The following is a 144,179-nucleotide window of genomic DNA, read 5'->3' as shown; positions in this document are numbered from 1 at the left end:
GTGGTATTGGCGCATTTCAGGCTAGCACCCCTTTTGTAGGGGCCACGGTTGGCCCCACCCTCTTTCCTCTTTGGGCAGTCAGAGCCCAGGTGCTGCACGCCGCAGTACATGCAGGCGTGACGAAAGGAGCAAGAAGCTCCTTTATTGCACTGCTTTTCATTATAACACCAGCACTCCCTTCCACAACGCTTGACTAAGCCCTGTGGCTTAGAGGGACCTGCCTGAACTAACAGGCCCCCGCCTTTTTCTGGAACAAGTTGGGACCACAAGTCCAGATCCTTGACTCCAAAATTGAGAACGGGATTGCCTACCATCTTCCTCCTAAACTCGCTGTCGTAGGCTCTCCACATCCCCTCGCCGAACCTATTATATATATTCAATAATCTCTGCATGTTTAATGACATCCACCGCTGCCTCGGGCCTCTGCTCTATATAGCAGGAGGAGAAAACTCTGAAGCAATGCCTCCACTCCTCAAAAGTGTCTGGACGCTGGAACTTCTTAGGCCCCGTACCGTCCTCGCTGCGTTCCTTTTCCCTCTGGGTCTCCAGGGACAACACAAACATGTTGACATATTTATGGTCCCTAATCTTTTGCACTGTCTTTGCCTTCAAATGTGCGTGAAGGCAATGAATCTTACAAGAGTCCCCTTGCAAAGCTACCCTCCTGTCGCTGACTGCACAATCTTGCGTCCGCATGCTACCCGACTACACTGAAGCCTTGTTCCCGCTGACAGGAGCCATGCCCTGCGCCACTGCAATTGGCAGATGCTCCGCTTGCGCCACGCCCCTGCTCTGGTTATGGTCTGCAACTAGTAACTTCAGCATTCTAAACATGCGCCTCTGCCCTTTGCTATTGAGCCCTAGCTTCCTGCCCCCATCAGAGTCTGAGTTAGTGCTAGAATCTGCACTAAAAGTGTGTGAAAGGAGCAACAAAGATGTCTCACCAGCTGCAGAGGTAGATGGGGCCTCAGTCACCTGCACCGCTTCAGACGTTCCTTCTCCTGCCCGAACTGCTGCTGCTGATCCTGTCCGCGTCCGCGGGAGGGGGTAGACATTCTTGGCCCACCACACATAACATCCCCACTCATCCCTACTGCAGCACCTGACTCAAACTCATTCATTGCCACAACTTGACTCCGTGTTGCACAGCGAAGCTACCATGCCCGGGTACTCCCCACTCACCTGTGGCTAAGACTCCACTGGGCCTCTTCCTAACCGCCGCTGTTCCCACCGTCGGTCCCTGACGCACTCGACCCCCGCGCATCACTTCCGGAAGTGACGTCATGCGCTTCAGGGGTCAGGGACGCTGAACTGGAAGTGGGCGCTGCCGGTGCCAGGCCGCAACTGAAGCCTGGGGAAATTGAAAGTGTCTGGCCTATCTGACCCAAGGGGCCCCCAGGAGCCGACAGACCCAGACCTAGGACCAGATCAGTGTGCCCGCTCGCCACCGGAGGCGCAATGTCTGCCGGCAGCACAGCCACAGTGAGGACCCTAAACAGGCCCACTACCATGGCTGCAGCCTCCTGGGGAAGCCCAGAGGATGTGAGGGCCCCAACCCCCGCTTCCAGAGCACTCTACAGGCTAGGAACCGCTCCTCCCCCCCCCCCCCACCCGGCAACCATGCTAGTACTGGGCCCCGGAGGGTCAGCAACAGGGGAAGGGGGACCGGGGGGTGGATTGGGCCTAATGGGAAGGGTGGAAGATACAGGCCTGTCTTTGGTTGGCATTGGGGGCACAAAATCCACTATCTCTTCCTCCTGTCGTCCCCTAGGTGTAGCTCGCCGTGTAGACGCCCCAGCTTCCTCCCTGAAGCGTCGAGGTAGCGCTGCACTCCTCCTGGACCGAGACATCATTGCAAGGATGAACACAGCAAACGTTCTCTGTTGAAAATCTCAGGAAGAAGAGGCAGGATTCTTCTAGAACTACCCTTATAACTGGTGAGTCTAAGACCTCCCCTTACTTGGCAACATTGTTGCTAGCACTCTGAACCAGGGATCTTCACTTCCTTGTAATGCACAGGCCCTTAACTCTGTTACAGGAGACCTTGCTACCTTATACTCCCTAATAAGCAAATAACTAAGTTTACAATGATACACAATCTAATTTGTTATTCAACCTCAAAAAACAAGTCATGTAAAATAAGATTGTGTATTATTGTAAACTTAGTTATTTGCTTATTATAAGGCTTTAGGGATTTCTGTAGCAACATTTCTCCCATTTGTAAGTGTAACAATTCTGACAGTTTTTCCTGCTACAAGTTATAAAGTAAATCACTTACACACAGTCAAGGATGGCTATTTGTACATTACTATATTTTAATGTTTAAGAACAATTACATTGGATAAAATGTTGTGCTTATTATAATGCTTTAGTTATTTTTAGTTAGAATTTTTCTCCCCTTTAACAATTATTACAGTTTTTCCTGCTCCAAATTAGAAGGTAAATCACTTAGACACAGTCTGGGATGGATAATTAGGGGTCAATTTATCAAGCTGTATGGAGCTTGATGCCCCGTGTTTCTGGCGAGACCGCTGTTCCATAACCTGTCCGTCTGCTCTGAGGCGGCAGACAGAAATCAACCTGATCGCATACGATCGGGTTGATTGACACCCCCTGCTAGCGGCCGATTGGCCGAGGAATCTGCAGGGGGCCGCATTGTACCAGCAGTTCACAAGAACTGCTGGTGCAATGATAAATGCCAACAGCGTATGCTGTTGGCATTTATCAATGTGCAGCGGACATGGTACGCTATACCATGTCCGTCCGCATTTTAATAAATTGACCCCTTAGACATAACTATAGTTTTTCTGTTGAATAACAATTAGATTGTGTATTAGTTATTTAAGGCTCTAGGGTTGTTTGAAGTAGAACATTTTCTCTCCTTTGTAATTGTAACAATTCTGACTAACTGCTACAATTTATAAAGCAAGCTGTGAAAAGTGTGTGATTCAACACATTCTAAAACCATTCAAAAATATAATATTGTGCAATTGTTCAATGGTTATAAAACACATTGTATAGGCCTGCAGACTTTGTGGCTGGCTAATGTAATGTGTGTAATAATAGGATCTAATTTTTTCAATGACATTGCTATGAGAAGTTATATGCATTCAAAGCAAGCTGTGAAAACATTGTGTTTTATCACCTTCTAAAACCATACAAAAAAGATCTTAGAGTACAATTGTTGAATGGTTTAATACACATTTTACAGGCCTGCAGACTGTGTGGCTGGCTTATGTAATGTGTCTATTAATATTCTCTGTAGTCTAGAAGCATGTGAATTGTGAATAAAATGCTCTATAGCAAATGTAAAAACAATAAAATTAGATTCAGCAAATACTACAAAAAAGGTTGCAATATGTTCCAGCATGTTATGATATCCTTTTTTATCTGATTTACATCTCTCTTTCTGTCTGTATGTCGTTCACTATTTATATACACACAGTCAAAGATGGCTAATTGTATATTACTATATTTTAATTATGAAGAACAATTAGGTTGGGTAATATTTAGAATCTATGTATTTTCTTATTATAAGTCTTTAGGGATTTTAGTTGAAATTATTCACCCCAATTCTGACAGTTTTTCCTGCTAATGTGTAAGTGATTTACTTAATAATTTGTAGCAGAAAAAACTGTCATAATTGTTTAAATTACAAAGTGGAAAAAATGTAAACTTAAATTCCCTAAAGCCTTATAATAAGAAAATTTCTCTCATAAAAATTTACAGTACTTATAATAACAATAAATAAGAAAAATGTATAGTTATTATAAATTATAAAGCCCTGTGTCTATCAAATTACGTTTATACATTGCAAATATATATACATTGCAACTATTACTTCAAATAAATAAAAAGAGGATAACCAAATAATGAAATAAAGACACAATCTGCAAATGAAATACAAGTACAATATTCCCTGTACACAAACTCCTGCAAATAAAAAAACGTAATTATAACAACGATCCAGAAGAAAATGTTGATGGAATAATTCTGAAAATAAACATTACTTACCAGAAGAGCAGAATCCAAAACGAATATGTTGAGAATAATATCTGGAAGGAGCAGGGCTGGCTTCAAGACATTGTGCTGACTGGGTCCGAGAATGAAATGACGCCCCCTCTATTTAATACCTACTATACGCAGAATGAAATTAAATCACCATATTTTGTTGATTCAATAATAACGTTGATTCACAAAAAAGGAAAACCCCTTGAAAATATGGGGTCATATCACCCCATATCATTACTGAACAATGACTATAAGATCTGCATGTCAATTATAGCTGACAGACTGAAGAAAGTGGTAGGCGACATAATACATGAAGATCAATCAAGCTTTATGCCAGGAAGAAATGTAGTACGCAACACTCGAAGGGTACTATTAACTTTAGAACACTATTTCAATAAACTACAATACTCCAACAAAAACAGAAAGTCAGAACTAGCCCTTTTAACAATCAATGCTGAATAAGCATTCGATTCTATTGTATGGGACCATATGTTTACTGCACTTAGTAACTTTGGATTTACAGGAAACTTGATTAAATTTCTTAAATTAATTTATGACAAACCACGTTCGCAGCTTTTAGTTAACGGGGAGCTAACACAATATGTTAAGCTGTATAGGGGGACATGACAAGGTTGCCCACTGTCACCCTTGCTATTTAATATAGCACTGGAACCCCTAGCTATTAGTCTAAGAATTGAAGTAAAAGGCATTAAGCTAGGGAGTCATAATCTGGTCATTTCTTTATACGCAGACGACATAATTCTATTTTTACAAAACACTAAATCCAGTATTCCAAGGATCATAGAAATAATTAGATGCTATAGTCAATTCTCAGGCAATAAAATCAACGCAAATAAATCCGAAATATTATGGATAAACAAAACTACAAAGAGCTACTCAGAACATGTATTTAAAGAAGTGGAATTTATAAACTACCTCGGAATTAGTTTAGGGAGGGACCCCAAAATTTGGTACCGTCTTAACTATGACATATTGTTTGATAAATTTACTATCGACTTAAAAAGATGGAATATCCATTATCTCTCACTCTCTGTAAAAGTAATGCTTTTAAAATCTTTTTCCCCCAACTAATGTTCTTACTACAAAATTTACCGTTATTTATTACAAAGAAAGATATAATAGATTATGTTAAAAATGTATATGGGGGGAAAAAAGACATTGCATGTCAATGGAGAAGCTTACACAATTAAAAAAATTTGGGGGACTATCACTTCCTAATTTACAATATTATAATTGGGTGACATTAGTTAAGTTTGGGATTGACTGGTTAACAGAAGCTAACTATGTCACATACTATGAAATAGTCAGAGTTAGTTAAACCATTTAATCTAACATCTATTTTACATTATCCTTATAACTAGCTACCACACAACATTAGCACGCTTAGCACATTTGTAAATATAATACAAGCCTGGCAGAAATATTCTAGGGTAATGGGATATACCTATCAGATATCCCAATATCTACCAATTATAGGTACCTTGGATTTTATTCCAGGTATAGAAAACAAGGTATTTAGACAATGGAAAGATAGCAGATTGACACACTGGGCGCAGTTGAAACAAGAGGGCAGGAAATTAATATACACATTTCAGGAGCTAGCAGATTTATATAAGCTTTCATCAAAAGACTTTTTCGCGTATCTACAAATACAAAATTATTTTCTCCAAACAACATTTTTATTTGGTTATGACTGGAATAATCCCGAAATAGATTCAGGTGTTAAACTATATAAATCAGGCAAATGCTCAATCTCATATTGGTATAAATTTTTATTAACTAGAATAGGATTAAAACATAAATAGACTCAAGGAAAACTTAGCCAAATATCTTCCAATAATTCAAACTAAAGATATACAAAACCATATAGACTTGGCCGAAAAAGCCACGTCATTAATTAGTTGGAGAGAAACACAAGTAAAAGTAATTAATAATTATTATCTAACCCCATACAGAATGAGTAAATGGGCAAAAGAACAGCAAATGGGCAATTGTTATAAATGCAACAAACAGAGAGCAGACCTGTTACATTGCGTGTGGACATGTCCAAAAATTAACCAATATTGGGGCAAGATACATTTCTGGGTAAATAAATTCCTACATTAGAAGTTTCAGATCACATCATATTTTCTTCTTACTTAATGGTAGGATAGAACCTGGTCAACAACGGTTGATAAATATGACCATTCTTGCGGCACGAGCATTAATATTTAAGAGATCGAAGTCCCCTGATGCCCCTTGACTGGCTGAATTTTCTAATAGTATGAAACAACAAATGTCTATTGAGTTGCAAGATTTGAAGCCAAACTCAGAAAAAACAATTTAGATCTTTTTTTTTCTAAATGGAAGGCAGTTATTTTATCTTGGCCTCGGCCAATACAATTACAGTTTATTTCACCCTTAACCAATGCATTACCCTTTATCACTTTAATAGTAGAGATTTCTGCCACATTACTGGCTGTATACATAGGCCAGAGAGAAGAGAGCAGGGGAATAATAAACACTATACGACACTTAAGTAGTAGTGAAGTCCTAGTATTCCTTAGATAACAGACAAATAATGTTGTCAATATACAGGGCATGAATATGGACCTATGAGTTGAGTGGTGTTACTGAATCGGATTGATGTAACCTTAACCTATAAATGTTATATACTACCATGCTGTGAAGTATGCATTTTTATTTCCTAAGGCAATTAATGTTAAGTTTAGAGTAGGGTGCTGGAACTAAGGCTAACAAGGGACGGAGGAGTACATGATAATTAGTTAAGGTAGTAACAATGTTTGGTAATTTACAGGATAAATTTGTATTCATTGCTATCAATTTGTCATTGCTTGTTTCTTTTTTGTCATTTATTTATCTATATATATATATTTTTTTTTATAAGTTTTTTATTGAGGCATTGAGTAAAAACAATACAACAAAGGATGTGTCCAGACACGGAACATAAGGAATAAAGACACTTATACATTGCACATATGAAAAATATACATGGACTGGAATATTGGTGCTCTAATATAACATTTGTTATCGCAATATCTGATCCGTAGTAATATAGTATTTATGTAGAAATAAGAGTCAGTGTCATGAAAAATAGCTAGATCAGTGACAACAACAAAAAACAGTTGACATAAGCTATGGTAGCTCATTTGAAGCCATGAGTGTAAAATGTAAAACTGTATGTAGGAAACATATGTGACTGGAACATTAAGAAATGAAACCTCAATTTTTAAGATAAATAGCTAATGGTCCCTACCCCAAAATAAGAGGTACTCAATCGACTGGAAATAGTGAGAGGTAGGGATTTGGCTTTTGTCAGGCCTCCCGTAGGCCTGAATATATAGGAAGGGGGGAGGGGGATTCAGCGGGCAAGAGCCGCTCATAGTGGAGGGGGAAAGGGGAGGGCGGAGCCAGGTGGAATATTAGGAAGGCACGGACTACAGGGCTATTTAATTTTATAGAGTACAGGGCTCCAAGATGGTTGTTGATTGTCAAGAGTGTTGTGGTCAGCATCCATGTAAAAACTGGGGGACGTACCCCTGGGCTAACTAACATGAAGAGATACCATTTTGGCAACATTAAACTAGAACGGGGGGGAAAGAATCTCATTTATAAAACATAAATATAAATCAATTTGAATATGCTGAATAGTAGGGTATAGGCTGCTTACAGACATATGAAATGTAGCGGTGAAGACTGCACAAAAAAAAATAAGTGGTAGACTATTTTACAAAAGATATATATATAAGCAGTATAAATGGTCAGTGTGCAGTAACAAGTGTAACCATTCTTAGGGTTGGCGTTTAGGATATGGACATCTGTCAGGAGATATACTACCTGTATACAGCAATAACAATATGGTATGGAGTTTGGACTGCCAAGAGAGTATTAAACTGGCTGCTGTAGCTCCTAAATGCATACGTCATCAACGCTCATATGACCCTATTCGGAATTTTATACTGAGCGTAGAAGAAGAACAATTTAAGTACCCTACAGTAATAGAGAACACAGACATGTAATATAACTTGGTGTGTAACACAGTATGTTTCATAAATATGCATAATATAACCCTTATGTAAACTTATCAGTTTCTGTTGTGATTGCCCTAATAATTAGTCTATAGGGAAAACAATGAGTAGTGAGCACCTGCGATTCATATAATATGTAATCAACTTACCCTTCACCAATGTAAAACCAGTAAAGAATATATTAGCAATTAACAGCTCAGTGATCTCTAAACATCTATCTTGGTGCCATCATTAGTGAGACTTGGGACTTGTATTGCAAGAAGTTACTAGTGAATAAACTGTTGGGGTGATCTAACAGCATATATAAGATATTAAGCAGGAAATGTTATGACCTCTCTTAGTATTGGTGAGCTGTGAGAATGAAAGTAGCACATGTAAAATAGCTCTATGGTGAAGAAGCGCAAGGTCAAAAGACGCCCGCATAAATAATATTAACAGTTAGTAGCTATATTTCTGAGATAATTACATTGTATAAGCACTATGTATAACTGATAGAGAGTAGTGAAGCTGTTACTAAGATAAGGATATAGTTGTCATATAAAGTGGCATGTTACATAAAAGTATGTCTAGTAGTCATTCAGCATGTTAATAAATTTCTGCCTGGGTTCATAAAGGTAAGAAGAACAAGAGCTAAAAGTGACAAGTAACAATAGGTCTTATAGAATAGAATACTCCATAAGCTGAAAGCTAAAGAAAGACTCCATATATAACACATTATCCAATACATTAACCATGTGGTAGTAGCATATGGTGAGCTGTAAAATTACTAGGTATATAACCAAAAAATCAGTGAGGCGTGTAACAACATATGAGGTATAAGATATAAGATAGTAGACATATAGATCACATTGAAATGTTAGTGTAGCTACTTGTATTGAAAACTTTCATACAGTTAAGAAAACGCTACACTATCTATACATACCCCTCTACTGGGTATTAGAATATACTTGGGGCATCTATTACTCAATCTCTATATTGCGCGCAGGTTATATAAATTCTGACCGGCCCACATTTAGTAAGATAGCTTAATGTACGTATACTGCGGTTAGGTATTGGCCTGAGAAAGCATATAGAGTGATCCCCTTAAGCAAAAAAAAAAAAAATTCTGGGAGATATAACATTTTCCCCCCAACATCAAAAGTTTAAGAGAAAAAGCACAGTAATGGGGTTAACATGCATCACTAAACAACATTAAAACTAGGGCATGAACAGAAAACTTGTTGTGAGATGAGCACAGTCCCATGTATTTCAGCGATTATGAAAGTCAACCAATACCACTTTTCTGGAGATATCCCAAACTAGGTTTAATAGGAGGAAAATAGAGCAGTTTACAAATGTTCCAGATTGGCTGTAAGTGGACCACAAACAGCAGCAATTGTTTGCCCCTGGGAACTCCATTATGCCACATGTTGAGTGCCTTACTGTTACCGGGTGAGAGAGAACTAAGATGGTCGTATTTGCAGAACTCATTAAAGTCCCAGTATTTCACTTTAGTGTCCCAGTAGCAATCAAGGGTAGAAAGCAAGGCAGATGGATTTATATATGAGAGCAGTATCTTTAACGGTCCAGCAGAGTATAGGCATGCCGTGTCTTTCTGTATCAGCGTGGGCTTATCATGAAGTAGAAGAAGCGTATTGTCCCTTAGAAGCTTATGTCGGGGAGTATTGAGCGGCTGATCGTGGGTGAGTGACCCGGACTCTGCTTGATTCTGAATATCAGGTGGCAAGCTTATCAGTTTATTCCCCACAGGGGTCTCCATCAGCGCTTTCCAGTGTTTAACTGCCTGCTCCCGGGGATGAGCCGCTTCCCCTAGGACAGAGCCCCGTTAATGGTTAGAGTGGAGTCTTCACCGGGACTAGGGAACTCCATATTAAGGCCCTCTGTAGTCGCTATGAATAGCTCCCCTGATGGGTCGTGGCGCTCTTTGTAAGACAGCTGAGGTGTGTTTTCCGACTTACCCCCCACTGAGATCTCACAATGTGTTATGTCGTCCTTTATGACATCTGAGATACTGGCTAATCCAGCTGCCATTCGGGCCTCTAACTCTCTCAGGGCCGCATGTATAGCAAGATAAGGTTCCTCCTCTCCCAGTACCATAGTTAAAGCGTGAGGGTGAGAGATGAGTTAAATTTCTTATACATATGAACCGCTCACACATTAGGTAGTCCTGTCCTTCAGTGGGCTCAAATTAGTAGGCTTTTTCAATTTGTTTGTAAGTATCTGCGTAGCAGAGCATAGGAGTGAGCCGCCATGATATGTGAATTGGAGCATAGATCTCTAAAAATAAAGTCGTAGTTCTTTGGCGGAGAGTTTTCTATCCTGTGGAAATGATGATTCCGGCATGAATTCTCTTACAGTGAGAACTTTGTTGAAAATTGCCTCTGTAAAATTTATTTATTGGTATAATAGCGTAGGAGCTCCCTGATGCACGTCTTGTTGTTTCGGTACCTGGCTCGCCCCCCTTTATCTATTTTTTTTGAAAATAAATAAAAAGATTTAAAAAAAAAAAAAAAGAAATGACAGTCCTAAGCTTACATTCCTTACTTTTCAAAATAAAGATAGCAAGAGAACGAATAAAAATTGATAATAGGAGGTAAATTAGAAAGTTGATTAAATTGCATGCTCTATCTGAATCATGAAAGAAAAAAAATGGGTTTAGTGTCCTTTTAACCTCTAAACACTTACATACACATTTATATTCTCTCTCTTTCTCACTCTCTCTCATATATATTTACAATCATACAAACATACTCTCACACAGAAACAGACAGTTATACACTCTCACACAGAGATACAGTGGTATACTCTCACTCATGGACACACAGATTTAAACTCACACATACAGACATATATTCTCCATCCCTCACATGCACACACCAAAGACAAAGTTTATACACTCTCAAACACAGATATACACTACTCCTACACTCATAGACAGGTACATTTTTGTTTTTGCTAACTTTAGCACTCACAGGATTTTTCAACTAAATAATAAAATTTTATATATATATATATATATATATATATATATTTATATATGTATATATATTATGTAACAATCCAATGTTTATGTGTCTGTTCTGTATATATTGTACAATTCTAAGCAAACTCAGCCGGTGAATTACATACTGATTTGCCTTTGAGTTTATTTGAAAACATACCTGTTTATTTTTAGTAAGAAGGGTCAAACCTGATCCAGATGTGCTTATGTATGAGAATTAGATCTGGTAAACCAGGTATTAGATCTGGTAAAAACAAACAAAACATTTTTAATAAAATTAGTAAATTCAGATATATTTAAGGTAAAATATATAGATTTAACAGGATACAGGTTTTTAATTTTCATTTATATACTCAAAAGCACAACTAAATACCATGTCAACAGGTGCCAATTAGATGGGGCTGTTATATGGCTCTAAGTCTATAAGTTCATATGAGACTAGTATTCTGTGTTTTGGAGAAAATGTTAAAGGTATGCATGGTATGTGAGCACTGTGGTTGCACAGTAAATGCTGATAAACAAAGCTGGCATAAACAAAAAGATCACTTAATCATGTAGGGCACTCACTTTAAACATGTTTATGGTTCTCTGATGCATCCGATCTGCAGCTACACTAATCCTTCTGTGGGGGTTAAAGGGCAACAAATGCTGGGACGGAAAGATGTATGGGGCACTTCCTGTTACCGGAACTTCTCTCAATGCTCAGCTGCAAAAAAAAAAACCCACTGACTGCACGTTCTTCTATGCAGGTTTTCTTAGAGAGACCTGTGCTGTCTGGGTGTTAGTGAAATACCTAGCAGCCCCCACCCCCCTTGTCCCATGCTGAATAGTGAATCCATGAACTCGTGCTGGCTCTGCGCTGCCAGCTTAAGCCTAGAAGGAGACAGAGGCACAGGGCAGGAGCGGTCTGGCCAGCTATGACAGTGACAGACTCACTGAAGTGCCGCCCCCTGTCAAGTGCCGCCTGGGTCCGTTGGACCCAGTTGGTCCCATGGTTAAGCCGGCTCTGGGAAGGAGGTCAGATGATGACAAATCAGATATAACAAGCAACAGCAGAAAGAATCCAATAATCGCTAACTGATTATGAGAATCGCTATTACAAGCATGTAAGGGACTGTGCTCCTGTGGCCGTGCGGCCAAAAAAATACCAAATGGGTCTTGTTATGAGCTGCTAAAAATAGAACATTTAAAAAATAAAATAGTGAGTTATATAACGCTTTAGTAAAAAAAGCCACACACACAGGTTTAATTTTAATTGATAAGGATATAAACTTTTTTGGGGGGACTGCATAAATAAATTCCTGTGCCTATTCCAACTGCGTCAGGGATACTGCTCCGTATATCAGGGATTGTAATCTGCAGATGAGAGGCTATGGTTGGTAATGGACTAAATCTGACATTCTGTCCATGCTGTTCAAGTCATCTTTCATCTGTGTTTTCTGATTGATGAGATATGGATGTACTGGGTTCCAGGCTGTGCTCTTGTTTAACCTGAAAAACATATAATAAAATATGTAAACATTAACATATGCACTAGATGGAGCACACTTTTATTTATATGGCACAGATGAACTAGTACTGTCTGACTGTAGCAATCATTAGGGAACACGATTTGATCTGTATGGCACACATGAAATAGCACTGTTGTCTAGCTGTATCAATCATTAAGGAGCACAATTGTATCTATATAGTACCCATGAACTAGCACTGTCTGGCTGTAGCAATCAATTCGGAACACATTTTGATCTTTGTAGCACACATGAACTAGCACTATCTGGCTGTATAAAACTTGAGAGAGCATACTTTCAAATACATGGCACACATAAACTAGCACTTATTTAAACTAGCACTTAGCTGTTAAAAAATGTGTGCTACCTGAATCATTAAAGTTTGATTTAGAAGTTACTGTCCCTTTAATGTAGATCACAATACAATTAAAAAATATGGAAAATGTTCAATAGTTACACTTTGAAAGAACAAGTATACTGGCCCTAGTGGACATAGGAAAAATAGACTGATACTAAGAATCAATCCGGTGCTACCCCTTATAATATTAGCATTATACAAAAAAAGAGAGAAACAGTAGGAGTTCGATTAGCACTCTTTCCTAGAAATGAGTACAGAGAGGTTTAGAGAGGAGCGCCAGTTAAGTCAAGGTCTGGTGTGTGTGTGTGAGAAATGTATTCACACTTTAGTAGATAGAACCCTTTGTGAGGGCTGAGTGCCTATATCTGGCTACAGAGGCTATTGTGATAGTAAGACAATAGAATAGGGGAATGTAAAGGATATGATACAATTTATTACAATTACAGATTCAATCTATAAACATGGATCCATGGTACATAAAAATATATATAAAAACAGTTTAGAAATGATAATAATACATAAAATTCCAAGGGGAATATATTCCCTCCAGGTGCAAAATGTCCCAAGATAGTATACAGAGAGTGGTAGATATAATTGGACTAGACTACCCTCTGCTTCATATAATCATATGAAAACCGGTACAACAGGTTGGTGGAATAGTTTCCACTGATATAGGAAATACAATCTTATGCAAATAAGGATGCAGCTGACCAATATATCATGTGTGAACAATATATCATAGGTGAAAAGAAACACAAAAACGACAAAAGTGATCAAAAATGTGATCAAAATGAACTAGTGTGTACACAATCTAGTGTAAAAAATGTTCTCAAAAAATGATGGCACAAAAAGGTGTAAAAATGTGTTACAGATCACATAGCGAGTGATATGTATTGGAAAGCAAAAAAAGCATGGCTCCTGGGGGGAAGATCAACAGGCCTAAGTCGGACTTGCAAAAGAGCGTCTTGAAACGTCGCCGGGTTAAAACTCGCGAGAAGCACCGGAAGAACAAAGTGATTGGGGCTATAGTGGACAAAGAGTTAATTACAGCCCATAACTTAAGGAAAAGATCCTCCAGCGCCAGAGCCAACATCACCCTCTCTGGGAAGAAGAAAAGGAAACTCATAAAGCAAATCCAGCATTTACAGAAAGAAAGGGGAAAATGGATGGTTTTGAGGATTTTCCATCTTTTTTATATTGCCATCTTTTTATATTGCCATTTTTGTTTTTATCTTTGCTTGATACTGAAGCTTTGGAATTGTTTTATATTGGATTACTAAGACTCATTGGAGGATAAGAAACGTCTTTATTGGAATCACTTACTTTTATTATAACTTTTTGGACACACTTTTTTTATCAGGATCGCCACAACATCATCACTATCCGATTTTTTTATAGACATTGATTTGATTTCACTCTGTATTTTATATTGTTTATATTTGATGACATTTTATGAAAATATATTGTTCACGTTTCTGTGATTGTTCACTTACGTTTTACATTGTTCATTTTTCACTTTTTTTGCTTTCCACTACATATCACTCACTATGTGATCTGTAAACACATTTTTTACACCTTTTTACATTTTTTACACCTTTTTGTGCCATCATTTTTTGAGAACATTTTTTTACACTAGATTGTGTACAACACTAGTTCATTTTGATCACCATTTTTGATCACTTTTGTCGTTTTTGTGTTTCTTTTCACCTATGATATATTGTTCACATATGATATATTGGTCAGCTGCCTCCCTTATTTGCATAAGATTGTATTTCCTATATCAGTGGAAACTATTCCACCAACCTGTTGTACCGGTTTTCATATGATTATATGAAGCAGAGGGTAGTCTAGTCCAATTATATCTACCACTCTCTGTATACTATCTTGGGGACATTTTGCACCTGGAGGAATATATTCCCCATGGAATTTTATGTATTATTATCATTTCTAAACTGTTTTTATATATATTTTTATGTACCATGGATCCATGTTTATAGATTGAATCTGTAATTGTAATAAATTGTATCATATCCTTTACATTCCCCTATTCTATTGTCTTACTATCACAATAGCCTCTGTAGCCAGACATAGGCACTCAGCCCTCACAAAGGGTTTTATCTACTAAAGTGTGAATACATTTCTCACACACACACACCAGACCTTGACTTAACTGGCGCTCCTCTCTAAACCTCTCTGACAACAGTATTTTCTCTGTGGGTAGTGTGGGCCCACCTTAGATAGGAGCTATAGGTCCTTTAAGCGCTGTGAATACAATAATTCTTCTAGAAATGAGTACATTAAGTAAAAAAAACTAACTTTATTATTATTAGTAAAATAAATTAGTAAATGAGGGAACCCCTCTATAAGAGAAACAGTACCTAAATAGCCAACAAATACTAAAAAAAATGTATGAAATCACCCCCCTGTTTGCTGGCCGATATCAGCAGTCATCAGGAGCCAGTGGTGATAAACATGAGCTAAGTATTAAAATTTAACACACAAACGCGTTTCGGCCTAACTGCTGGCCTCTTTCAATGTGAATGAGGACAAGCTGAAGCCCAAGTGCCACCCGTTTAAGTACTGTCAGTGATTTTTCACAATCCTCCAATCACCAGTCAGATGTGTACAACGCCCACCACAGCAACCAATCAAAGCTGATTATGTAGTGTTGGGTGGGCCGTGTTCCACACCTCGGTTATTGTTGGTTAAAATGTATTTGTGATGTCACATAAAGGGAGGAGGAAGAGAACGATTCAGGTTGCGCTTTGACAGCTGGGCACTCTTATTGATCGCCCACCCCAAATCCGTTGTCAGCTAAGATCAGCCACAAATGTGATCTGATATAGTTGACAGAAAAGCTGCCAGTCTATTTTAGACCCCCTCAATACATCCATCAATACATCAACAAAACATATTAAATTGCATGGTCTGATCAGACTAAACATGATGACTTAAGAGTACAGATATTGTACATTATAATAGTATTATATCATAAAGTGGAATTATATGTCTCAGTACTTGTACAGCAGTCTTAATGTCATATATATATTCAATATTAATATATTAATTCAATATTATATTATATTAATTCTAACAATAATCAGTTAGAACAGTGATTAACCAATTGTACTGGGCAGCATGCATAAATGGGTAAAGTTAAAATGCTGATCATTCGGGAACAGTTTTAACAAATAAAGCGCATAGTTATGTGTTGAAAACACACAAATCACATCAATAAATGTGTGTTAAACCCCAACATTTAAATGCTCCAGTTTTGCCGTCATGATGTTGTAAAAAATGTCTTGCCACACTTGTTATTTGTTTGCCTTTGTCTAGATCCTTTACGTGCATTATACAGATGTTGCTGATATGTTCAGTCATCCTTGTGCCCAACTTCCTAGTGGTCATACCCACATAGAAGCAGTCACATGAACATGATATACAGTAGATGACATGATGTGTGTGTTTATTTTCTATTTTTTGTGAAATCTATCAGTCATGACCTTTTTAATCATATGTTGGCATATTTTACAATTCTCACATAGGATGGAGCCCCTATATAAAGGTGTTTTTTTTAGCATTCTGTTGAAGTGGCTAGTAGTGAGGTGATCATTGAGGTTTTAGCTCTTCTGAATGTGAATGAGGGGTCTGTCTGATAATAATGGTCGTAATTGATCATCTCCCATTAAAATATGCCAATGTTTGTGAACAATATTAGACACTTGTTCACTTTGGCAGGTATAAGTGGAGATTAATCGGAGTGTATCTGTTGAATTGTGCTCTTTCGGTTTTAAGAGGTCTGTCCTGTCTTTGGCAAGAGCTTTGTGATATGCTTTAGCCAATAACTTACTGGAATAGCCACGTTTCAGGAGTCTATCTCTCAATCAGTAGCTGCCTTTTCAAAGATTCTAGTGTAGTGCTATTTCTCTTAATTCTTAGGTATCACCATAAGGGAGACCTCTAATTGTAGAGGGATGGTGGTGACTAGAGGCATTGTAGAATGTTATTAGTAGCCGTTAGGCTTTCTATAAACATCTGTCTCCAATTTATTATCAACCTTACTGATTGTTTAAGTCGAATATTCCGATTTTCTCTGCACTCATATTGAATGTCAAAAAAGGCCAAAATGATTCACATTGAGTTCTTTGATAAATTCCTCCAATAATACCAACTGATCCATTCCATACAAACAGAATATCATCTATGTATCTGGACCAGGTGGGAGATATGTTGTGTATAGTTCTTGAGAGATTTGTGAAATACTATCATTTCCTCCCCACAGCCAGATATTCGTGTAGAACTAAACAGCTAGAAAAACTAATTGTATAAGGAATACAATAAGATTCACAGCAGAGATTACCACAAATTTTATATCATAAGAACTCCAAGTGGTGGATTCAGATAAAGATTATATTATATATATTTTAAAATGTTCCATATCATTCATACCTTGATATCTTTATTAATATGCCTAGGAACCAACATTCACACAATAGTAGCGAAGAAAAAGTTAAATACCTTAAACCCAGTCATAAATGGTTAATATGCTTGAGGAAATCAGTAAATTTCCAAGTGCCTGCTAGCCAATCTCTAAAGTAAGCTAAGCCCTTACAATGCGAGGGGCTGTTTAACTTTTAACTTTTAATCTAAACAGGCACCATATGAGCGAATATTTAGAAAGAAATATCAGGTTTAGACAAGAGTAAGCAAATTAAAAACGGCAGACAGGAGAGACAACGCTGCTCCTGCTGGACCCCTAAGGGCATATTAATAAAGATATAAAGGTGATGAATGATATGGAACATTTTAAAAATATATAATATAATCTTTATCTGAATCCACCACTTGGAGTTCTTATGATATAAAATTTGTGGTAATCTCTGCTGTGAATCTTATTGTATTCCTTATTCAATTAGTTTTTCTAGTTGTTTAGTTCTGCTTTCTGAGATCCCACATCAGATTTGGATCCCACTTGGCAATATTTAATATAACATATAGGTATAAATATATGTGTTGTTATACTAATAAAAGGGACCATATCTGTTACTACTCAACTCCAATTATCCCCCCATAACCTCTAATTCTAAAGATATTCGTGTAGGCGGGAGCACATGATGTGCCCATGGCAGTGCCACATACTTGCAGAAAGTATTTCTCATCAAATACAAAGTAATTATGGGTCAAGTCGTATTTAAGCAGTTTGATAATAAAATCTTTGGTTTTCCATAATAATTTCTTTGTTTTTCTCAAGGAAATGGGCCACCGCTTTACATCCCCCCACTCTGAATGCTTGTATATAGCGACTCAACGTTGCACGTAACTAGCAGTGAGTTCTGCATTGTTATGATATTTTGGATCTTATTAAGTATGTGCATGTTATCTCTCGTGTGTGAGGGTAGGGCTTCCACTATATATCTTAGTTTGGCTTCCAAATACCTACTGGCTCCTTCTGTAAGGGAGCCAATCCCAGACACAATGGTCTTTCTGGTGGGCAAGTAATGTCTTTGTGTATTTTGGGTAGTAAATATAGGGTAGCCACCCTTAGATTTGTAACTTGGAGGAATTTATGTTCTTTTTTGTCAATGGATCCATTCTGTGAGAGCATTATTGATCAATTTATTATAAAGCTCAAGAAATGTGTCAGTGGGATTATCAAATAAACGTTAATAATTCTTCTGATTATTCAATTGTTTATAAGCCTCCGCCACATACCTTGTGGTGGGCCATATCACTATATTCCCTCCATTATCGCTATTTTTTATCTGTACATCCGTCCATTCAGACAATTCCTTTAGAGCATACCATTTCTGGTTTGGATACATTTGCTCCAAAGGTTTGTTCGGACTCTTTAATCGTTAGGACGTCATTACAGACCAAATTTAGGAATGTCACAGTGTGAGATGAATCATTGCTCTGTGGAATAAAATGTGATTTAAATTTAAGAATTCTACGCCAACTGTTGTCTGTTGACTCGTCGTTAGTTACTTCAGAATCCCCTAGTAGGGTAATCAGATAATTTAATGCTGAAAAATCAGCTTGTGTGAACGAATTGGTATCTTCATTACTTGAGAAATATTTATTGAGCAAGATTTTCCTAACAAATAAGTGAGTATCTTTGATGGCTACAAACGCGTCAATTTGGCTATTAGGTACAAAGGACAAGCCTTTGCGAAGTGCTGAGATGTGTGTGTAAGTGTTTTGTCTGATAAATTGATTATATTAAAACCAGAATTATTCATTTCTTTTTGTGGGTCTAGCTCTTCTGACTGAAACGTACTTGTCGTCTCGTGCAGGGTTGGTTTACCCCTTCCCCTCAGAGTTCTCCTAAAGGGACACTGCCTTAACTGATATATGGCTTTATGGTTTAGGTGTTTTCTCCCCATATGAATTTTCTGCATCAGTGGTGTCATATTCTTTGTCAGATATGTCTGAATCTAATTGAGTTATTTTACCATGACTCCAAGAATAAACTGTGCCTTTGGAGTAGTCTGTTAAATCAATTTTCCTCTCTTTCTTATCAGAGCTAAATTTCGCAAATTTGTCAACTTCACCTTTCATTTTATTGTAAGATTTTTGGAAGTCATCCTTAGATTCAAATTGTTTTAATTCATCACTGAATTTCCTCAGTAATGTCATTTAGTGTAAAAACAAAAAAGAAGGATAAGTAAGCTCAACTATACATTAATCATAATAATGAAATAATGATCATACCTATTCAAAATATGTGTACAAAGAGGTGCAATCTGGTAAGCAAATTTACATACAGAATAAATAGAGAGAAAAGGAAATTACCAGTATAAGGTAAATCCTAAAAAGACCAGGGTTACTGCACACTTCTTAAATAAATGCTAATATCAAACAACAGATTATACCAAAATGTGATTTAATTTGTGCAAATAAATAAACATAAATACATCACCTAAAATATGTATACACAAAGACACACATAAAAGACAACACATGGGCCCCACATACACCTAGTATGGTAACCAAGCCGGCTAGTAATAAAAAAGCACAAACACTGAACTAATGTGGCAAAGAATAGCAGCAGAGTAATACATGCAATAGCTGCAAAAAAGTTCAGAATGCCATGTAATGTTCCATAACATATAATAGCAGCATCAAGGCAAACAAATATAAAATGAAAGTCAATTTTGCAAAGATGTGATAACTGCAGTTAGGTCAAAATTCCATGTAATATTTCATAGCATGTGGTAGCATCATCAAAGCAGATTGCATATGTAGCAACAATCAATTTTGCAAAGATGGTTAATCAGCAAGCAACGTTATTGATGAATTTTGCAAAGGTGCGATAACTGCAGTCAGATCAGAAATGCCATATAATATTCCATAGCATTTGGTAACAACATCAAAGCGGACAGCATATACAGCAACAATCAATTTTAGCTATGATGGTAGTCAGCAAGCAGCGATATTAATAATGTTATGAAAGTTCATTAGTGGTGTTCATTAGTAAAGTGACCTGTGCATGTGTGATTAACAAGAAAGTATATGAAACATCTCTCCTGATTGAAGAACCCTGTGTGGGGTATCCCCATGAGTGATATTTTGTGTTATCGAGGTAGGTTTTATGCATCTATCCTTAGACAGGTAGTTATTTTAAGACCTGTGTGAGTCCAACTGTTACCTCTCCTTAACAGGCTGTTGCTAATTGTGAGAATCTTCCACTCACTACTCCTCCACACAGGGGATGGTATACCAGGCGGCATGAGGTGGGGGGGATCCCACAGATGTAGTGCTGCGCACCGACGCTTCCTTCTGAGTGTTTCGCTCCGTAGTTTGGCAGCAAGGAGCTTCTTCCGGGTTGATCCCTGACATCATTGAAGGCCTTTCTTATTGGGCGCTGGAATCATGTGACGATAACGTCACTCATTCATTGGGGATTTGTTTAAACGGCATCAATAAGTATTATCCGTAATTTGTACTTATACATTATTTTTGTACATCAATAAATACATAGATTTTTCTTCCCTAATTCATTCATTATTTACATGGACAAAAACGAACAGACAAGACAATTTTGTGAGACAAATGTGTGACAAACAAAATACAAAACAACTAAATATTGTCAACAAATATAATATAAAAGTAATCTAATCTGTGTTAAAAGTTTATTAACGTTATCATTTTTATTTACCCATTCAGAATTTGTAACGAGGGGCACTGCATGAACCTGTCAGGAATAGCATAACCTGACATAATTTACTGTATTAACCATTACATGGAAATTTGATTTAATCAATGTTAGAGAAGAAAGGGAGCTGAAGTTAGTTTTTGGGCAAAAAAGAAGCAAATTCTAATTTTTCATTAAGCCCTATAGGGGACAGTGTTTTTAAAGTAAACATCCACCTTGTCTCCTTTTGGAGCAGTATGGTATTAATGTTACCTCCTCTTCTGTGCTTGATTAACTTGTTCAATGCCTATAAATTCCAGACTATCCAGCTTGGATTGATGGAATTGGGCAAAATGCCTGGCCACTGGCTATCAATTTTAACATCTTTAATATCGTCCCTATGCTCATATATGCGTGTACGGAGCTCTCTATATGTTTTCCTATATAGAAGCTTGGACAGGAGCACGATAACAAATAAATTACTCCAGTACAGGAACAATTGATGAAAGATTTGATTTTGAAGGTTTTACCAGTAGTTGTCTCAAAGGTTTTTGATCTCTTGATAAAAGTGCATGCTGCACAGTGGTTGCATGGAAAGCAGCCCACTTTGTTTTGTGCCTGGTCAACTAACCAATTTGTCTGTTGCGTTTTCACAAATTCACTTTTTACAAGTAGATCTTTTAAATTACTTGCTCTTCTTGCTGTCATAGAGGGATTCTGTCCTACATAGTCAAAAAGGTCACTGTCATGGGATAGTAAGTACCAATTATTGCTTAAAATTGTCCGCAATTTTTTCCAATGTGAGTTGTATTTGGTTATAAACCTTATTTTACCATCTTCCTCAGGGCGGTCCTTTTGACCATATAGGAGATCTTTCCTATCTTGCATCTTAGCTTTATATCTAGCCCTTTTCACTGCTCTCTTTGAGTACCCTCTTTCATAGAACCTTTCTGCCATTTCTTTGGCTTGTCTATTAAAGGTATTCATGTCCAAACAAGTTCTGCCTAGGCGAAGGAATTGACCGTATGGGATTCCTCTTTTTAAATTTTCTGGATTGTGACTGCTACCCAAAAGAACACTATTAGATGCAGTTTTCTTTCTGTATACCTCAGTATGAATTTTATCTCCATCCTTGCTAATTAGAAGATCTAGGAAACTTATACTTTGCTTGTCACTATTACAGGTTAAGAAAATATTGAAATTATTCTGATTAAGAATACCTACAAATTCTTCTAGTTCAGCACTTGTGCCTTCCCATAATATTAAGATGTTATCGACATATCTTATCCGTAGGGGCACGTGTGCATCCACCCATGCGGCCAGGTCTCCAAATACCACTTGGTTTTCCCAAAGTCCCAAGTGGAGGCAGGCATAGGTGGGTGCACACGTAGCCCCCATGGCTGTTCCTCAAATTTATTTATAGTATTTTCCATCGAACATAAAGATGTTATTATTCAAAACAAAGTCCAATAACCTAATTACAAATGTAGTATGTTTATCAAAGTCATTCCCGCGAGTTCTTAAAAAGTTTTCACATGCTCTTATACCCACTTTGTGTGGTATTGATGAGTACAGTGACTCAACGTCTAAAGAGACGAGTAAAGTATTTTCAGAAATTGTAAGCCCATCCAATTTTTTGATTACATCTATGGAGTCTTGTGTGAAAGTTCGTAACTCAGACACAAAGGGTTGAAGGAAAGAGTCTACATATTTGCTAATACCTTCTGTAGGCCCCCCTATCCCCAAAATAATGGGGTGTCCAGGGGGTTTTGTTGGTGACTTGTGTAATTTAAGTATCCAGTAAAATACTGGAACTTTTGGTTTCTCATTGTAAAGGAATGCACATTCTTGCCCTGTTAGTAACCCTTCTCTTCTAGCATCATTTAATAAAAACAACTCATTATGTGATTTTAAAAATGCCTCTTGACTAACTTTCTGATATTGATCTACCATAATTAGCTGACAATTTGCTTCTTCCATATAATCTTTTTGATCCAGAATTACAACATTGCCCCCCTTATCGGCCTGTTTTATGACTAGTTCTTTATGTCTTATTAGCTCATTAAGTGCTATTCTTTCCTTGGATTTCATTCAAAACATTTTTAACAAAAGTTGCAATACTTGGTATTGTGGAGAATGTAGGCATATATGTTGATTTGTTTTTGAAACCTGTTTTTGGTTTAATTTCAGTCCTAGCAAGTGTATCTTGATCATTTAATAGACCGTCCAAATAATTAATTGCTTGTCTATCTCCTAAACTAGTTAGATCAATAGTTGTCTTTGGTTTCATGATTTTTTTAAGAGCCAGTTTCCTAGCAAATAAATGGAGGTCTTTAATGACTTCAAACGTATCCAGATTAGAGCTATGGCAAAAACTCAATCCTTTCTCCAATACTCTAATATGTTGTTGATTTAAATTAAACTTTGACAGATTAATGATGTTACTGGAGGGTAGCGGGGGGTCCCCTAATATCGATACTGGGGGGTCATTTAATTGTAAAGCAGCCTGTTCCTTGTGATCATATGGAACCTTCTGTTGTTCCTTTGCCCACCTCCACCTCTCCTTTCTGTCTGAGTTCTTCTTGCCGTACCTTCTCCTCCCTCCCCACCTGGTCCTACGCCTAAAGGGGTCTGTTCAGTATTTTGAGTCAATAAGTTTGATTTTTCATTATCTGAGTCAAAATCAGAGTTATCTGTGCCTGAATCGTAGTAGTTACGCGTATTGAATCTATTTCTGTATATTTACACTCTATCCCTACGATAATCTTCTTGATCCCTTATAAGCTTACGTCTTTTGCGGCTTTTTAAATCACTTTGTAATTTCTCAATTAATTTTTGGACGACTTTATTTAATTTTTCAAAAAATGTATCTGTTACGTATTTTGACAGATAGAGCATGCCATTTTAAGCAGCTTTCTATGGGCTGGCTCCTAAGCTTACATTCTTACTTTTCAAATAAAGATAGCAAGAGAACGAATAAAAATTGATAATAGGAGTAAATTAGAAAGTTGATTAAATTGCATGCTCTATCTGAATCATGAAAGAAAGAAAAAAATTGGTTTAGTATCCTTTTAACTCTAAACACTTACTTACACATTTATATTCTCACTCTCTCATATATATTTACAATCATACAAACATACTCTCACACACAGAGATACAGTGGTATACTCTCACTCATGGACATACAGATTTAAACTCACACATACAGACATATATTCTCCATCCCTCACATGCACACACCAAAGACACAGTTTATACACTCTCAAACACAGATATACACTACTCATACACTCATAGACAGGTACATTTTTGTTTTTGCTAACTTTAGCACTCACAGGATTTTTCGACTAAATAATAAAATGATATATATATATATATATTATGTAACAATCAATGTTTGTGTTTGCTCTGTATATATTGTACAATTCTAAGCAAACTCAGCCAGTGAATTACATACTGATTTGCCTTTGAGTTTATTTGAAAACATACCTGTTTATTTTTAGTAAGAAGGGTCAAACCTGATCCAGATGTGCTTATGTATGAGAATTATATCTGGTAAACCAGGTATTAGATATGGTAAAAATAAACAAAACATTTTTAATAAAATTAGTCAATTCAGATATATTTAAGGTAAAATATATAGATTTAACAGGATACAGGTTTTTATTTTACATTTACATTTATATACTCAAAGCACAACTAAATACCATGTCACAGATGCCAATTAGATGGAGCTGTTATATGGCTCTAAGTCTATAAGTTCATATGAGACTAGTATTCTGTGTCTTGGAGAACTGTTAAAGGTATGCATGGTATGTGAGCACTGTGGTTGCACAGTAAATGCTCATAAACAAAGCTCGCATAAACAAAAAGATCACTTAATCATGTAGGCACTCACTTTAAACATGTTTATGGTTCTTTGATGCATCTGATCTGCAGCTACACTAATCCTTCTGTGGGGGTTAAAGGGCAACAAATGCTGGGACGGAAAGATGTATAGGGGCACTTCCTGTTACCGGAACTTCTCTCAATGCTCAGCTGCAAACCCCCCCCCCCCCCCCCCCCCCCCCCCCCCCCCCCCCCCCCCCCCCCACTGACTGCACGTTCTTCTATGCAGGTTTTCTTAGAGACACCTGTGCTGTCTGGGTGTTAGTCAAATACCCACATACCTCGCAGTGGGCCATATCATTATATTCCCTCCATTATCGCTATTTTTTTATCTGTACAACCGTCCATTCAGACAATTCCTTTAGGGCATCCATTTCTGGTTTGGATACATTTGCTCCAAAGGTTTGTTCGGACTATTTAATCATTAGGACGTCATTACAGACCAAATTTAGGAATGTCACAGTGTGAGGTGAAACATTGCTCGGGGGAATAAAATGTGATTTCAATTTAAGAATTCTACGCCAACTGTTGTCTGTTGACTCATCGTTAGTTACTTCAGAATCCCCTAGTAGGGTAATCAGATAATTTAATGCTGAAAAATCAGCTTGTGTGAACGAATTGGTATCTTCATTACTTGAGAAATATTTATTGAGCAAGATTTTCCTAACAAATAAGTGAGTATCTTTGATGGCTTCAAACATGTCGATTTGGCTATTAGGTACAAAGGACAAGCCTTTGCGAAGTGCTGGAAGTGCTGAGATGTGTGTGTGTAAGTGTTTTGTCTGATAAATTGATTATATTAAAACCAGAATTATTCATTTCTTTTTGTGGGTCTAGCTCTTCTGACTGAAACGTACTTGTCATCTCGTGCAGGGTTGGTTTACCCCTTCCCCTCCGAGTTCTCCTAAAGGGACACTACCTTGACTGATATATGGCTTTATTTTCTTACTTAGTATAGGTTTAGGTGTTTTCTCCCCATCTGAATTTTCTGCATCAGTGGTGTCATATTCTTTGTCAGATATGTCTGAATCTAATTGAGTTATTTTACCATGACTCCAAGAAAAAAAACTGTGCCTTTGGCGTAGTCTGTTAAATCAATTTTCCTCTCTTTCTTATCAGAGCTAAATTTCGCAAATTTGTCAACTTCACCTTTCATTTTATTGTAAGATTTTTGGAAGTCATCCTTAGATTCAAATTGTTTTAATTCATCACTGAATTTCCTCAGTAATGTCATTTAGTCTCTCAGTCTCATGTTCCACTATGTATACTATCAGTTTTAGAGAACATTCTGTAAGCGCACCTTCCCATTTAGATTTGAGTTCTGGTTTAAGGTCACTAAAAGATGGGAACATTTTTAGGCGTAGTCCTCTAGGGATCACATTATTATTTTGGCAGAAATTGTACATACCTATGTTCCACTGTCTTTTTATTAGTTTTTTTTTTCTAATTCTTTTTAAGTCTTTTAATGGTTTTAGCCATTCCCCATTATTCTCCACATCATTAGTATTTTTATCTTTAAGATCTGAAGTGTGATTTTTAATATCATCAGACCACTTCTGCATCTCAGCTCCCAGGTCAAAGGCTGTTATAATTATTAAAGGTTCTGTGCTCTAGTAATAAGAAATAGTGGAGATTAAGTTCCCCACAAGTAAATACAAATTGATAGAATAAGTATACTGGCACTGGGTAATATAATAGCAAAACAGAGCAGTGCTTACCAGCCTTCTGTGTCCGTGACCGACGTGTCTTCAGCGTGTGCACATTGTCACGCCCCTCCTGTATTGCATCAACCTCAAGGAGCCAAGGAAAAAGTGTCTCCGCCTCAGACACTAGTAACAGCTAGTAGCAAAGTGAATGAACAGCAAATCTGGCTGCACAGGAAACGGTTGTAATGGTAAAAAATCCTCCACAGGGAAAGTTGAAAATAACGTGTTTATTCTAATAGTGCAATAAAAACAAACAATAAGGAAGTAACAAAAATTACAAAAAAGCTGATCACTCCATAAGAGGGGTGATCAGAAGGACAGCAACAAACTGCATACGCATTTCAGTCTAATGCCCTTATAAAGCCTGAGGTTAATTATCACTTCAGTACACAAAGTTAACCTTTAACTGGCTAGAAAAAAGAAACATCTGGCATAAGTTATATAGAGCAGGTAATAGCTAAAAAATAGAGTTTATGAAATCTGAATATAAAATACTAAATATTAATAAACCTTTCTAACTACAGTACCAAAGATAAATAAGATTTTAAGTTTAAACAAATAAATTTACATCTGCTTCTATATTAAGCCCATTGGGTGATCTGGTATTGAGAAAAAAGATCCATTTAACCTCTTTTTTACATAATGCATATTCCCTGTCTCCACCTCATTTGGAAAAAGGCACATGGTCTATTTGCCTGAAAAGTCGCTAATGACGAATCTCCACCATGTTCGAATTTAAAATGTGACGCTACAGAGGTGAAAACATCAGGTGCATCAATGTCCCTGATGTGTTCTAACGCTCTGTCTTTTAAGGCTCTCTTGGTTTTGCCTATGTATTGTACCTGGCACCCCCTGCAGGTCAAAAGGTATATAACATGTGTGGACTTACAATTTAATATATACCTGATATTATAAACTTTATCTGTTGTACTTTATCTAAAAAAATCTCCTTCCAAGACACAATCACAGGTTTTGCAGATATTTGCTCGACACTTGTAGAAACCTAATCTACGTCTTAACCATGTAATGTTAATTTTCTCTGGTAAATAAGAGGGAGCCACATAATTACCAACAGTTTTAGTTTTCCTGGATACACATTGTACCCCTGTTGATACTACCTGTGCCAAAACAGGATCCATATTTAATATAGTTAGGCACTCATTAATAATAGTACGTATATGTTTAAACTCCAAACTGTATGGAGTACTAAAAATTAATTTATTACCAATGCCCTTCCAATCCTGTCTCCTTTGTTTTTTATATGTCAATAATGAGTTGCGTGGAATATCATCCACTAGTGTTTTAGTACTATCAAGAAGTTTCGCACTATATCCTCTGGCCAAAAGACGTTCCTTTAATATATTGCACTGCTGTTGATACAACATCTCTGTAGAGCATTGACGTTTAGTGCGAATATATTGGCCCTTAGTAATGGCCTTTAGTACATAAGAGGGATGACAATACCTGAATTTGAGTATAGTATTCACTCCAGTTAATTTCCTGTGGAGATCAGATATAACTTTACACTGATCCAATTGGACAGACAATTCTATATCCAGAAATTGGATCTTGGAGTCACTGTGGTTTCCAACAAAATCCAAATTAAATTTGTTTTGATTTAAGTAATCAAAGAATTGAAGAACTGATTGTTCATCTTCATCCCACACCAGCAAGAGGTCATCAATGTAACAACCCAAATAAATAATATGATCCCTGAAAGGATTACTATCTGCATAGATGTGGAGCATTTCCCACCAACCCATGTATAGGTTGGCGTACGATGGGGCAAACTTAGCCCCCATCGCTGTTCCACGCCTCTACAGATAGTAAGACCCCTCAAATAAAAAATAATTGTGAGATAATAAAAATTCAATTGTAACCAACAAAAAATGTTTGTCTTCTGTGTAATTAGACATTCTATCCAGTAAATTAGAAATGGCTTGTAAACCCTTGTGGTGCGGGATGGAGGTGTACAAGGATGCCACATCCGTGGTAACAATTCTAAGAGAAGATTTCCACTCCAAACTTTGCATATTTTTTAGTAGAGTCAAGTATATGGCTCATCAGCTCCCCAACCAAAGGCTGTAAGAACGAGTCAAACAACTCAGAGGTGGTTCCAAAAGGGAACCCACCCCTGAGATAATGGGTCTGCCAGGGGGATGAACTGGATCCTTGTTGAGTTTTGGTAAAAAATAGAAAATTGGAACATTAGGGGCAGAAGGCAGAAATTGTTCTTTTTTGTATTCAGAAATAAGACCAATCTGACATCCTAAGTATAGAATCTTCTCTAATCTGCATTTAAATTGTTTAGTAGGATTTTCCCCGAGTTTAACATAAACCTCTGTATCCCTTAATTGACGCAGAGATTCAAAATTGTAATATTCTCTATCCATTACAACAACATTACCACCTTGATCATATGCTTTAATAACTATATCCATATTTTCTTTAAGTGTAGTAAGAGCTTTATATTGGTTACCTTTAATGTTGTTGCGATGTTTGCTAGATTTCTTCTTACAACTAATTTCTACATTGTGGGACAATTGCTTAACCTTATGTTCAACGGTTCTCTGAAAAATATCCAGACTTTTCCCTCTTGTATGTATGGGATAGAATGTGCTTCTACGTTTAGATGAAATCATGGTTGGTTTTATTATCACATTCTCCTCTAGGTTATCGCTCTCTTCCCTTAAGGCTAGCATGGGCTCTATTTATCATCGTAATTTTCCTACTTTTGCGCCTATAATTACTCTGTCGGATTTATTCTCCGATTTATCAACACAATTTATGACCAAAAAAGATGAAATACGACCTCAAAATGCGACCACTTTATTCGCTCTCACCAAGGCGCACAGGTGCGCCAAATATAGCCTAAAAATGATGTATTTCGGTGATATTTTTAGAAATACTCCTAACTAATCGCCAAAAATCATATTTATCATTATTTTGCGCCAAAGGAGAACCTAAAATTCTCCTATAAATCCGACTGTGAAAATACTCAATAACCATATAGGAGAACATTGAATTTACTCCGTTATTTTCTTCAGAGAAGATGGAGTTCTTTTTGATTTTGGCCGCTATTTCTATTGCACAGTCCCATGAAAATAGGGTAAATGATGGAAATATGTTACACAGACGCCAAAGAGTTCCAAGATTGTTTTTGCCCCGTTGTGGACTTGAGGCATTATCTGATAAAGAAATTAAGCGGAAATTTCGGATTAACAGAGAAAGCATATTGAATCTGTATTCTTTGATAAAAAATGACATTGATCCCAGAACGAGAAGAACAAGGGCAATACCTGGACTTTTGAAATTACTTGCAGTTTTGCATTTTTTGGCAACCGGATCTTTTCAGGCTGTATCTAGTGATGTTGTGGGCATGAGTCAGCCTTCATTTTGCCGCCATTTAAGTATTGTTTTAAAGGCAATTCTCAAGCATCTCTCAAAGTTTATTTATATTCCCAGGAATGTGCATGAATGGCATACAGTAAAGTCATCATTTTACCAAGTAGCTGGTATGCCCAATGTTCTTGGTGCTATAGATTGCACCCATATTGCTCTTAGACCACCATCCCTAAGGGAGGAGCAATATAGGAACAGGAAAAGCTTTCATTCCCTTAACATACAGGCTGTGTGTGATGCTAACCTTAGAATTTGGGCTGTTCGTTCTGGATTTCCGGGATCATGTCATGATTTCCACATTCTGAAACAATCAGCTTTATTTTCTGCTTTTGAACAGGGTGACATGCCACACGGTTGGCTATTAGATAAATATGAACTTCTTTTAATTTTTTTTAATTCTAATGAAATAAGTTATATGTATTCTTATTTTATTTTTATTTATTTTTTCATTTTCAATGTCCTCCATGAAATTTAGATATCACATGGCATACATTCCTGCTTGAATAATGATTACATTGTTAATATTGTAATTTAATTTTGACATTTTTTATAATCTCTAATAATTTTTTAATTTTCATACATAGGTGATAGTGGTTATCCTTGCAGAACTTGGCTGTTGACCCCAGTCCCAATGCCTCATACCCGAGGAGAAATTAAATTTAACGAATCCCACCATAGCAGAAGAAGTGCAATAGAGAGAACTTTTGGGGTTCTAAAAATGCGTTTCAGAGTGTTGGATAGGTCTGGAGGAGCACTTCAATATTCTCCAGAAAAATGTAACGATATCATTCTAGTTACATGCATGTTGCACAACATTGCAATTTCACAAGGCAACTTAGAGGAGGATTGTCCCAATGATCCAACAGACGATATTTATATCCCACAAGACATTATAGGCAGACACACTACCAGGGCAGGTGTACAAAATTGAAAGATATTTTTCCTGTAAGTCTGATTTCTAATTATTTTGCATTGTGTATCATGTAATAAAATTATATATATTTAAATGACTAATTTTTTTTTTTCTTTTCAGAAAACATGTAATCACACCGGATTTGAATGCTTTTATAAGAACTGAACATTCACCTTAATTTTTTTCAAGTTTAGTGATATCTATGTTACCTTCACCCATTGTCAATAATAAAAAGTTTTCTGATTTCTCAAATCTGTTTTTTTTTATTAATGGATAAATAACTTTATTGAAAATATAACAATACTGCATTGATTAACTATAAATAATTAAAAAATATAGAACTTTCAAACAAACAAAGCTTAAATAAAGTCAAGGACAACAAATCCAAAAACATAAATATCTACATAATTTTTTTTTTTTTTTGTGGATCAATTCTGTGATCTACGATTCATTATTTCTAATTTTTTTTTTATAGTAATCACTCTTTATTTCTGAATCACGTTTCAGAATATTATTCCTTTCTTTCTGTAATTCTAGTAATTCCTTAAAAAAAAACACTTTGTTCATTTCTAAATGATGATGCCATATCTGTCAGTGTCTGAATGTCATTGGGTCTCTCTGTAACTTGAGGCTGTCTGACTTCTGCTGTTTCCTCAATGTCAGATTCGTTGACCATTAGACTCGCAGCAGGTGTATTTAATTCTGGTGGTGATGGTCCCTCCTGTGTGTGTCCCTGTATTAGGGTCTCATCATCATCCTCTTGATTGATGGTATCCTCTACTAGAGGTTCCAATGTCAATTCTACATGTTCTTCTTCATTAAAGAAAAATAAAAAAATTAGTAACAACCAATATCTAACCGTTATTATTAAAATATTTCATACATACCATCATATTGACAATGATATTGAACTGTCTTGCATAGTTTGGAGCAATGCTCTAACACCTGTTGAGAACAAAAAGGATAACCAAAAATAATGATTTTTTTATATATTTAATTTTTTTTATATTTCTCTGTACAGAATCGTTCATAATAAAAAAATTGTTATTGTTTACAAATTTTGGGTATTTATGATTAATGTTCCATGTAATTTGATAGGAATTAAAGAATCCCAAAACGTTAAATCAATAACACTTTTCAGAAAATTGTAACAAAATCTATTACACAACATTGTGTTGGTTACGTTCAAATGCTATTGCACTGACAAAATGTTATTTATCGTCGAAGTCAAACTATTTTCCAATTTATTTGCTAATTGACAAATATATCAAATTTTTTTTTTTGTTTATACTCTCAATCAACATAACATAAAAGTTGTTTGAAAATGTTAGCAAACATTGACCAATAGGTATTAACTATATTTTTCAAAACAATTTATGAAATTGTTATTCACAACAGCTTAAATTCTCTTGATCGATAATCTTATCGATTTTAAAGTCAGCACATATTGACCACAAAATAAAAAATTTACTTAATGTCTCAAGGTACAATAATTTATCTTTCATAATAAAACTGTTTACCAGTAACAATAATATTTGCAATACCCAAATTAAATGTTTAAAAGATTACAAACAAAATACCGTTACAATCTGCATTGGATTTTGCTGATATTATTATTAATTTGTTTGATATTTTTTTACATTTTTTGTTAATATTGCTTTTTCGAATATATAATATAATAAACTAGTCAAAATGCCCGTTCACACGGGCAATTTTTGGTAGTAAAGTAGTCACACCCATTGCACTCTCCCTCCCCCCCTCTTTTCCTCTCTCTGTCTCCCCCCTATATTTTGCTCTTTATCTTTCTACACCTCTCTTTTGCGCTCTCTCTATCCTCTCTCTCTCCCCCCCTCTCTCTTTTGGGCTCTCTATCTCTCTCTCCCCCTCTATCTCTCTCTCCCCCTCTATCTCTCTCCCCTCCTCTCTATCTCTCTTCCCTCATGCGTTTGTCATCTTGCTGTCTCTACTGCGCTTGACAGCTTCTGACAAACTCACTTTGCCTTTTATATGATACGATATATGCATTATTTATTTTTAATAATAATTGCTTACATGCGCTTTCTTCTCTCTCTGTATTTCCATGAGAAGTTGAAGGTTGTTGTTCCTGTGATGTGCTTTCATGAACAAAAGGTTGGTCCTCCTGTGCATTGACCTCCTCTTCCACACATACATCATCATGTTGCTCTACACATAAATAGAATGTTTTCAATTTACAATATACATAAAAATGTAAACAAAAAAATCAAAATATAAAAATAATAAATTACCTCTAAAGTCCATTGTGTCCGAAGGAACATCGAGGCCCAACACAACTGCATCACCCATCCTGGCATAGAGTATTTGCTCAATATCACTTAATTCAGCCCTGTATCCTGGTCCTCCACCTGTTGCTTTAGCAGATTGTTTTGCTTGGCATACCTTTTTCTTGATGTTCTTTCTGATATCGTTAACCCTCTTCCTACATGCCCTTACATCCTTAGGAAAGCTACCTTCGGAAGACACAGAAGTGCTAATTTGGGACCATATTGCCCACTTTCGCTGTGGGTTAACATTTCTAGCCTGGTATCCAATGATCTCTTCGTAATGTTCCACCACTTGTTCAACCAAAATACAATTTTGTCGATGGGTGAACATGATACTTCTGCCACTTTTTGTCTTTCCAGATTGCACTGATGCCATCTTAAAATTGAGTTGTTAAAGTGCACAATTCAACTAAAGTTAACATTCCGTTACAAGCGCAGTTAAAGAATTGTATCTGTAATCTTGATAAAAAAGGGCGTAAACTTTTTTTTTTTCCTGGAAAGATCCCTATGTCGCATTAGTATCTCAAAATAAAGGTTTTTTTTTTAATGATTTCCGGTCATGTGTTCACTTTGGTTGAAATATTATTTGAATAAATATTTATATAAATTTATAATATTACATGTTATTTTAGTATCCAAAAGTAACAATTTTTAGATATGCTGTATACTATTATAAAAGAATACATTTGTGGCACAAGCGTATGTAAAAAGTTACTGTTTGCATAAACACTAGTAGACATAATTGATACAAGAAAGATTATAAAAGCATAGTATTTAAATACAATTTACAATTAGTTTGTAATACATATTGACACATAAATTGCAACTTCTAAAACTAACAATATATATCAATATTACTCTAAAATATTGAATTATTTTATTACGCATAATTGCGCAATTTTAAATAGAAATTAGTTCCGTTACTTGTGTACACCATATAGAAATTGAAAGCTGCAGAGCAAGATGGCAAGATCAAAAAAATTCTCAATTGGGGAATTGTTGATTATAGCATATACCATGGAAAAATATTTTCCATAAAAAAGAAGGGGGATTTACACTCCTGGACCAAGATAGGAGAAATAATATCCTGTGCGAAATGGTGAGAAGAGTGAGGCATATTTCAGGACAGAGGAGGACTAGAAAGCAATGCCTCCAACGGTACAATGATTTGTACCGGAGGCAATCGAAATTGAGGACACTTATCCGGTGTTATGTTTATATAACCGGAACACAGAGTCTTGAATCTAGAAGACAGGAGCTGTGGACACAAAGGAAACTTTCTGTTACAGGATAAAAGTAACAATCTCCCCTGCAAGTCTTTTAGTGTAAAGTATTAAAAAATGGAATCGATTGTATCCACATCATAAGAAGTGACGGTAAGACTGTATCAATTCAACTCTTCTAAGGGACTGTTACATCTTAACTCTCCTAAATGACTGTAACAACTCAAATCTTCCAAGTGGCAAATAATGATTTGTTTTTAAAGGGAGCGCGCTCTAGGACTTTTTACAATAATAGAATTTTTGTAAATGATATGCATTAAAATTTTTAAGGTTTTAAATATTTCCTATCATCATATAACTGTTGGCCTTGTATTGTGGTTTTCCCTTTTAATATAAGTGTGCATCACTGCTAATCCAGTATCAATTGTGAAGCTCGCATATAGAGAGTCTAGATAGATTCATATAGTAATAATTCATATTATCGTATAATATTTCCTTTCATTATATAGTGTTGGCCTTATATTATAGTTCTCCCTTTTAGTATGAGTGTGCAATATTGCTAATCCATTATCAATTCTAAAGCTCGTATAAGAGATTCATATTTGGTTAATATAATTTTATTATGGTCCTCCCTCCTGGCATAGAACTCCAGTGATTTCGCCTGACGAGATGACTTTCTTTCATTTCCCTGCTTGATAAAGTTTGAACAGCATAATGTTCAAGGTGGATGGCAGCAAATACACTGTGTGCAGAATTATTAGGCAAATGAGTATTTTGACCACATCATCCTCTTTATGCATGTTGTCTTACTCCAAGCTGTATAGGCTCGAAAGCCTACTACCAATTAAGCATATTAGGTGATGTGCATCTCTGTAATGAGAAGGGGTGTGGTCTAATGACATCAACACCCTATATCAGGTGTGCATAATTATTAGGCAACTTCCTTTCCTTTGGCAAAATGGGTCAAAAGAAGGACTTGACAGGCTCAGAAAAGTAAAAAATAGTGAGATATCTTGCAGAGGGATGCAGCACTCTTAAAATTGCAAAGCTTCTGAAGCGTGATCATCGAACAATCAAGCGTTTCATTCAAAATAGTCAACAGGGTCGCAAGAAGCGTGTGGAAAAACCAAGGCGCAAAATAACTGCCCATGAACTGAGAAAAGTCAAGCGTGCAGCTGCCAAGATGCCACTTGCCACCAGTTTGGCCATATTTCAGAGCTGCAACATCACTGGAGTGCCCAAAAGCACAAGGTGTGCAATACTCAGAGACATGGCCAAGGTAAGAAAGGCTGAAAGACGACCACCACTGAACAAGACACACAAGCTGAAACGTCAAGACTGGGCCAAGAAATATCTCAAGACTGATTTTTCTAAGGTTTTATGGACTCATGAAATGAGAGTGAGTCTTGATGGGCCAGATGGATGGGCCCGTGGCTGGATTGGTAAAGGGCAGAGAGCTCCAGTCCGACTCAGACGCCAGCAAGGTGGAGGTGGAGTACTGGTTTGGGCTGGTATCATCAAAGATGAGCTTGTGGGGCCTTTTCGGGTTGAGGATGGAGTCAAGCTCAACTCCCAGTCCTACTGCCAGTTTCTGGAAGACACCTTCTTCAAGCAGTGGTACAGGAAGAAGTCTGCATCCTTCAAGAAAAACATGATTTTCATGCAGGACAATGCTCCATCACACGCGTCCAAGTACTCCACAGCGTGGCTGGCAAGAAAGGGTATAAAAGAAGAAAATCTAATGACATGGCCTCCTTGTTCACCTGATCTGAACCCCATTGAGAACCTGTGGTCCATCATCAAATGTGAGATTTACAAGGAGGGAAAACAGTACACCTCTCTGAACAGTGTCTGGGAGGCTGTGGTTGCTGCTGCACGCAATGTTGATGGTGAACAGATCAAAACACTGACAGAATCCATGGATGGCAGGCTTTTGAGTATCCTTGCAAAGAAAGGTGGCTATATTGGTCACTGATTTGTTTTTGTTTTGTTTTTGAATGTCAGAAATGTATATTTGTGAATGTTGAGATGTTATATTGGTTTCACTGGTAAAAATAAATAATTAAAATGGGTATATATTTGTTTTTTGTTAAGTTGCCTAATAATTATGCACAGTAATAGTCACCTGCACACACAGATATCCCCATAAAATAGCTATAACTAAAAACTACTTCCAAAACTATTCAGCTTTGATATTAATGAGTTTTTTGGGTTCATTGAGAACATGGTTGTTGTTCAATAATAAAATTAATCCTCAAAAATACAACTTGCCTAATAATTCTGCACTCCTTGTATAACAGTGTTAATGGTTTCATAACGGAACTGGAGACAAAGTAAATTTTTTGCTGGGCTAAAGGGTGTTTTTAAGTCTCTATCGCGGGACTGTACTCTTCCACTTACTTCTTGAACAGTGTACTTGTTTTATAGTCCAGAGACTGCCTATGTTTATATCATAATTGTTAAGTGACAAGCTTATGGTTTTGGGTAGTGCACAGCTCTTTATGCTTAGACGGTTCATATGATGTTATATTGTTATTACTTAAGGCTGCTCGATATGTACGTGTATGTTATTTGTTATACTTTCCACAGAGTCAGCAAGCGGCATGATCCACTCAACTGTTTATAGCCTGTACCCCATCACGTTTTGTATTTGTGTTCCAGGACTGCTGGTTGGTTCTGGGTGCTTCTTGATATGACAATTTGCTCTCATGTACACTACATTGTGGAACATAGTTTTAAATGTATATCTACTTGTGGAGGATGTTGCTGCTACTCCTTAATACTAGGGGGGAGTATTGGTTTAACTATACCCTACATATAGCATGTTTTTTTATGCATGATTGACTTAGGTTATGACCATTTGCAATCATGGTTATCTAGTCTATATTACACACCCCCTAGGAATAGTAATTCTAGAGATGTGTTGCAAACAGCCCAATAACCTTTTTTATTGAAGGGCCCAACAACAATTTATTAGATGAAGAAACGCTAGGACTCTCCTCTCCACAACAAGCTCATTAATAGGAATAGCCTTACCGGCACTTTCTATTTTACTATTGCACTGTAGTATGTGTTGCATGAAAGCTGTGCAGCTTTGTCCAGTTAATCCATGGTTAATATATTACGATAAAGTTCATAATTATTTTACATTTTAGTAACCAAATCTATTAATTAATTTAAAAATATTTTTTTATTACATTAATCTGAGTTAATTATTCTATTTAATATTTTAAATTGGTTTGCAAATAATTGATACTTGATGTTAAAGTTTAGAATTTTAAATTCTAAGTTGAGATTTCCAACTATTCAAAGTAGATAATTGTTTATTCATATAGAATTAACATCCTATGGCTATTGAGTAGCGCCCTCATTCTTCTATAACCCAAAGCTGTCATGTGTGTCAGACATCATGTAATAACGTTACTTCCAAACACAACCTTTTTATGTTTGTTTATACAAAAAGATATGCACTATTATATACCAAGGTAAGGCTATACCGTACCACTTTGAAAACCAAATAAACAAACACTGAGCACATCCGTAATGTGCATATACACTTTGAATACCAATGAGTAAATAAAAAACAAAAGGGGGTCTTACTTCTTCAGCACCGCACATATAAAACACTTATTGAAGGTCACCAAGGTAATATCCTCACTTCAGACGAGCAACCGCACCAAATTCGGCAGATACAAGGTAATATAACACCAAGACAGAGCGGTGCTTACCAGCCTTCTGTGTCCGTGACCGGCGTGTCTTCAGCGTGTGCACATTATCGCGCCCCCTCAAGGAGCCAAGAAAAAAGTGTCTCCACCTCAGACACTAGTAACAGCAAGTAGCCAAGTGAATGAACAGCAAATCCGGCTTCACAGGAAACGGTTGTAATGGTAAAAAATCCTCCACAGGGAAAGTTGAAAAAAATGTGTTTATTCTAATAGTGCAATAAAAACAAACAATAAGGATGTAACGAAAATTACAAAAAAGCTGATCACTCCATAAGAGGGGTGATCAGAAGGACAGCAACAAACTGCATACGCATTTCATGCGGGGCTACCGCACTTGTTCCCTCATTTAATTTTACTAATAATAATAAAGTTAGTTTTTTTAACTTAATGTACTCATTTCTAGGAAAGAGTGCTAATCGAACCCCTACTGTTTCTCTCTTTTTTGTTCAATGCAAATAGTTACACTTTAACATTAGCATCAAAGATCATTGCAAATAATAAATATATTTATGCATAAAATTACAGCTTAATCAAAAAGCTACGGCATTTAAACTAGCATACCAGAAAATGTAAACAATAGTTATGATATGCACTGTAGTTATGGGCTAGGGCTAGGCCATAACCTCATGTAAAATAAACTTTGCTTGATGGAAAGTTTATTTAGTTACTCTTATAAGGCTTTAATGTCTCGGGCCTACTATCTTCAATTTGTTCATCAATTGTCAGTATTAAATTAGTAAATTGGTCATGACAGTTATGCGACAATATTAAAACTTGCTTTTCATTAAAGGCCGAGTACATAACGAATGTAATAAAAGCAGATTAATCATAAAATCAAACAAAACAATTATATCTACCTCTCATATCACAATCATTAGTGATGCCATCTATCAACTCTGTAATTGGTGCAATATGGTGGGCTTTCCCTGGTATCCCGTGCCAATTGTTTTTCTATGGCTATTTTGTTTGACGCTTGATGCGGTTGAATCTTTTTTTACAAGAATCAACAAACATCTTTCCTTGTTGGTCCTAGGGCACTTACTGCTTCACTTATTTTTTGCGCAATTTTTTTTTTTTTTTTTCCCAGTACACCGGGTGTTTGGAATATTGCAAGTACATCTATGGAAATTGTGTTAAACAGAATTTTGTCAATGAGTACAACATTCTGCTGATTTGAGATATTTAGATTTTGAGGTTTCTTGGATTTTCCAAAATCTCCTGCGGTAGCCATATTTTTTTATTCATACAGCAATAAAGTAACAGAATATAACAGTTATTTATTAGTTCTGGAAAAATACTCCTCCTTATACATGTGACCTCCCTTATCTTGCTGCTCGGATGAAGGGTTTTTTTTTTGTCTGTTTTTTTACACCTTTCTGGTTAGGATGGGTACAAAATGGACAAATAGAATGTAGACATATTAATAAACCGCTTTTTTTCCAGCAGTTTGTTTGTTTAGCAGCCCGCACGAACACATTTCTTTACACTTCATGATCGCATATATCGCATAAGCAAATATATGACGATCATTTAACATATGCAAAAACATTTATCAGAAGGGGGGGGGAAACAATCGTAAATTCAATAACTGTGAGTATTAAAAGATTTTTTTGGGCAACGCTTATAAGCCCTTCACTCCAAATGTACTTTCATTAAAGTAAGTAGAATTTATAGTAAGTCAATGGAGATTAGGACTGAGGTATATTGTGTACATGCATCCAGTGCTGTGAATCCACTCATTTGTTTAGCTTGTCCATTAGATGCCATATGTATAAATTTGTGCAATAGTTATGTGTATAGACTTTTTAGGTAATACAGGGATTGGGGTCATGTTACATTCTAAGTTGCACAAGTTATTATATTGTGGTCAATAATTGTTGTGATTATAATTGATGTTGCAGCTTTTGTTACACAATATTGTATAGTATTTTCTTATATATATCCCCATTATAAGGCTGTTGCATATTGTCAATCAATTAAGGATGTATGTATCCTCATACGCCTATTATGGGTGTGGTTTTTTGTTCACTATTGGCTAGATTTAGTTTAAATAGCTTGTCAGTTGGAAGGTATATTATGCCTGATGAAACAGCTGATGCTAAGGCTGAGAAACGCGTTGCATTATATGTAACCATTGTTTGTTACGTTTTTAATAAACTAACTTGTTTTATACAAGCTCTGGTTCAGCACCTTCTTGAGCAGTATCACTACTGTTTCTGACTTTTTGGAAATCATTACACACCGTGTGTGGCAGGATACCCCTGCACTGATCTATCTGCACCTGGAGAGGGTTAGCCGGTACACCCTAAGTTACCAGCCTGCTTCTATCTACTAGTGCATAAGTGTACTTGGGCTAAATTTGAGTACCCATTTGCCATTGCCTGTTTGATTGTATCATTCTGACATACTGATGCACACATGAGGCGTCCCTCTATTCTCTCGTTTTCTTGTGATCCTATGCCTCTCTCAGTGGGAGTACCACAAGGCTCTGGCTTGGGTCCCTTCCTTTTCTCCGAATATGATCATGTTGATTGATGCCCCCTGCTATTGGCCGCAAATCTGCAGGGGAGCGGCGTTGCACCAGCAGTTCACAAGAGCTGCTGGTGCAATGCTGAATGCAGAGATCGTATTGCTCTCCACATTCAGCAATGTCTGTCGGACGTGATCCGCTGATCCTATCATGTCGGACAGGCATTTAATAAACAGGCGAATAATATTAAATAGAAAGACAGAGGTATAAAATGGCACACTTGAATTGAGAACCTAAATTGACGTATCATAGGCTAGCACAAAGGGTAATAATAATTAAAATATAACCTTTATTGATTAGACCGTTAAAATAAAAGAAGGGGAGATAAACTTTAAAATAGGGTGTAATTGTAGCTAATAAAGTATGATGATGACCATTTAATAGATAGTGTTTCTTGCCCTTATACAATCATGTGAATAGTGTTTAGTGATTTGCGTAAAAACACCATGTATCTCAATACATTTATAACGTCTTATTGTTACGGTAATTCCACTTTAGGACCTGAATAGGGTAACACCACTATATATCTCATAGAAATAAGCTACAATTTATCCCTACAAAAATGGCAAAATAAGTCACAGGTTAAATAAGTTTGATTAAAAGGAGGGTCAGTCCCAGAAAAAGGGCCACTCTATATTTACAGAAATTTTAAACTGCCTCTTTTGAGAGAAAAGGTGGGGACATTTTTTTTTCCAAAGTTTCTTTTAAATTAAGACTTATATGGTCTATGGTTAAATATGGAGTATCCCGGGTACAAAGCAGGTTTTTATCCAAATAATGTGGTTTCAAATATAAACATATCATCTAGCACTGATAACATATAACAGTGCATTTAGCAACAAAAAGCCACTATTATAACAGAACCACTATTATTCACTGCTATGATAGTATAAGTACCACCGGATTTATATAGTTTTGTTAAATATAGATAATACCGGGTACAGGGCAGGTTTTTACCCAAATAATGTAGTTTTGAACATAACCATATTCACTAGCACTGATAACATATAGCAGTGCATGGAGCACAAAATATAGCCACTATTTTAGCGAAACCACTATTATTAACTACTATTGTAGGCTAAGTACCCCCGGTTTTAAAATAAATCTATAAGTTTTAACAAAAGAACGGATGCCATTAAAGGCCAACAAATTATTAGCTACCCATAAAGTTGTCTGTTACACAAGTATCTCAAAAGAAGCAGTGCGAAAGCTTCTGTCAAAGGTGCCGATTGTCCTCCGTGCTGCCTAATTTATACTGAAGCCAGCCAATCAGGGGAGAGGTGTGTCCCGGTCATGTGATGCGCGCAACCAATCGCAAAGCGTCAGTGACGTCACGGGGTCATGTCTGTCATTGATGTCAATGGACACGGAAACACAAAGGGGTGTGTGTCGCTGACAACCAATCACGATACAATAACAGGCGAAAATATAAACAGACCATTTATATGGTAAACGCATATTTTGTGATCATCATATGTACAGTATTATTTAAGATAAGGAAGTATATTACTTTGACTCAAAAAGTTTGGGTAACACATCCAAATCTAATAAACAATGTTTTATTTTCTTCTTAGATATTACCAATAGTATTTGTAAACACTGTTTCTATGGACACAGAAAAACAGAGGTATGTGTCTATATTGGCCAATCACAACGCAATTATGAGCAGCAATATAAACAGATTTTAAATCACGGTGAGAGCGTTCTTTATGATCACAATATCGTACAGCATTAGTTACGATCAGAAGACATGTTAATAATTCAGTTCAAAAAATGGACTACATATCCAAATATACCAAAAGATATTTACTTTTCCATATGATCATTGTTAGTAGTATTCAGAACTACTATCTAAGAAAGATAGGTGAATACATCATGGACATATTAATATATCATATAGATATTAAATTCAAATGTATCTGTATGTTCATTATATTTAGTTATCCCAAAAGAATTCAAGAGATTGATGTTTAGACAGGTCAGTCATTCCAAAAAGCCTAAACTCCCAAGTTTCATATATACATAAAATAGATCCCACTGGATATGGGCTTTTCCATATATAAATATATATATATATGTATGTGAAAATACTTTCATTTTGTATGTAAGAATGATTGTCACTCTCATTATCAGGAAAATATGAATTAAGGTATGGATTCGATACTTGTATTGCGTATCAAAGGTTTAATACATATCAAATATTTTATGCATAGTATTATTCCAGGAGAATCTTCAGCAAGAAAAATAATTTCTTTCTGGCTATTAAATTACTGTAAGAATGGGCTAACGGTCAGTTGTTCATTTAAGCCTTTCAGGGCCATAGTTTGGAGCCTAAAGATCCATTTAGTTTCCTCTTTAAGGAGGGTTGTTTCAGTATCTCCCCCCCCCCCCCCCCAATGCCTGGTCTTATCCTCTGTAAGATCCAACATGAAAGGACAGGTTTTCCTTCATGTTTTTCCAAAAAATGTCTTGCCACCGACGTAATTTTATTTCCTCTTTCCAGATCACTTTTAGCATTGCGAATATTACCTAGGTGCTCTCCGAGTCTCGTTCTCAGTTCTCGAGTCGACATTCCTGCATACTTTTTGCCACATATACATTCAATGCAGTAAATAATATTTTTAGTTCTACAATTGTAGAAATCCTTTATATATATAGTTCCTTTTGGGAAGATTTCCATCTGTCTCACTGTACGTATGTATGGGCAGAACTTGCATGTTCCACAGGGATAAGTGCCTTTAAGGTTATCTTTCCTTTTACTTTGACTTTTGACAAAATGACTTTTAACAGGAAAGGATTGGGGACAGAATACAGGTATCCTGGAGAAGAGCCCCAACTATTAGGGATAAAATTGTTAAAAGTCATTTTGTTATATACTGTATTGAATGTATATGTAGCAAAAAGTATGTAGGAATGTCGACTCTTTCATGCATTATTGTTTTGTTGCATGTCAAGTTAAGAATTATTGGAAGTTTTAATAACTAGTAAATTTGACAAAAAAAAGTAATTCATGTAAGTAGACATATTATTTATATCAATATGTGTTTATGTTTGTGTGTGTGTGTGTATATATATATATATATAAAATGAGAGAGAAAAGCGACACACAATAGTGACACTTGTTAAAGACTGGGAATTCAGCACTCTTTTAATAAATACAAAACACTCGTGATTGATAAAGTATAAAAAATAATGGATTTATTATGCACGAAGCTGAACCGAAACCTTGACAGGAAATGTCAAAAAATGCACGATATGACTATTCATACATAATACAATACTAAAAAGTAGGCTAGAACAATATCTAGATTAAATTAAAAGGATCGGCCAATGTGAGTAACCAAACTAGATGGAGAGCTAACATATAAAGCATTAGCGGTAACTGTAGAGAGGAGTGGATAGGTAGGCTGTTCTGATAAGGTAGTTAGACCGTAGTCGGTTTTAGTGATAAACTGGAAAAAACATTCTGAAAGAACAGCTTCTACCTAGGCACAACGTAAAGCAAATAATATACCTATTGTGTGTGTAAAATTATCACAAAGTATGTTCAGCATAAATACACAGTATTGCTAAACTTCAAACAAGCAGTATATGAGAACCGCTACAACAGTGACAATGTTGCAATGCTTGTATGTTCAACAATGAAATTAAATATAATCAAGGAATGATATGTGAGCGATGAAAGCTATAGAGAACAGTTCATTTATTGACAGTTCATAGTTGATTGAGTTCCAAATGATAGAACTGTCGTTTAGTTAAGGCTTTAGATGAGTCAAAGATGTAACCAGTACACAGAAGTATGCGGCAGAATTTAGTCAGTTAATTGCCAACAATGCAGAGTGAGGCGAAGATAAAGTTAGTTATGCCCTACAGTGGAAAAGCAAGCAGTTAGTGCGTCAGCCGAACCAAGCACAGCTGACAAAGTTAAAGCAAGATTTAGTAGTAGCATATGGGTCAGAGAGGCATAGAAAAGGTACAGGACGGTACATCGATATTGGTATAATTGTACCCCTCTGTCAACTGCACCTTATCTTGCAGACTTCATCGATGTCATCAGGACTCGGTGTTCCGGTTATATTACAGACTTACCTCTTCTTGTTCTGCCACCCAGAGATGCTTACATTCTTGTTGTATTTCCTATTATCCACTGTGTCCACGAGGCATCTGCCATAGCCGCAATTGAGGATACAAATACAGCCTTGAAAGTATACAGGCTTTCAAAAGTTGCGCCGCTCCGCTATCGAAACAAGCATGGAGGTCACGTGGGTCAGCCAGCCAATTGCCGATGCGCGTTTCACCCCCTTGTCATCAAGAGAGACGGGCTCCCTCAGGGCATAATATATATATATACATACATATATATAAACACACATCTATCTATATATACAGAGAAAGAGAGATAGATAAAAAAAATATTTTTAAATATGTATATCTGTAAGGCACAATTTACATGTATATGTTTGAAACATTTTTGTTATACAAATGTCTGCCATTTTCTTTTCTTTGAAACAAAAACTGAATCTTCTCCAGGTGAGTAAAACAAAAGAAAACTTCACCAACACATAAACAAGTAAGAGAAGCGGTCTGACATGTTTTGGCTGAGTTTCCTTTTCTTATATAATTTTTATTTTTTCGTGGGGGGGGATAAATTAAGATGTAGGATGAAATAATTACGGAAGATATTTTTATATTATTACTGTTATTAATGTCAAAATCCATAACTAAGGTTAAGTATATTTTTAAATTAGAAATATAAATCTATTGGGAATTGGTAAGTGCATCTTTATCATAGAAATATTTTTAAGTTTTTTTAAGGGACTAGTGATTCAAGTAATTATATAATTTAGATAACAAACATTGTTTAGTAAGGGGACTTCCAGGCGGCGGCCATCTTACTGGTCGCACTGAGCTTCAGGTCCTTGAGCCTTCTCCACAATATATCACTTCTGCTTAGCAGTTTTGAAGATAGTTAATCTAAAATAGTGGGAGGCCTGAATGTTGGTGACCTGATCCGAGGAATAGGGTTTTGGATTGTGGAACAGCTTAATTGCCCTCAGTACCGGACTATTCATTTGGGGCCTTCCCCTATCATTGAAGCCTCTGCACCGTCCCCAAACCTAGCTGTGCCTTAAGTACGCAGTCTTTGCTCTCTATCAAACGTGGGAACCCGCTACTCCTGCAGCACAACTGTAGGCTGGGACTGTATCTCTACAAAGCAGCATAATATAACTACTCTAGAGAGATGGAGGCTCTGGATAAGTGGGAGCGCACAGTGACCCAAGCAATACATGACAGCTACCGGACCTTGGAGGAAGAGCTCTGTAAGCTCATTATATCCCCTTCAGAGATTCTGCCTTCCGACTCCTTACCCGCCAGCAACAGATAGTGGGGGTGAGCCCAAGTCAGACTCGACTGGCCTTACAAGTGAAATTAAGACTACGGAGAGGGACTCCGTTGCTGTTCAGTGGGGTAACATAACAGTGGAGGAGTGGTCAGACGCAGACACCCTACCCAGCCACTCTCCAGACTTCAGCGGGGGAAGTGCCGGGACTACCTTCCCTCACAATCCTGCTCCCATAACCTCTCAGGTGGGTTTACCTCCCAGAGTAGGGACACCAAGCCTTCCTAACCAGGGGAATCAGGTTTCAGAAACCGGAGATGCGCTAACCTCTGACCTGCATTTGGATGGTGAGGGTAAGGAGGAAGTCTTGCATAAGCTCATCGCTCAAGCCCCTCAGATCAGGATCAATACGATGAGTCAGATGCACTGGAAGGATTCCAAAACAACACAGAAGCTAACGGCTCTACTAACCTCTGCTCAGCAACATGCGGAATCCTTATTAGAAGAGTCAGAGAGAGGTGAAAGCTGTGCTCCCCGGAACCGATTGCCATGTCCTAGTCTTAACTGGCAAGCGCAGATTACTCTAGATGTCCTAAAGCTGAAAACAGGGGTAGGCTAGAGCTTTCCCTGTTCTACTAGTCGATCTGCAATAAGAGACCCAATCCTCCTATAGTAACCAACCCGGAGTTTATTGCAGGTACATGTGCCATGATGGAGTCAATATGTTTTCAAAGAACCGCAGTGAGTTAAATGTCCAATGCTTGTCTACTTTGGTGTTTCTGTCAGCCACATAAGACGGTTGTTATGGGGAATTTTGGAGAATAATGCGAATACCATCATTTTCCTAACTTTTTTTTTGGGACTCCCCAACCTGACCCCTAAGTTCAGCAGCCATTATAAGCTGATGGCGCAACTTGCTATGATAATGAACATTTGCATAAACGTGGGAATCAAATCAGTTTACATAGTATTCTCTGTTATTTTATATATATGTTGTTTTAGAGATAAGCAGAAAACTTTAAGATAGCAGCACTGGAATAATATTTAATCCAACAGTTATTGCACCTTAATGTTTGTTGTTAGGCTATGTGAAGTGTGCTGATTTCTACAAATTTTTATATGCTATGAACAGTACTATTTGTGTTTATTAATGTCAATGGGGCCCCCCAGTCTATTATACTATTATGTGGTTCATATTGTTCATTTGCCTATTTACTCCTGAGCTATACTTATTGGTTCCTAATATGCTCCAGCTCTGTTGCAGATCCACTGGTAATCATTGTGTGTTATCCCCTGCCACTCCCTCCTAACTTATATTTCAGGTTCTGATATCTTCTATATATAGCCATTAATTTCTTCAGAGACTCTCCATACACTATAAACTTCAGCATATGTGATGGAGTCAACAAGTACAAATATGAGCTGCTGTGTTTTGTGCAGGCCTTCCTATTGAAAGCATAAGTGAGGCAAGCCTGACTGACAGTAGTTTGCTAAGCCTAGGCGAGCTTTTCCCAGTACATAACATATCTGTCCTTATTAAGTGTACACCCTAACTTAGCGTATGATTATTGCACAGTTGCCTTATACAAAAACTGTTTTCTATATATGCTGTTGTCTAGTCTATTGCCTTAAATTGTATTTGCAGAGCCTTCACTGTTACCAGGGCAGATCACTTTAGCAGTTGCGATTATAACCTGTAAACCCTATAAGACTGCTCTCAACCCCCATCTACAGTACTTAGCGCTATTTTTTTGATAGTTAAGAGCGACATCACTTACTACCTATCTTTCATTTACCAAGAGATTACCGTACAAAGCAGATTTTTATAGTGATATAAGAACACCAAAATATAAACCTGAGGTTTACATGAGACCCAAGAGCGGTCTCTTCCTTACAGTATACCTTCTCCTGTGTGAAGTCATGTTTTAACATTGGGGCCCAAGAGTGGCCCCCTGAGATCTCTTAGAAAGGTCTACCAATATACAGGCACCTGATGCTACTGCCGTCAAATGTATTGCCAACTACTTTTTATTATTTCTTTTACGTTTCATTTTTAGTTTATTATATTGTATCAGAAGCATGGTTAACTTTACTTCCTTTATTCTTGACTGTGGAATTTACAATGGTTTTATTTTTATTCAATGTCGTATTGTAATTGGCATTTGAATATTATTTGTATGCCTGATTTAAAAACCTCAATAAAAAATACAATTAAAAAAAAAACAACAACATTGTTTAGTAACATATTCTACCAATACTATTATTGAAATGTACATGACCAAATATTTCTTATTTGATTCACATTGATCTCACTGTTTGAAAACAACTTATCTAATTTAGTGATGTTATCAATTTTGCTTCAATCTCTTATTATCCTTTATAGAAGAAACAGCAATGCACTATTTGGAGCTAAATGAATAAATTGAGCCAATGACAAGAGGCATTATTGTTTATTCACCAATAATCAACTATCTTAAAGAAGTGAATTGCTAATCCACTATGTTTAGATTTATTAGCTATCCTTTGTTAAAGCGTCATAAATGTAGTACTGTGATCTAGCATAACACCTCAGATTATCTTATAACAAGATCAATATATGTGCAGCTTTATATTTTTGATTTAATAGCAAAAGCAATTATATTTTCAATGACATCCTTTTTTTTAATTGCATACTTAGTTATATTTAGGATCAGCAATGCACTATAGGAAGTTGTTGTTTTGCGAGTTGTGTCGGTGGGTTCCTCGGCGCGAGGAAGTGGAGCTTCTGCCTCTGTAGAGGACTATTGGGACGTTACAATTGGCCGGACAAACACACCCACGAATCTAATTGGACGCTTGCCCTTTAAAAGTTAAGGGCGGCAAGAGAAACAATACATCTGATTTTATCCTTTGAAAAAGCCCAGCCGCTGACTGGGGGAAACGCGTTAGGAACCGGCAAACAGGTCCGACGCTCAGACTCCAATTTTTGATCCGCTCCCTCCCATTGGCAGACAGGCAGTTAGCAGAGGCATCCGGAAAGCACTGCTACAGAAGCCGGTATCCTGCATCAACATCCGGGGACACTGACTTTCCTGGGCAGCAGTGTGGAGCGGCTATACAAGTGGAGGAAAGAGAGTTGAACTCTGATTGCCTTTTTAATCTTACTTCTAGTAAGTGCATCAATTTATGTGTGCTAATGTTGTTAATAAAAATCTACACTTGAATCTTTTGTGCGCTCTCTCTCTCTTCTTTTCGCATGTACTTGTATCCCTACGACTGAGGTTTGGATTTACCCTGTCTGATTGGAGCTGCACAAAACAGGATTCAAGTTTTTATTCATCTTAAAGGGACATATCACCTTATACTGGATGCTTCACTTTTAGTAAAAGACAGTAACGAGAATGGTCATGAGAAACTTTTAGAGGTACTGTAAAATATAAACAGCGTGCAATTCAGGAGGTTTTTCTGACATATATATGTCTTGCAGTACAAGGACAAGCAACTCATATATTTTAAGTTGTTAAATCAAGGTATTGTTTTATATTTATAATTTTTATATATCTCCTGCCACATATATTTATATTTATATCGAGGGTGCTACTGTGAATTTTATATTTTATATTTTATATTTCATATTTTATATCCGACCAATTTTTATGTACATTTTCCTTTAGGTGATTTTAGAAATTTTAACATTTATATTTTTAATATTTATATCTATATATTTTTTCGAGTCGATTATAGATTATCTATTTATTGACAAGCAAGAGATAAATATATTTATATATATATATTTATTGTCTCTGAGGCTACTGAGTCAGTTCATATAGCGCAATTTACTTCTTTCCCTGTTGCACTATAGGAAGTTAACTGATTGATGTATGTATCTTTAAGTCTCTTGTATTATTCTCACCATATGTTTTTATCTATAGATGTGAAATAATCCAAAAACTATAATGATCATATCCAATTATCCAGAAGTAATTTTGCATTACTGTTCTTTTTTCTCTACTCAAATAGATGAGGTTGTTAGAGGAAGAAAGTGATGCAGAACCATTATTGTTTGATGCTAGTCAAATTCACCTCCTAGATCCTGTGAGACAAGAGGATGAAATGGGATCAGCCAGTGTCTTGATGTTTAACTTTGAACCAAAATCTTGAATGATTTGTGAAAATGTATATAGGCTAGAAAACACATCATGGTGCAAATGCGGTCTGTTTCTCTGTATCTATCTATGTATTTATCTAACTCTATATTTATGTATCAAACTCTGTCTAACTATCTCTCTCACTATCTATATTTATGTCTATTTATCTTAAGGGATTAAAGACTTACCGTTCATTACCAGCACTAACATAAAATTAACCATAACTTATAATAACTTATAACTGTACTTAACTAGTAAATTGAAAGCTGCACTTCTTAAAGGTCATTAAGGGTCTCCTCCCCAAACTTGCAACAATGTTGCACTAGCTTCACTACCCAGCCCTCTACTCCTATCTCACTCCCTACAGCCTTAATCCTTAGGTTGCTACAGTCCCATGCTGGTCCTTACACTGCCTTAAGGGATTAAAGGCTTACCTTTCATTACCAGCAGAGAGGGAATCCTAACATAAAATTAACCATAACTTATAATAACTTATAACTGTACTTAATTAGTAAATAAAGACACAACACTTATATATGGGTACATTTTTCAACCGTCACAGGTTAAACATTGTTTATTAAACAGTAAATATAAAACTTTGAAGCTGACAAGGCTAGGCAGGCGGCAAGCAAGAGCTAACTAACCCAGCGCTACTGGAGGTCAGTGGCCCTAAACAGAAACTGCGGCAGAGGGGAGGGTCCCCTCTGCCCTGGGAGGTGCTACTGAGGGTTGCGAGCTGATGGACCCACCCACAAGGGGAAGGAGGGGCCCCTCCCGCTTTTAGATTGGCCATCACTCCCCCCGTTCACCCTCTCCCACGCAACAGGGCCGCTACCTCCCGCCACAAGATAGCATCTCAGATGGTATACTTGCCGCCACCACTACTAAACACGACCTGACTTACAGGAAGGGTATAAGTGACCTTTGATTATTATTGATAAATATATTTAGGGCTATGTTCTCTAAATGCACCTTATCCTTTCTATAATATTCAGTCTTGTCGGCCATTAAGGCCTCGTGTCTGACCACGAAACCTCACTGCTCTGCGACGGTCCTGCCAACAGTTGAGTTAATATTCTTCCTAACCCTGTACGCTGCACTATGGGAAGACATGTGTCTCTGTTCCAGTCTTGGAATAATATTCGACCAGCCCAGAACAACATTGGGGATGCGGGTTCTTATCCAAGCTATGTCTGCCTGCATGATCTTAATAAACTGCAGAACTAGAAGGGCACCTAAATCGTTACCCACTAAATGCAGGATGATATGAGGTTTCCCCCAACGTACCAGGGCCTCGGACAAAAGGGAGGGGGAGTCTAGGCCAGCACATACCCCTTTCACCCAACCACCTAACAGAAGCTTTGGCAGGGGAAAACCCAAGGCTCTGACCACCGGGGAGGGACAAGCAACGTATTGATGCCTAGTGCATGTAGGATTGCCCCACAATCCAAATCCTTGTCCCGCCTTGGGATACTCCTGAAAAAAACAAAGAAAATTAGCAACTGGACAAAAGGAACATTTAATCGAGTGGCTGAACATAAGACCTGTATTTATTGGAGCGCCACTTGCCTAAGTGCTTAATGGAGTCCCCCGATATCGCTGCATTAGTCGCCGCACCTATCCGAAAGGAGTGCAGAGCTATTTTGGAAGCATCAAGACCCGCCAAGATAGCAGCACGAGCCAGGACGGAACTGGAAAAGGGATGATGAGGAGCCATTCTCGTGTATGAGTAAGAGGCCTTGGACTGAAGGGCGGATGGCTAAATATTGGTTTACTAATGTCACCAGGCAGCAACTACTGGGCATTTTGGGTATGGTTACCCATATCCCTTGCCTTGCTGGTCCGTTTTGGAACGGGGAAGGAAAAGCAGAATTGAGTCAGGGGAAACTTTAATATGGTGAAGTTGTACGCCCTTGCTGTTGCACTGCTTAGATGGAGAAACCAGCTCGCCGATGCGAAGAGCAGCAGAGTACGCCAAGACAAAAGCAGAACGGAATAGGAGGAGCTCGTAGGAAGAGGTACACACTGATTCCAAGGCCGAGACCAACTTCTCCAAGCGGTCCTGCATAATGGGCTCGCGGATATCCTGCTGTGGCAGGGAACGGCCCCAGCCTTTAACCACTTGGCGAACAAAAAAGGAATTGGTGGGATCAGGTAGTGCAAGTGTGCAGTAGAAAAAAGCAAGAGCAGCTAGGCGAGACTGAATGGCACCGAGGCGTGCCCCTTCAGACCACAAACTCACCAGCCAATTACACAAGGTAACTTGCGAAGCTGCAGCCTCCACCTTCTGTTTGTGGCAAAATGAGTCCCATTCCCTCCAAGACCTGATGTAAGAGCACCAAGTAGATGGGGCTAGTGATGCCAAGACTAATGGGAGTAGGGATATCCAGGATTCAGAAGCTGCCAAAGGAAACCGAGACAAGGTAAGCCTAATCTAGCAGCGTGAGGGGCAAGGCGCCTAAAAGTCACCCAATCAAACTTGGAAAGAGCATCAGCAATTACATTGTTCACCCCAGGGACATGCTGTGCCTGAAACTGAATGTTAAGTTCCAGACAGCGTAACACCAAATGCTGTAACAAACAAACCTCTGCGGTCGACGTGGCAGACAGTCTATTAATCGCATGTACGACACTTAGGTTATCCGTCCAGAAGACAACATTTTTGTTGGAAAACTGCTTACCCCAGAGCTCAATGGCCAGGACTATTGGGAATATTCCAGGAGCGTGAGATTACGAGTAAACCCTTGAGCCTTCCAATCATCGGGCCAAGGGCCCGTGCTCCACCCCCCCTCCGAAAATACGCCCCATAGCCTCGGGACCCTGCTGCATCTGTGAACAGGTGTAGGAGCTGACTAGAGATCAGTTCGGAGCGCCATAAGCGAATGCCATTAAATTGCTGCAAGGAAGACTCCCATACCTTTAGGTCAGCTATCACCCCCCCCCGAAATGTAGATTTTGCCTGACAGGTTGACTTTTCCACATCATTTATTCTTCAACCTGCGGTTGAATACCCTCCCCATGGGGATAACCCTGCAGGCGAAGTTCAAAATGCCAAGGAGGGACTGTAATTGCTTAAGGGTAAGGTACTTAGAGGAAACAGCCACTTGAACCGCCCCCAACATACTCTGTACCTTGTCTAAGGGGAGTCTGCAAATAATTTTCTCTGTGTCAATTTCTATGCCCAAAAATGTTAAACACGTAACGGGACCTTGAGATTTCTCCTCAGCAAGAGGGACACCAAAAAAGGACATGAGTTCTCTCATTACATTCATTGCATCTAAGCAATCATCTGAACCTTTCTGACCTATGATCAAGAATTCGTCCAGGTAGTGAGCTATGCAATCCCTGCCTACCTTATGAGCCACGGCCCAGTGCAGGAACGTACTGAACGTTTCGAATAAAGCACAAGAAATGGCACAGCCCATAGGCAGGCAGCAATCCACATAGAAACCACCGTCAAACTTACATCCCATAAGTGGAAAGGCAGAAGGATGTAGGGGCAATAACCTAAATGCAGATTCTATATCTAATTTTGCTAACAAAGCACCCCTCCCGACTCTCTGAACTAGCTCCAGCGCGCTGTCGAAAGATTGATAGCGCACCGAGCTAAGCTCCGGATCGATGGCATTGTTCACTGAGCTTCCTTAGGGGTAGGAAAGGGGCTGTATCAGTCGAAATTTTCTTGACTCCTTTTTTGGAACTACTCCTAATGATGAGACAACCATCTCACAAAATGGTGGGGAAGGAAAGAGGCCTATCATGCGACCGAGATGTAATTCTTTGTCTAGCTTTTGCTTCACTATGTGAGGGTACTCATATACCGAGTGCAGGTTCCGATGCTTAACCAAACCTCTGATAACCACATTGACTGGGATCATAAACCCTTCCCGTAATAAATGAGCAGCTTCCTGATCGGGGTAGTCCCGCAGCCATATTTCAAGCGTGTGTGCCTTCACTGGGGAGGGAGCTCTTTTGGACAGGAAGGCCTCTGGTTTGGGGCCTAATATTTGCGCTCTCTCTTTTCTTGCAATCACATCCTGGGTGCAATCCACCACAGAATTTGCAATTATGCCTGAAACCACATGAACCTCCCTTATCATACTTAGGGCTAGATTTATCAAGGGCTATTCGTAGTGTCTAATACGTGTGCCTGTAACTGCGCCTCAGCTCGCCTCTGTGATGGCGCACATATGCGCCCATATTTATCACTAAATTGCTCGTAATTACACTGTCTTTATTTATTTCTATATGTACTACATGTACTAGCATGTCTACTGCAATGGTACTCTAATAAAGCATTTCCTGAAACACTCTATTGAACTTATATATATATATGTGAATTAGGATTTACTTAGACAAAGCAGTCTATTTACTGAAAAGGGTTATTATTGGTATTTGTATTGTAATCGTGTTAACTCAATTATCACTTCTATATTAAAGTTAGACCTTACATGTGTTTACAATCATTGTTCCAAGGTAAATATTTGTCATCTGTCTGCGTCAAATGCATCCAAATGCTACATGTCCTGTTGTATAATCCCACACCATTTTTTGGGGGTTAAATAATTCAACTCTCCTATGCTATGTGAAATAACTATGCTCAGTGTGACGTTTTGAATAGTGATTTTCCATGTGAAATAATGCGGCCAACACATTGATATATTATGTTAACTGAAACAATATTATTTATTTGACACAAATTATAAATATGTAATAACAACCAAAAATGTTAAAAAATAATACAACTACATTCTCTCGAATGCTTCCCTTGCTGTGAGAATAATGTCTAACAGTTGGCGTACTTTACGCTCTGTTTCGTCAAGAAAATTGAGTATACCAGTTCTTCTTGATGTTTCTGTATGAAAAAGAAAATGTACCATTATAACAAATTGATTGGTTGCTTTTGATGTGTACGCATTACAATATATACAAATATGTATTGATTGCTCTGGTTATCTATCTACCGTTTAATATCACTGTATGCCAAACCATGTCATATCTATCTACTTATCTAGCAATCTAATTTCCTATAACTCTATTGATGGGTCAATCTATCATCTATCTATTGATCTATCTGTGTTTCCCAAAAAAAAAATCTTTTAACTCTATCACTATCTCAAATGATCTACATATACAGTATATCTATCTGTCTAAAAACTTCTATCTATCTTCATTTCAGCCTAATGATGTATTGATTGATAATTACCTTCTTCAGACTTCTCCTCTTCCTCCTCCTCTTCAGCCATGCCAGATGCACCCAAATCTGCTCCTGATGCGGACTCCACTGCAAAATAAAAAAATAGCACAATTTTCAAAGTTGTTGATGGAATACTAGTTACTTTTACACACGCTATGATTCACTCAATCTTTTGATCTATATAACGTTATTTCCATTGATTTTAATCGATCTATCTGTATTTACTAAAAGAATAATATCTTCATTTAAATTCAATATGACATTGTTAAAAATGATCAGCGTGGCTACCAATTGATCTATTCATCTTTCTTTCTGTCTATCTGTATTGCACCAACTAACTAATTATTTATTCATGTAAATCTATCAGTATCTCCAATGATCTACAAGTTTATCGATTGGTCTATCTATCTTTATTTCTGCCTAATGATGTAGCTATTTATGTAATGGACTTACCTTCTTCTTCTTCACTTCTCTCCGCTTCCACTTCCTCCTCAGCCACGCCAGGTTCACAGTCCTGTCCGGATGCGCTGCTGTCTGCCAAAAATAAATAAATTTGAAATGGTTGAGAGAATAACTAGTTATGTGTAAACATGCTATCAATCACTCTATTTCTAATGCTCTAGCTATCATTATTTTGATAATAGCAAACAACCATAAAATCCCTTTTAAGATAACTGCAATACTGTTAATAATCTAGATTGTATCTGACAATTCATATTTTGTACATGTGATATGTTAAATGCTGGTGGGCCGGCAAAACCTCTACCGACCGAGCAAGGTTCGTGGAATTCAGCGCTGTACCAGAATTCATATATGTGTCTATATGTATCAATCTATGGCTCCATCGATATATTAGTATTATAATGCTTTATCTTTTGCAGTATTTAACGTACTGTCTTTAGCCGCCTCCACTTCCAAAGAGTGCTCCTCCTCCCCAAAGACTCCTCGGCTTCACCTACTGACTGTCCCCCCTCCACCAAACTTTCAAGTTCATTGTCGACGTTGTTCACTTTGACATAAAAAAACATTAATAATAAATGACAATTTAATTACATATATTTACACTATTATGACTATTTCCATTAATCTAGGTAACCTCCAATCGACCACTATCACTATATTAATATTATTAATATGTTAATCTCCGATCATCACTTCCATTTTACCTATATAGAGAATTATTGATCATTGTCTCTCTGTCTCTCTGTCTCTCTCTGTCTCTCTCTGTCTCTCTCTCTCTCTGTCTCTCTCTCTGTCTCTCTCTCTCTCTGTCTCTCTCTCTGTCTCTCTTGCTGTCTCTCTGTCTCTCTTGCTGTCTCTCTCCCTCTCTGTCTCTCTCTCTCTCTGTCTCTCTCTCTCTGTGTCTCTCTCTCTGTGTCTCTCTCTCTGTGTCTCTTTCTCTCTCTGTGTCTCTTTCTCTCTCTGTCTCTCTCTTTCTGTCTTGATTTCCTGTAATCAACTTACCGTCTTCCAACTCTGATGACACCTCCTCCTCCCGTACTACTTTCCATTGCTAATAAAAATAATTTTGAATTAATTATTAATCGGTAGGATTTTCTATGTAGCAGTACATCTCTGTCTCTCACTTTCGGTCTCTTTCTTAGTATCTCTCTCTCTCTTTCTCAAACTTACAGTCAGCCGCTTCCTCATCCTCTACCGAGGTCTGAGTGTCTTCCACAGAACCATGTTCTGCGGTGACCGAATCATCCGGAGTTGCTTTGTAATGAATAAATGTATGATTTGTGTTTAATATATAGATTTATATAGATATATTTATATATATATATATATATATATATATATATATATATATATATATATATATACAGGGAGTGCAGAATTATTAGCCAAAGGAGTATTTTGACCACAACATCCTCTTTATGCATGTTGTCTTACTCCAAGCTGTATAGGCTCAAAAGCCTACTACCAATTAAGCATATTAGGTGATGTGCATCTCTGTAATGAGAATTGGTGTGGTCTAATGACATCAACACCCTATATCAGGTGTGCATAATTATTAGGCAACTTCCTTTCCTTTGGCAAAATGGGTCAAAAGAAGGACTTGACAGGCTCAGAAAAGTCAAAAATAGTGAGATATCTTGCAGAGGGATGCAGCACTCTTAAAATTGCAAAGCTTCTGAGGCGTGATCATCGAACAATCAAGCGTTTCATTCAAAATAGTTAACAGGGTCGCAAGAAGCGTGTGGAAAAACGAAGGCGCAAAATAACTGCCCATGAACTGAGAAAAGTCAAGCGTGCAGCTGACAAGATGCCACTTGCCACCAGTTTGGCCATATTTCAGAGCTGCAACATCACTGGAGTGCCCAAAAGCACAAGGTGTGCAATACTCAGAGACATGGCCAAGGTAAGAAAGGCTGAAAGACGACCACCACTGAAAAAGACACACAAGCTGAAACGTCAAGACTGGGCCAAGAAATATCTCAAGACTGAGTTTTCTAAGATTTTATGGACTGATGAAATGAGAGTGAGTCTTGATGGGCCAGATGGATGGGCCCGTGGCTGGATTGGTAAAGGGCAGAGAGCTCCAGTCCGACTCAGATGCCAGCAAGGTGGAGGTGGAGTACTGGTTTGGGCTGGTATCATCAAAGATGAGCTTGTGGGGCCTTTTCGGGTTTAGGATGGAGTCAAGCTCAACTCCCAGTCCTACTGCCAGTTTCTGGAAGACACCTTCTTCAAGCAGTGGTACAGGAAGAAGTCTGCATCCTTCAAGAAAAACATGATTTTCATGCAGGACAATGCTCCATCACACGCGTCCAAGTACTCCACAGCGTGGCTGGCAAGAAAGGGTATAAAAGAAGAAAATCTAATGACATGGCCTCCTTGTTCACCTGATCTGAACCCCATTGAGAACCCGTGGTCCATCATCAAATGTGAGATTTACAAGGAGGGAAAACAGTACACCTCTCTGAACAGTGTCTGGGAGGCTGTGGTTGCTGCTGCACGCAATGTTGATGGTGAACAGATCAAAACACTGACAGAATCCATGGATGGCAGGCTTTTGAGTGTCCTTGCAAAGAAAGGTGGCTATATTGGTCACTGATTTGTTTTTGTTTTGTTTTTGAATGTCAGAAATGTATATTTGTGAATGTTGAGATGTTATATTGGTTTCACTGGTAAAAATAAATAATTGAAATGGGTATATATTTGTTTTTTGTTAAGTTGCCTAATAATTATGCACAGTAATAGTCACCTGCACACACAGATATCCCCCTAAAATAGCTATAACTAAAAACAAACTAAAAACTACTTCCAAAACTATTCAGCTTTGATATTAATGAGTTTTTTGGGTTCATTGAGAACATGGTTGTTGTTCAATAATAAAATTAATCCTCAAAAATACAACTTGCCTAATAATTCTGCACTCCCTGTGTATATATATATATATATATATATATATATATATAGAGAGAGAGAGAGAGAGAGAAATATATATACATAAATATATATCCATATATCTACCTATATATATCGATAAATAGATATATATATATTTCTATGTCTCTATTTGTCTATAAATATATATATCGATATATATTTCTTCTGTTAAGTGTGATCAGTCCACGGGTCATCATTACTTCTGGGATATTACTCCTCCCCAACAGGAAGTGCAAGAGGATTCACCCAGCAGAGCTGCATATAGCTCCTCCCCCCTACGTCACTCCCAGTCATTCTCTTGCACCCAACGACTAGATAGGATGTGTGAGAGGACTATGGTGATTATACTTAGTTTTATATCTTCAAACAAAAGTTTGTTATTTTAAAATAGCACCGGAGTGTGTTATTACCTCTCTGGCAGAGTTTGAAGAAGAATCTACCAGAGTTTTGCTATGATTTTAGCCGGAGTAGTTAAGATCATATTGCTGTTCTCGGCCATCTGAGGAGTGAGGTAAACTTCAGATCAGGGGACAGCGGGCAGATGAATCTGCATAGAGGTATGTAGCAGTTTTTATTTTCTGACAATGGAATTGATGAGAAAATCCTGCCATACCGATATAATGTCATGTATGTATACTTTACACTTCAGTATTCTGGGGAATGGTACTTCACTAGAATTACACTGTAAGAAATACATAAAGCTGTTTAATAACTAGAGATTATGTTTAACGTTTTTGCTGGAATGTAAAATCGTTTTCATTTGCTGAGGTACTGTGTGAATAAATGTTTGGGCACTATTTTTCCACTTGGCAGTTGCTTAATCTGTTTTTCTGACAGTTTCTGTTCTCCCTCACTGCTGTGTGTGAGGGGGAGGGGCCGTTTTTTGGCGCTTTTACTATGCATCAAATATTTCAGTCAGCAACTCATTGTATTCCCTGCATGATCCGGTTCATCTCTACAGAGCTCAGGGGTCTTCAAAACTTATTTTGAGGGAGGTAATTTCTCTCAGCAGAGCTGTGAGAATTATAGTTTGACTGAGATAAAAAACGTTTATTCTGTAATTTGTTTCCTGCTTTCAGAATTTGTTATCTTTGCTAATGGGATTAAACCTTTGCTAAAGTTGTGTTGTTTACAAGGATTGAGGCTATAACTGTTTCAATTTATTAATTTTCAACTGTCATAGATCTTCTGTGCTTCTTAAAGGCACAGTACGTTTTAATATTATTCTAATTGAATTGTATTTCCAAGTTGCAAGTTTATTTGCTAGTGTGTTAAACATGTCTGATTCAGAGGATGATACCTGTGTCATTTGTTGCAATGCCAAAGTGGAGCCCAATAGAAATTTATGTACTAACTGTATTGATGCTACTTTAAATAAAAGTCAATCTGTACAAATTGAACAAATTTCACCAAACAACGAGGGGAGAGTTATGCCGACTAACTCGCCTCACGTGTCAGTACCTACATCTCCCGCTCAGAGGGAGGTGCGTGATATTGTAGCGCCGAGTACATCTGGGCGGCCATTACAAATCACATTACAGGATATGGCTACTGTTATGACTGAGGTTTTGGCTAAATTACCAGAACTAAGAGGTAAGCGTGATCACTCTGGGATGAGAACAGAGTGCGCTGATAATATTAGGGCCATGTCAGACACTGCGTCACAGGTGGCAGAACATGAGGACGGAGAACTTCATTCTGTGGGTGACGGTTCTGATCCAAACAGACTGGATTCAGATATTTCAAATTTTAAATTTAAACTGGAAAACCTCCGTGTATTACTAGGGGAGGTGTTAGCGGCTCTGAATGATTGTAACACAGTTGCAATACCAGAGAAAATGTGTAGGTTGGATAAATATTTTGCGGTACCGACGAGTACTGAGGTTTTTCCTATACCTAAGAGACTTACTGAAATTGTTACTAAGGAGTGGGATAGACCCGGTGTGCCGTTCTCACCCCCTCCGATATTTAGAAAAATGTTTCCAATAGACGCCACCACAAGGGACTTATGGCAAACGGTCCCTAAGGTGGAGGGAGCAGTTTCTACCTTAGCTAAGCGTACCACTATCCCGGTGGAGGATAGCTGTGCTTTTTCAGATCCAATGGATAAAAAGTTAGAGGGTTACCTTAAGAAAATGTTTGTTCAACAAGGTTTTATATTGCAACCCCTTGCATGCATTGCGCCGATCACGGCTGCAGCGGCATTCTGGATTGAGTCTCTGGAAGAGAACATTGGTTCAGCTACTCTGGACGACATTACGGACAGGCTTAGAGTCCTTAAACTAGCTAATTCATTCATTTTGGAGGCCGTAGTACATCTTACTAAACTTACGGCGAAGAATTCAGGATTCGCCATTCAGGCACGCAGGGCGCTGTGGCTAAAATCCTGGTCACCTGATGTTACTTCTAAGTCTAAATTGCTTAATATACCTTTCAAAGGGCAGACCTTATTCGGGCCCGGGTTGAAAGAGATTATCGCTGACATTACAGGAGGTAAGGCCATGCCCTGCCTCAGGACAAAGCCAAGACTAGACAGTCTAATTTTCGTTCCTTTCGTAATTTCAAAGCAGGAGCAGCATCAACTTCCTCTGCACCAAAACAGGAAGGAGCTGTTGCTCGCTACAGACAAGGCTGGAAACCTAACCAGTCCTGGAACAAGGGCAAGCAGACTAGGAAACCTGCTGCTGCCCCTAAAACAGCATGAATTGAGGGCCCCCGATCCGGGATCGGATCTAGTGGGGGGCAGACTTTCTCTCTTCGCCCAGGCTTGGGCAAGAGATGTTCAGGATCCCTGGGCGCTAGAGATAATATCTCAGGGATACCTTCTGGACTTCAAATACTCTCCTCCAAGAGAGAGATTTTATCTGTCAAGATTGTCAACAATCCAGACAAAGAAAGAGGCGTTTCTACGCTGCGTACAAGAGCTCTTGTTAATGGGAGTAATCCATCCAGTTCCACGATCGGAACAGGGACAGGGGTTTTACTCAAATCTGTTTGTGGTTCCCAAAAAAGAGGGAACTTTCAGACCAATCCTGGACTTAAAGATCCTAAACAAATTCCTAAGAGTTCCATCGTTCAAGATGGAGACTATTCGGACAATTTTACCTATGATCCAAGAGGGTCAATACATGACCACTGTAGATTTAAAAGATGCTTACCTTCACATACCGATTCACAAAGATCATTATCGGTACCTAAGGTTTGCCTTCCTAGACAGGCATTACCAGTTTGTGGCTCTTCCATTCGGATTGGCTACAGCTCCAAGAATCTTCACAAAGGTTCTGGGTGCTCTTCTGGCGGTACTAAGACCGCGGGGAATCTCGGTAGCTCCATACCTAGACGACATTCTGATACAAGCTTCAAGCTTTCAAACTGCCAAGTCTCATACAGAGTTAGTGCTGGCATTTCTAAGGTCACATGGATGGAAGGTGAACGAAAAGAAAAGTTCACTCGTTCCACTCACAAGAGTTCCCTTCCTGGGGACTCTTATAGATTCTGTAGAAATGAAGATTTACCTGACAGAGGACAGGCTAACAAGACTTCAAAGTGCTTGCCGCACCCTTCATTCCATTCAACACCCGTCAGTGGCTCAATGCATGGAGGTAATCAGCTTAATGGTAGCGGCAATGGACATAGTACCCTTTGCACGCTTACACCTCAGACCACTGCAACTGTGCATGCTAAGTCAGTGGAATGGGGATTACTCAGACTTATCCCCTTCTCTGAATCTGGATCAAGAGACCAGAAATTCTCTTCTATGGTGGCTTTCTCGGCCACATCTGTCCAGGGGGATGCCATTCAGCAGACCAGACTGGACAATTGTAACAACAGACGCCAGCCTTCTAGGTTGGGGTGCCGTCTGGAATTCTCTGAAGGCTCAGGGACAATGGAGTCAGGAGGAGAGTCTCCTGCCAATAAACATTCTGGAATTGAGAGCAGTTCTCAATGCCCTCCTGGCTTGGCCCCAGTTGACAACTCGGGGGTTCATCATGTTTCAGTCGGACAACATCACGACTGTAGCTTACATCAACCATCAGGGAGGGACAAGAAGCTCCCTAGCTATGATGGAAGTATCAAAGATAATTTGCTGGGCAGAGTCTCACTCTTGCCACCTGTCAGCAATCCACATCCCGGGAGTGGAGAACTGGGAGGCGGATTTCTTAAGTCGTCAGACTTTTCATCCGGGGGAGTGGGAACTTCATCCGGAGGTCTTTGCCCAAATACTTCGACGTTGGGGCAAACCAGAGATAGATCTCATGGCGTCTCGACAGAACGCCAAGCTTCCTCGTTACGGGTCCAGATCCAGGGATCCAGGAGCAGTCCTGATAGATGCTCTGACAGCACCTTGGGACTTCAGGATGGCTTACGTGTTTCCACCCTTCCCGTTGCTTCCTCGATTGATTGCCAGAATCAAACAAGAGAGAGCATCAGTGATTCTAATAGCACCTGCGTGGCCACGCAGGACTTGGTATGCAGACCTGGTGGACATGTCATCCTGTCCACCTTGGTCTCTACCTCTGAAACAGGACCTTCTGATACAGGGTCCCTTCAAACATCAAAATCTAACTTCTCTGAAGCTGACTGCTTGGAAATTGAACGCTTGATTTTATCAAGACGTGGATTTTCTGAGTCAGTTATTGATACCTTAATACAGGCTAGGAAACCTGTTACCAGAAAGATTTACCATAAGATATGGCGTAAATACCTATATTGGTGTGAATCCAAAGGTTACTCTTGGAGTAAGGTTAGAATTCCTAGGATATTGTCTTTTCTACAAGAAGGTTTAGAAAAGGGTTTATCTGCTAGTTCATTAAAGGGACAGATCTCAGCTCTGTCCATTCTGTTACACAAACGTCTGTCAGAAGTTCCTGACGTCCAGGCTTTTTGTCAGGCTTTGGCCAGAATTAAGCCTGTGTTTAAAACTGTTGCTCCACCATGGAGTTTAAACCTTGTTCTTAATGTTTTACAGGGCGTTCCGTTTGAACCCCTTCATTCCATTGATATAAAGTTGTTATCTTGGAAAGTTCTATTTTTAATGGCTATTTCCTCGGCTCGAAGAGTCTCTGAATTATCAGTCTTACATTGTGATTCTCCTTATTTGATTTTTCATTCGGATAAGGTAGTCCTGCGTACTAAACCTGGGTTCTTACCTAAGGTAGTTACTAACAGGAATATCAATCAAGAGATTGTTGTTCCTTCTTTATGCCCAAATCCTTCTTCAAAGAAGGAACGTCTACTGCACAACCTGGATGTAGTCCGTGCTCTAAAATTTTACTTACAGGCAACTAAGGAATTTCGACAAACGTCTTCTCTGTTTGTCATTTACTCTGGGCAGAGGAGAGGTCAAAAAGCTTCCGCTACCTCTCTTTCTTTTTGGCTTCGTAGCATAATTCGTTTAGCTTATGAGACTGCTGGACAGCAGCCTCCTGAAAGAATTACAGCTCATTCTACTAGAGCTGTGGCTTCCACTTGGGCCTTCAAGAATGAGGCCTCTGTTGAACAGATTTGCAAGGCTGCAACTTGGTCTTCGCTTCATACTTTTTCCAAATTTTACAAATTTGACACTTTTGCTTCATCGGAGGCTATTTTTGGGAGAAAGGTTCTTCAGGCAGTGGTTCCTTCTGTATAAAGAGCCTGCCTATCCCTCCCGTCATCCGTGTACTTTTGCTTTGGTATTGGTATCCCAGAAGTAATGATGACCCGTGGACTGATCACACTTAACAGAAGAAAACATAATTTATGCTTACCTGATAAATTCCTTTCTTCTGTAGTGTGATCAGTCCACGGCCCGCCCTGTTTTTAAGGCAGGTAAATATTTTTTAATTTATACTCCAGTCACCACTTCACCCTTGGCTTTTCCTTTCTCGTTGGTCCTTGGTCGAATGACTGGGAGTGACGTAGGGGGGAGGAGCTATATGCAGCTCTGCTGGGTGAATCCTCTTGCACTTCCTGTTGGGGAGGAGTAATATCCCAGAAGTAATGATGACCCGTGGACTGATCACACTACAGAAGAAAGGAATTTATCAGGTAAGCATAAATTATGTTTTCTATATCTCTATATCTGTATTTTGTATATATATAGTGTAGAACACAATTTAATATCGATTGTGGTCTCGCTTTCAATAATTAACTTACATTCTTCTGTAGACTCCCAACACCTCCTCCTGGGCAGCCACGTCTGGGTGTGCTATTAAAATAGTTTTTAAATAATAATTATTAAAAACATGTAAATAAATGGTAAACAAATTTAAATAAATATATACTGCATGCTTTCTTGGAATCACTGAACATAAATGTGTGGTTTGCCAAATGTATCAGCCTAAAAATACACAATAAATATATAGATGTCATAATTGATGTATCTATCGCTGCAACTATGAATTATTTTGTTTTATATACTTTGGCGTGTACTTTTTACGACTGTAAGGTTCCATTAAAATAAGCACTTCCATGCTTCTGATGTTGATTCAGCTGTGGAAGAAGCACTTTCTGTTTGGACATGTTGCTGTAGTACTGTAGATCATGAGCATAATACAAATTTTAATTTAAAAAAGTTAGGATTTTATTTTGATTATTTTTACCTTGGTTGGGAACATCAAGGAAGACTCTTGGAAGAGGGTCTGAATCCTCCTCGCTGACGATATCCTCAGCAATGGGGCGTAAATATCGTGGAGCCCTTAGGTTTCTGACTGTAAAAAGTAACAGAAATCCAATACCTTACATCCCCTTACATCTCCTTGATTGTTAACACATACAATTCCTGAACTAACACTAAAAGAATAGGGAAATTATTGTAACATGTAATTGTATTAATTTACACATCCAATTTCTTAAGTATCACAGAATAATATGTAAATTATCGTAACTGTTAATTTTCCAAGTGCTAGGTAGAAACAAAAATAATTGCCACCTAAGCCATATGAAATTCATTATCACAGTGCACAGACATATGTATGTGTATTGAATTGACAGAATGATAAGAAAAAAACAACTTACATTTACGCAGATAACTGCGTATTAAAGTGCGCTGGCGACGATTCAGGTCGTTGAAACGTTTGAGGCACTGTTTCCTTGTCCTCGTTTGGCCAGAGACCCTGCGTAACCTGCACACCATTTCACAAAGGATGGCATTCCTGCGGTCTTGGTCCATTGTAAATATTCCTCTTCTTTGTCGTGGGAAATATTTCTCCATGGTGTAAGTTATAATAATAAGTTCACCAATAGAAATTTTTTCGCTTCTTGACATCTTTTATTAATTTGAGCAGAAAAGCTATATAATAAAATTTCAAATAACCAATGCAAAACGTAAAGTAAACAAATCCCGGAAATTAACGATTTATATAGTTAAGCAAGAGCAATATTTCATAATATCAATGCGCAAAAAATAGTCTTTAAAGCGCAAAAAGTAACATCTAGGTCAAAACAATATTATAGCCAAATCAATATAAATATATATACATGATTTTTCTAAAACGTATTTATCTCTCTATAATCATACAGATTTATATTGTTATTGTTTTTAAAGATACCCAGCGCAACTTTTACTACGCAGATAAATATGTTTATTGATTTTCAAGTAGATATCCTGCGCAACATATATGCGCATTAAAAAGAAAGATCATTGAATCAAAAGTAGTTTATCTGACTATTTTCGGAACTCTAATTTGCGCATTTTAACACGCAAAAATGGATTCTAATAATATTAATATTGGAAAGAAAACAGATGGATTGGTTCAATTCGCTCAGACTCATCAGAATGAAATTTTAATTAACGTAGTAATGCAGAATAAGCTCTCCACATTGTGGCATAATCATATACTGTAATGTTAAAAAAACTCCTCATTGTGCCAATCTCAATCTGTATTTTCAAGGTAAAATAATCCAAAAGACATACAATTTATTGTAACACCAAAAAAAAATATTTATTTATTATAATCAATTAACTAATAAAGAAAAAATAAATTGAAATTCAAATTGATTCCAATGCTTCTCTTGCAGAAATTACAGACTTTAAAAGATCACAAAGCGTTTTCTATCTTTCAATCTTCCAGTATGTCAATTTCTCTCTATAACTATCTATTATTCTATTGATCTATCTATCAATCTGTATTTCAAACAATCCAACTATCTTTATTTCAATCTTCCATTATCTCAATTAATCTATATATCTATCTTGTAATCTATCTGTATATCTATTTAAGAATATATCGATTTCAGTTACCAACTTACCTTCTTCAGACTGTTGTGTCTCCTCATCCTCCTCCTGAGCTACATCTGTAATTGTATTATCTAATGCTAATACACAATTTTAAGAATAAAATAAGTAATAGATCTTAATTGAAATATACGTGTATATATCTCTATCACTCGCTTTCTATCTACCTATAAATCTATCTAACAATCCATCTATCGATCATGATTATTAATTATCTATTTTTCTTTTAATCTACCTGTTTCTCTATCTATCTAACTATCGTTAGATCAATCCATAGGTAGATTGATAGATAAATCTATGGATTGATGTATATATCTATTGATTCATCTATCTATTGGTGGTATTGTGATTAAACTTACAAGCAGGTGCTTCCTCCTCCGTGTCCTCCCCTGATGTTGGAATTGTCCCCTCTACAGATCCATGCTTTGCAGTGAATGAATCTTCCACAGTAGCTATATCATCATTACATTATTTTATTTTTTTGTAGAGTACACAATGTTAATATATGTAATGATGTCTCTATTTCAGTCATTAACTTACAATCTTCTGTAGACTGTTGTGTCTCTTCCTCTCCCTCCTCCACAGCCACGTCTGGATCTTCTATTAATAAATTATTATAACAATAATTAATATAAAACAAATATATTCAAGGTACACTGAACCAAATTCTTTTGTTATGTAGATAGAGCATGACATTTTAAACAACTTTCAGATTTACTCCTATTATCAATTTTCTTTATTTTATATATATATATATATATATATATATATATATATATATTTTTTTTTTTTTAAATTAGACCCCTACTTTTTAAGATAAAGATAGAAAGACAAAAAGAAAAAAGGATAATAGGAATAAATTAAAAATTTGGCTTGCAAATGCATGCTCTATCTGAATCACGCGACCTACATTTTTGCTTTTCTGTCCCTTTAATGTAAATATCAATCAATAGATGTCACAAATGATGGAACTCTCGATGGAACTCTCTATTTAAAGAGACACTTAACCCAATTTTTTTTTCTATCATGATTCAGATAGAGCATTACATTTTAAGCAACTTTCTAATTTACTCCTATTATCATATTCTTTTCATTCGCTTGGTATCTTTATTTGAAATACAAGAATGTAAGTTAAGATGCCGTCCCATTTTTGGTGAACACACTGTGTTGTTCTTGCTGATTGGCGGGTAAATTTACCTACCAATAAGCAAGTGCTTTCCATGGTTCTGAACCAAAAAATAGCTTAGATGCGTTCTTTTGCAAATAAAGAAAGCAAGAGAACGAAGAAAAATTGATAATAGGAGTAAATTAGAAAGTTGTTTAAAATTGCATGCTCTATCTGAATCACGAAATAAAAAATTTGGGTTCAGTGTCCCTTTAACTATATCAATCTTTGTATTGTGAAAAACATTGATGTGTACTGTTTCATACTGTAATTTTTTCTATAAAAGCACCACTTACATGCCTCAGATGAGTCAGCAATTTCAGATGTCCCATTTTCTTGAGCGTGCGGCTCTGCTGGTACATCCTGATTTCCTATTTATATTTTTTTACATTTAGAAATATTACATTTGACAATACTATTTAAAAAATTAAAACAAACAACAAACGTTATACCTGGGTTAGTGACATCCAAGAAGACCCTTGGCAGAGGGCCCGAATTTGCGTCACGTGGTGGGTCCTCTTCAATAGGACGCAGAAATTGCGGTGCCCTTCTGTTTCGGACTGTGAAGTATTTGAATTAAAAGAAGAAAAAAAAGTTAAAAACCATTATACATCTCTTTGGATCTCCTTGTTTGTTTATACATCTAATTCATGAGCTATCAATAAAGGAATACTATGCTAATTATTCTCAAAGCTAATTTAGTTTATTCTCATTTAACACAATTACCTTGTTATTGCTAGTCACAAAGAATGCTAATTTCACATAAGAAATCCAAATTTAATTATTGAAGTGTCCAGACACATTTATGTGTATTTTATGTATTGAATGTTAAAAAACAAGTACTTACATTTCCGGACATAACTGCGAATCAAAGTTCGCAATTTGCGTTGTCTCCTATTGAGGTCATTGTAGCATTTGAGGCATTGCTTCCTGGTTCTCGGAAGTCCAGAAATCCGGCGAACTCTACGCACCATTTCGCTCATTATCTGGTTCCTCCGGTCCTGGTCTATGGTGTATATACCCCTTCTATGTCTAGGAAAATATTTATTTCATGTAATTGGCAAGAGTCCATGAGCTAGTTACGTATGGGATATACAATCCTACCAGGAGGGGCAAAGTTTCCCAAACCTCAAAATGCCTATAAATACACCCCTCACCACACCCACAATTCAGTTTTACAAACTTTGCCTCCTATGGAGGTGGTGAAGTAAGTTTGTGCTAAGATTTCTACGTTGATATGCGCTTCTCAGCATTGTTGAAGCCCGATTCCTCTCAGAGTACAACGAATGTCAGAGGGATGTGAAGGGAGTATCACTTATTGAATACGATGATTTCCCTAACGGGGGCCTATTTCATAGGTTCTCTGTTATCGGTCGTAGAGATTCATCTCCTACCTCCCTTTTCAGATCGACGATGTACTCTCAATTTAACATTACCTCTACTGATAACTGTTTCAGTACTGGTTTGGCTATCTGCTATATGTGGATGGGTATCTTTGGGTAAGTATGTTTTTTTATTACTTAAGACACCTCAGCTATGGTTTGGCACTTTATGCATTTATATAAAGTTCTAAATATATGTATTGTACTTATATTTGCCATGAGTCAGGTTCATGTATTTCCTTCTGCAGACTGTCAGTTTCATATTTGGGGAATTAGTCTTTTTTTCAATTGACTACTTCTTGCTAAACTTTATTGCGTCATTCTTGGTGCGGAAATATTTTTGGCGCAAAAAAATACGTCTATGACGCAATTTCATAATTTCCGGCGTCATACTTGACACCGAGACCTTTCACACGGTTACAGTTGTCATGATAATCTTTTACATGCAGATAGTGTATCCATCAGTAATAGTACATTGCCAGTTGCAGTTCCTTCAACTTCTAATGTGCATGATATACCTGTAAATTTTAAAGAGTTTGTTTCTGATTCTATCCAGAAGGCTTTGTCTGCATTTTCACCTTCTAATAAACATAAAAGGTCTTTTAAAACTTCTCATTTAGATGATGAAATTTCAAATGGACAACAACATAATAATTTATCCTCTTCTGATGAGGATCTATCTGATACAGAAGATTCTTCCTCAGACATTGACACTGACAAATCTACTTATTTATTTAAAATAGAGTATATGTGTTCTTTATTAAAAGAAGTGTTAATTACTTTGGATATTGAGGTAACCAGTCCTCTTGACGTTCAGTCTAATAAACGTTTAAATGCTTTTTTGGGACAATTTTCCTTTTTTGGGACAATGAATAGATTTGAATAAAACCCCAAACCTTGTTCCTGAAGAGGAACTGTCATGATCACAACAGATGCGAGTCTTTCAGGTTGGGGAGCTGTTTGGGGATCTCTGACAGCACAAGGGGTTTGGAAATCTCAAGAGGCGAGATTACCAATAAATATTTTAGAACTTGTGCAATTCTCAGAGCTCTTCAGTTTTGGCCTCTGTTAAAGACACAACCGTTCATTTGTTTTCAGACAGACAATATCACAACAGTTGCATATGTCAATCATCAGGGTGGGACTCACAGTCCCCAACCTATGAAAGAAGTATCTCGGATACTTGCTTGGGCGGAATCCAGCTCCTGTCTAATCTCTGCGGTACATATCCCAGGTGTAGACAATTGGGAGGCGGATTATCTCAGCCGTCAGACTTTACATCCAGGGGAGTGGTCTCTCCATCCAGATGTATTTTCTCAGATTGTTCAGATGTGGGGTCTTCCAGAGATAGATCTCATGATCTCTCATCTAAACAAGAAACTTCCCAGATACCTGTCCAGGTCCAGGGATGTACAGGCGGAAGCAGTGGATGCGCTGACACTTCCGCTATATCTTAAAATACACAACCTTCTCACTTAAAAGAATACTGCTTAAAAAAGACATATATGTAAAAAACATATATATAAAAAAGCATATATATAAAAATATATACCCATAATAACTTGACCAATTACAAATTGCATGTATACACACATATTCATATCTTAGGAGGTATATCTATTCCCAGTCATTTGTGACAACCAGGAGTTTTCGCAGTGAGTGATAGAGATGACTACTAAATGTCCAGGAAAGCTGCTAGGTCTATATCCCGATTTAACCCACCTGGACCCATAGCATCTAATCTATGGATCTAGTATGTTTCTCGTTTTCTAAGTGTCAATAATCTATCCCCCCCCCCCCTCTCACTGTACTCTTAATATTCTCTATGGCAATAAGAGTTAACCCTGTTCTATCCTTATTATGGAATTCAAGAAAATGGTCTGAAACCCCATGGCTATCTAGCCCATTCTCTATATTCCTCAGGTGCTCACTAAACCTAGTCTTTACCGTTTGTTTCGTACGTCCTACATAGATCTTGTCACATGAACACCTGAGGAGATAGACAACGAAACAGGTCTTACAAGTCATCAAGTCTTTTATCTTATATTTGTTATCCCCCCTAGTAGGTCCAAAAGTTTTATTCTGTGGGTCAATGTGTGTACAACATTTGCAACTCTTCCTCCCACACCTAAAAAATCCTTTTGTGTTTGTCTTTTAACCATGTGTCAGATCTTATTGGTTTCAGCATACTTGGACTGATCTTGTTTTTAAGGTTCATATTTCTTTTGAAAACTACTTGACCCCTCTCTTCAATAGATTCTTTTAAAATGAGGTCCTGCATAAGAATATGCCAGTGTTTCTGTATTGTCTTTTCTATGCACCTTGATGCTCTATTGAATCTAGTCACTAATTGTAGCTTTCTTTTGTTAACAACCCTTCCGTTACTCTCTACTACTTGTTCTTTATTCCATTTTTTGTTATTATTTCATTCTTATCCCTGCCATTCATTAATCCATTTCTATCCATTTGTTCCACTCTTTTTTGGGTATCACCTGAAAGTGTCTCAGTGTATCTTTTCGCTAGAAACCTATTTCTGATTAACTGTGCTTCTTTCTGAAAATCCTCCTCCTTGGTACAGTTTCGCCTGGCCCTCTGAAATTGGCCAAGGGGGATATTCCTTTCCATTTATTATGATGCCCACTCAGAGCGTGTAGATACCCATTAGTATCTGTGGGTTTTCTATATAAACTAGTGTATACTTCTACGCCCTCTTGTATTAGTTCCAAGTCTAAAAACGTAATCCTGTTCTCATCAGATTCCATTGTGAACTTCAAATTCATGGTATTCCTATTAACATACTCCACAAAACTACTTAGCTCATCCATAGTCCCCCTCCACACCATCAGTATGTCATCTATATAGCGATACCATCTGATGATGTGATTTATATATGGATTATTACTATTATAGATAAACAAGTCCTCCCACCACCCCATGTAGAGGTTTGCAAAATTGGGGACAAATTTTGTCCCCATTGCGGTTCCCCTTGTTTGTAGGAAGTACCTGTTCTCAAACATAAAATAATTTCTAGTCAAGATAAACTCTATTGCAGCTTCCACAAAAGTTATTTGGGTAGCATTCATATACCCACTCTTCTCTGAAAAGTACTTGACTGCTGTGATGCCCAGGGAGTGTGGGATGGATGTGTATAATGAACACACATCCATGGTGACCCATAAATACTTATCTTCCCACTTCATTCCCTTTATTTGGTCCAACAAGTGGGGAGTATCCCTCACATAGGACTTTAGGCACGGCACCATAGGTTTCAGCATAAGATCTATATATTCTGATAACTTAGTGGTCAAACCCCCTATCCCCGACACAATAGGCCTACCGGGGGGATCAACTAACCCCTTATGGATTTTGGGTAGGTGATAAAAAATCGGAAGGACAGGGTTTTCCACCATTAAGTAGTCAAATTATGTTTTGGTTAGTACTGCATTCTCTCTCCCTTCCCTAATGAGGCATTCGTATTCATTCAGGAACTTTTTTGTGGGGTTTTGTCCTAGAATACAGTAGGTCTCTTTATCTGACAGCAATCAATATGCTTCTTTAATATATTCCTGTCTGCCCTGTATCACAATACCACCTCCTTTGTCGGCACTACGAATAGTGATATTTTTGTCTTTACTTAGCTTTTCTAAAGATGCCTGTTCAGCCTTAGATAAGTTTACAATCCTATTCTTTCTACGTCTATCCTTTATACACACTTCTCTAATTTCTTTCTCTAAAAGGGACACAAAAACATGTATAAAGTTACACTTGGATTGTGTTGGATAAAATGTAGACCTCTTCTTTAATGTGCTATGGTTTGTAGTTATGGATTTCGCCTCCTTGACCATATCCTTCTGCCTCTAGGCTTTCAAGGATGACTACAGATTCATCCCCCTTTTCCTCTCTTTCTGTAGACTCATTCTTATTAGATCTGAGTTGGAAATGTCTTGTTAGAGTCAATTTCCTAATCAGTTTCTTCATATCTATATACAATTCAAATTCGTTAGGGGCCATATCAGGGGAAAAAGAGAGACCTTTCCTCAAAAGACTATCTTATTCTTTAGTAAGCACTCTATGTGATATATTGAAAATCTCTTGTCTATAGGATTTCAATATTGTTTGTTTCTCCCTTTTTTGTTTTTTGATTCTACTTACAACCCCTCCTCGACATCCCCTTCTTCGTTTTCTATCCCCCTTTTTGGGTTCTGATTCCCCTCGTGTTGTGGTTCTCTGGGTTGTAGATCTAAAAAACGATCTTGTATCTGATCCTTTCTAAATGGGAAATATCCCCCCCATTTCTTTCTGCTGTTCATTCTTTTTTGGACCTTGCTCATTCTTTTTAGGATGATTGCTCTTTATGTTAGTTTTAGAGATGACCTTATTCTTATGATAGGTATTGTTCTTTCCCTTCTGAAAATTCTCTTTATCTCTAGATCCTAAATATTCTAAATTATTTTTACTCGACCCGAGTCTATTCCTCCAATTTATATTCCTCTCACCATTCATTCCCTCCATTCTTATAACTCTCAGTAGTTCTGGATTGTACCCCAGCTTTATTCTGAACACCTTTTCCCTGGTTCTTATTCCCGTAGCTATTCTTATTATTACTACTGTTTCTTCTCTCTTGCTTTGGTTGTCCATTTATGTAAAACCATTTATTATCAGATCTTGTCCCTACTGATTCACTCCCTTCTAATACACTTTCCTCCGTCCTGTGTCTCTTCTCTTTTGCGCTCCATTGTTTCTGCAGATTCACTACTTTCTTATCGCCTGATTCACAGAGTTCACACCAGTGTCTTATAAGGAGCTGCATGGTGGATATAGAAGAACGAGGACACAATATACAAGGACAGAATAAGTATTCTTATACAAAGTGTTTAGAAAAGTCACAGAGTGCATACCCCTGTTTTTTGGGATGGACTTCCTAATCTCTTATTATTAGTTAACTGCATTACCTACTGTTGTTTTGCAAAGTGTTAGCAAACTACAGTATCTGGTATCCTAATTTTTGGTATTTGGATTATCATCATAAGTGCATTTTGTTATATTTGTTGTGGCGCTGTCTTGATATTGTGTTATAGCAATAATTGTAACCAATATATCTATATATATTAAGATATTCTTTGTTTATATAATATTGTGAATTTAATAGCAATTATTTTTTTACTTTAAATTTTTTTTTTTTTTTCATTTTTGTTTGTTAAAAAAATATAGTGAAAGAATATTGAAGTTAATATATTGAATTTTGACAGTTCAATACAAAGAGATTTATTGCAAGGTAAGTTTGAATTATCTTTTGTACTACATATATATTTATTGAATAATGCAAATAAATTAATTTTCAAGGAATAACAAAACAATTATAGTCTTTGCTGATAAAAGGGACATGAAAACCAAATTTTTTTCAAAGTTGATTTAGAAAAAATACAGAATTTAATAATTTTTTTAAAATATAATTAAATTAAGTAATTTGCTTCCATCTCTTTATATACTTTGAACAAAATTTTATCTAGGCAAGCCCAGGAGTAGTAGAGAAAATAGGTTATAGCTGTTCATAGGTGTATTAATATATTATATATTAATTGTTATTTGATCAGACATTTGTTGAGTTAAAAACTATTAGTGCATTTCTGCTCCCTCAAGAAATGATATGAATATAATGTTAATAATATGTAAATATAAGCAAATTAGATAGGTGATTACAATTGAATTCTTTATCAAACGAAAGAATTTAACAATGTTGGTAGCAGGTACATTAACGATAGATATACCCAGTTATAACCAATTTCAATTATAAAATTGATATCAATTTTATTTATTTATAAAATATTTTAGCAGGAAGGATACATTGAGATTTCTCTTGTTTTCAAGTATGTCCTGGGTCCACAAAACATTGCATTGATACAATAGGATACAAAAACAATAATAATACACAATATATGCAAAATTGAACATAGAAAAGGTAGGAAATATATTATCAACCATGACAGGTGCATTCTGTTTTGAGATATGTAGAGAGGGATCTCTGAAAGGATATTAGGCTTGGGGAAGGTTTAAAAGTGTGGTGCTCTGTAGGAAAAGGAGGATCGAGCTGCTTTCTTTTTGTATTGAGGCAAGCTAAGTAATGTGCTGGTACTGGAACGGGGGTTATAGGAGTTGGGAATAGCCAGGGAGACCATTCTGCTCAGGTAGGGTGGAAGCTTCCCAGAAAAGCTCTTAAACACAAGGCAGGAAAGATGGAGGGTGCGTTTGGATTCCAGCGACAGCCAGTTTAGTTCTTTTAACATGTCACAATGGTGGGTCCTGTAATTACATTGTAGCACAAAGCGGCAGAACGAGTTATACAATGTATTAAGTTTATTAAGGTGAGTTTGCGGTGCAGGTGCATATACTACATCCCCATAATCCATGATTTGCTGTACAATTTTTTCCTTACTGTAGGGCTGAAGCAGGATATGTTTCTGTACAGGGCACCTAGTTTTGGATAACGTTTAGATGCAAGTTTTTCTCTGTGGAGACCAAAAGATAGATTGGGGTCTAACAACATACCCAAGTATTTGAAAGAGTGGACTGCGGTCAGTGTGCAATTTGATTTTGTTTTGATGTATAGATGGGAGTTTTGTAGTTTGTGTAATTTAGCTCCTGTCCCAAAGATCATTGTGACAGTTTTGTCAGTGTTTAGGAAGAGTTTGTTTTTTGAGATCCACTTTTCTACCTCTGTGAACTGGTCTTGGAGCACTGCTTCAAGCTGCAGCAGATCAGAATTGTTTGCATAGATTACTTTGTTATCTGCGTACATATGTACAGTTGAGGATTTGCAGACATTAGGCAGATTATTTATAAATAATGTGAATAGTAGGGGGCCGGGAATGGAACCTTGGGGAACACCACACGTGACTGGGAGAGGGAGGGAGTCGCTATCAGAAATGGAGACATATTGTGATCGATCCGATACATATTATCGAAACCAGGTTAGCGGACGATCACCAATACCTGAGATTTTTAGTTTGAGCAGTATTATGTTGTGATCTACTGTGTCAAAGGCCTTTGCAAAATCAAGGAAAATATCTCCAGTTAGGTCTCCTTGTTCCATGCCAGCTTGGATGCTGTTCCAAACTTTTAGGAGGGCAGTTGTAGTGGAGTGATTCGAGAGAAAACCTGATTGAACAGTGGTCAGATGGTTAGATTGTTGGTAATACTCACATATTTGCGTATGCACACATTTTTTTAAGATTTTTGACAATACTGGGAGCAATGATATTGGGCGATAGTTAGAAACCAAGGTTATCTCCCCACTTTTATGAATAGGCACTACTCTTGCAGTCTTCCAAAGTTTGGGTATGTATCCAGACACCAAGGATTCGTTAGTTAGGGTTCTGACAGGTTTAGCAATTGCTGGCGCACTAAGCTTCAACAGCATTGCTGGGATTTGATCAGGTCCAGACTTTTTTTTTTCATTTTTAGATTATTAAGGTGTTTCTTAATGACATTGATGGGTACAGGTCTAAAATTGAACTTCTCTATATTTGGTCTTTGCTGATTTAGTGGGGCCTGATCCACATTTGTAGTTTCAGTATGCGTGTCATTTATAAGTTTGTCAATCAGGGTGGCGGAGCATCCGACAAAATAATTGTTAAAGGCATTTGCTACTTCTAAGGGGAGTTGCAGGTTTTGGTTGTCCACATTGACAGTGGAGGGTTGGGAGTGGATTGGTGGAGTTTGTAAGTTATTTATGACTTTCCAAAACTTTCTAGGGTTTCACAGAAATATTGGGCCTTGGCCAATTTTGTTTGTTTAGTGCATATATTTCGCCATTGTCTATATACACAGTGATCGTTCATAGAGCCAGTATGCTTGAACTTTGACCACAATGAATCCCGAAAACTGGTACATTTGAATGAGGTCAGCTGTGATCCAATTCAAATGTGCTCCTTTTACTCTCACCTTACACAGCGGGGCATGCAAATTCCAAACTTGTAGGAGTTCGGACTGAAAGAATTCAACTGCAGAGTGATTGAAGATTCAATTTTTTGAAGGACCTGGTGATTTTAACCTTGGGAGAGGATTTAGTTGCCTTTATTTTGCGCACGCAGTAAACTAAGCAGTGGTCACTGTTAGGGAGAACACCTGCCTCCTGGATTCGGTCAGGAGAAGTGGAGAGAATCCAATCGAGCAGGGTGTGATTATGGCTTTTGATGTTTATGTGAGTTGAGTAGGAGATTAATGGCGTTAGCAGCAAAGTCTTAAACAGCGAGCAACAACTATTTTTTTTCGGATTCAGCCAATCAATATTAAAATCTCCAAAAACCAAAATTTCACTTTTTGGGTTTTAAGCTATGGTTTCACCAAGGAGATGTGGTATGTCCGAAATGGAATGCACAGGGGAGCTAGGTGGGCGGTAGATTCCTGCAACAATGATTGATTTACTGCACCGGATCTTAATTGTGCCAGAAAGAAAACCAAAGGTGGCAGGAGAGCTAGATTTTTGTAAGGGGGTGTACTTTGTTTTCCAGTTTAAGTTGTGTGCTTATGGCGGTAGTGATGTGAACAAAATTGGAGTGAGAAAAGGGTTATCACGAATAACAGTATGGTGATATTTGGATTCATGTTAGTGGTATGAGGTGTGTAGATGAAAATAAAACAAAAATACAAAATTAAAAAAGAAATATAAGTATATACTATCGATGTGTGATGTATAGCTATTTGTAGGGAGAAAGGGTATGTATTCTATAGGGTTAAGTGAATGGAAGGATGTGCTGATCAGTGTTAGCAGCTGCCATTTTAAGAGAATGAAAGTTGTGTGGGAGACTATCTATAAATGAGGAAATGAGCTTGGTATCCAGTGTATCAAAGATCGATTCTTTGGAATCAATCTTTTAACATTATCAATTTTTAATGTTTTTAAAAGGGATACTAAATAATTATTATTTTTTTAAATATCTGATAGAACATCTTATTTGTTTATTTACTTATATTATCAAATTTCCTTGTTTCTATTTCTCTTTATTTGTAAATTAAGGCATCTAAGTACCTTGAAAATTGTTTTTTTTAAGCAGCATGCATAGTATTTAAACAACAATCGGCAAGAACAAACCTGAATGTCATCCAAAAATGTTTTTTTTGTTTTAAAGGCCCACTATTCAACAAAAAAATTTGATTGCATAATTATTTTGTAGATGATCCATTTGTATAGCACATCTGTGAATTTTTTTGGATAATGTATAGTTTTGATTATTTTTTAATAACATTGTGCAGATTTTCAGACTCCTAACCATGCCACTTTGTGTCTGAATGAGACGCGCTTTTCAAATCTACTGCTGTCTTTCATTTGTATAATCTGTCTTTTCATATTCAATGGAGGGGGTACTGTCAGCTATCAAACACTTTGACAGGATATTCATGCTTATCTAATCAATAGTTCAATACTTGGAGCGTTTAAGTCAATTATTAAAAGCTTTTCTAATGATTTCTTAGATCAGTATATGTGCATATAATTTCTTGGAGTAGGGTCTATTACATGTAGTTATATTCAAAATGGTGTATATTGTCCCTTTAAACTCTGATTGTTGATTTTCAAATCAAGATAGAAAGAAAATAAATACAAATTATGAATAGTATTTATTTTTTTTTTTATTTTTTTTAAATATATTTTTATTTGAGAAATTTCACAGGTAACAAAAATATCAAAAGTATGCGACATCTTCGGTAATACAAAACTGACAAATATGACAGCTAGAATAGTATCAGTAATCTCCATACAAATGATTCTAGACTGCTGCAAAACAATTCAAACTTTTCTCATTTTCAGATTAATAAAACATATGTAGGTATATACATGAGTAAGAAGGTAAGTTTACTCTCATAGGTTAGGTTATGATAGATAAAGGATAGGGGAAGGAGATGGAGGGACCTGGAGAGGAAATAAAGAATGGGAAGATGGCCACTAAGGTAAGGGAGAGATGGAGACGATCAAGGTCTATACGACTTTTTATCTTTTCAGCTAGGGAATTTTTCCCACCAGGGAGTTCAAGTCTCATAATAAAAGTCAAGTTTATCTAGGGCTGAATGCGAATATGCTTCCATTTTTGAGAGAAAATTGGCTGTGGCTAAAATCTGTGAGATGGTGGGAGGGGTGGGTTGTTTCCAAGCTTTCGCAATTTCTAATTTAGTGGACATTAGAATGTAAATAGTTAAGGCTTTACGTGCCAGGAGAAGGGTTGGAAAGTCCAAATGAAGCAGGCAGGTTTGGGGGCTTAGCTTAGGGGTGATACTTAAGGAGTGTAAAAGATCTGTTATCTGAAGCCAAACTGAGGTGACCTTAGGGCAGAACCACCAAATGTGTGCCTGAGTACCCAGTTGTCCACAGTCCCTCCAACAAGTAGGGAAGTGAGAGTCATATATCCTATGGAGCGTGACCGGTACTAAATGCCATCGTACTGAAAGTTTGTAATGTAGTTCCAAAGGGATGAGCAATGTAGCAGTTTTTTAGTATACTTAAGTTCTCTATACCAGGAGTCAGCGTCGGCCGTGAAGTTTAGCTCTGTCTCCCAGGCAATATATTGTGAAACTTTGTGCTGCGAGAAAGGAGCAAGTAGGATCTCGTAATGAAACGATAAAGTCCCCTTTATTTTGTTGGGTTGTGACCATCTCTGTTCCCACACTGTAACTGGTCTGAGATTCTTTTTAGGGAATCCCCATGATCTTACTATGGAGCAAAGACGGAAGGTCTCGAATTTCAAAGGTGTCGGGATCCGCAATTTATTACAAATCGCTAAATGGGATATACCGCTAGGCTGATCATAGAGATCGGTGATGTAAACGTTTGGCATACCTAATCCGCCTCTGTCACTAGGTCTCTGAAGAGTTTGTCTCGAGGTTAGGGGTTTCTTATCTTTCCAGACGTAGCAGGTGATAAGGCTTTGAAGTTTGTTAAGAATAGGCCTAGGTACATTAATTGGGATTGTACGAAACAGGTAGGTAATCTTTGGTATAAAAGACATTTTGATAGCCGTGATCCTACCTGTCCAGGAAATTTCACGGTAGTCCCAGGAATCCAATAGCTTTTTCCATTCCGGAAGCCTCTCTGTAAAGTTTTTGGAAATGACTGAAGTGACACTTGGGGAGAGGTGGATACCTAACAGCTTAAAGGGACATTATACACTCATTTTTTCTTTGCATATGTTTTGTAGATGATCTATTTATATAGCCCATAAAGTTTTTTTTTTTAATAAATGTATAGTTTTGCTTATTTTTAAATAACATTGCTCTGATTTTCAGACTCCTAACCAAGCCCCAAAGTTTTATGTGAATACTGTCAGCTACCTTCTCCAGCTTGCTCCTTGTTTGTGTAAAGAGTCTTTTCATATGTAAAAGGAGGGGGAGGGGGGCAGTGTCTTATTTGCCACTTGCAGTGGGCTTTCCAGCTACCTTTTCAACAGAGCCAAACTGACAGCTTCTAAGTACGTTTTTAAACAGTTTTATACTGGATTTTTATATCAGTATCTGTGCATCTTATTCTTTATAGTAGTGTCTATTACATGCAGTTATATGAAAATGAGTGTATACTGTCCCTTTAAGAGAGTAGGGGGACCATTGAAATTTATATTTACTCCGTAAAGAGAGAAGGTCCTGTGCTGAAATGTTAATATATAGCGCCTCGGTTTTAGATAGATTAAGTTTGTAATAGCTAAGGGTTTTGAACTTGGAAATAATTTTAAACACAGCTGGGAGCGACCTAGAGGGGTCTGTAAGCAGTAGTGTTACATCATCTGCGTATAGGGAGATGGTGTGTTGAAGTGACCCCATCAGGAAACCAAAAATATCTGATCTAATAGCCTTTGCGAGTGGCTCGATAGAGAGAGCAAACAGGAGTGGGGAGAGGGGGCAGCCCTGTCTCGTCCCGTTTGATATGACAAAACTATTGGATTGAAATCCTACTCCCTTAACTCTGGCAGTCGGATTGGAGTAGAAGGCTTGAACCGAAATAATAAATTTCTCTGGGATCCCGAACACACGCAGGGTTTCCCATAAATACTCCCACCTCACCCTGTCAAAGGCTTTCTCAGCGTCCAGTGACAGGGCTAACGTGGGCGTATCTCCTCTTGCACTCAATCAATATGTCTAACACCCGCCGAGTGGCATCTGGGCCTTCTCTTTGGGGTATGAATCCCACTTGGTCTGGGTGAACCAGAGTGGAGATAATTCGAGCAAGGCGGTTTGCTAAGATCTTAGCGTATATTTTGGTATCTATATTGAGTAACGAAATCGGGCGATAACTCCCACATTCTTGCGGGTCCTTACCCGGTTTTGGAATGGTAGTGATTGAGGCCTCAAGGAACTCCTTTTGGAAACTACCCTTGTTCTGTACTTCATTAAAAACTCTACAGAGAATTGTGGAAATCTGAGGTGAATAAGATTTATAGAATTGGCTTGTAAAACCATCCGGACCTTTGAGGTCTCTAATGCCTAAGGAAACTTCCTCAAGAGTAATTGGGGATGTCAAAGCCGCCTTATCTGATTGATCTAATTGGGGAAGATTTAGAGTGTACAAATATCTACGAATGCTATCTGGGTTGAGTGTTACAGTAGGATCCGAGGATCCCAAATTATAAAGTTGATGATAGAAATTTTTGAAAGCTTTGCCTATTCCTGAAGGGGACGTTACTCGTCCATTGCCGAGATTAATTGAAGTTATTTTGGCTTGTGCCGTCCTATTTCTTAGTTTCCTAGCTAATAGTGCAGAAGCTTTATTACTATTATGATAGTAGACTTGTTTGAGTCTTTCTAAAGCAGACTGAGTTTTATTAACTTCTAGAGTCTTTATCTGCTTGGTAACCTCTGAAATTTGAGAATTTATTGAAGCTGAGTAAGTAGTAGAGAGTTCGAGCTTCAGGGTTCTGAGTTGACAATTAAGAGACGCAAGCGAGGCTCCCTGTTCCTTCTTGATTTGGGAGGCCTTTTCAATGAAGAATCCTCTGAGATATGCCTTTAGGGTGGCCCAAATCACTTCCTCTGAAAGTGGAGGAGTACGATTTACACATAGAAACTCGGTAATTGCTGCTAAAGTTTCCACCTTAATCATAGGTGAAGTAACAAGAAAATCTTTGAGGCACCACGTAATGCCTGTTGGGTGGGGGGAGGGTTCGCCTAGGGTCACTGTCACGGAATCGTGGTCCGACCACGAGACCGCTGATATTGTTGCGTCAGAGACCGTATCTAAAAGGTGAGAGCTTAAAAAAAAGAAATCGATCCTAGAATGGTATTTATGGGGGGCTGAATAGAAAGTGAATTCCCGTTCGTTAGGATGAACCGCTCTCCATAAATCATACAAATCGTACTGTTTAAATAAGTTTTGGAAGGCTGCTGACAGGGGGTGCAACGTCCACTCCGATGTGGAAATTGGGGGGCCTGCTCTGTCTGTGAGGGGGTTCCATATGAGGTTAAAATCTCCTCCCCAAACCAGTTCTCCCTGGGTCACAGCCGACACTGACTCCAGTAAATGTCTAAGAAATCTAATTTGACCTGAATTGGGTGTGTAGATATTTACCAGGGTGAATATCTTAGAGTTAAGCTTACAAATTAAAATTATGAAACGTGCCTGCGGGTCTTGTTCTATATAAATGGGCTCATATACAGTTGAGGAGCTGACTAATATTGCGACCCCTCTTGTCTTGGAGTGGAGAGACGCTGTAACTACTATGGGAAATTTTCTGTTAGTGTATGTGGTACCTGTGTTGGCCAACCAATGTGTCTCCTGAATGAAGGCCACATCGATTTTGTTGCGTAGTAGCATGTTAAATAGTAAGCTACGTTTGGTCGGGGAGTTAAGCCCTTGAGTATTAAGAGTTATAAACTGCAGCCGTGGCATTGTGGGTATGGGTCTAGGTTTCCTCCGGGTCCTATCTTAGTGAACTATGAGAGTATATATAATAAAAAAGGGAAATAAACAATTTGTCAATCTTAAATCTGAAAACGCCCAGTCTATGGGCTAGGGGAGGGGGATGCAGCGGGCAAGAGTCGCTTGTGTATTGGGGGGTAAGGGGGAGTTAAGGGGAGGGGGTAATGGGGGACTAGAGTTGCCTGAATAATAGACTTTTAGATTACCGTTTATGTGGTGTAGATAGCAAGATGCAGACCAAAGCGAGAAGGAAGAAGTAGAGAACAAGTAAAAATAAAACAAAGCTAGGAGAAATATAGAAAAACTATAGAGGGAGTGAGGTTAGGGACAGAGTATATGAAGCGGTGTCTATAGTAGCAATCCCAATAACTTTGAGGCTATAGGTCCTCGGAAGTTCTAACAGGTTTACACCTGAAGATAAGAGGGGGAGAAATTAGGGTCTAATAAAGAGAGGAGAGGGGGGGACAGAGCTAGGACCCCGCTCCACTCCTTGTGTGAAAGTTCAGATAAGAGGAAGCAAATAAAAAGGAAGAAAACTTTACTGTTCATAAGGCAATGACAGATAACTTGTAGACTATGTGTCAAATAGGAACACCAAAACAAACTTATATAACTTTTCAAACATAAATTTCAAAACTCGGGCTAGGCCCACATGTATATATGCATTCTAGAGAGGGTTATATAAAGAGACAACATCATTCCCTCTTGAGTAGGGTATGTTTTATAATACAGAGTCTAGGCTTTAAACAAACAGTGCAGATGTCTAAAAATAATTAGAACTCAGTTCCATCTGTATAAAAACTCATGTAATTATAGCATTATAGCTGACAGGTGAGGGAGTGGGTATATTTTGACATGCTAGATTCGAACTTTCGATCTTAGTTCTAGGATACTAGAGTGAGGAGGGGGAAATTGAAAATGAGAGTCTTGATGGTGAAGGCATATACTAAAGCCATGCCCCATAGTTTGTATATAGTTAGTCTAAGACTACCTTTACTATAGGTAATGATAAGAGTTAATAGGTGAGTTGAAAACTTTAATAAATTCTACTAAGTATATGCTTATATCCAATTATAGAGGGGTTAAGCATCTCCAAAGGGAGTAAGGTAGAGTACGCTAGATGTCTAGGTTTTAAGGTACAAGTGAGATATCGAGGTGGTACCTTCCCAAAATGAGATCTTTAGATAATAACTAATCTTATGGCTATAAACTAGCCCATAAGTCATTATATGTCTGAACCTGAGGACAGCTCAGCAAGGAGGGGCAAATATCAATTTCCCTAGTTGTGGAGGGTACATATAGAATAAATAAAAACCTAACTCTATAACTTAGAATACAATAAACATCATACAATAAAGGCTAAGCAGATAGAATCTAACAGTAAATTAGTTACATTATATTACCCATCCTTCTTCTTCTAGTCTCTGGTAACTAAGTGTTCTGAGATGGCAGTCTGTAACTACACATGGGTCATGCCATTGATAAGAAATATAGGTAGAATGGGTAATGAGAGAGAGGTCAAGTAGCCAGAGGCTCAGTAGGGTTCAGCAGTAAAATGCTTAGTATGTACACTTTTGGACCTCCCTTCTTACAATTAAGATCCCTTTGGTGATGGAAGTGAGGAAGAACTCCTAGAAGACTGAAAGCTAAAGGCCTGATGTAATGGTCGCCAAGCGGGAGTGGTGGCGTTGAGCTTCTTGGGATGTTCTTGGGCGGCAGAAGGTTGGTTATCTGGTGGAAGGAGTTTCAAAGACTGCAGGATCTGGAAACCTTGTTCTAGGGTTGTAATGGTGTATGATGTATCGTTGAATTGGAAGAATAAACGGACAGGGAACCCCCACCTGTACTTAATATTATTATTGCGAATACATTGGGTGATTTGGTGGAATAGTCGTCTCCTCGATAGAGTGTGAGAAGAAAGGTCTGTGTTTCTTGGAACGGTTCTTTCAGGTTTTTATTCTGGAATGATGCCCTGAGCACTTTCTCTTTAAACGTGAAGTAATGTAGTTGTACAATCACGTCTCTTGCTGACCCCGCGGGGGCACCCCTCGGCCTGAAAGCTCTATGAGCCCTGTCGATAAGGTTTTCCTGAGGAGTAGTAGAGCCCAGGAGTTCTGTGAAAAGGGCCTGCAAGTGGTTGGGTAGTTCAGCCTGGCTAATGTCCTCAGGGACACCTCTAATTCTGAGGTTGTTCCGACGTGATCTATCTTCTTGATCAGCTAACTTGGTTTCTAGTCCAGAAATCATTTTGGCCAGTGACTGAGCATAAATTAACAGGTTGGAGTGGTCCACATGTAAATCTTCTTGTTTTTTTTCCAACGATTCTGTTCTCTCTCCTAGCAAAGATATATCACGCTTCAGCTCAAAGACAGACGTCTGAGTTCGTGTTTCAGTGATGAGTAATGTGAGTCCATTTTGTTTGACAGTTCCTTAATGGATTCAAGTATAGACGAGGAAGAGTGAATTGCTCTCTCTGTGGAGTGGGATAGATCCCTGGGAGGCTCTTTGGTAGAAGTGATTGAGTCCCTTGAATCTTCATCAGATATGTCTTGTTCAAATGAGGCCTTGTTAGAGAAATGATCTGAAAGGGTCCACTTTGGCAAGCTACAGTGCTTCTGTTTCTTTCTTTGTGAGTGGGCCATCTTATATAAGACAAGCCAGCGTGTTCAGTATCTTCCTGCAGTACGTATTAGAATAAGCTTCAACGCTGAAGTGTGGAGCAGGGGATGAGTGTCCGGCACCCCCCAAGTGAAGGCGCCTAGCCCAGCATGTGGGAGTAATCTATTGGCTACGAATCCGGTACTTGTTCTGGGATATAGCTCACAGCACCTGTCGTGCTCTCACTTCTGGTTCTCTCTGATTTTGGTGTATGCTTTTCTCACATGTGCTTCTATGTAAGTTGCCTCACTCCCCAGGGGATTGCTCTCTTCCGAGCGAGTAAGGTAAAAGGTGGTATGGGTTATGACCCATGGGCAAAGTGGGCCAACGGGAAAGGGGGGGGAGAGAGGGCAATTAAATAATGTGGTACATAGATTCACACCTTGTGAGAGAGAGTTGGCAAAGCTGAATGACTTTCAGAAGTTAGTTCTTAGGAGTAGTCAGTCCCAATAATGTTTGTAGGTAATTGTCCTTAGTTTGTACAAAAAGGAGGAGTCACTTAGAGTGCTTTAGCTGAGGATGGCAAGGGGTAGTAGGGGGGGGTAGGGAAGTTTCAACCAGGAGACAGTTCAAATTACTTGTATGTTTTTATGCCTGGGTTGTTGCAGTGAGCAGTGGTTAGGGGTGTTAAGTAGGACCAGACCTCCTGATCAATAGTGTTTCTAATTATAACTGCCACAAGAAGATTTTAATAGTCACTTAATCTCAGCAGCAAAGTGGAGTGATAACCGCATCTGCAAGTGTCCTCAGGATGCACTGATATAAAGTGAGAAGGCTACCAGTAGCTAAGTATGCAACTTAAGTGTGTAGATTAAGTACTTTGATGCAGGGTTCTCCTGTATTATATTTGCAGATGATAGATGAGGGGTGGGAGATGTAGTGTGTGTATTGATAGTCTCTCCAGCTGACTGTGCTTCTTACTGCTTTAGAAAGTTTAGCCCTGCGTGTAGTAGAATCCCCACGTGGGAGTGTGGCACTAGAAATATAGCATGGGCTTTTGGCCTCACCAGCAGTAGATACATAAGATTGGTGCAGACTGTAGTGTCAAGCTAACGTTATTTGTAGAGGCTGGGGTAAAAAGGTGATTGCTGCAATTAGGCTTAACCTATTTGGGGCTGTTCGATCAGCTCAGATTGTCTCCCCTTTGTAAGTTAGAATAGTACTATAAAGTCTTACCCTGATGGTTAATGTGGGTGAGCCTCCTTATCACTCCGTGGCAATTTGTGTATCCGGTTCAGATCCGGAGAGCGGCAGACAGAGAGCTGGTCCCAGCAGTGTCAACCGGAGGCCGTGGCAAGGTAATTGCTTGGAGCGGTGCAGATGTAAGCCCCTGCATTGTGTAGCGATTCTGCTGTACAAGCGGTACCACATGGACGGCTCTCTGAAAGGATCGATGCGGTTGCGGTATCCCTATGGCTGCTACTAGGCAGGGGTAGTCCTCAAATGTTGTGTGAGGAGAGAGAGACAGGGCTCGAGTGTGGATAATCAGCCAAGAGTAGCTAAGGCCTGGATGATGAGGTATCTTGCCCGAGCTGACCCGCACAGTCCTCCAGAGCGGGCCCGGAAGCTCAGTGTTAGCTTCGCTGCAGGCTGTGGTGTAGTTAGAATTTTCCGTTAATGAAGAGCTGGTCGGCTCTTCAGATAAATAATCCTGTTACCGTATATACAGGGCAGGGTTCCTCCAAGCGTTAGGGACACATTGGGAAATAAATAAAAAGCGAAATATAACAATTAAAATAAGATTTGGTCTGCAGAGCTCTTGTATAGTGCGACCACTAGATAGCGTGGCTAGCTCCGCCCCCGAATAGTATTTTTTTAATTGTATTTCAATTCGAATGCTCAGTCTGAATAGTGAAATATAAAATTTTATGATCAGTGTCCCTTAAAGGGACAGTCAACACCCAATATAACATTATTTCATATGCTTTAATCACAATCTAAGATCCGCCTGCACCGCATTCCTACTTTATTACCGTATCCAATGTACTAGTAATCCTCATTGTTTTTCTTCTACAAGATATGACGAGTCCACGGATTTCATTCTTACTTGTGGGATATTAAAGTCCTGCTAACAGGAAGTGGCAAAGAGCACCACAGCAGAGCTGTATATATAGCTCCTCCCTTCCCTCCACCTCCAGTCTTTCTCTTTGCCTGTGTTAGAACTAGGAAGAGGTAAAGTGAGGTGTTAGTTTTATTTTCTTCAATGAAGAATTTTTTATTTTAAAATGGTGCCAGTGAGTACTATTTTTCTCAGGGAGACATTTTATTTCTGCCCTGATGTTGATGATTTTAGCAATCAGTATCTAAGATCCTGCTGGTTCCCACAGAATGGTTGAAGGTAGTGTACAGGAAATATCTTCAATGTGGAGAATCGTGTCATGCTACAAGCAGCATTGAGGTATGTTTCAGTCTTTTGTTTCTGGGGAGACTTGTTAAATCAGAACAGGCTGACAATATTCCTTATCTGGGAAAGGGTAAGCAGTATACACTATAGAGAGGAAATGGTGTACCTGGTATTCCCTAATTTTGTAAGGCCTAGATTTGGAGTTTGGCGGTAGCCGTGAAAACCAGCGTTAGAGGCTCCTAACGCTGGTTTTAGGCTACCTCCGGTATTTGGAGTCTCTCTAAAAAGGGTCTAACGCTCACTTTTCAGCCGCGACTTTTCCATACCGCAGATCCCCTTACGTAAATTGCGTATCCTATCTTTTCAATGGGATTTTTCTAACTCCGGTATTTAGAGTCGTGTCTGAAGTGAGCGTTAGAATTCTAACGACAAAACTCCAGCCGCAGAAAAAAGTCAGTAGTTAAGAGCTTTCTGGGCTAACGCCGGTTCATAAAGCTCTTAACTACTGTGCTCTAAAGTACACTAACATCCATAAACTACCTATGTACCCCTAAACCGAGGTCCCCCCACATCGCCGCAACTCAATTCATTTTTTTTAACCCCTAATCTGCCGACCGCCACCTACGTTATCCTTATGTACCCCTAATCTGCTGCCCCTAACACCGCCGACCCCTATATTATATTTATTAACCCCTAACCTGCCCTCCCTAACATCGCCGACACCTAACTTCAATTATTAACCCCTAATCTGCCGACCGAATCTCGCCGCTATTCTAATAAATGTATTAACCCCTAAAGCTAAGTCTAACCCTAACGCTAACACCCCCCTAAGTTAAATATAATTTTAATCTAACGAAATTAATTAACTCTTATTAAATAAATTATTCCTATTTAAAGCTAAATACTTACCTGTAAAATAAATCCTAATATAGCTACAACATAAATTATAATTATATTATAGCTATTTTAGGATTAATATTTATTTTACAGGTAACTTTGTATTTATTTTAACCAGGTACAATAGCTATTAAATAGTTAAGAACTATTTAATAGCTAAAATAGTTAAAATAATTACAAATTTACCTGTAAAATAAATCCTAACCTAAGTTACAATTAAACCTAACACTACACTATCAATAAATTAATTAAATAAAATACCTACAATTACCTCCAATTAAACCTAACACTACACTATCAATAAATAAATTAAATACAATACCTACAAATAACTACACTGAAATAAACTAACTAAAGTACAAAAAATAAAAAAGAACTAAGTTACAAAAAATAAAAAAATATTTACAAACATAAGAAAAATATTACAACAATTTTAAACTAATTACACCTACTCTAAGCCCCCTAATAAAATAACAAAGCCCCCAAAAATAAAAAAATGCCCTACCCTATTCTAAATTACTAAAGTTCAAAGCTCTTTTACCTTACCAGCCCTGAACAGGGCCCTTTGCGGGGCATGCCCCAAGAAGTTCAGCTCTTTTGCCTGTAAAAAAAAACATACAATACCCCCCCCCAACATTACAACCCACCACCCACATACCCCTAATCTAACCCAAACCCCCCTTAAATAAACCTAACACTAAGCCCCTGAAGATCATCCTACCTTGTCTTCACCATACCAGGTTCACCGATCCGTCCTGGCTCCAAAATCTTCATCCAACCCAAGCGGGGGCTGGCAATCCATAATCCGGCTGAAGTCTTCTATCAAGCGGCGGCTGAAGAGGTCCAGAAGAGGCTCCAAAGTCTTCATCCTATCCGGGAAGAAGAGTAGATCCGGACCGGCAACCATCATCTTCCAAGCGGCATCTTCTATCTTCTTCCGATGAGGACCGGCTCCATCCTGAAGACCTCCACCGCGGACCCATCTTCATCCGGCGATTTGCAACTGAAGAATGACGGTTCCTTTAAATGACGTCATCCAAGATGGCGTCCCTCGAATTCCGATTGGCTGATAGGATTCTATCAGCCAATCGGAATTAAGGTAGGAAAAATCTGATTGGCTGATTGAATCAGCCAATCAGATTGAGCTCGCATTCTATTGGCTGATCGGAACAGCCAATGAATGCGAGCTCAATCTGATTGGCTGATTGGATCAGCCAATCGGATTGAACTTGATTCTGATTGGCTGATTCCATCAGCCAATCAGAATATTCCTACCTTAATTCCGATTGGCTGATAGACTACTATCAGCCAATCGGAATTCGAGGGACGCCATCTTGGATGACGTCCCTTAAAGGAACCGTCATTCTTCAGTTGGACGTCGCCGGATGAAGATGGGTCCGCGGTGGAGGTCTTCAGGATGGAGCCGGTCCTCATCGGATGAAGATAGAAGATGCCGCTTGGAAGATGATGGTTGCCGGTCCGGATCTACTCTTCTTCCCGGATAGGATGAAGACTTTGGAGCCTCTTCTGGACCGCTTGATAGAAGACTTCAGCCGGATTATGGATCGCCAGCCCCCGCTTGGGTTGGATGAAGATTTTGGAGCCAGGACGGATCGGTGAACCTGGTATGGTGAAGACAAGGTAGGATGATCTTCAGGGGCTTAGTGTTAGGTTTATTTAAGGGGGGTTTGGGTTAGATTAGGGGTATGTGGGTGGTGGGTTGTAATGTTGGGGGGGGGTAGTGTATGTTTTTTTTTACAGGCAAAAGAGCTGAACTTCTTGGGGCATGCCCCGCAAAGGGCCCTGTTCAGGGCTGGTAAGGTAAAAGAGCTTTGAACTTTAGTAATTTAGAATAGGGTAGGGCATTTTTTATTTTGGGGGGCTTTGTTATTTTATTAGGGCGCTTAGAGTAGGTGCAATTAGTTTAAAATTGTTGTAATATTTTTCTTATGTTTGTAAATATTTTTTTATTTTTTGTAACTTAGTTCTTTTTTATTTTTTGTACTTTAGTTAGTTTATTTCATTGTAGTTATTTGTAGATATTGTATTTAATTAATGTGTTGATAGTGTAGTGTTAGGTTTAATTGTAGGTAATTGTAGATATTTTATTTAATTAATTTAATGATAGTGTAGTGTTAGGTTTAATTGTAACTTAGGTTAGGATTTATTTTACAGGTAATTTTGTTATTATTTTAACTAGGTAAATATTAAATAGTTATTAACTATTTACTAGCTATTGTACCTGGTTAAAATAATTACAAAGTTACCTGTAAAATAAATATTAATCCTAAAATAGCTATAATATAATTATAATTTATAGTGTAGCTATATTAGGATTTATTTTACAGGTAAGTATTTAGCTTTAAATAGGAATAATTTATTTAATAAGAGTTAATTAATTTCGTTAGATGTAAGTTATATTTAACTTAGGGGGGTGTTAGTGTTAGGGTTAAACTTAGCTTTAGGGGTTAATACATTTATTAGATTAGCGGTGAGCTCCAGTCGGCAGATTAGGGGTTAATAATTGAAGTTAGGTGTTGGCGATGTTAGGGAGGGCAGATTAGGGGTTAATACTATTTATTATAGTGAGGCGGATTAGGGGTTAATAACTTTATTATAGTAGCGCTCAGGTCCGGTCGGCAGATTAGGGGTTAATAAGTGGAGGCGACGTTGTGGGGGGCAGATTAGGGGTTAATAAATATAATATAGGGGGTCAGCGATGTTAGGGCAGCAGATTAGGGGTACATAGGGATAATGTAAGTAGCGGCGGTTTACGGAGCGGCAGATTAGGGGTTAATAATAATATGCAGGTGTCAGCGATAGCGGGGCGGCAGATTAGGGGTTAATAAGTGTAAGGTTAGGGGTGTTTAGACTCGGGGTACATGTTAGAGTGTTAGGTGCAGACGTAGGAAGTGTTTCCGCATAGCAAACAATGGGGCTGCGTTAGGAGCTGAACGCGGCTTTTTTGCAGGTGTTAGTTTTTTTTTTCAGCTCAAACAGCCCCATTGTTTCCTATGGGGGAATCGTGCACGAGCACGTTTTTGAGGCTGGCCGCGTCCGTAAGCAACTCTGGTATCGAGAGTTGAAGCTGCGTTAAATATGCTCTACGCTCCTTTTTTGGAGCCTAACGCAGCCTTTATGTGGACTCTCAATACCAGAGTTATTTTTATGGTGCGGCCAGAAAAAAGCCAGCGTTAGCTTTTTGGGTCCTTACCGACAAAACTCTAAATCTAGCCGTGAGTTTCTAATTATTTTATAGTGTACAGTATATCACTTTAAAAATGTTGAACTTTTATTTGTGGGCTGACACTGGGAGATGCGGTTGTATGGTGACAACTGTTTTTGTTTTACAAAATGTACAAGCATATCACCTTAAAAATGGTTGAAACCTTTATTTGTGGGCTAATGCTGGGAGATGCGTTTTGTATGGGGAAGGGTGCTTCACAGGGTGATGCGCTTCCGTGCTGTTTGTGTGTTTACACGTGGGTTTTCTGTGCCGACATGTTGTTTTTATTTTCGTCTACCCATGCGAGTCCTACTTAGGATGATATTACGCCCATGGTGGGCGGGGCCTAGTTTTGCGCGCTTCGTCGCGCAATGTAGTTCTGAGTACGCAGCTAGGTCTTGATGTTCCGGTGGGGCCTAGATCGTTCTCCTGCTTGAAAATATGTAGGAGCAGGTAGGCGCCGCAGCAGTGCTGTTGCGAGGTGCAGAGGCTCCTTTTTGACTATATTTCATAGCCTTGTGTAACGTTGTTTGGTCAAGATTGACTTAAAACTGATATGTAATATTCCTTATCTATGGGTGCAATATTATTTAGCCTTCAGGACTTATAAGGAGTGTTTTTGTTAACAGAATAACGTTATTTTGTTCTTATAAAAATGTAATAAGAAATAAGGGTTATGCTTTATTATTTAAAGGCACAGTACATTGTTTAAAATATTATTAGATCTTGACTTCTGTGTGCAATATTTTTGGTATTAACAACTATTATTGCTATTGCTAGTCTGTTTAACATGTCTGACATTGAGGAAACTTCTTGTTCTATGTGTCTTGAGGCCACTGTGGAACCTCCTCTTACTTTGTGACCCTTGTGTACTGAGAGGGCCTTACAATGTAAAGACCATATTTTATGTGCTAGAAGTGTGCCTAAGGATGATTCTCAGTCTGAGGAGAATCAGGATATGCCGCCAAATTCTCCCCAAGCGTCACAACTTTTAACGCCCACCCAAGTGACGCCGGGTTCCTCAACTGCGTCTAATTCATTTACTCTGCAGGATATGGCTGCAGTTATGTCAACTACCCTTACAGAGGTATTATCTAAGTTGCCAGTGTTACAGGGTAAACGCAGTAGGACAGTGGTCAATTTGAATGCTGAGCCATCTGATGCGTTGTTAGCTATTTCCGATGTACCCTCACAGGGATCTGATTTGGGGGTCAGGGAACTTTTGTCTGAGGGGAAACTTTCTGATTCGGGAAGTGCGTTACTTCAAACAGACTCGGACGTCATGTCCTTTAAATTTAAGCTTGAACACCTCCGCCTGTTGCTTCGGGAGGTTTTAGCGACTCTGGATGACTGTGACCCTATTGTAGTACCACCAGAGAAATTGTGTAAGATGGACAAATACTTAGAGGTACCTACCTGTTTTTCCGGTTCCTAAGAGAATCACAGAGATTATTAAGAGGGAATGGGACAGACCGGGTATTGCGTTCTCACCCTCTCCTAATTTCAAGAAGATGTAGCCCATATCTGACACTGTTCGGGACTCGTGGCAATCAGTCCCTAAGGTGGAATGAGCTATATCTACCCTGGCGAAGCGTACAACTATTCCCACTATTATGCTAATTAGCCATGCAGCAATACACACTACAGCTCTATACACGAGATGCTTTGTGGGTACGAACAGAATCATTTGATACGGCGTGGTTTTAATTATATACACCTGAACACAGCCTCGATGTCAGCAGTATATTTAAAGCACACTTAGCCAGTACACTTTATGCTCTCATGGGGAACACCACATAGCTGGTGTTACCAATTTGGATTCACCTTTTTACCTTTTGGGGACATTTGAAAAAGATGCTGGTTAGGCATTGAAACGTCATGTATATCCCTATGTTTTAACAAGTATTTGTATCATTAAAAGTTATTTTTTACTACAAGACCAGTGAGTGCTGCCTTTTCTGCTGAGTATTTATAGATCTATGTGTGTTGGTGTTGCAAGAAATGAAATACTGTGGTATGTAAATAATTTTTAAAATTTCAATAACATCCTGATACGTAAATATATTACAAAAGAAAGAAGAAATGAAAAAAACAGAGACGTGGGTAATAGAAAATAATAATTTTAATAGCATTGCAGGTAATAAAAACAATTATTATAATTTTGGGAAGGGTGTTAATACATTGATTGCACAACATATTGAATATTATTCCAATGTATTGAATCATGTTCAGCCATTGGAGGTATTGGCATCAAATAAATATTACTTATGTAAATATATGAGAATATCATTCACACTAAGGGAAGCATTTAACTTATATAATAAGGATGATATATAATGTATTAATCTCTAATAATATAAATTTCAAACAAAGACAGAAGCACTGTAATAAAAAAAACAATGTAATTTGCTTCGACGAAGCTGGGAATTACCTAGTATTGCGCAATAGTGTACTATAAAATTAAACATCCGGCAGGAACAGAGTTGCGGTTTGAAGTTCCGCTTTTAGGTTCCTACGATAACGCGCTGGCAAATTCAGACCAAGGATTGGATTGTGATTGGCTGATCATTTCAAGAAGAAGGATTATACGTAACGATGGGGAGAGTTAGGCTGCCATATTAAACAATGAATACTGACGGTATAGACAATGATTACAAGGTGAAGGAAGTCAGTAAGTCAAAAGGGATATGGTGCAGGATGATCTTCAAATGTGATTAAAGCATATGAAATAATGTTTTATTGGGTGTTGACTGTCCCTTTAAAGTAAATTAACCTTTAATTGGAAATATTTTTTAAATAAATATTGTCAATATTTGAATATAGAATGTTTGATTCTTTGCAAATATATTTTATATGTTTCTCCTAAAAAAAAATCAATATTTTTCCTAAAGATGAGTTAATATTAATATTTTTTTATTTTACAGATGAGTAAATGTTTTGTGAAGGGATGCAAATCCAAACAGGATAGAAAGGGAAAAACTAAAAACATGAGTTTACATTGTTTTCCGAGGTCCAGAAATAGAATAAGACAATGGATGACAGCTACTGGACAACCTTTTGATAATTTCGAAACCATAGTAGAGAAAATTTTGCAACCTAAACGAACAATTACAGGATTTGTTCAAAACATTTTGAACCAAATTGTTTTGAAACGGTTGGATCTAGGATGAAATTAAAACACAATGCAGTTCCAACCATATACATTCACGCTTCTGCTGGTAGTCTCTTAGAATCTAGAGAAGATACAATGCCTTCATGTTCAGAAATTATTAACACAGACAGAGATGTCAGACAAAGAACGGTGGAAGCACTTTCCAGTGATAGCGATAACATCAACAAATTCACTCCACAACCAGAATTACCTTCATGGGACTTAGATCATCCATATAGTTCAGCATTATCTATTTTTCAGAGCGAGCATGAAGATACAGCCGATACATCACAACAAACAACAAGTGATTCTATTAATTTTACAGAGTTTGAAATCAGCGACCCTAAAAATCCTATTATAGATCAAATATAAATAATGAAAACTACATATAGAGTTATAAAACCAAACACTCCTTTGAAAAGAATACAAGAGTAAAATATTCAAGAAATGGATGTTGAGATACTCAGTCGATCACCAAGAATTCCCCCCAAAAAATACTACTACACAAAAAAATGTTTCAACAACAACTAGAAATCTAGTAAAAACAAACTCTATTGGTACTTTTATGGGGACATGATTATTTCCTATCTGAGATTTCTAATTATCAACCATGTTTGAAGCAGAGGAGCAAACATTATCAAACCCAGCTGTATCAACTCCAATACAGATAATAAAACAGTACAGATTAGCCACATTGACACAGATTAATGTTATATAATCAAGGATTCCCAGGACATCAGTCGTTCACAATGACTCAACAATTATGCCAGATAATGCAGTTGTTGGAAATATTCTAACTAGTGCAGCTGTGTTCTTTACCGGTAACAATTACACAAAAGTGTATGGATATTTTAAACATTCCATTTGTGTGTGAAAAAACTTTCTACAACTATAAGAAAAAATATTTTTTGGGGGCCATAGATAGGAGGTGGAGAATAGAATGCGAACATCTATTACAATCCTATAAAGGTAAACTCCTCACGGTGATGGACAGTGCGACAGCCCAGGCTTCTCCGCAAAATATTGCACTTATACAATAATGGAGGATACAACAAACAAAATTATTCACTTCGACATCATGCAAGTTTCGGAAGCAAGTTCATCCGTGGCAATGGTAGCCAAACTTTTCCAACGTTGCCTTAACAATCTTCTTAGCGATGGAGCAACAATAATGGCTGTCGCTACTGACCGTACTGACTTTCACGTGTCCATTAGGAAAATCATGCTAAGTATAAGGACATATCCCATCAATTCGATCTATGTCACTTCAACAAAAGTTTTAAAAAAGAAACTCCTGGCGCTATCAAAAACGAGACAGAATCGATCTTTGATACACTGGATACCACTCATATCGAATCACCTGTGGTACAGTACTGCCTACTGTAACAGCAATTTGATTCTATTTAACGAACTTTGGAAATAAGTTCTTAAACATATCATTAATGAACATACCTGAGATCATGGAGACATTTTAAAAAGAACTTTCAGAAGAAGAAATTGAACAGCGGCCATGGTTGGACAAAAAATCATGTACTTATGCTGAGCTATGTGTGCTAAGCCTTGCCCTGAAAATGGATAAAGATCTGGTACACCTCAAAGACTATTGTCACACAGGTCAGATTGATGTGTTCAATAGTATGGTCCTAAAATTTAGACCAAAGAGGGTCTACTTTAAAATGAATGGCATGATAGCGAGGATACAATTGGCAGTACTGTCCCACAATGCCAATCTAGATAGACCTCAAGCGACAATCAAGAGGACTACAAAAGTAAGTCGAGAAATGGGATCTGAAAGATACAAGCCTGCATACTCAAAAATGAGCAAGCAGTGGAGTGTAAAGATTGTTTACGAAGGCACCACTAATGAATATGTTTTCCAAGTGATGGTTGACATATTGCAAATTGTTAATTGTCATACTCTGCAAGGGAGCAGGTTCAGGAGTAAGGAGCTGTTGTGCAGAGGTGTCAGGTTTTGGGGTTAATGTTGTGTTTTGTCTGCGTGAGTCTTTCCTTTTAGGTAACAGGTACAAGGTTTTAGGAAATAAAGGAGATGGTTTTATTCATAGGATAAAGCAATGTAGAGATATGCAATTAGATAAGACAATGTCTATAGGCTGTAGTATTAGGCAGGAATACAGTTATTTGTAATAACAGACAGGATATTTGCATATGCTGTAGACTGGAACAGTTAAATAACAGGCAGGAATGCAAAGATTTGTAATAACAAGCAGGATACTTGCATATGCTGTAGAACTGTATAATAACACTCAGGAAAGCAGAGCTTTGTAATAACAAGCAGGAATGCAGAGGTTTGCAATAACAAACAGGATATTTGCATATGCTGTAGACTGAAACTTGTAGTATCAGGAAACAAGCAAACAAACTAGCAGGCTGCAAGAAATAAAAGTAAGAAAGGGGAGGAGTTTTCCTCTAAAGCATTTTCAGCTTGTTACAATGTTTAAAGTCTTCACACTGTGTTTTCACAAGACCGGTGTTTTATAAAGAAATGTAGTGCTGCTAGTTATTGAGAGGAAAATAAGTCTTGTGAGAAATAAAGATTCAGAGCACAATACCTTGATACAAATAAACGTTTTTGAAGTTGCAGTTTGTTGCTTTCAGGATGTTATAAGCAGTAGTTGGAAATCAACAGCAACTTAGTAGCAAGTCTCTGAAGTTGAATTTTCTTAGTTGGAGCAATACCTGAGTCAGTCTTTAGTAGATAGATTTTTAGGCAAGATCAATTGCCAGGAAATCAGTCCCAAAATGAAACACAGCGCCAAGGGATTATCCAGAAGAGTAGTCAGTAATTGTAGCAGAAATCAGGAACCAGGAAGTCCATCAAATCTGTATTTCACACAGGATACAGGAGCAGAGAGTCTTTCAGAGTATCTCTCTTAATGTGAAAGCACCAAATTGCAAAGAAACCTCCCAGATAAAGCAGGCTGCTGATTAAATGATTTCTTTCAGCTGGCAAGCAGGTGGAGCCAGAGAGCCAAAGTTGCAGCAAACAGAAAAACAAAATATTCTTTTCCTGTGATCAAGCCATCTGGTGGCATAGTGGTAAAACAACAGGCTGGGAAATAACAGCTGCAGAAATAGAGACAGGTCCCAGGTTCAATTCCAGGCTGAACCATGACATTAATGGACAATTAAAGTGCGACTGGCAATCAAAACTAGACCAATTACCACCAATCATTTCAAAAGTTCCAAGACCAAGTACCTCGGAATTGGTAGAAAAACACTGAACTCTATTTGCTAGAAAGGAACTCTTCAAAGTTGTAGAATAAAAAAAAAAAATATCCTTAATCAGTTAAAATAATTTTGATAAAGAAATAGTATTATTATTGTAATGTATTTTTTTTTGTTTTTAGTACAGATTGCATTATTAAAATAGTGATAGTTCATTTGTTGACGTAGTTAATATTATGCCTATATATTGATAACTAACTTTTTTTTTTAATTATTGATTAAAACTGATACTTTTACTTTAAGTTTGCATTTGTGTTTTATTTCGAAATGTATTATATCATCATTATTCACTGATATATATATATATATATATATATATATATATATATATATTGTCATTCAGTTTAAAGGGGACAGTCTACAATATCATTTTTATTAATTTCAAAAGATACATAATCTCTTTATTACCTATTATTAGTGATGTCGCGAACCTAAAATTTTCGGTTCGCGAACGGCGGACTCGAACTCCCGGTATTGAACTCCCGGTATTGTTCGCGAACCGCCATTGAATTCAATAGGCAGGCGAACTTTAAAACCTACAAGGACTCTTTCTGGCCACAATAGTGATGGAAAAGTTGTTTCAAGGGTACTAACACCTGGACTGTCGCATGCTGGAGGGGGATCCCTGGCAAAACTCCCATGGAAAATTACATAGTTTATGCAGAGTCTGCTTTTAAGCCATAATGGGTCTAAATCAACTAACATTCCCAAAGTGGCTGTCTCAAAACATCCCGGACAGAAGATAGATTGATAGATAGGATAGATAGATATACATAGATTGATAGTTAGATAGAATCGATAGAAGAGAAATAGATATATTTGTTAGATATATAATTACCCTAATAAAGTCTAATAATTAAACATGCGTTCTTGTACCCAACTAGCTTGTGTTAATTAGTACTTTTCTTAGCACTTTAATCCCTGTTCCCCCCCCCTATCGGGGGTGTTCTATATGGCCTGCCAGATTACCCTGAAAAATTATAATAAGACATGCGGTCTGCTACCTATTTTAACTAGGTTGTGTTTTAAGTACTACCATTCTTAGCACTTTAATCTCTGTAACTCCCCCTATTTGGTGAGGTCTATACGGCCTGGATGATTACCCATACAAAATATAATAAGACATCTGCTCTTGGTATGCGACCCATGGTAACTATGTTGTGTTAATTAGTAATGTCCTTTGCATTTTAATAGCTGTTACTCATACTCACCCTATTGGTGGAGGTCTATATGGCCTGCATGATTACCCTTACAAAATATAACAACCAAACATATGCTCTGGGACCCATGGTAAGTCGGTTGTGTTAAGTAGTACTGTTCTTTGCAGTTTAATACCTGTTACAACACCAAATGGTGGCAGGTCTATCTGGCCTTCATGATTAGCTGCACCCAAACCCAAAAAAAAGCCGAGTGGTCTTAGACTAACACCCATGGCTAACTCGGTTGTTTCAATTAGTACTATTCTTAGCACTTTCATCCCTGTTACGGGTGGTCTACATGGCCATCATGATTAGCCGAACAAAATACTACAATCCAACCTTTGCTCAGTCTTCATAGGCCCTTCATTGTCTGTATTTTGATAGTACAGTTCTTATTATTTTTATAGCTGATACAACACCGAATGGTGGCAGCTCTATATGGCCTGCATGATTAGCCGCACCCAATACAAAAATAAATCCAAGCGGTCTTGGATTACCACCCATGGCTAACTCTGTTGTTTCGAGTAGTACTATTCTTAGCACTTTCATCTCATCATCCCTGTTACATCCAGGACTCTCGGTGGTGGTCTACATGGCCATCATGATTAGCCTAACCAAATTCTACAATCCAACCTTGGCTCAGTCTTCATAGGCCCTTCATTGTCTGTATTTTGATAGTACAGTTCTTATTATTTTTATAGCTGATACAACACCGAATGGTGGCAGCTCTATATGGCCTGCATGAATAGCCGCACCCAAAGCCAAAAAAAAGCCAAGCGGTTTTGCACTAACACCCATGGCTAACTCTGTTGTTTCAAGTTCTACTATTCTTAGCTCTTTCATCTCATCCCTGTTACTTCCAGGACTCTCAGGTGGTGGTTACATGGCCATCATGATTAGCCTAACCAAATACTACAATCCAACATTGGCTCAGTCTTCCTAAGGCCCTTCATTGGCTGTATTTTGGTAGTACTGTTCTTATTAGTTTAATAGCTGATACGACACCGAATGGTGGCAGCTCTATATGGCCTGCATGAATAGCCGCACCCAAAGCCAAAAAAAAGCCAAGCGGTTTTGCACTAACACCCATTGCTAACTCTGTTGTTTCAAGTTCTACTATTCTTAGCTCTTTCATCTCATCCCTGTTACTTCCAGGACTCTCGGTGGTGGTCTACATGGCCATCATGATTAGCCTAACCAAATACTACAATCCAACCTTGGCTCAGTCTTCCTAAGGCCCTTCATTGGCTGTATTTTGGTAGTACTGTTCTTATTAGTTTAATAGCTGATACGACTCTGAATGGTGGCAGCTCTATATGGCCTGCATGAATAGCCGCACCCAAAGCCAAAAAAAAGCCAAGCGGTTTTGCACTAACACCTATGGCTAACTCTGTTGTTTCAAGTTCTACTATTCTTAGCTCTTTCATCTCATCCCTGTTACTTCCAGGACTCTCAGTGGTGGTGGTCTACATGGCCATCATGATTACCCTCACCAAAATATAACAACAATACGTGCGTGCAGGGAACCATGGTAAGCTTACTTCCTTTCGCAAAATCGAGTATAACAGTTGCAGGCAGAGTTTCTGACCCTGCATTATGGCTGCACCTCTCCCTAAAAGAGGCATGCGTTACAGAGTCTGTGGGCATGTATGCAAAGAGCTGGCCTGCCTAAAAAGAGGAGCAAGGCTGTACAGGTTGTTCTCCTTCAGCCGTTTTATACGCTGTCCCACGGCCACGACCCTCAACAACCACAACAGAATGAAACACCACATATGCCATCCTTTTGAACAACCGAGTACAGGTATGGCATTGATTTTAGTTACACGGCGATATTTATTATGAACCGTGAAATAGAAAACAAAAACATGATTGGACACCCAGTACAGTACAGGTCATTCTCTGTCACAGCTGCTGATAATCAGAAGTGTTCTTTAGGTAAAAGAATCAAATGTGCAGATTCAGTCAATTATATAGAAAAAATTAAGTAGTGTTGTTTCTGCTTTAGTTTTACTTCACATACTGTTTTGAAATAAAAACTAACTGCAGAGTTTTTATATCCCACCTTATCAGAATGTAAGTTTAACTTTAACAATACATTCTTAATATAGTGGTTAGTAATTGATCTTAATGTAACATTTGCAAATGAAATAATCAGTTTGTGGACTCAGAAAATATATAAAAATAAAGATGCTGATAATTTGCTACATCGATGGTTAACAGCATAAAGAAAAAATAAGAGCATTAAGCAAAGGAACTTGTAAACTGGTTGTTTCAATTCCTCAATCACATGCAGGATAAACAAAGTCTTGGTTATAGTATCAGAAGCTGGAACAACTGAGTAAAGTGAGACTTCAAACAGCAACAGTCTGTAGTAGAATGGTAATGCAGTAAGTACTTACTGGAATCCGCTGACAAAAAGGATGTGTTGTCACCAAAGAGCAGCAGGCTTCTGTTTAACTGCAAAGCTCCAGTCTGAAGGGGGAGGTGTCCAGGTGCACACTGAATCTGAAGGCAGACTTCCAGGATATGCTGCAGGAAGCAGCTGAACAAGGCAGTAAGTGGCTCTAATGAAACCAGGGGAGGTTCCTCAATAACAAGCAATGAGCAAAGCAGCTAGGATGCTTATAAAGGAACACAACAGGCAGTTCTTAAAGGGACAGGCTGTAAAGAGATACTGATATTATGACAGGTCCCCCACACAAGGAAAACCTCCAGGTTTTATTTCCAGGAGTCGATTCAGAAAGAGGGTCTTTCAGGATGTCTCCGATGAAAAAGCAAGACCAAACGAGGGGCAGAAATGTTAGTGGCAGGCTCCCAAGAATCCTCCTCATGCGAATACCCCTCCCAATGGACTAAATACTGAAGTACACCCCAAAACACTCTAGAATCCAGTATTTCAGAGACCTCATACTCCTCTTCGTCAGATTGGGACTGAACCGAATACGGAATGGACGATGGAACAGATCGGACAGGAGTATAAGGTTTAATCATGGCAACGTGGAATGAAGGGTGTATGCTATACCTTTCTGTTAACCGTACTACAACAGCGTTGGAGTTAATGATTTTTTCTATGGGAAATAGTCCTATATACAACTGGTTGAATTTAGCTTTCGTAGCTGGTATTCGTATGTGACAGGTGGATAACCAGACCAAATCCCCGACCTTGTAATCCGGAGCTGGTCGCCAGCGTAAATTGTAGTAGTGTTGATGGCGGGATTGAGCCCGGGTGATATTATCCTGTAATAATTTAAAATTTTGAGCGATGGAATTAACTAAGTCGTTAACAATAGGACATTGAGCATGCATATTGGGTAGGAGATCATAAGTAGGATGAAATCCATAATTGGCGAAAAAGGGGGAAAGCTGAGTGGAATAATTTTTGGTGTTATTATAGGCAAACTCAGCAGTTGCCAAATATTCAGCCCATTTATCTTGTTGCTGGGAACAGAAAACACGTAAATATTGCTCTAAAGTTTGGTTGGTGCGTTCACATTGGCCATTCGTTTGCGGATGATATGATGTTGTAAGTTTTCTTGTGATATTCAATTTGTCACATAAGGATTGCCAAAATTTAGATGTGAATTGGCTACCACAGTCTGTGAGAATACTTGTTGGTAGTCCATGTATTTTTACAATGTTTGATAAAAACAACTCCGCGGTTTGAGATGCAGTGGGTAAAGCTGGTATGGGCAAGAAATGTGCCATCTTAGTAAATAAATCGATAACTACTAAAATTGTAGTATAAGTCTTTGATTTAGGCAACTCTACTATGAAATCCATAGCGACTTCTTTCCATGGTCGATCGGGTATCGGTAATGACATTAAATATCCATAAGGTTTTTTGTGATCCTTTTTGTTTTGAACACATAAAGTACAAGTTTTGACGTAATCCTCTATTGAGCTCCACATCTTAGGCCACCAGTATTTCCTTTTAATTAAATCATATGTATTTTGTATACCAGGATGTCCATTAAGGACTGAGTCATGGTTTTGTTGTAGAATTACCTTTTGTAAAGTTGGTGGTATATACAAGAGATTCTCAAAATAATATAGACCATCTGGATGTTTTATGAGATTATATTTATTTGTATTAACATCCCTGCTTTGAGCATCCTTTAATTCTTGTGTAAAAGGTTGTATGCAGGAGATGAAATTTCCTGGAGATAGAACAGTTCTCTGTGGTTCAATATGGTTATGGGGTGTTCTCTGTCTTGACAGAGCATCTGCTTTCCCGTTACGTGATCCAGGTCTGTATTGTATATGGAAGTTAAACCTAGAGAAATACAGACTCCATCTGAGTTGTCTTGATGACAACGTGCGGTTAGTCTGCAAATACTCTAGGTTCTTGTGGTCAGTATATACAAGAATTGGTATATCTGTACCCTCCAACAAGTGCCTCCAATGTTCGAAAGCTGATTTAATCGATAGGAGTTCTTTTTCCCCAATTGGATAGTTAATTTCTGGAGGTGTTAAAGATCGTGAGTAGTAAGCAACCGGATGAACGGGTTCTGTTAAACTTGTCCTTTGAGATAGGATGGCACCTATTGCATACTCCGATGCATCAACTTCTAGGATGTACTGTTTTGTAGGATCTGGGAAATGAAGTATTGGTGCAGTTGTGAAACATTCTTTTAGTAAATCAAATGCTTGTTGTGCATTCAGAGTCCAAACGAAAGGTGTCCCTTTTCCTGTAAGCCTTGTGAGAGGTTTCACTATAGAAGAAAAATTTTTAATTAATTTTCTATAAAAATTTGAAAAACCTAAGAAACTTTGAAGTTATTTTACATTGGTTGGTTGTGGCCAATTTGTAATGGAGGATATCTTAGTATCTTCCATATTGATACCATCTGCTGTAATTCTGTAACCAAGAAATGATATATCTTGGGTATGAAATGTACATTTTTCTGGTTTTGCATAGAGATGATTCTCTCTTAATCTGGTTAGTACTGTAGTTACATGTTTTATGTGTTCTTGCAAGGATTCTGAGTAAATCAGGATGTCATCCAAGTAGATGATTACACAAACATCCAGTAAATCACGGAAAACCTCATTAATAAAATGTTGAAAGGTTGCTGGGGCGTTGCAGAGGCCGAATGGCATCACAGTGTACTCGTACAAACCATATCTGGTACGGAACGCTGTGAGCCATTCGTCCCCTTTCCTTATACGGATTAAATTATATGCGCCCCTCAAATCTAGTTTAGTGTAAATAGATGCCTTACCCAACCTTTCAATTAATTCAGTTATCAAAGGTAATGGGTATCTATTTTTAATTGTAATCTTATTGAGCTGTCGGTAGTCAACAATTGGTCTAAGTGTTCCATCTTTATTGCGCACGAAAAACATTCCAGCAGCTGCTGGCGAAGTGGAAGCTCTTATAAAGCCCTTTTTTAGATTCTCATCTAGATATTGTTTTAAGTGCTGTAGCTCAGGCTGAGATAGTGGATAAATGTGACCAAAAGGTATTGGTGACCCAGGAAGGAGATCTATTGGACAATCGTAAGTCCTATGCGGTGGTAAAGTCTCCGCCTCCTTTTTATCAAATACATCCTGAAATTGGGAATAGATTTCAGGTACTGGGTGTTGTTGTTGTGTAACATACCAGACTTTCTGGTATGTCTATTCTAGATAGCTCATCTTTCAGGGCTTCTGATAATCCTAATCTAAATTGGTTTCTAAGTGAGATGTCATTCCACTGTGAATCTTTTGAAACCCTTTTAAATTCGGCTATATAGTCCTCTACAGGCCTCTTTCCCTGTTTAAGAGCTCTCATTGAATTTTCTGATGTGAGTTGTTTGCACGGATCATCATACAATAACGCCATCGCATGAAAAAAAACTTCTAAGTTATCTAATATGGGATCATTTTGCTCAAAATAAGAGTTGGCCCAGGTTCTAGGCTCTGCTCTGAGATAAGAAATAACTGTCAGTACTCTTTGTTTATCAGTAGTGTATGTTTTTGGTCTTAAAGTGAATAAAAGGTAACATGCATTCTTAAAGTCACGGAACTGACTTCTATCACCAGAAAATTTTTCTGGAGGTGATACAATAGGCTCATTTGTTGAATCTATAGTAACCTGTTTAGGAGCTGCAGTATCTTTTATAATGTCTTTTAGTGTCTGATTTTCTAATTGCAACTCTCTTAAACCTTGAGAAAGTTGATCTACTCTCTGTGAAAGATTGTATACATGTGTGGGCAAATCTGCTTGATCTATTTTCAGGCTTGTTATTCTGTCACAGCTGCTGATAATCAGAAGTGTTCCTTAGGTAAAAGAATCAAATGTGCAGATTCAGTCAATTATATAGAAAAAATTAAGTAGTGTTGTTTCTGCTTTAGTTTTACTTCACATACTGTTTTGAAATAAAAACTAACTGCAGAGTTTTTATATCCCACCTTATCAGAATGTAAGTTTAACTTTAACAATACATTCTTAATATAGTGGTTAGTAATTGATCTTAATGTAACATTTGCAAATGAAATAATCAGTGTGTGGACTCAGAAAATATATAAAAATAAAGATGCTGATAATTTGCTACATCGATGGTTAACAGCATAAAGAAAAAATAAGAGCATTAAGCAAAGGAACTTGTAAACTGGTTGTTTCAATTCCTCAATCACATGCAGGATAAACAAAGTCTTGGTTATAGTATCAGAAGCTGGAACAACTGAGTAAAGTGAGACTTCAAACAGCAACAGTCTGTAGTAGAATGGTAATGCAGTAAGTACTTACTGGAATCCGCTGACAAAAAGGATGTGTTGTCACCAAAGAGCAGCAGGCTTCTGTTTAACTGCAAAGCTCCAGTCTGAAGGGGGAGGTGTCCAGGTGCACACTGAATCTGAAGGCAGACTTCCAGGATATGCTGCAGGAAGCAGCTGAACAAGGCAGTAAGTGGCTCTAATGAAACCAGGGGAGGTTCCTCAATAACAAGCAATGAGCAAAGCAGCTAGGATGCTTATAAAGGAACACAACAGGCAGTTCTTAAAGGGACAGGCTGTAAAGAGATACTGATATTATGACATTCTCCTTCTGCCTTTTTAGAATAGTGTTCCAGACCCCCAACAAAAACAGTGGCAGCTCTATATGGCCTGCATGAATAGCCGCACCCAAAGCCAAAAAAAAGCCAAGCGGTTTTGCACTAACACCCATGGCTAACTCTGTTTCAAGTTCTACTATTCTTAGCTCTTTCATCTCATCCCTGTTACTTCCAGGACTCTCGTGGTGGTCTACATGGCCATCATGATTAGCCTAACCAAATACTACAATCCAACCTTGGCTCAGTCTTCCTAAGGTCCTTCATTGGGTGTATTTTGGTAGTACTGTTCTTATTAGTTTGATAGCTGATACGACACCGAATGGTGGCAGCTCTATATGGCCTGCATGAATAGCCGCACCCAAAGCCAAGCCAAGCAGTTTTGCACTAACACCCATGGCTAACTCTGTTGTTTCAAGTTCTACTATTCTTAGCTCTTTCATCTCATCCCTGTTACTTCCAGGACTCTCGGTGGTGGTCTACATGGCCATCATGATTAGCCTAACCAAATACTACAATCCAACCTTGGCTCAGTCTTCCTAAGGCCCTTCATTGGCTGTATTTTGGTAGTACTGTTCTTATTAGTTTAATAGCTGATACGACACCGAATGGTGGCAGCTCTATATGGCCTGCATGAATAGCCGCACCCAAAGCCAAAAAAAAGCCAAGCGGTTTTGCACTAACACCCATTGCTAACTCTGTTGTTTCAAGTTCTACTATTCTTAGCTCTTTCATCTCATCCCTGTTACTTCCAGGACTCTCGGTGGTGGTCTACATGGTCATCATGATTAGCCTAACCAAATACTACAATCCAACCTTGGCTCAGTCTTCCTAAGGCCCTTCATTGGCTGTATTTTGGTAGTACTGTTCTTATTAGTTTAATAGCTGATACGACTCTGAATGGTGGCAGCTCTATATGGCCTGCATGAATAGCCGCACCCAAAGCCAAAAAAAAGCCAAGCGGTTTTGCACTAACACCCATGGCTAACTCTGTTGTTTCAAGTTCTACTATTCTTAGCTCTTTCATCTCATCCCTGTTACTTCCAGGACTCTCAGTGGTGGTGGTCTACATGGCCATCATGATTACCCTCACCAAAATATAACAACAATACGTGCGTGCAGGGAACCATGGTAAGCTTACTTCCTTTCGCAAAATCGAGTATAACAGTTGCAGGCAGAGTTTCTGACCCTGCATTATGGCTGCACCTCTCCCTAAAAGAGGCATGCGTTACAGAGTCTGTGGGCATGTATGCAAAGAGCTGGCCTGCCTAAAAAGAGGAGCAAGGCTGTACAGGTTGTTCTCCTTCAGCCGTTTTATACGCTGTCCCACGGCCACGACCCTCAACAACCACAACAGAATGAAACACCACATATGCCATCCTTTTGAACAACCGAGTACAGGTATGGCATTGATTTTAGTTACACGGCGATATTTATTATGAACCGTGAAATAGAAAACAAAAACATGATTGGACACCCAGTACAGTACAGGTCATTCTCTGTCACAGCTGCTGATAATCAGAAGTGTTCCTTAGGTAAAAGAATCAAATGTGCAGATTCAGTCAATTATATAGAAAAAAATAAGTAGTGTTGTTTCTGCTTTAGTTTTACTTCACATACTGTTTTGAAATAAAAACTAACTGCAGAGTTTTTATATCCCACCTTATCAGAATGTAAGTTTAACTTTAACAATACATTCTTAATATAGTGGTTAGTAATTGATCTTAATGTAACATTTGCAAATGAAATAATCAGTGTGTGGACTCAGAAAATATATAAAAATAAAGATGCTGATAATTTGCTACATCGATGGTTAACAGCATAAAGAAAAAATAAGAGCATTAAGCAAAGGAACTTGTAAACTGGTTGTTTCAATTCCTCAATCACATGCAGGATAAACAAAGTCTTGGTTATAGTATCAGAAGCTGGAACAACTGAGTAAAGTGAGACTTCAAACAGCAACAGTCTGTAGTAGAATGGTAATGCAGTAAGTACTTACTGGAATCCGCTGACAAAAAGGATGTGTTGTCACCAAAGAGCAGCAGGCTTCTGTTTAACTGCAAAGCTCCAGTCTGAAGGGGGAGGTGTCCAGGTGCACACTGAATCTGAAGGCAGACTTCCAGGATATGCTGCAGGAAGCAGCTGAACAAGGCAGTAAGTGGCTCTAATGAAACCAGGGGAGGTTCCTCAATAACAAGCAATGAGCAAAGCAGCTAGGATGCTTCTAAAGAAACACAACAGGCAGTTCTTAAAGGGACAGGCTGTAAAGAGATACTGATATTATGACATTCTCCTTCTGCCTTTTTAGAATAGTGTTCCAGACCCCCAACAAAAACAACAGCATGAAAGAGGAGATATGTCATCCTTTTGAATAATAGATTACAGGAAAGGCATTGATTTTAGAATCCCAGAGATCATTTATATGACCCGGGAAATAGAAAAAAACATTGATTAGACACCCGTTACACTTATTTATCCTCAGGCCTTTTTAATACGAGGGTCCCGAAGCCTCAACCAAAACAACAGCATGAAAGAGGACATATGGCATCCTTGTGACTAATAGATTACAGGAAAGGCATTGATTTTAGAAACCCGGGGATAATTTGTTCCAACCGTGAAATCTAAAAAAAACATAGATTAGACACCCAGTACACTTCTTTATCCTTAGGCCTTTTTAGCATAGGCTCCAGGACCCTCAACAAAAGCAGCAGCAGGAAAGAGGACATATGGCATACTTTTGTAAATTAGATTACAGGAAAGGCATTGATTTTAGAAATACAGAGTTCAGTTAAATGACCCGGGAAATAGAAAAAAACATTGATTGGACACCCAGTACAATTCTTTATCCTTAGGCCTTTTTATAAGAGTGTCCCGGAGCCTCAACAGAAACAACAGCATGAAAGAGGACATATGGCATCCTTTTGAAAAATAGATTACAGGAAAGGCATTGATTTTAGAAACACAGAGAAAATTTGTTACAACCGGGAAATCTAAAAAAACATTGAATAGACACCCAGTACACTTCTTTATCCTTAGGCCTTTTTAGCAGAGGCTCCAGGACACTCAACAAAACCAGCAGTAGGAAAGAGGACATATGGCATCCTTTGTGAAAAAAAGATTATAGGAAAGGCATTGATTTTAGAAACCCGGGGATAATTTTTTGCAACCGTGAATTTGAATAAAAAAAATGTTCGGATGGACACCCAGTACAATTCTTTCTCCTTAGGTCTTTTTATAAGAGGGTCCAGGACCCTCAAACAAAACACCAGAAGGAAAGAGGACATATGGCATACTTTTGAACAATAGAGTACAGGAAATGCATTGATTTTAGAAACCCATAGATAATTTTTTTACAAATGGAAATTTGAATCAAAAAAATGATTCGATGGACACCCAGTACACCTCTTTCTCCTTAGGCCTTTTTATAAGAGGGTCCTGGACCCTCAAAAAAAACACCAGCAGGAAAGAGGACGTATGGCATCCTTTTGAACAATAGAGTACAGGTACAGCATTGATTTTACAAACCCAGAGATCATTTTGGTCAATTGTTAAATAGGAAAAAAAAATGAGTGGACACCCAGTACACCTCTTTCTCCTTAGGCCTTTTTATAAGAGGGTCCTGGACCCTCAAAAAAAACACCAGCAGGAAAGAGGACGTATGGCATCCTTTTGAACAATAGAGTACAGGTACAGCATTGATTTTACAAACCCAGAGATCATTTTGGTCAATTGTTAAATAGGGAAAAAAAATGAGTGGACACCCAGTACACCTCTTTCTCCTTAGGCCTTTTTATAAGAGGGTCCTGGACCCTCAAAAAAAACACCAGCAGGAAAGAGGACGTATGGCATCCTTTTGAACAATAGAGTACAGGTACAGCATTGATTTTACAAACCCAGAGATCATTTTGGTCAATTGTTAAATAGAAAAAAAAATGAGTGGACACCCAGTACACCTCTTTCTCCTTAGGCCTTTTTATAAGAGGGTCCTGGACCCTCAAAAAAAACACCAGCAGGAAAGAGGACGTATGGCATCCTTTTGAACAATAGAGTACAGGTACAGCATTGATTTTACAAAACCAGAGATCATTTTGGTCAAATGTGAAATAGAAAAGAAAAATGAGTGGACACCCAGTACACCTCTTTCTCCTTAGGCATTTTTATAAGAGGGTCCAGGACCCTCAAACAAAATACCAGCAGGAAAGAGAACATATGGCATACTTTGGAACAATAGAGTACTGGTACGGCATTGATTTGTGAAACCCACAGATAATTGTTTGTAAAAGTGAAATAGCCCCAAAAATCATGCTTGGACTCCCACTCCAGGTCGTTCTCCTTCAGCTTTTTTATAAGAGGGTCCAGCACCCTCAACAGAAACAACTGCAGTAAACACCACCACATATGCCATCCTTTTGCACAAGCGAGTACAGGTATGGCATCCATTTTAGAAACCCAGAGATAATTGAGAGGAACCAGGAACATTTTTCTAAAAACTGGATGGGGCACCCATTACTACAGGTCGTTCTCCTTCAGCCTTTTTATATCATGGGCCACGACCCGCAACAGGCACAACAGCATGAAACACCACATATGCCACCCTTTTGCACAATAGAGTACAGGTATGGCATAGATGGAACAAGGAGATAATTTAGAGCAACCAAGAGACGGATAAAGATGCTTGGTCGGTCCTACTCTTTCAAATTTGTGGCATTTTGCGTTCAATTTAATGGTCCACCGGATATGAGTGGTGTGTTAAGTTGTACAATTCGTAACAGTTTAATCACTAGTGTTATGTGCCTTATTTTTTTTATTTGAGTTTTGTACCCACAGAGCTGCAGCAGAGGACAGAAAAATTCGGAATGTACAAATGACTGAAAAATTGGGGTATTGTTGTAGCAACTGCTGTAGCAGCGGCCAGAAAAATCGATGTTTATAAAACATTTATAAAGTGCCCTAAAAGCTTGTGGCTTGAACACTAGTTGTTGGCGTATAAGTCAAGCAAGTCCTCCGGCTTTATAACCAAAAAAAAAAAGGCCAGCCTGTGTACCAGTTGTAGCCCAAGCCAGCTCATCTCATCATCAGGAGTTTTTTATTCAAATGTATCGCCCAATGTCAGTCCCTTCGGGATCCAGCCCTCATTCATTTTTATAAAAGTGAGATAGTCAAGGCTTTTTTTACCTAGGCGACTTCTCTTCTAAGTGACAAAACCTCCTGCTGCACTAAAAGTCCTTTCGGACAGGACACTTGAAGCGGGGCAGGCCAGAAGTTCCATTGCAAATTGGGATAGCTCAGGCCACTAGTCCAGCCTGCACACCCAGTAGTCAAGGGGTCCATCGCTCCTGAGAGTGTCGAGATCCGCAGTTAAAGCTAGGTAGTCTGCTACCTGTCGGTTGAGTCTTTCTCTAAGGCTGTATCCCGAAAGGCTCTGATGGTGCATGGGAGTTAAAAAGGTACGCATGTCCTCCATCAACAAGACGTCAGGAAAGCGCCCGGTCCTTGCCGCCATGGTCGTGGGAGGAGGAGGATTAATTTCATCTCTTCCCCTGTTACATTCCCGTGGTGCTGTGACATCACCCTTATACGCTGTGTAAAGCATAGTTTTTAATTTATTATGAAAATGCTCCATCCTTTCCGACTTGCGGGAATTTGGTAACATTTCAGGCACTTTATGCTTATACCGGGGGTCGAGGAGCGTGGACACCCAGTACAGGTCGTTCTCCTTCAGCTTTTTTATACGAGGGTCCCTCAACAGGCACGACAGCATGAAAGAACCCATTTGAACAAGGTTGGATGCTGAGCTAATCATGTCGCGTTCCTCCTCCTCACTGATCTCACTGATGGTATCTTCTTCCCCCCAGCCACGTACAACACCACGGGTACCAGAGAGGTGACAACAACGAGCACCTTGGGATGACTGTTGTGCTCGGTCTTCCTCCTCCTCATCCTCCTCAAAGCCACATTCCTCTTCCTCACAATCCTCTTCCTGCGTTGCCGCCGGTCCAGCAAGCAATGCTGATTCGGCTGTTTGCGGGGGTGATGGACACCACAACTCTCCCGCTTCCTCTTCACGCTCATCTACTGCCTGATCCAGCACTCTTCGCAGGGCACGCTCCAGGAAGAAAACAAATGGTATGATGTTGCTGATGGTGCCTTCGGTGCGACTGACAAGGTTTGTCACCTCCTCAAAAGGACGCATGAGCCTACAGGCATTGCGCATGAGCGTCCAGTAATTTGGCAAAAATATCCCCAGCTCCCCAGAGGCTGTCCTAGCACCCCGGTCATACAAATACTCATTAACAGCTTTTTCTTGTTGGAGCAGGCGGTCAAACATTAGGAGTGTTGAATTCCACCGTGTCGGGCTGTCGCAAATCAAGCGCATCACTGGCAGGTTGTGTCGACGCTGGATATCGGACAAGTGCGCCATGGCCGTGTAGGAACGCCTGAAATGGCCACACACCTTCCTGGCCTGCTTCAGGACGTCCTGTAAGCTTGGGTACTTATGGACAAATCGTTGTACAATTAGATTACACACGTGCCATGCACGGCCCAATTTCAATGCCGCCACCAAATTACTTCCATTGTCAGAAACAACCTTGCCAATCTCCAGTTGGTGCGGAGTCAGCCACTGATCCACCTGTGCGTTCAGGGCGGTCAGGAGTGCTGGTGCGGTGTGACTCTCCGCTTTCAAGCAAGTCAACCCCAAGACGGCGTGACACTGCCGTACCCGGGATGTAGCATAGTACCTGGGGAGCTGGGGGGGTGTCATAGATGTGGAGCAAGACGCAGAAGTTGAAGAGGACTCAGCCGAGGAAGAGGTTATGGAAGAGGATGGAGTAGGAGGAGTAGAGGAGGTAGCAGCAGGCCTGCTTGCAAGTCGTGGCGGTGTCACCAACTCTTCTGCAGAGCCACGCATTCCATGCTTGTCAGCAGGTTTACCCAATGCGCAGTGTAGGTGATATACCTGCCCTGACCATGCTTTGCAGACAAGCTATCCGTGGTCATATGGACCCTTGCCCCAACGCTGTGTGCCAGACATGCCATAACTTCCTTTCTCACAACAGAGTACAGGTTTGGGATTGCCTTTTGTGAAAAGAAATTTCTGCCAGGTACCTTCCACTGCGGTGTCCCAATAGATACAAATTTTTTGAAAGCATCAGACTCCACCAGCTTGTATGGTAAAAGCTCGCGGGCTAAGAGTTCAGACAATCCAGCTGTCAGACGCCGGGCAAGGGGGTGACTTTGAGAAATTGGCTTCTTACGCTCAAACATGTCCTTGACAGACACCTGACTGTGGGCAGATGACCAGGAACTGCTACGTAAGAGAGACTGAGTGGAGGATGGTTGAGAGGGGGTAAGGAGGACAGCACTGGTTGACGTGGCTGAAGATGCTGGAGCAGGAGGAGGAGGGCGGCTTTCACTTTGTGTGCTGCTTCTACTCATGTGTTCTTCCCATCGGCCTTTGTGATGGGAGACCATGTGCCTTCGCAAAGCAGTTGTACCTAGGTGGCTGTTGGACTTCCCATGACTCAGTTTCTTTTGGTACAGGTTGCAAATGCATCGCTGTTGTCAGAGGCAGACACACACAAAAAATGCCACACTGCTGAGCTCTGCGATGACGGCATTCTGGTGGTGGCAACAGCATGCGTTGATGGGCGTCGGCGTGCTGTCTGGCTGACCCCTGGGGACGATGCATGCTGTCTGACTGTGCCACTAGCTCCTTGAGACGACCTTCCCGTGCTTCCAAATCGTCTCCTCCTCCTCTCTGTCTCCCCATCTGAACTTTCCCCCTCTTCTTCTTCTCTTCTAGCAGGCACCCACGTGACATCCACCGACACATCATCATCAACCGCTTCACTTGTATCTGAAATATCAAGAAAGGAAGCAGCAGCGGGTACAACATCATCATCATCATCATCACACCGTACCTCCATGTCGGTAATGCTGCCTGACTGAGACTGATCACTATTATCTACATCCTCTGTCAATGATGGTTGCGCATCACTCATTTCTTCCAAATGATGTGTCAATAACTCATGTGACAGATCAAGTGAAGCGGCTGTGGTGCTAGTGTTGGTGGTGGCGACAGGCGGCAGAGTGGCACTGGTCACTTGAGACCTGCCCAAAGCACAGCTGGACTTAGATGGTGCGTCAAGGTTAGGAGGACTAGCAGCGGAAGCTGAAGAAGATTGGGTGTCCTGTGTTAGCCATTCAACTAGGTCATCCTCAGAAGTTTTTGCGTCCCCCCTGGCACCCGGCGTCTGAACAATGTGCATATTTGTAGGGTCTAAAGGAATCACAGCACCACGACCACGGAACCTGCGGGGTGGCCTGCCTCTGCCTGTCATTTTTTTTAAATGGACACTAACAATACTATTACACCAATTGAGTGGTGGCACTGTGAAAGTGGGCACAGTATACGCTGTGAGACTGACAACAACAAAAAAGACAGATGTTTTAAAAATCACAAATTGTTAATTTTTTAAAATATTACAACTTACAAGTACTGTGGCAACAAATATGATTGTTTGGCACTATTTGGCAAATGGGCCTGTCTGGCACACACGCTGGGAGAAAGGAAACTGCAATTCAATGGCACTAGGAGACTGAAGAATCACAGTCAAAACAGTTATGATTAACAAAAATTCCAATCCTGTTACAATAAATATGAGTGGTGGCACTAATTGGCTAGTTGGGACTGGCACACAGGCAGGCAGGCAGGAGGAAAATGCAATTCAAGGGCACTAGTAGACTGCAGATTGACAGTCAAAACAGTGATGATTGACAAATTTTGCAATACTGTTAAAAGAAATATGATTGCTGGCACTAATTGGATAGTTGGGCCTGGCACACAGGCTGGCAGGCAGTAGAAAAGTGCAATTCAATGGCACAAGCAAACTGAGGATTAAGATCAACAATTAAAATTTTTTTAATTTTAATTAGTAACTATACTGTGACAACAATTATGATTGGTGTAAATAGTTGGCAAGACGGCCTGGCACAAAAGGCTGGCAGGCAGGAGGTAGATGCAATTCAAGGACACTAGGAGACTGATTTCTGACAGTCAAAACAGTGATGATTGACAATTTTTGCAATACTGTTAAAAGAAATATGATTGGTGACAACAATTGGCTAGGTGGGCCTGGCTCACAGCAGGCTGCAAGGCAGCAGGAAAGTGCTATTCAATGGCACCAGCAAACTGAGGATTCTCAACAACTATTACCAACAATTTTATTGTTTAATTATTAAGAATACTGTCACAACAACTATGATTGGTGTAAATATTTTTCAAGTAGGCCTGGCACACAGGCTTGGAAGGCAGTAGAAAAGTGCAATTGTAGGGCACGAGCAAACTGAGGATTAAGATCATCAACAATCAAGAATTTTTAAATTGAAATTAGTAACTATACTGTGACCAAAAATTAGGATTGTTGTAAATAGTTGGCAAGACGGCCTGGCACAAAAGGATGGCAGGCAGGAGGTAGATGCAATTCAAGGACACTAGGAGACTGATTACTGACAGTCTAAACAGTGATGATTGACAATTTTTGCAATACTGTTAACAGAAATATGATTGGTGACAACAATTGGCTAGGTGGGCCTGGCTCACAGCAGGCTGCAAGGCAGGAGGAAAGTGCTATTCAATGGCACCAGCAAACTGAGGATTCAAATCACAGCAACTATTACCAAAAATTTTAATTTTTAATTATTAGAATACTGTCACAACAAATATGATTGGTGTAAATATTTTTTAAGTAGGCCTGGCACACAGGCTTGGAAGGCTGTAGAAAAGTGCAATTCTAGGGCACGAGCAAACTGAGGATTAAGATCATCAACAATCAAGATTTTTTTAATTAGTAACTATACTGTGACAAAAAATTAGGATTGGTGTAAATAGTTGGCAAGACGGCCTGGCACAAAAGGATGGCAGGCAGGAGGTAGATGCAATTCAAGGACACTAGGAGACTGATTACTGACAGTCTAAACAGTGATGATTGACAATTTTTGCAATACTGTTAACAGAAATATGATTGGTGACAACAATTGGCTAGGTGGGCCTTGCTCACAGCAGGCTGCAAGGCAGGAGGAAAGTGCTATTCAATGGCACCAGCAAACTGAGGATTCAAATCACAGCAACTATTACCAAAAATTTAAATTTTTAATTATTAGAATACTGTCACAACAAATATGATTGGTGTAAATATTTTTTAAGTAGGCCTGGCACACAGGCTTGGAAGGCTGTAGAAAAGTGCAATTCTAGGGCACGAGCAAACTGAGGATTAAGATCATCAACAATCAAGATTTTTTTAATTTTAATTAGTAACTATACTGTGACAAAAAATTAGGATTGGTGTAAATAGTTGGCAAGACGGCCTGGCACAAAAGGATGGCAGGCAGGAGGTAGATGCAATTCAAGGACACTAGGAGACTGATTACTGACAGTCTAAACAGTGATGATTGACAATTTTTGCAATACTGTTAACAGAAATATGATTGGTGACAACAATTGGCTAGGTGGGCCTGGCTCACAGCAGGCTGCAAGGCAGGAGGAAAGTGCTATTCAATGGCACCAGCAAACTGAGGATTCAAATCACAGCAACTATTACCAAAAAAATTTAATTTTTAATTATTAGAATACTGTCACAACAAATATGATTGGTGTAAATATTTTTCAAGTAGGCCTGGCACACAGGCTTGGAAGGCTGTAGAAAAGTGCAATTCTAGGGCACGAGCAAACTGAGGATTAAGATCATCAACAATCAAGATTTTTTTAATTTTAATTAGTAACTATACTGTGACAAAAAATTAGGATTGGTGTAAATAGTTGGCAAGACGGCCTGGCACAAAAGGATGGCAGGCAGGAGGTAGATGCAATTCAAGGACACTAGGAGACTGATTACTGACAGTCTAAACAGTGATGATTGACAATTTTTGCAATACTGTTAACAGAAATATGATTGGTGACAACAATTGGCTAGGTGGGCCTTGCTCACAGCAGGCTGCAAGGCAGGAGGAAAGTGCTATTCAATGGCACCAGCAAACTGAGGATTCAAATCACAGCAACTATTACCAAAAATTTTAATTTTTAATTATTAGAATACTGTCACAACAAATATGATTGGTGTAAATATTTTTTAAGTAGGCCTGGCACACAGGCTTGGAAGGCTGTAGAAAAGTGCAATTCTAGGGCACGAGCAAACTGAGGATTAAGATCATCAACAATCAAGATTTTTTTAATTTTAATTAGTAACTATACTGTGACAAAAAATTAGGATTGGTGTAAATAGTTGGCAAGACGGCCTGGCACAAAAGGATGGCAGGCAGGAGGTAGATGCAATTCAAGGACACTAGGAGACTGATTACTGACAGTCTAAACAGTGATGATTGACAATTTTTGCAATACTGTTAACAGAAATATGATTGGTGACAACAATTGGCTAGGTGGGCCTGGCTCACAGCAGGCTGCAAGGCAGGAGGAAAGTGCTATTCAATGGCACCAGCAAACTGAGGATTCAAATCACAGCAACTATTACCAAAAATTTTAATTTTTAATTATTAGAATACTGTCACAACAAATATGATTGGTGTAAATATTTTTTAAGTAGGCCTGGCACACAGGCTTGGAAGGCTGTAGAAAAGTGCAATTCTAGGGCACGAGCAAACTGAGGATTAAGATCAACACTAAAAAAAAATTTTATTTAAATTAATAACTATACTGTCTGTGACAACAATTATGATTGGTGTAAATAGTTGGCTAGACGGCCTGGCACAAAAGGCTGGCAGTGGCAGGCAGGAGGTAAATGAAATTCAATGGCACTAGGAGACTGAATATTTGCAGTCCAAAAAATTATGATTTTTTTTTTTTAATTACTGTTACAAGAATTGTGATTGGTGCCACTAATTGGCAACTTGGGCCTGGCAGACAGGCTGGCAGATATGAGTCGTGGATGGTAGGTAGGGCAGCAATTTAACACAGTATGCTGTGTAAGTGACAAAAACACAGGACTGATAGAAAATTAAATTAGATTACACTAGCAATTTTAGATTTTAATATTAAAATTATGTTAAGAAGTGCAATGCACATATGACTCTATGAGTGGTCGCACTGGCTGACTGCTACGTAGGGCAGCAATTATAACAACAGTATGCTGTGTAAGTCAGATAGACAGTTAGACACAGGCCTGATAGAAAATACAATTAGATTACACTAGCATAATGATTTAAAGACTTTTTTTTTGAAATTTTAAGAAAAAGGTTAAGCACATACATGAGTCGTGGCTGATAGCCTTGGAAGGGCAGCTATTAAAAACAGTAGGCTCTGTAAGTCGGATACACACACGCCTGATAGAAAATACTATTAGATTACACTAGAAAAATGATTGAAATTATTTTTTGGGGGGGGTAATTAAAAAAAGATTAAACACATATGAGTCGTGGCTCATAGACTAGGGGGGGCAGCAAATAAACACAGTAGGCTCTCTATGTCAGCAAAACACACAGGCCGGATAGAAAATTATATTAGATTACACTAGGAAACAAATTTAAACTTTTTTTTTTATATTAAAATTAAGGTGAAGAAGAATAGATATGAGTGCTGGGTGGCTGCCTGGCACAGACCAATTAACCAAAAGACTGAAAAAAAAAAGAGGTATATTAATGCTGAGTGAGCCTGACAGACACAGGCATGATAGGAAATGTAATTAGATTACACTAGCAAAATATTATTTTTTTTTTAAATTTTAAATAATGTTATAAACGGATATTAACACTGGTGGCTGCTGGCTGGCACAGAGTATATGCTCTGTGACACTGGCCTGATAGAAAATGGAAAAAAATTACACTAGAAAAATAATTAAATTTTTGGGTTAGTTAAATTTAAACTAATGTTGTTAGGGAGATATCAGTGGTGGCAGTAGTGACAGCATATGATGTGAGCCTTAAACACACAGCTGAAAGCCAGGCAAATGCTAATAAAAAACAAAAACAAAAAAACAGCACGAAATATAGCCCTAAAAAGGGCTTTTTGGGGTGCTGTGCTTGCAGCAGAGATGAGTGGAGTCCTTCTGGACTGTAAATACACTAGCCTAGCTATGTTTTTCCTATTAATGTCAGGAGCAAAAACACAACACGTCCTCTCATTAAAAAAGCAAGGTCGTTATGAGTCTAAAATGGCGGATTCCGAGTAGCTGGGAGTGTCTGTGAGGGAGTGTCTGATGTTGATTGGCTCTAATGTGTCAGGCGGCTGTGACATAAAGGGTCAAAGTTTCCACAATGATGACACATAGGGGCGGATCGAACATCACCATGTGTTCGCCCACAAACGCTATGTGTTCGCTGTTCACTGTGAACCGTTCGCGGGCGAACAGTTCGGGACATCACTACCTATTATTTTTTTTGGCATAATTTTTTTTTTTAAATAATATTATAGTTTGTATCCTCTGTGATTTGATAGTATCTAATCTTCTTCCAGCACCCCAATTACATGACTGTCATTGATTATTATCTATTGATTTTAATTTAGCATTGTGTAGTGCTACATCTTAAATTAATTGATGTATTTTTTATCGATGGATTGATATATAAGTTCAATAGAAAGGCACTCACCGGTATTAAAGCAATATTTTTTCTTTATTTGTGACGTTTCAGGGATTTTAATTCCTTACTCAGACCATAAAAAACATGTTATAGACTTACCCCATATAAATACCCCACACTGTGCAGTGATAATCCAAAGCAGGAATGCATATCGGCATTCCAGTGGCGCAACTGCACATGTGCCAACGGTAAGTGATGGCATCCGCCAGGGACAAACTAAAAAGCAAAGTGGTAAGTGTTACAATTATCCTAACACAGCTGAGCATATCCTAGTGTAAACATACATCTGACAGCTCGTTGAATAACAAAACATGACAGCTTTTCTTATTATTGATCATAGTTATGAGACCCTATACAATATAATTAATAAGCATAATAATCAATGAGTAGGATAAACAAACATTTTAAGTATGTAAACAAGCAGATAGACAGCGGAGTCTACTAAATCTTATGCTACAGTAGTATATTATGATAGTACATCATACGCCCAATGGTTCCGTTGTATATTATTCATACTGAGCGCTAATTCAAATAGATAGCGTATTTAAGCCCAAAGATACACACATACAACCATTAGGAGCATGTAGACACATAAGCTTATTATGTATGTATATAAATAAATACTCTCAAGGGTGATTGGTACACCACTAGGTACACTTAATCCAACTTTGCTAAGACATATAAGAACATATGTACAGAAGCTGGCGAACTTCATTTTAGATCATACATGTATGCATATGTTAGGATATTAATTATCAGCATTGATAACACATGATGTATACAACTAAGATCACATCTGTTAATGTTGTATGTTACAACATTAAGCACATAGATAGCGTAGTTAGCAGGATCATTTCTACATAGTGCAAGATCAAATCCATATTATAATATATACAAGATATAACAGGAAACCACTAAGATTTCAAAGTAGTGGATATTCTAAGGTAATTACTGCACACATAGATATGTGGAGTCACATCTAAATTTAACATGTTAGCACATAGGTAAAATAGCTGATAATCGTATCTAAAATCATTCAAAGTAAATTAAATCTATGAATCAGTGTTGCAACACTTAGGTATTTTATAATTTTTATTGTGTATTTTACATGGCCATTTTATAGCACTAAGATTTGTGCTTTTCTATTAACAAACATCTACAAGCCTTTTAATTCTCTTAATACACACTAATATAATCCATAGTACTTTTAACCTTTAGTGCTATTTCTAGAGCCTCATTTCCACCTCCCCATCTCCCTCAAATTATTCACTATCTAGGAAGAAGATAGTAGGAATTAGAGGCTTAGGGGCTATTAACTCTAGCGCTCTTTTATTTACCCCCCTTTTTCTCTACAATTTTTTCTTCCATAAATAACAAAGCAGCAAGAGAGTCACGGAAATATTCTCATATAGGGATACACTTCTATCAGAACTAGAATCTAAAGATAAACCTAGCACATCAGCAGAATATGAGAGAGTTGACACTAATAAACTTATAAATGATCTAGAAAAAAATATGAGCAAAGAATTGAAACCAATAATGGAACTCATTTTTCTAGATAGGTATTTAGATAAGGAGCTCATACCTAGAGGTTTAAAACTGAAAAAATCCTGTACTTTCCAATTGAGTGATACACTTCAGGAAGAATGGGAAAAAGTGTTATTTGAAGCCTCTAAAGGATTAATAGAGATTATAAAAAAATCTAGAAATGAAACACTCATTAATATTAATGAAGAAATCCTTAATATTAAAAGCAAATTAGATAATAGTCAAGAGCAACACCTTTTAAAAAATATACAAAAAATGATTATGGAAAGGTTAGATACATTGAAAGATGAAATCATTGTTAATAGGTGAAAGAAAATAGAAAGAGATGAGAAAGAAAAAGAAACACAGGAAGACCCAAATATGGAAGTTATTACAGAAAATAACACTAGGTATGACTCAGATAGAACAGACAATAAAGATAACCAGATGTCAAAAGAGAATTACAGATACCAGAAAAATAAGGAAATGAAACACTCATAGCTACATATGAAGATCAAGGAAATATAAATATTAGAAGATATAATGAACAGAGACACTATACACATTATGATCCAATATATAGAAGGAGTAATCCTTTCAATTATAACAATATAACAATAGAGGTTTTAAACCTTATGTGAATAGACACCAATATAGACATAATGAGTATAATGAATCTCAATATAATAGAGGATTCAGTACACATAATGAGTATCATCTCAATCGAAATTATAATGATAATTGGAATACAGAAGAATATGGTAGAAATAGAGGGGAAAATTATACACCTCATAGACAAGGCAGAAATAGACCAGAGGAAAGATGGAGAACAACTTCACACAATGATCCTGAACCAAGAAAATATGAAGATAGATGGAGGGTAACAACTCATAATAGGTTTGAACCATTAGAGAAAAAAAGATTGGATAGTTTTGAACTTACCTCAGAGGAGGAACATTTTTTAGGGAGAAACCCTCCAAGGGAGGGCAAATCAGTGAAATCCAAAGAATTAACAGAAGTAGAGAAACCATTAAAACTAAGAAAAAGAACTATAGAGGAAGTAGAGGAGGACAAGGTAGAAACAAAAAGACAAAAGTAATGAAAGAGAACATAATTCCCCTTAAGAAAAGTAGCATCTTTAATTTAAGTGAACGAAATCTTACTGATAAGGAAATGAAAATTTTAGATCTAGGTTTAACATTTGCTCCAAGTAAGACCCTAAATAAATTTGAGACTCATATAAATGTTAGGAAGTTCACAAGAAATTTAACCCTTAAAAGATAATTTTTGAAACAACCACTCGAGAACTACAAAAGAGTAGAGACTGATAAATTTATTCACACAGGCTTAAAGCCAAAATCGAGGTTTTACCCCCTTAATGATAAGGGTAGTAATATAGAAACATTTGAGAAACTAGTATTAGCAGACTTAAGAAAGTATAATAATGATTTTAAGACAACTTCTAATTTAAGTGAAAGTGAGAAAGAAATACTTAAAAATCTAAAGGATGATAATTCAATTACCATCAAGCCCGCCGATAAGGGCGGAGGCTTGGTGGTGATGGACAGATCAAAATACTGTAAAGAGGCTGAGAGACTTCTAGGTGATAAAAATACTTACAGAAAACTTGATATCAACCCTACTGAGAGATTCAATAAAAAATAAATTTCTATTTTGGATAGTGGTAGAAGAAACGGCATCCTAAAAGAAGGAGAATATGACTTCATTTTAAATAAATTTCCAAGCGTGCCGGTCTTCTACCACTTACCCAAGTGTTATGACTGCTTTTATAATTCAATAAAATATTGAATTTGTAGCTGCTCCTTTACTTCAACTCACAATGTTTTTCTTTATGAGTGAAGACAATGTTAGAACGGCACTTTTATTTGTAGCAGTGAAATGTCAGCAAGACAGACTTAATTAATTTCAGTGAAGTTATTTGTAGCAATAAGCCTTTTTCAGTGTTTGCTTAAGATAGCTTGTTAAAGATATGCAGCAGACAGGAATTACAGAAAATAACTAAAAAACATTGTTATTAGCAACTGATGCAAGTAAGAGTAAAGGTTGCCTTTTAACACAGAAAAATAGCAGTCTCTTTTAAGCACACAGGTGAATGTGGAGACCAGTGTTAACCTCACAGAACAGCAGTGTTAATTGTTGCAGACAATGATTCAGATATAAACAAGGTAATGTTGGATGTATTTACAAAATCTATACAGGCTGTATCCAGAAGTTATTATAAAGAAATACTTGCGGTTCAGGCTGTTAGCAGTGTGAATTTAGTTGGCAGTTGATACAGGCCGCTAAATGTAGAAAACAAATGCAGGGCGGCTTGATGCTGTGGTTCAGCTGCAGAAATCAAGTAGCAGGCTTTAAGTAAAATAACTTCACTCTAGATAGACTTTAAGGCTGTGGGTTTTTGAAATATATCTTGCAAGCTTTTAGAAGTAGATATTTAGATTGGTTTAGCAAAGAATCCTGGAGCTTTGATTGAAGTAGAATCCACTTGCATAGACTGGGAGTTTGCAGGTAGCTGAGAAAGCAAACTAACTTCAATAAACAAGCAAAGTTCAGGTGTAAGCCTCAAAACTTTATGGGAAGGTGATGAGAGGCGGGACAAAGTAGTTAAAGGTACAGGGAGACCTGACAGATCCCCCTCTTCAGGAAACCCCCCTACAAAGGGTCGGTCCAGGTTTGGAGGGAAACTTCAAATGAAAATCATGTAATAATTGAGGAGCGTGTACGTCACCGATGGGTATCCACGAATCCTCCTAAGGACCGTAACCTGTCCAATGAACAAGATACTCCAACCTTCTCCACCTGATTCTAGAGTCCAGTATAGAGTCCACTTCATATTCAAGGGAATCATCAATCACAGAATGAGAGGAATCAAAATGTGGAGGGTCTAAGGTTGGAACTCCTAGGTGAGGTTTCAACAAGGAAACGTGGAAGGATGGATGTATCCGGAGAGCAGGAGGTAATTGTAGAACTACTGCGTTGGAGTTGATTATTTTTATAATTTTGAAAGGTCCTATAAATTGGTTAGCCAATTTTTTACATGGAACCTTGAGTTTGAGGTTTCGTGTAGATAGCCAGACTAAGTCATTCACTTTGTAAGTCAGAGAGGGGGAATGTTTCTTGTCGTAGTATACTTTTTGTTTTGCCTTAGCATTCTCAAGATTTTTTTTCAGAGTGGAAAGAGAATTTCTGATTTCTGAGAGGTAATCGGTGACATGGGGTGAATTTGAGGATGGAAGGATATTTGGCATAGACATGGGATGATAACCATAGGAAGCAAAGAATGGAGAAGTTTTTGTTGAAGAGTTTGGTGAGTTGTTGTAGGCGAATTCAGCCATGGAAATCCAATCGGACCAATCCTCTTGAAGGTGAGATTCATAGCAACGGAGGTACTGCTCCAAAGTCTGGTTTAACCATTCCGTTAACCCATTTGTTTGGGGAAGAAAAGCAGTAGTGTACTTAGGAGTAACTTTTAGTAAATGACACAGTTCCTTCCAAAATTTTGACGTGAACTGAGTGCCACGATCTGATATAATAGATGTTGGTAATCCATGTAGTCTAACTATTTGAGAGAAAAAGACATTAGCTGTTGTGACAGCGTTAGGGACTTTCTTCAATGGAATAAAGTGTGCCATTCGAGTTAAATGGTCTATGACAACAAGTAGGGTTGTAAAGCTATTGGAAGGAGGTAGATCTACTATGAAATCCATACTGATTGTTTGCCAAGGAGTGTCTGGAATAGGTAAAGGATTCAATAACCCGAAAGGTTTATGATGATCTTTTTTGCTTTGGGCACAGATTCGACATTTTGTGACATATTCATATACATCCTTCTTGAGGCCGGCCCACCAGAATACTCTAGTAAGAAGCTTTTCGGTCTTAGTAATACCTGGATGTCCAGATAGGGTAAATCGTGAAAGTTGTGAAGCATTTCTTTTCTTAGAGAATGTGGAACATATAGGAGATTATTATGATAGTATAGACATGATGTATGATCTTTGAAGCAGGTGGAAGGAATATTGGTGTCCTTATTTTGAGCGTTAAGTAATTCAGATTGTAAAGTGGTAGCATATGACAGGAATTTATGAGTGGGTAGAATGTTTTGGGGTTCTTCACGGTCAGGAAAGGACTCGAAAGCCCTAGATAACGCATCTGCTTTAATATTCTTTGAACCGGGTCTGTAGTCGATATTAAAATTGAAGCGATCAAAAAAAAAGTGACCAACGTACTTGCCTGGATGAGAGTGTTTTGTTCTTTATTAAATAATGTAAATTTTTATGGTCTGTTAACACAAGAAAAGGTTTGTCTGACCCTTCTAACAGATGCCTCCAATGTTCAAGTGCGCTCTTTATGGCGAGTAATTCAAGATCACCAACCAAGTAATTTCTTTCAGCCATGGAGAGGAGACGTGAGTAGAAAGCAATTGGATGTCACTCATTTGAGTGAGTCCTTTGTTGAGATAGGATTGCTCCTAATCCAATGTTGGAAGCATCAACCTCAAGTGTGAAATTTGCTTCAGGGTCTGGAAGTTGTAAAGTTGGGGCTGAGGAGAAGCATCTTTTCAATTTGTCAAAGGCTGTCTGAGCCTCTGGAGACCATTTGAATTTATTTTTCCCAGTAAGTTTCGTAAGCGGATGAACAATGGATGAGAAATTATTAATAAATCTCCAATAGAAATTTGAAAAACCAAGGAATCTTTGTAAAGATTTTAAAGATGATGGAGCAGGCCAGTTTAAGATAGATTCTACCTTCACAGGATCCATGTGGATTCCATTTGGTGTTATGATATACCCTAGAAATGTAATTGTGTTTACGTGGAACTCACACTTCTCGAATTTGGCGTATAATCTGTGCTCTCAGAGTCTTGTTAACACCCACCTTACGTGTTTGACATGGTCTGATTTGTTTTTAGAGTATATTAAAATATCATCAAGATATATTACTACACAGACATCTAACAGGTCTTTAAAAATGTCATTAATAAAAAACTGAAAGGTGGCTGGAGCATTGGTTAATCCAAAGGGCATCACATTATATTGAAACAATCCGTAGCATGTTCTAAAAGCAGTTTTCCACTCATCCCCTTTCCTCATACGAATTAGGTTGTATGCCCCTTTAAGGTCTAATTTAGTGAAGATAGAAGCATCTGTCAATCTTCCAAGAAGTTCGGGGATGAGTGGCAACGGATATCTATTTTTTATAGTTATGGCATTTAGAGCCCTATTATCAATTATCGGACATAGTGTTCCATCCTTATTAGTTACAAAGAATATACCAGCTTCAGCAGGTGATGTGGATGTGGAAATGAAGCCTTTTCTAAGATTGTCATCCAGATATTCTCTGAGATGTTTCAGCTCTTTGACCGATAATGTGAAATATGCGCCCAAAAGGTATGATAGACCCGGGTTTTGTGTCAATAGGACAGTCGTATGGTCTATGAGGGGGCAAATTTTCGGCTTCTTTGAGATCAAATACATCAGAGAAATCTGTGTATTCTACTGGAATATGACTTTGAGCGTGTAGTATTTGAACGTATGGGAAACAAGTAGAAGTGCAATAAAGAGAGTTAAATTGACAGGTATTTTCAGACCAGTTTATGTTAGGGTTGTGTTTTTGTAACCATGGATACCCTAATATAATAGAGTGTAAAGAGGTTGGTAAGATATCAAAGGAAATATACTCTTTACCTTCTGAACAAGTAACTAAAATGGGTATAGTGTGGTGAGTTATTGGCCCCTTTAAATAAGAAGAATCGTCAATAACTTTAGCAAAAACAGGTTGATGCTTAATCACACAAGGAATTTTATTTTTGGATACAAAACCATGATCCATAAACATTCCATATGCTCCGGAGTCGATCATGGCCTCATTCTTGAGAGTTAGTTGGTCCCACTGTAAAGACAATGATATGGTTAAATGAGTTTTGGGTATCAAATCGATTTGTGGATTGACAATAAGTATCTTACTCCTTTTTTGTCACGTCAAGATAGGACAGCTTGTTACATTATGTTCTTTATTACCGCAATACATACAAAGATTAAGTGTACGTCTGCGTAACGTTTCATCTTGAGAAAGTGGGCCTTTCATAACTCCTATTTCCATAGGTACTGGAGATGGGTGAGTCTTTTCAACATGAGAGCTATAGACTTTCTTAGGATAGAAGTCAGATGGAGTTTTTTCAGCACACCTTTCCCTGTATCTTCTATCCATTGCTATACAAATTTTTATGAGAGCCTCCAAAGTTTCTGGGTATTCAATTCTTGACAATTCGTCTTTTAGGTGTTCAGAGAGGCCTAGACGAAACTGATTTCTTAAAGCCACAGGGTTCCATTGTGACTCGGTAGCCCAAAGCTGGAATTCCGCCACATAGTCCTCCACTGGTCTTTTTCCCTGTTTTAGAGTCCTTAAATTGTTTTCAGCAACAATCTGAGTATTGGTGTCTTCATATAGCAGGGCCATGGTCTTAAAGAAATTTTCCAGAGAATCCAGTATAGGGTCCTGATTTTCAATAAATCTATCAGCCCAAGACCTAGGTTCCCCTGCGAGGTAAGAAATGGCAGTGCAAACTTTAATGCTTTCATTATAGTAGGTTTTAGGTCTCATAGAGAATAACAAAAGACAGGCATTGCGATATTCACGGAATTTAGAACGTACCCCAGAAAAAACAGTAGGTGGATTAATATGTGGTTCAGGATGTTCTGCCTGTTTTTGGGTCATGAAATCATTTAAAAGTATTTTTAATGTGTTATTCTCATTTTGTACAGTTGTTAATCCCTGAGCTAGGATATCAACCTTCTGATTTAGTGATTTCATTTGTTAAAGATGCAGGATCCATTTTGATTTATAGGGTTAATTTTTAAAGGCTTGTTTATTCTGTTATGACTGCTTTTATAATTCAATAAAATATTGAATTTGTAGCTGCTCCTTTACTTCAACTCACAATGTTTTTCTTTATGAGTGAAGACAATGTTAGAACAGCACTTTTATTTGTAGCAGTGAAATGTCAGCAAGACAGACTTAATTAATTTCAGTGAAGTTATTTGTAGCAATAAGCCTTTTTCAGTGTTTGCTTAAGATAGCTTGTTAAAGATATGCAGCAGACAGGAATTACAGAAAATAACTAAAAAACATTGTTATTAGCAACTGATGCAAGTAAGAGTAAAGGTTGCCTTTTAACACAGAAAAATAGCAGTCTCTTTTAAGCACACAGGTGAATGTGGAGACCAGTGTTAACCTCACAGAACAGCAGTGTTAATTGTTGCAGACAATGATTCAGATATAAACAAGGTAATGTTAGATGTATTTACAAAATCTATACAGGCTGTATCCAGAAGTTATTATAAAGCTTGCGGTTCAGGCTGTTAGCAGTGTGAATTTAGTTGGCAGTTGATACAGGCGGCTTTAAATGTAGAAAACAAATGCAGGGCGGCTTGATGCTGTGGTTCAGCTGCAGAAATCAAGTAGCAGGCTTTAAGTAAAATAACTTCACTCTAGATAGACTTTAAGGGTGTGGGTTTTTGAAATATATCTTGCAAGCTTTTAGAAGTAGATCTTTAGATTGGTTTAGCAAAGAATCCAGGAGCTTTGATTGAAGTAGAATCCACTTGCATAGACTGGGAGTTTGCAGGTAGCTGAGAAAGCAAACTAACTTCAATAAACAAGCAAAGTTCAGGTGTAAGCCTCAAACTTTTATGGGAAGAGATGGGACAAAGTAGTTAAAGGAACAGGGAGACCTGACACCAAGATACACAAAAGTCTCATTGACCCACCAGGGAGACCTATAATCTCTGGTATAGGTTCAATGACATCTAATTTATCAAAGTATGTTGATACCTTTCTACAGAAATATGTAGTGAATCTTAATACATATCTGAAGGACTCCACAAACCTTCTGAAATTATTAAAAGATATTCAATGGGAAGACTCTATGATACTAGCCACATGTGATGTCACATCCTTATATACTTCCATCAACCACAATTTTGGGAAAGAGGCAGTAGAGTCTTTCCTAATAAAATATAAGGAGATACCTAAAGAACTGAAAGACTTTCTATTACAAAGTATACGATTCATACTAGAGCATAATTATTTCTCTTTTAATAACAAATATTATCTCCAGGTTGAAGGGACTGCGATGGGCACAAGGTTCGCACCAAGCTATGCGAATCTGTTTATGGGGGAATGGGATCAGAGATTCCGAGACCATTCTGAGCTTGGTGCCAGCCTTGTGCTCTTCAAGAGATATATAGATGATACCTTTATTATTTGGAGAGGGAAAGAAGAGAACCTCATAGAACTTTTTGAGTCCATGAATAGCAATGATCGAGGTATCTTGTTTACTTATCAGTTTAATTAAAAACAAATTACTTTTCTTGATCTGGATATTTCAGTAGAGTCTAATAATATTGAAACAAAAACACATTTCAAAGAGGTAGACTCAAATAATTTCATACATGCCTCTAGCTGCCACTTCTCAAAGTGGAAAGAGAATATACCAATCATTCAAAGTCTGAAAATTAGAAAAAAATGCTCAAAAAATGATGATTTTGAAACTCAAATCAACATTTTGGAAGAAAAGTTTAATGACAGAGGTTACAAGAAGGACACAATTGATAAGGCAATAGACAGAGCAAGGAATACTGAGAGGGAGAAATTGTTAGAAAATAAGTTTAAACATAATAAATATACATTTGATGATTTTAATGTCCCTTTTATTAATGATTTCAGTGAGGATCATTTGGTAATAAAAAAGATACTAAGAAAACACTGGCATCTCCTAAAAAATAATCCAATCTTGGGAGACAAAATACAGCCGTATCAAAGGGTAATATATAGAAAAACTCAAAATCTGAAAATTATTCTAGCACCAAGTGACTATAAAAAGAGTAACAAGAAATCTTTAGATAAAGATCTGAAAGGAGCATATATAAAATGATTCTTCCCCTGTCATATATGTAGGGCCTGCCAATTTAGTACTAAAAAGAAATCTATAAAAGTTCCAAATAAAACAAAAGAGTTCAAAATAGAGAATGTGATAAGATGCACAAACAAGGGTATAATTTATATGTTGCAATGTTCCTGTGATCTCATCTACATTGGTGAAACAACACATATGTTGAGAGACAGGATAAGGGAACATATCTGCAACATAAAAAAAGGCAACCTAGATACCCATTTGTACAAACATTTTAGAGAGGTACATAAGAACAACGTGTTAGATATGAAATATTGGGGTTTATATAAAGTAAAACAGAATTGGAGAGGAGGGAATTTTGAACAGACTATTTTAAAGAAAGAAGCAGAATTTATTTATAGTTTTAACACTTTTCACCCTCACAGTCTAAACTCAGAATTAGACATTTCCCCTTTTTTAGGCACTTAAAAATATATATTTTTATCTTTACTTTTTATTCACAACTTCCCATTTCCCTATGTTGTTTATATGATGATGTGTTCTATCTCACACAAGAATATTTTTGCTATAAATTCATCAAAATATTTCTGTGTTTTATACATTAAACACCTTGAAGAAAGAATTTTTTAAACAGTTTAAAATACACTTTAACATTATATGTGAATAATGATAGTCACTTTTTGATACTTAAACACAAATTATACGGAATTATTATATATATATCTAAGAAGATATTTTTCTTCTGGCTCAACGTAGCCCTCTTTGAATTCTTATTCTATATATATATTTTCCTTTTTTTCTGTTTTCTTCTTCCTTCTTTTTCTCTTCTTTTTCTCTTCTTTTCTTTGGTAACCCAAAGTCTACTAAATTAGAAAACTGTAAACTAACAATTAGATCTAAATATCTCTCACAATATTTAACAAAAGAAAAATGTGAACTATCCTTTGTTGAATGACATTGCACTTTATTCTGTATTTTTATAATATTCAAAATGATCAATTGTGCCCCTTGTGAATGATACCATCTGAATAACCACTTAATTTGTAGAGCAGTTGATTGTAAGGAATTATAGGAGGTTAAAGAGGAAAATAAAAGAATGGCAAATAATTATGGCAACCAGAAAATATCCCAGCACTATGGTTTTAAGACCCAGTGGAATCTAATAAAAGTTTGCACAACACTATTTAAAGGCGGATATTAAGCTCACACTTCATCTTGAAAAAGCCAGAACACCTGGCGAAACATATCGATGAAAGTGTGACTTTCTATTACACCAGAAGGAGACCGGAGAATTACCTGGGTACATTGCACAAGTATTAAAAAAAAAAAAAAAAGACTACAGCTTGAGGCGTCTGCCCTTACGTTTACGGGCACAGAGGATCCAGACAGGGACTCAGGTCATAGAGTAATTGAGCCTCACCTGAGAGGCTGCCGGAAATATGGAGTAAGTAGATGCGGCAAGCGCTGGGGAATAAGGCAGAACGCTGCAAATAAGGTTAGCTGGATTTATCTTCAAATAAGGGTAAGAACATTTACAGTGTACTGATTTAAAATTACAAGCATTCCTGTTCATTTACAAACGTGAATACCGTTGTCATCTCATATTTGCCACTAGCACTCCACTTCACACCTAATATCGCTGCATATGGGATTATAACTTGAAAGTAACCGCATGATATATATCCCTAACGGCATCATTGCAAGGATTGACTTTTATGTGATACATTGCATCACCGCTCATATAACTTCTGTAACAGTTTTTGTGGTTTAACCCTTGGTATACTTTGGGAAAGTCCCCACTCAGAAAACCTATTGTTTATTGTTGTTTTATTTGTGTTAATCAAAGTAAACTGAATCTATGAATGAGTGTTGCAACACTTAGGAATTTTATCATTTCTATTGTGTATTTTACATGCCCATTTTATAGCACTAAGATTTGTGCTTTTCTATTAACAGGGTTACATTTGAAATAAATTGTTGTTTATTTATGTTTTACACCTTGTCACTAGTTCTTTAGTGATTTCAACATTTACAAGACCTTTATATGTTTTACACCTGTCGCTAATTATCTATTTTGATGTGATTTCAACATCTACAAGCCTTTTAATTCTCTTAATACACACTAATATAATCCATAGTACTTTTAACCCCTAGTGCTATCTCTAGCGCCTCATTTCCTCCTCCCCATCTCCCTAAAATCATAAACAACAGTATAGAAGCTGTCACAGTCGATAACATTGGGTATACACTGTGGCGGTCTTACGTAACACCAATGAGCACATAGAGTAATCATCACGATCCAATACATATTTAAAGCAAGAAAAACAAGAGAGCAAAAAGGAAAATAGGCCCCTATAATTTGCACTGGATATCATTCAGTCTCCTACGATTACCACATAAATCCATCTTAGAGGAAACATTGTAGATCCATGTTAGTATTGAGTCCCCTAGGTATTAAGGTCTGCAGGGTAAATGTCCACCTGCTTTTTTTCTTTAGTAAAATCCTTGCTCGGTCACCCCCCCTGGATAGAGGGGGGACATGGTCTATGATCATGTACCTAAGTTCTGTTGCAGAATGCTTAGCCGCAAGGAAATGTTTGGCCATCGGTTGATCAGCCTTGCCCATTTCTGGTTGCGCCACTGAAACGCTGATGTGCATTCCTGCTTTGGATTATCACTGCACGTTGTGGGGTATTTATATGGGGTAATTCTATAACATGTAATATGTTTTTTATGGTCTGAGGAAGGAGTTAAAATCCTCGAAACGTCACAAATAAAGAAAAAATATTGCTTTAATACCGTTGAGTGCCTTTCTATTGAACTTATTGGATTTGGATGTTTAAGAGCACCCTGGAAGCTGCTACCAAGTTGGGAGTGCTGGTCTGTGATTTACGTACTGGATTATATGTTGGACATTAGCACCCATCTAAGTTATTTTTAGAATTTCGTTCATTTAACTTTTTAATCATGTCACTTAATGAGCAAAGTGGTATTACAAGTGAGGAGATGGGGGTGCAAGTGTATTTCAATATACTGAGGAGGATGCATCAAGGAATAGATTTGAGACTCTTGACATAAAAGATAAAAGGGAGCAGCCCGCCCATCTATTTACACATGTATTAAAGCTTAAGAAAAGAGTGATTGACTTCAAACTACATGGAGGATACTTGTCTGAATACCATCGCAAAAGGTATATTCCCAGGGGATTTCGCATTAGAAATGTTCCTACCATCGGGAGGCATAATATATCATTTTGTAACAAATGGTGCAGCATATTTAACAAGTGCTGCCTTGACTTAATGCTCCTCATAATTGAGGAAACTGCTCAATTACTCAAACAATGTGAAACTGAAATACAGGTATTTGAGAGCACCCAGATGCACATATTAACGCAAAATAAAGATGAAAACTGGCTTGAGAATCTGAAAAAACAGATTGAGGAATATGAGAGAGAACTAGTGAGCTTCAAAGAGAGCAAATGGGAGGCATTCATTGCTGATTACCGTGAGAAGAGGGTGTATAAGTGGACACTGGGCTCGGAGGACAGGAGAGCCCTGAGACCCCGCAGAAAAAGAACATACCCCGCAATCTGATCACTGTGGACAGCTCTGACCAGCAGGCGGTTCACAAGGAGGGGGGACACAGTAGAAAGAGGCCGGGGAGACCACCATGGCATTGGAGGAGACGCTACTGATGGATACCAGCAATATCATCAACCTCAGTGACCACCAGCTCAGTGAGATGGAGGAGAGAATCCTTCAAAAACGACTTACCTTTGTGGCAACTACTGTCGCTGACAACTTTGACCTACACTTTGATATTTTTAAGTTCAATAGAGCCTTGGAGCTGAAAGAATATTTCAAGGATACAGGCATGGAACATGACAGGTTTAGGAGGAAAAGTACTTTTGACCCCAAAAGCACAAATGCTAGTATTAGGACCTTCTCAAGAATGCTGACAGAACAAATACTGTATATGACTCATGTAATAGTCATAAGGCAGAGGTCAAGAAGAATTTAACAGCACCAGAATGGCAAGCATTGGATACACTTAAGAAAAATCCTAATATAGTCATCAGGGAAGCTGATAAGGGTGGTGACCTTGACCTTATGAATTACAAGGATCATCAACAAGAAATTCTGTGACAACTGTCTGACATTAAGACTTATAGAAGACTACCGGGGATCCCACTAAGATGTTTAAAGAAAGTATTGATGGATATCTAACAACAATTATGGATATGGGACACATCAGTACAGTTAACAAAGCTTTCCTGGTAGTGGAATATCCAGTTATACCGATCATCTACACACTGCCAAAAGTGCATAAAAATCCGATGCATCCTCCAGGACGCCCTATCATTTCAGCCAGAGGATCACTATTACAAACGGTGGCCAGCTTCATGGACGAAATGTGCCTTCATTCCTACTTGATTCGATTGAACTAATCAAGCTACTGAAAGAAGAACAGAGTATGATGGATGATGACGTCCTGGTCACACTTGACATCATGAGTCTATACACAGTAATTCCCCATGAGGAGGGTCTTTCATCAACAGAAAGGCATCTAAATTGATATCCATATACCGGTCCCCCAGCAGAGGTATTGATTCAGTTATTGGAATACTGTCTTACCTTAAACTACTTCAAGTTTGAGCAGAAATATTACCTACAGGCGGCACAGACACGATGGGGTCGAATGTGGCCCCATCGTAAGTGAACCTATATATGTTCAAATTTGAAAATATGAGGACTGAATGCTTCAAGGATCCGCCTGTTTAGGCGGTATATTGATGACCTGTTTTTAATTTGGTCAGGAACAGAAGTTAGGGGATTGGTTCAAGACCTTGAATGGGACCACTGACAATCTTAAATTCAAAATGACATGCTCCAAAACAAGCCTTGACTTCCTGGATCTAAGGATCTTTAAAAAGGCACAACATCTGGAGACTATTCTGTTTAGCAAGGAGACTGATAGAAACTCTCTGTTAAGAGCTGATAGTTGTCACCCCCCCTGCACTCAAACGAGCACTCCCGAAGTCCCCACTAAAGAGGGTCATCAGGAACAACTCCATAGATATACTGAAAACTGAACAACTAATGGACATGAAAAACAAATTCAAGGACAGAGGCTACCGTGATAAGAATCTATGCTCCACTGTGAATGAGCTAATGGAACTAACCCAGGATGAGGCACTATGGAAGAACATTATTGATAAAGCTGAGGAGAAGAGATTAACTTTTGTAACTACCTTCACGCCAGATAAGTGGCAAGTACCTTCTATCCTTAGGAAGAACTGGGAAATAGGGAAAAGTGAACAACAACTACCACTGACTGAATATGAAGGACCAAGGGTGGGGTATTAGAGGGGTAGATCCCTATGTGACATCCTGATGCGTCAGGATTTTAAAGCAAGCTACAACCCTGGGACCTGGCTGGGAGCACCAAGGAATGGGTGCTACAGATGTAGCGGGTGCACAACGTGTAATGGCTTGACTTAAGGAAAGTTTTTTTACACACCCATGGACGAATCAAAGATTCAACATCAGATATCAACTCACCTGTACAACTAGGTATGTAGTCTACTTATTACACTGTAGCTGTGGAAGATATTATGTTGGTAAAACCAATGATGACCTGAGAACTCGTATGGCCAATCACAGATGTGTGATTAGGAGTGCCCAAGAAACGGGCAAGGCTGATCAACCCGTGGCCAAACATTTCCTTGCGGCCAAGCATTCTGCAACAGAACTTAGGTACATGATCATAGACCATGTCCCCCCTCTATCCGGGGGGGGGGGGTGACCGAGCAAGGCTTTTACTAAAGAAAGAAAGCAGGTGGATATTTACCCTGCAGACCTTAATACCTAGGGGACTCAATACTAACATGGATCTACAATGTTTCCTCTAAGATGGATTTATGTGGTAATCGTAGGAGACTGAATGATGTCCAGTGCAAATTATAGGGGCCTATGGGCCTCTTTTTGCTTTTTTGCTCTCTTGTTTTTCTTGCTTAATATATGTATTGGATCGTGATGATTACTCTATCTATGTGCTTATTGGTGTTACGTAAGACAGCCAGAGTGTATACCCAATGTTATTGACTGTGACAGCTTCTATACTGCTGTTTATGATTTTAAATATTTAGATAAGATTATCAGCTACTTTACCTATGTGCATACATGTCAAATTTAGATGTGACTCCACATATATATGTGTGCAGTAATTACCTTAGAACATCCACTACTTGGGAATCTTAGTGGTTTCCTGTTATATCTTGTATATATTATAATATGGATTTGATCTTGCACTATGTAGAAATGATCCTGCTAACTACGCTATCTATGTGCATAATGTTGTAACATACAACATTAAGAGATGTGATCTTAGTTGTATACATCATGTGTTATCAATGCTGATAATTAATATCCTAACATATGCATACATGTATGATCTAAAATGAGGTTCGCCAGCTTCTGTACATATGTTCTTATATGTCTTAGCGAAGTTGGATTAAGTGTACATAGTGGTGTACCAATCACCCTTGAGAGTATTTATTTATATACATACATAATAAGCTTATGTGTCTACATGCTCCTAATGGTTGTATGTGTGTATCTTTGGGCTTAAATACGCTATCTATTTTAATTAGCGCTCAGTATGAATAATATACAACGGAACCGTTGGGCGTATGATGTACTATCATAATATACTACTGTAGCATAAGATTTAGTAGACTCCGCTGTCTATCTGCTTATTTACATACTTAGAATGTTTGTTTATCCTACTTATTGATTATTATGCTTATTAATTATATTGTATAGGGTCTTATAACTATGATCAATAATAAGAAAAGTTGTCATGTTTTATTATTTAGTGAGCTGTCAGATGTATGTTTACACTAGGATATGCTCAGCTGTGTTAGGATAATTGTAACATTTACCACTTTGCTTTTTAGTTTGTCCCTCGCGGGATACCATCACTGACCATTGGCACATGCGCAGTTGTGCCACTGGAATACCGATGTGCATTCCTGCTTTGGATTATCACTGCACGGTGTGGGGTATTTATGTGGGGTAAGTTTATAACATGTAATTTGTTTTTTATGGTCTGAGGAAGGGGTTAAAATCCCTGAAAAGTCACAAATAAAGAAAAAATATTGTCAAACATAAGAACAAAAGATACCTCACAAAAGCACTCTTAGTCCAATTTTAAGTTTACTCTTATAATATAGTTTACAATGTAATATAAACTACCTACTGTGCACAGAGGTCACACAATACAAGTTAGTTAGTAGATATCAAACTCATAATGTATCTAACTAACAATAAACAGAAAAATAGAATTGTTAAAAGGAAACAATGCACAATAAACAATTAATATGCAGCACATATAAGGGGAACAGTTCATAAGCAGTGATACTTATCCTCCACTGTGTTGGTAATAGCTCAGTCAATGCAAAGTTCCCAATTGAATATAATCTCCTCCGATTTCAAGGAATAATATTTTGATTGTAATCCCAGGGCTAACTTGAAAGAAATGACAAGCGATCCTGGAGGGAGCTGATGTACCAAGCGTCCACAGCCGAAGACCGGGCAACCCCAGTGCACACTAGCCGTGGCTCCGATAAGGCTTTGCTAGCTCGGCAGCGTTACCCTCTACGCTTCCATATGCGATTCCAAGTGCTTCCTGTTAGTACCGGAAACTGAGAAGAAAGGTCGCTCCAAATTGTGCTGCATACAGTGTTGCTCCCAAACAACAGGCTCAGTACCAGGCTGAGCTAATGCAATTTGCCGACGTACGTTTCACCAAATAAACGGCTTCTTCCGGGCATGTGTATAATGAGTTCAGTTTCCTACTTCTTATTTAAAGCGGAACCTTGTGCCGATGCCCCCGGAAATTAGGCCAGTGAATATAAGTTCCTATGCATAATTAAATATATTACAAATTCTCTATTCATAATGTAAAATGAATCTTATATATTTCTGTTATTGCTCTTATTAATTAAGTTACATGCAATATCACTTAATATATTTGCCAAGAAGTTTGATCCACAAATGGGATTCATATATAATTCTTCCTAGCAATTTTCAGCAACTCACGGATCACTTAAAGTGACAGTGTTCCAATATCGAAATATTTATTTTATGGTTATTAAGTGTTTTTATTACTCTATTAGTCAGCACACTTAATTACTTCTATTTACACCGTTGTCTCAAGGGTCCACCCCACATAATAAATGTAATTTGTTATTCCCCAATATATCCTATATTATTTAAGGTTTTAACAAACAGATATCCATTACAAAAAATGGCCCAGATTATTTTCCTCATTCAGACCATGTGGGGCAAGGGTACCTAAATTAAAGATCCACCTACTTTCACGTCTTAGTAGGATATTATCTACATCACCTCCTCGTGTTCCCAGGCTAACTTTGTCAATTCCAATTAGCCTGTCCTACATGTGATCTTGGAACGTATCTTGTAAACCATTCCTTTATTATCAGAAAAAAATCTTGCTCTTTCTATGTGATTACATGCTTTACACTGTTTACACGGATAACAGCCCGGCTCACGTCCAACTCCATCCAACCAACTGCCACCCATATGTGGTCGAATGAAGTGGCTGTGAACCAGGCTGTCCCGTAAATTTGGTGCCCTTCTTGCTGTAAAGAGGGGTTGTGGCGTGAGAGCTTCACATAATTTCGTGTCAGAAAGGAGGATATGCCAATATCTTTGCATTATCTTGCGTATGTCCTCCCAGCTCTCATTAAAAGTTGAAATAAATCTAATCTTTCCCTGTTGGGGGTCCCTACCTCTCACTTTAGTTCTAGATGTACTAAAAATGCTATCTTCTTGTGAGCGATTTTTTTGGCGTTGATACGCCTCACTAATTAGCTTTTTAGGATATCCTCTTTGACTGAATCGTTTAGTCAGTTCTCTAGACTCTGCTAAGAAATCTGCTTCCGTGGTACAGTTCCTACGAGCACGATAGAATTGTGAAATAGGAATACCTTTTATTTGATATTTTGGATGGAAACTGTCTGCCCTTAGAATACTGTTTGTAGAAGTAGCTTTACAAAACACCTTAGTGACTAACGTGCCGTTCCTTACCATGACCGTGACATCCAAAAAATTAATTGTTTCTGGATCTTTAATTAGTGTAAATTTAAGATTAAATATTTCATTGTTGAGGGAATCCACAAATAATTCCAACTGAGATTCAGTACCCCTCCACAGGAGGAACACGTCATCTATGTAGCGAAGCCACATAGTGACGTGGTCACTCACTGTGGGGGAGTCAAGCACATAAAGATTTTCCCAAAATCCTAGATAGAGGCACGCATATGAGGGCGCAAATTTGGCCCCCATAGCCGTGCCTTGTAGTTGCAGAAAGTATCTATTGTCAAACACAGAAAAAATATTGCTTTAATACCGCTGAATGCCTTTCTATTGAACTTATTGGATTTGGATGTTTAAGAGTACCCTGGAAGCTACTACCAAGTTGGGAGTGTTGGTCTGTGATTTAAGTACTATATATATATATATATATATATATATATATATATATATACAGTCTGACTGTGGAGCAGGTAACGTTTACCGCTGGCAAACCGGAGGGTATTAGAACTGGACCAGGGCTAAACAATGGAAGCCACAACGGGGTAAGAAGACATCCCTCGACATGGCCTCTTCAAAAAAGCCGGTATACCCGGCGAAACATGTCAGGAACAGGGGGAATTGGGACCCCTCAGTTTTAAATCTAGACATACTAGTTAGTTGTTAACAATGATATCTGAGCTGACGATCATATATACTCAGATTTAATCGGATAGATAAGCTTACCGAGAGGTATTCAAGCACTTCATATTTGAGACTTATGTCTCATACGTTGATTGTAGATAGTGTTTGACAAATATTCGCTCTGTGATCCTAAGTGCTGACTATTGCTAATACTTCTAGTAACAAAGTCTTTTGACTTTATATTTTTATAACAATAGTCAGCTAAGGTATTTTGTGCATACAAACAGTACCGTTACATATCTAGGAGTACTAAATTGCAAGTAAATTTGTATATTGGGCTGTTACTTAATACAGTTTGTATAAACACAGAGCTGCAAGCTCAAACGTAATTTTGTTGTATGTGTTAAATACTATTAACCACATTTTGGTAAAACAAAAATAAGCATTTACTTTTAATACTAGTAACTTACAAAAAAAATCTTTTTCTTACTAATGGTATGCAGTAATCTACAAGCTGTGCTTTCTAAATAAAACAGCACCAAGTTTTACATACTAACCTGATATCAATATACTGTTAATCTGTTGCTAACACGCTACCTTGAAGATTTAAATATCGGCAAGTAGTAATATTATGCTTGTATTCGCAATATATATATATGATTCATGGTGTAACAAACTGCAAATCAACTTGATCATACATTTATGAATAACGTTATGACTATACTGTAACAATGGCAGCAATTTATTAGTCATCTACGATTAAATAACTTTGTAGCTAATAAGACACTTTGTTACTGTTTGCAGTCACACCAAACATGCGAGCAAGCACTGCTCTTTATAACATTAATAGGAGAATAATTTCACAAATTTTAATCAAGTGGCTATTCTCTACATGCCGATAACTACTCTCATATTTCATTTTACTATCGGCACGTAATAATAATCCAAAGTTGTGCTCTCTAAACAGCACTGAGTTTCACATAACCACTTGATACAAGCAAACTAATAATTTATTACCAACATGTTACTTTAAAGGTTAACACAACAGAAAGCGGGAATACTTTTTTTGTATCTACAGCATATAGTAATACAGCATCTAAGGTGTATCAAACTACAATTTAATTTGATTATATAGGTATTAAAGATACAACAATATCCTAGTAATGGCAGCAATTTATTAGTTATCTATGATTAACCAACTTGGTATCTAATAGGACACTCTGTTACCATTTAATCTACACTTAACATACGAGCAAGCTCTGCTCCTTACATACTTTTTGGTATTCCTATTTCTACACTCTAGAATGATTGCACAAGGAAAATAAGATTATGTGAGGAAGACATTTGATAGTAGATTATTCCAAGACTTCAAATAATATTCGATTTACAGTCTACTATCAAGGGATCTCAGTAATCAATCTCTATTACTCAGAATTGTTTCCAATTCATATATTATCAAGTGGACAAGTATCAGAAGTATTAATGATTTTACAACCACAATAATGGTAATTAGATGGTCCTCAGTTATTTTAGAACTTATTTTAGAACGCAGCTCTTAGACACTATACCCACAAGTGCATAGAGTGGGGTACAAACCTAAGTACCAACTTAGCTCAAGTAATCAAACAGTTACACCATGAGTACTCTATACAATTTGGTTGCACTGATTACACAACCAATACAGTCCTCAGGAGGTGATATAAGGATTATCTGACAAAATAAATTTATGTGCTACATAATACAACTACTAGTTGCCTAGGGTTTTTAAGTGTGCCCAATTTTTAATTTCTACTATTAAAGTTTAATTTTTAATGGTTCATTTCTTTAACACACACACTTTTCAATATCATACAAATTGATTTATTATATGAGGAAGTGAGTGCTATTTGAGTGTACCCTTTTTTACAACCTCCTTGGTTGTACAGTTTGCATATAATTTGGTACACAGCACCAACGGGCAAGCAAGATTGTTAATAAGGCCAAAATCAATACGACTACCAGCCCAACCCTCAATACCCACAGTAGTGCCATCGCACCCTTCCTTTTCTCTATAGTGGCCTCTACAGAAGCCAGCTCCTCCTCCGCATCTTCGGGGGATGACAGCCACAGGCGTTCAAGGCAACCAGGGTCAAGCCATGCAATGGTGAACACGCCGGATGAAGAAATAGGTACTATAAAATCTGATAATGTCATTAACATTTCTAGTCATGAACTCACTGCTGCAGAGCTTTCTGTGCTGTCTAAGGGTTTGTCATACTGCCCCGTCGAACAGGTGGATACTTTCCAATTACAAATGGATTTGCACCGGCTATATAGAACGGTAAAATTAAAAGCTTTTGTTGGTGCAGCTGAGGTCAGAACTGATTCTGGGATTGTAAGAGGGACTGTCAGTCTTGATCCTTCAGATTTTGGTTTGTATGTTAAACGCGCATTTACTCCAACTGTGTAAAACTATTCCGTTGACATTTATTAATGTGATGAATAGAGAGTTTGAGTTGTTGGTTAATAAACATACAGGTCAGGATCTTAAATTTAACTTAACTGCTGTGGAAAAGTTAGTTCTTAATGATTTGAATTATAACCCCAATATAACAATTAAAGTGGCTGATAAGGGCAGGACCACAGTTGTTATGGACACCTCTAAATATAAAATTTCAAAACAACTATCTGATTTGGAGGTCTACAGGATGTTCGATGCTGATCCCCTTCCTGGGTTTATGTCTAGCGTTAGGGAGATCTTGGGCAAGGCTGTTGAAGACGGTATTATTACTGAGAAAATGTTTAACTATTTGTACTTACAGAATCCAAAAAACCCAAGTTTCTGTGTGTTGCACAAGATACATAAGGATCTTTATGATCCTCCTGGTAGGCCCATAGTGGCCTCCATTGATTCTCTGTTTAGCCCCATTTCTAAATTCCTGGGGAAAAAAAATCTTACTCCACTTGTTAGACAGGGTGAATCCTTTTTGAAGAATACTAATGATTTTTTTAATAAATTAAGGACTTTGTCTGACCTGACGGCGGATACCATTTTGGCTACATGGGATGTCAGTAGTCTTTATACTATTATTCCTCATATGGATGGTTTAAACAGTACCTGGTTGTCATTGGTCAGGTCAGAAAAGTATACCGAGGTTCAGATCAATTTCTTTATGGAGTTT

The sequence above is a fragment of the Bombina bombina genome, chromosome 1 (genome assembly GCF_027579735.1).
Source record: "Bombina bombina isolate aBomBom1 chromosome 1, aBomBom1.pri, whole genome shotgun sequence".
In the NCBI taxonomy this organism is placed as follows: domain Eukaryota; kingdom Metazoa; phylum Chordata; class Amphibia; order Anura; family Bombinatoridae; genus Bombina; species Bombina bombina.
The sequence above is the reverse complement of the archived record's forward strand: the minus strand, read 5'-3'. Positions refer to the sequence as shown.